We start from the raw sequence: 142,391 nt of genomic DNA on the forward strand, positions 1-142,391 counted from the left end.
CTTATTTTTAGAGTTAGGGTACAAAACTACTTTATACTTGGGATAGTGGATAAGGATAACTACCGTTCTTCTTGGCGGTGGTCGGCTACGAAGATTTGGTTGTCGGTTTTGGAATTCGGCGGCGTAACGGCGTCGGTTTGCTTCGAAAGGAAAAGAGATGTACTTTCTTTTCCTAGAAACAACTTTACTAACTAATGTGGACTACTTTAAAGATCTATGGGTGGTTTTAAGAGGTGGTTTGGTGGTATTGCTCAAGAACTCAAGAAAACTAGAACTTTGGAAGCAAGAACACTTAAAATTTCTAGAGAGAAGTTGGAGCAAAGCTTGAAGGTGTGAGTTTGAAGCTTGGAATGGCTTCTATTTATAGGCCAAGACTCTCCTCTCTTTCTCTCTAGCCGAATCTCTCTCTCTCTGTCTCTCTCTCTCTCTCTCTCTCTCACTTTTCTTTCACTTGTCATGGTTGATTGAAAGGTTGATGGGTGAAGTTAAGGCTTGCTTGCACACTAACCACCTAGTTTTAGGCTTGCATGGCTAGTTTAGTACCTTGGATGGGATTTTGGAAGATTTGTTGGAAGGAAAGGAGACAATGGTACAAGATTTGGTCTAAAACAAACATAAAAGGACAATGGAGATTAGATTTGCCAAGGATTGGAAGGATGAAGAAGATCTTGGTGAGTACAATTCCTCCTCTCTCTCTCTCTCTCCCTCTCTCTCTCTCTCGGCTCACTCTTTCTCTCTCCTCTCGGCATCTCTCTCTCTCTCTCTCTCTCTCTCTCTCTCTCTCTCTTGTACTAGTACAACTATATACATATATATATGTACTACAATGTACAAGAAAACAATAAACAAAAGGTACTTTGGTACTTAAGATCAAAAAGTAGTCTTTTAAGGTCAAGATTCTCCCATAAAATTAATACAAAAAGTACTAGTACTTAATTAATATAATAGTGTACTTTGTACTCTCGGGAATCTTAATAAAAGATTAGTTTAATAGGACTAGTACTTAGTTGGCAAGACTACCCTATGGACCAATGGATAATAAATCCCCTAATGGTTAATGACCAATGAGTAATAAAGGACGAGTACCTTAAATAATAAATTAAGCCTTATAAAAAGACTACATATCCTTTTTCATGAGGCAATAACATATATGTATATATATATATATATATGTACTTATCAAGATATAATATTTAGAAAAGCTATTGTCCACTGGGTAAAGATTACCATAACGGTTATTGTCCAAAGGTTAAAGGTTACTAGGGAACTTTTTAAAGTAAAATAATCAAAAAGTACTTTAAAGCAAATTATAAAAGTCTTTGCTCAAATCTTTCATTGAATCTTTTTAATATAAAGAATTGGGTTTCTATTATCCAATGGATAATAGTTTCCCTAACTTTTATCATCCAAAGGATAAAGAATAAAACCAAAACAATAAAAGAAATAATTAAACAATTTCTAGTCTAGGGTTTGAAAAGGTTCAAAAGGTTCAAGATGGGCAAAATGGTCCATCTATGGTTAGGGAAAAGTAACTAGGTGACTTCCTAGTTTGGTTATACTAACAAGTCGGTTAGAAGCTAACTAAACTTGCTAAGTAGGGCTTAAAAGTTAAGAAACAATCCTTGAGGGGCTAAAGTGTAATTAGGGTTTCTAGTCGAGGAATATGATGATAAGGCGTTCAATTGCTTGAATACAAACTACTGAGAATCAAATAAGAAAATCATTGAGCAATTAAGAGAAATTAAGAATTTTCGAATAACAACGAGATTTTTATTGAATGAAAAAATCGGAGTTGTTACAGTCTTTTTGTTGCCCCAATGATGATTAAAGGTCGAGAACATTCCAAGGTCGATGGCAGGTCTTGAGCTTTGAGCTTTGGACATTTCTCATTTAAACCCTTTCGAATTCCATCCTCAAACCCTTCGAGCCAGATGGCCCCAGCAAAACCTACTTGCTTACGCCAGTGTTATTTTGGCGTGCGCTGTCATCGACCATTGACTCAGTTATCACTGGCGCACGCAGGTCAAAACATGGCGCACGCCAGTCAAGCGCTGTCAAATCAACTTTATTCAGCCACATGGACTAGACTTTTGTGCCACCCTAACGTGGGCTACAGTCCCCCTGATAATTACACTCGGCAGGGACGTTCCCCCTCTCTCCTACACCTTCCATCAAGCCAAGTCCCATGCATTCATGGGAGGCTCTCTCCTAACCTAACCAAACCTTAACCCAACTGATCACAGCCTCTTTCAGTCCATCTCTGGCCTATAAATGCAAAGGGTTAGCGACATTGAAGGCTCCAAGACTTTCTCCCTCTTCCCCTTTGTCTCTTGCTTCCTCTTTTTCCCTCACTTGAAAGAGCAAGCAAGAAACCTCAATACACACATCATCTACACCCATACACCCTTCATCTATCTCTAAAACACCAAGCTCAAGGCTCAAATCCTCCATCAACCTCAAAACCAAAGGTATATCACCTTTGTGTGGCTTTCTGTTCTGGACCCTGAGGGAAGCCAGTGAGGTCCAGGCTAGTAATCAATACTAGTCCTGGCCTTAAACTGGTAAAATATAACAATCGTGTGAGATGAACGATGGCGCACGCCAGTACCATCATGTCGTACGCCTGTCATGGCAGTATGTGCACTACTGGCGTGGGGATCATTGGTCATCCATTTTTCTTGCCTATACTTCTGTCATCACCTTAGCATGCTAATAACCAGTTTTACAACTTTCTGTATCCTAGAACTGTTTAGGTGTAGTATTCAATATTTGCTTTGGAGGGCTCCTGGGATCTCTCTGGTCATGTTCCAGAACCCAAATAATGCAAAGCCAAGCATTGACCAAATGGTGAAACTGGCGTACGGTCTCTTAAGACTGGCGTACGGTCTCTTAAGACTGGCGTACGGTCTCTTAAGACTGGCGTACGGCAGTGTTGCCAGGATCCAGTGGCTAGCCCTTGCATTTAGCTTAGACTTGGCCTCTTCTCATGACCCCACACTGTTTATGGGGTATTCTGTTTCTTCTTATGGCTTCAAGCCACTCCTGCTATCTGTAATTTGTATATATGCTGATATTAGCTGCGTGGTTTGTCCTGGGTGTGCGCTGGTCCCTTTTCAGAGCCCAGAGGGTTGCAAACAAAGACTGTGAGACCAGATAAGTGAAGTACGCCAGTTATGTAGTGGCGTGCGCAAGTCATATCAGCATGCAGTGGCTTGGCCAGTGCATACTAGTGTGATACCTGCTCATGTCCCTCCAAAGCAGCGTACTCCAACTTATTCAGACTGCTCTCAGTGCTTGTTCTCAATCTATATTCATCATTGCAAGCAAATCATCTCCATAAGCATTTTTGTCACATAACTGCAACTTGTCACAGTTTTAATCCCCATTAACTGTTCCCCCGCCCTAATTGGCTAAAGAAATGATCAATGAGAGAAAAATGCAGAAGTTTTATAAAAATGCTTGAGTAGAGACCGATTTCCGGATTGGGCGAGAGGGGTGCCATAAAACCCTTCCCCTCTCGTAACCTGACTCCCGAACCTCAGATATCGAAGGTGACGACGGTCCAGTCTACGAATCTTTTTCAAAATCAAACAAACGTAGCAAATGTTTTCGAGTTCGGTTCCTTGGGTATTTCACCGCTAAAACCCGAGTGGCGACTGTGAATCGAAGCGTTTTGCCGCACTTTTCAAAAAGGGCCACACCCGATTTTAGAATGACAAAATCAAAAATTTTGGGGCGTGTGCCCACATACGCGCCAGGTGTTATTGAATGAGCTCAAGGAGAGTGTGAAGTAAAGTCCCATATTACATGGCTATGGTAACAACAGGCAATAGGTATGGTAAAGTCCCATATTGCACGCCTCAACAACTAACTTTTGAGGTTAAATTCTACCCAAGACCGGGTAACATTATATTAGAGTCAAAGTACCAGGAGTGGGAATGGTACGTGTCCCTGTCCTGCACACGACAAGCCTACCAAATGAACATGTCGTGTGAGTGAGGATGTTAAAGAAGTCCCGCATTGCTTGGATTATTGGATACAAGAATGTCTACCGTATAAAAGCTCTACACTATGTAAAATGGTACACAAGTACCAAATGGGGAGGGTTGTGTTTTCCTAGCCTACATGGGTTAGTCATAATAACTATGGGATTACAAAGGGGTTCGTCGACAAAACCATATAGTCTTGAAGGGGACTTGAGGTTGGCGCCAATTCTGGTTGGTCAACCAAGCTCAACACACATTCAATACTCCAAAATCTCATTGTCTTTCCTCCAAGGTCAAATCAGGTTATCCGAAACTCTTCCATGCATCTTTGAGCGATCGTCCAATCTTCCTCATCACAAGTGAAGCTCCCACTAAGCACTCCAATTTGCTGGTGAACTTCCAAAGCATCAGAAGGTCGCCAACTCCCAAAGGCCAAGGGTGTGAAATGAAAATGTACCTCCCGGTCTCTTCAAACTGGCTCTACCTTATGGACACACATCAATATCATAGAATCCCCAAACTATGCTATAGTCCTAGCATCAAAAATTCTAACAATTCTCTACTGTCGCTCACACACCCACACAAATCGAACAATACAGACTTTGTCTGATCTCATCATTAAACATATCTCCACAAAGTTGAAGCAGCAAATAGGTTAGAAAACATACCAAGGCTTGTGCATCAGCAGAAGCATCCACATGGAGCATTTCCATAACCTGCAGAGCAAAGTTGTGAAGCTCGCTATCTGGATGCAGATACTTCAGACGAATGGCCAGCAAGATAAGCAGAAATAAGAAAAACATATATATAAAAAGGCAGAAGATTCAAAGACTCTACATGGCTTCTACAGCATAACAAATAACTTGGAGGAACATGGACAGAAATTAATTAACTTCCTCCAAAATAATAGCGCAATATTATATACCACAGCAAATTCCCGGCATCATACTGAAAGTTAAGGTCCAAATTAATGGAAGTCTATCCAAAATCATGGCAAGAGAAAGGAAGAAATTCAAAGTGAAAATCTCTAAGAGACCAAAGAAATCATAAACGGGGAATCTATGGCAGTTGTTGCTAGGCTATCAAGAAAAAACAAGAATGCAAGATATACAATACTTGATCTGTGACCAACTTATTACAATCCCAAACACCTTGGTTGAAGCAAAAAATTCAACAATGCTTACAAGCATCATAAACCCAAAAACCTAAATTGCCAAGCCAAAAACTCATCATATCATCCGGGGAGAACAGAAAGCACAAAACAAAACATAGAAGAAACAGTTAAACACCTCAAAAGAAACGTAGAAAGTTGTGCAGAAAATAACACAAGTAACTTGTTAGACAAATAGAATAGTTTAGCATGACCAACCATTTCAAAGTAACTCCACCGACACACATGTACGTATGCTAGTATACATATGCATTTCAATAGAAAATCCAACTCCAAAAGGCCACTCCCACTACCATAAAATGGGAAGCTGGGAAAATTAGAAGAACAAGCGAAGGTGGATTCCTATAAGAATCTACCAGCAAAAGAGATACCCATGACAAGGTTACGCCGATACTAACGTCTTTCAGCCGAGGACCACTTGCTGCAATTCGAAAAATATATAAAGTATAGGTGGATGCCAAGTCATCAACAGCATATTAATAGAAACCAATAAGGACAAGAAGAGATATTTAGAGAGTCGCTGACTCCCTGGGGTACATGTTATGAAACAAAAACTCTAGAGAACATAAATCAATTACAGCCAAACAAGTGCAGTGGATGTTAATTGTAGACTTGCATCAACCATAGGCCACAACAAGCAGTAAAAATTCCAAACATGCATATCAAAACAGAAAGCAGGTTTTCAACAATTTAGCTTGCAGTCGAGTCACACAAATATTTCTACCATTCTACGTACCGTTTTAGTAAACAAAAAGAAGAAACCTTCCTACAGCTGTTCAAATTTAGTCCTCCCATCTCACGTTCTTTTTCTCCTCCCTCCAGTAAACAACTCACACAGGACCTCCATTGGGAATAAAACGTGCCTAAAGTAATTCAGCTCTATGGTCCCTCTCTTCACTTCATAATACTCATCTGCAACCCGGCATTTGCTTTGAAAACAGAATAGGTTCCACTTGCAGTTTGCATTCGTCTTACTTTTTTGTATAGTGAAGAGCATGCTATTGTTTTCCATAACAATGAATCAAGTTCAGGCAGTGGAACTTATATTACGAAATCATAGTGCTAATAAATTAACAATCATGTGTCACAGAATGACTTCGATTCCCACAAAATACTGAACAGAGTATAGGCTATTAACTTACAATTACATAACAAAAAATTAATTAACAGAAGCGGCCATCACATGGGTTTTGTGAATGGAATGCATCTTGGTGTAATCTCCGTGTATCATATCGTAATCATATTGTAGTGTATTCTCCCCATTTAAGGCAAAGATTAGGTGTAATCATATCGTACTATATCTCTCTATTTAGGGCACAGATTAGGCTTGATTAGGTTTACCATTTTTTTTTTTTTTTATCATTCCTAGGGTTATTTATACCCAGCTATGCGACGTACGTTTTAATCAACTCAGTTAGCAATATAATCAGTTCTTTCTCTTCTTCTTCCGTAATAGTCACATTCTGTAATATTCTCAGGTTCTAATTAAATGAATACCAATGTTACGGATAAGAAGCTCTGAAGCTTTATTGTGCTGCCAAAGTCTATAAATTTCGGTATATTATGAACGTCTATAGCCCAAACCAGTTCCGTAGAGCAACTATTTCAACAACAAAAATCGCTGCTCCAAGTCACCAGCATCCCCATATTTCCTACTTTTCTTATCGTGAATCGCAGCACTCAAGTCTCAAACCGTTTTGTTATCCTTGCAAAAACCTTAAAAATCATCTTTTACCATTTTCAGCCCAATAACTCACCAAACCTGCCCATACAAGTCCATTTAACCATTGTCTCTCACTAGTCACTAGAAGGCATTCTAACTAGTAAGAGAGTGTTATTCACAACGTCCTACATCACAACCCATTTCTAGGTCCATCAGAATCCCGATGATAGGAAGCTGCGTCAATTAGCATGTAAGGATGCTTTCTCGTACACTTCAAAAATGAAATAAGACTTCTCAAAACCAAAAAAAAAAAAGAAGCCTTTTGTTGACAGCAAAAATGCCATAGTCATAGCTTAGTTACACGAAGCGGGAGTGGGGACGGGAGCGGGAGCGGGAGCGGGGGTGGGGGAGCGGATGATCACAGAAGTGTGGGAGCGGTTAGGAAAAATTATTAAAATTATAAATATATTTTGAATTTCAACATTTTTATTGTAGCACATGATTACACAATAGAGCTCTTGTGCATATTAAGTAGGCGTAAAAGTTAAAGGCATTAATATGACTCTAGAAGGTTAATATCAAATGTGCTCACTAACAAGATCAAAACAACCTTAAAGGTACCAATTGCAACTTGAATCGTAAGTCTCTCAACCGTTTTTTGGGTGTAAGTTCCCGTATAGGTAAGGAACGAGTTCCCGTCGTCATTGGGACGGGTTTCTCGGAGTTTCCTTCGACGGGAACGCGGAAACGCGTTTCTGTCGAAGAAACGTGGGCATAGTTGAAAGTTCCTGCAATTAAGAGTCATAGGCACACATAATAGTTTATTATGTTCACGCAACAAATGAGATAAGGATGTGGAATTCTTATTATCATACTAACTGTAAATTTAAAATGTAATAATCCCTATCAGTCTCAGGGATCCTATGGTAGGATAATGTCTCATTCTTTTGGGTTGAAACTCTCTTTATAGGCCCTAAGAATGGGTTAATCTTGTTCAATATTTCTCCCATAAACATCCTACACCACCAACCATTCAAAATTCACCTACTATTTTGAGGACCACAGCCACGGTATTATTTTACCCTTTGAACTCCCGTTTAAAGTTTGAATACTAAATGACAAGCAGAGCACTAGAACAGATGGAACTACCTTTTATGAAGGGCAACACTAAGTGCCATTGCAAACCCCCTTCAAGTTTCTTAGGGGTAAATTGACCTTTTCCCCTTGCTTGCACCTAGTAAAGATAAAGAAAAGACTGAAAATGCATTAAAGAACACACAAATGGAATGTAGCAGCATGAAAGAACACTCAAATGGAATATAGCATTTTTAAGACAAGCGCCTGTGCTTCAGGATTCATTCCAAGAGCAAGCACTGCACCCAAAGCTTCCGCAAAGGCATCGCGAACAGATGAAACAGGATCCTCGAGGGCCTAATAATGTTGCCTCCATTATTGATAGACTGATTTCAGAAAGGAACCACTAGGAAATGAGACCTAAAACACCTACCTTCACATAATAAGAAGCAGAATTGTCCAGCTCTGCAACTCCTAAACCTGGACCTCCGATATTTGCAAATGCCTTTAGACATCTTGCAGCAGCTACTCTTACTGTGAAGGATTTATCCCCAACAGCTAACCGCATTATGAGACGAAAAGCCTCTCCTACAAATGTATTTTTGGTGTAAAAAATATGCTTGCAAGGGAGTGACGTTAAAAAAAAAATAGAGTGGCAAAATCATTTTCCTTAGTTAAAAACTTAATTTTGGGGGCCCGACCCCCACCAGTCACCTACTTAGCTTCACGAATGCTTCCGGTTCTGAATTTCGATCCTGATTTTACCATAAATCGAACAACTCTTCTACACTCACACACGCAAACATACAAACTCCTCTCACATGAAGAGTGGGGTCCACACACACTGTATGTGACTATATGAGATGAGTTTGTGTGATTGAAAAGGAAGAATGATGGTCCAAGATGTGTTTTGATAATTAATAGCCACCAAAGATATTTTTAGCATTAATAAATATTCTTAATATATTCTTGATGAATATTAATTATCAAAACACGTCTTTAACCGTTACCGTCATTTTCCCATTGAAAATTAACCAAACCACACTGCACCATTACCATTCGAAGAAACAAAATCCACCCGTTTCATTTTTGGGTTGCAGGTTCAAGCAGTCAGTCGGACCTACTACATTGGAGCAACATCGTAAGCCGCACGTTTCAAACCCCCACATTCCAGAACCAAAACCTAAAACCTCCTTCCCAGTTCCCACCCTACTTCGCCTCTCTCTCTCTCTCTCCCCTCCCGACTGACGCAGCTCCCATCCGCAGCCCGCACTCTGTTCTCAGTTCAACTGTTCTCTGGTAATCACTCCCACTTGGTTCATTTACATACAGATGAAGCACTTCCGTGTACATAATACACTTGTGTATCTGCGTCGGTTCACTCCAAATACGGTCCGGAAAAACATGATCTTGGCCTCTCTCGGTGTATGTATTTTTACCTGTGAAAATGTATCAATCTCTCTCTCTCCATCTTGTCGCTACCTCTCTCAGTAGAATCTCTGAGACTGAGAGATGAATGTTTTGCATGTGCTACTGTAAAAGGAGCGAAGGAGAAAGCTGGATTTCAAATTGTAGATTGACGATTTTTTTTCGAGTAAAATTGACGCTGATACACTCGTGTATCCGAATATGTATATACACAGGTTTTGTTTGTCGGTAGTTATATTCTCATTTCTGTGCTTATTTTCCAGCAGCGAAAAAATGTCGATTCGATCGTTGAACCCGAACGCGGAAGTGCTGAACAAGTCTGCCGTGCTGCACATGAACATCAATGCCGCCAAGGGCTTGCAAGACGTCCTCAAGACCAATCTTGGTCCCAAAGGCACCATCAAGACGTCCTCAAGACCAATCTTGGACTCAAGGTACTGGAGCCACGCTACTAATATCCAGCATTTCCATCTTATTCTTATTTGTTGGTGGTGAACAAAATCGGACTCGTTCTAGTGTGTAAAGAGTTTAAGCTTGGCGTCAAGGGAGGTATCTGTAGGTATTAGTAACCCGAGGGTAGGTCAATGTCAATGTATTTTTCTTTCTAATACCCGAGGGTAGGTCAATGTATTGTTCATCGTCTTCAACGACTTCTCAAGGTCTGCTATGCTCCACTCTTCCCACGTTCTGCGCTCTTTGTCGTCGGAGATTCAGGTTTCCATACCCTCACCTTAACTAGGGCTGGCCACGGGTCAGGTCGGATTGGACCCGACCCGACTTTTGTCGGATTGTCGAAATGCCCACCCAAGACCGACCGAAATGTGGTCGGGTTGGAGTTGTCGGGTTCAGTCGGGTCATTGTATTAGGGGGGAAAAAAAACTACTTATATACAGCAGAAATACATCAACTCAACCAGATCTACAAATTCAACAACAAAAGCCTTTGTTCGAAAAATCAACGAACTCAACAACAAAAGATCTACAAACTCTTCGTTCGAAAAATCAAATTTTTGATTATTCAAAAATTACGCTGGCCCAAAGGACGAGGAACTACTGCAAACCCCTCCTTCTAAAAGCCTTCATTCTTCTACAGATCTACAAACCTTCATTCTTCTCCTTCTGGACGGCTAGGGACGACTGCGACGAAAACGTTGTCGAGGACAAGGGGGAGACGCCGCTGCAGCAGGCGAAGGAGTGGTGGGAAAGCTGGTGGGGGCTTGAGAGGAGAAGGAGAACTAGACTGAGAGGAGTAGGTCACCCAGGACTTGGAATGGGGCGCAGCAATGAAGAAGGAAGTGAAATGGCGTACAAAATTATGTTTTTTTTCCTTTTGTATTGAATACGGTCGGTCGGTCGGGTAATCCAAAAAATAATCCAATACATCCGACACCCGACCGACGGAAGAAAAAATTCCTGATTTTGGACCCGAATCCGACCGATACACCCGATCAGATCCGTCCATTGCCTCTGTTTTCAGGTCGGGTTTGGGCGGGTGGTCGTGCGGGTCGGATCCATGGACAGCCCTAACCTTAACCAATGGCTACACTATTGAAGAAACTCCCTCTCCCTCTCGCTCATCTCTTCCGGCCCTTCTCATCTGATCGAACTGCTCCAAAGCGTAGATTGAAATGGACGAAGGAGCTGAAGTCCATCTTCAATGGGGTTATTGAAGAATTAGGTGGACTTTGAAAGTAAGTCCATGATTCTCTCTCTCTTTCTATGAAACTACTATAGCAGCATCCATCTCTTGTATTCTTGCTCTATTTGTCTCTCATGTTATAGGGTTTTAGAAATGATGATTCCGGTCAGAGGGCAGTAGTTTCATAGAGAGAGAGAGCAAGAATACAAGAGATGGATGCCGCTACAGTAGTTTCATAGAGAGAGAGAGGGAGAATCATGGACTTGCTTTCAAGTCCACCTAATTCTTCAATAACCCCATTGAAGATGGACTTCAGCTCCTTCGTCCATTTCAATCTACACTTTGGAGCAGTTCGATCGGATGAGAAGGGCCGGAAGAGATGAGCGAGAGGGAGAGGGAGTTTCTTCAATAGTGCGGCCATTGGTTAAGGTTAGGGCTGTCCATGGATCCGACCCGCACGACCACCCGCCCAAACCCGACCCGAAAACAGAGGCTGGTAATGGACGGATCTGATCGGGTGTATCGGTCAGATTCGGGTCCAAAATCAGGAATTTTTTCTTCCGTCGGTCGGGTGTCGGATGCACTGGATTATTTTTTAGATTACCCGACCGACCGTATTCAATATAAAAGGAAAAAAAAACATAATTTTGTACGCCATTCACTTCCTTCTTCATTGCTGCGCCCCATTCCAAGTCCTGGGTGACCTACTCCTCTCAGTCCAGTTCTCCTTCTCCTCTCAAACCCCCGCCAGCTTTCCCACCACACCTCCGCCCGCTTTCCCACCACTCTTCCGCCTGCTGCGGCGGCGTCTCCCCCTTGTCCTCGACAATGTTTTCGTCGCAGTCGTTCCTAGCCGTCCGGAAGGAGAAGAATGAAGGTTTGTAGATCTGTAGAAGAATGAAGGCTTTTAGAAGGAGGGGTTTGCAGTAGTTCCTCGTCCTCTGGGCCAGCGTAATTTTTGAATAATCAAAATTTTGATTTTTCGAACGAAGAGTTTGTAGATCTTTTGTTGTTGAGTTCGTTGATTTTTCGAACAAAGGCTTTTGTTGTTGAATTTGTAGATCTGGTTGAGTTGATGTATTTCTGCTGTATGTACGTAGTTTTTTTTTTTTCCCTAATACGATGACCCGACTGAACCCGACAACTCCAACCCGACCACGTTTTGGTCGGAGCCTAAGTAGTGGTTCGGTCGGTCTCGGGTGGGCATTTCAACAATCCGACTAAAGTCGGGTCGGGTCCAATCCGACCAAATCCGACCCGTGGCCAGCCCTAGTTAAGGTGAGGGTATGGAAACCCGAATCTCCGACGACAGAAAGCGCAGAACGTGGGAAGAGTGGAGCACAGCAGACCTTGAGAACCTACTCTCGAGTATTAGAAAGAAAAATACATTGACCTACCCTCGGGTTACTAATACCTACAGATACCTCCCTTGAGGTTTCTAAAATTATACTGACCAACCTTGTCGGGTTGATGCCAAGCTTAAACTCTTTACACACTAGAATGAGTCCGATTTTGTTCACCACCAACAAATAAGAATGACTATTACCACATTTTAAGGATGAAAGTTTTAACCGAAAAATCGAACCAACCGACCAAACCGAGCCATTTTTAACAATTTCGGTCGGTTTTACTAGCGGTTCAGTTCGGTTTTGAATTTTTGAAAATTGTAAATGTCGGTTCGCTTTCGGTTTCGACAGAAAAGGAACCGATTGACACCGAACCGATTCTTTGTCTCAACACACAATGCTAGATATACACATACTAGTGTATATCCTAACTCAGAGGCCTTTCATCCACGCATCAACTGATGAGTACTAACAGGTAAAGCCCTTCCTCTGTTCCCATTTCCCCTTCGTTCTCTCTCTCTCTAAAAGGTAACACCCATCCATAGTTCTTTCACACTCTTTTTTTTGATATTCACTTCCTTTTTTTATTTTTTTAATGTTGAAAGTGTGTGTTTTTTTGCTAAAAGACAAAAAAGGGAGTGTAGATATAAAAAAGAGAGTGTGAAAATCAATTTTCTTATCCTAATAAGTCCATAGAGGTAGTTAGTTTGGATTAATGAAAGAGCCTAATGTAGAACACAAAATTCAATGTCCTAAATTAGAATTAAGCAATGCGGATGGTAAACATTAAACAATCTAATTAACAATCTAGTCGAGAGAGAAATATCATTATACAATCTGAAAATACAAATTAAGAATTCTTGCATACCAAATATGTAGCATGAGAAAAAAACACACATAAAAAAAGATGCAATCAAACAAATAATTAATTTTGTCTCAAATTGATACAGGTTTTTGCTTTCAAATTAGGACCTAGGGTTTAGATTTACCTAATAACAGAATCATGGCTCATGGGTTATTACTTATCCATGCATTCAATTTCTTATCTAATTGATGCTTCAATTGATTTCTTCTCTTTTCCACACACACACACACACAGAGATGTAAATGGTTGGCAAGTTATCAATAAAATCTGGGGAAAGTATATTATTTTGGGGGCAAGGAGAAAAGAGTATAAAATTCATGAGGCAAAGACCAAAGAGTATTAAATCTATGGGACAATTAAAATTATCTTCAGGGCAAAAACTCCAAGATATAAAACATATGGGACAAAACCATAAAAATGTCCGGAGAACATATGTATATTACTGGAGAGTTTTGCAACTCAGTGGGGTCAGTGGACCCCCCTTGTCCACACATAGGTCTGCCCTTGCTCTTATCACATAGTAAACAAGTACCACTGTACCAATACGTTTCATCCTCTATTTACCAACTACTGTTTTACAAGAAGAGCAGACATATAATAGTTCATTCTTCTGCATACCTGGATATGTGGCCAGAAATTTGAAGATATAATAGTAGCATTCAATATATCCAGAGAAACACCATTTCCCCCCAATGCCTCCGCTCCTATGAATCAATTGACAACAGTCACTCACAAAACTTACGTAAATATGCTTCAAAAATAGTAAATAGGCTTTGTAATGATTGCAAATGCAAGCACTGAGGCTTCCTATATATATGGTTAAGTTACTAAAAAAGAAGCATAGTTAAAGAATACCTACTTACGACCAAGTTCAAAAATACGTTTATAAAGCAAACCTGCTTGAGATGGCTGCAGTATGGTTGCTTTTGTATTCGCGTTTGTCCTTTTCGAATCAATCAGATCATTAAGTATTATTTCACACCTTTTGCATGCCGCTCTCTCCAAAATGTGTCTGGAAGATAACAACACGAACTTTAGCATCAAGATGTACCAAGCCGAACCTAATAGAAAATAAAAATCCCAATCATCAACTGAATCCAGTAGACTTCTAAAAAGCTAACAGAAACATTCGATTAATTTTGAATAGACTCCATACCTTGAGGAGTTCCAAAGTACGTATTTCTACATCTATGTCATAGTCCGATTTGTTTAGCAGCTTTTCAGCTAGTATAACACGATATTCATTAACTAGCTGATCTTTTGAACCAATAATGCAAACAGTCATGCCAAGTATGTCAACTGTCCTTTGATTCCTGCTACCTTTCAAGGGATCAGCCTCTACAGGGCCAGGCTCCCAGCTGAAAGGTTGATTTCATTTCCAGAAAGTGTCAGATTTCAAACATAGCATCTCCTCACTTCCAACAGTAGTTTTAAAATTCTTGAATTTATTTCATCTTGCCCTAGTAGAAAATATACATACCGTTGGGCATTGATCCATGCCTGTTTGTCGTCAGTGCTGAAATCGTCATCTATACCAGTGCTTACTTGACTTTCTTCATCTCTATTTAATTCTTCAAGAAGGCTATCCCCTGTATTTCCTGGGCCGTTGGAATTCCCACCTGTCCCATCAGTGAGCATGGTCACAAGGCATTTAATTATGTCTTTCCTCCCCTTCAGGTACTCCCTTATTGGTTTGCCAACCGCTTCTAATACACATATTTGTGAGATTCATTTTATTCTAATACACATTTTAACAAATAAATATACCAAAGCTCTTGCGAATGCTCTAACCTGGTCCTGTTCCAGAAAAGCCCATAAAAAATACGTTAAGTACTAATTTATAATTTTCAAGCTTAAAAATAATAAGCTTACTGAAATAAAAAATATGCAATATATATCTTATTTGATAGTTTTCGTCGAGATCTATCAAACCTTGTAAAAAAAATTGAAAAATTACTTTCGCAAGCCCATTATTTTTAAATTTGAAAATATGTCATTTTTTTAAGTACTTATTTGAGTTTCTGGATCGAGACAAAGTCGATGTAAAGTGAGGGAGAGAAGCAAACCGGGGGGGGGGGGGGGGGGGGGGGGGGGGATGACTGATGAGAGAGAAAAGACCATCATCCCATAATAGATACTACTGTACTACATATACACGTTTTGTACGTCCTTTATGCATGTAAGGAGTGGTTGGGAGCCTACTTTATAACTTTTCATTTTTATCTTTTTGATTTTTTGACTTTTTGAATTATGGTTTGAATGTATTTTGAAACTGGTAGAATGTTTGAATAATAGGTGCAGAATGAATTTTGCAACAGGAGTAATGTTTGGAAGATACTCTGAAATAAAAATGATTTATCGATTGAATTTTTACCATGTTACCCCTAGAATTATTATGGCTTCCTTTACCAGGTTACCTAACAAATTGGCAAACACCCACCCCTTTGTATTCTGGTGACGAGAAAATGGAGGAGAGATCCTCTGCCTCCAACTCCTTTCTTCCATTTTAAGCTGACCCCCTCTCTCTCTCTCTCTCTCTCTCTGACGTTAACCCACAATAATAGAGGCAAAGCTATTGAGGGCCGCCTCTCCTGGGATACCAATACCCATTGGCTTCAAGTCTTCAAAACCCAGTTGTCTTGTTCCACACCAAATTAGAAAAAATTGCAGCTTTGGATTCCTCCATATGAATTTGCCAAATCATGGTGTCTAAGAGCATCTTCAACTCTTGACTTTAAATTGGGGATGTCAATGTTTTTTTGAAGGCTGATGTGGCATTTTGGCATCTCCAAGTTGACATCAAAACCTCCTCTCCAACCCTTATGTCAAATTCTATTTATTTGACATCAAATTATCCCTCTCCAACCCTTATGTCAAAATACAAATAGTCATTTTTTGAAAATTGGCAGGCAAGATGTAGATGGTCAAAGTTGGCATGCTTCCTCCCCCTTCATTCATGTCAAAAGCCACGTAGGATTTGGCCTAAAAAAGGCATCTGGGTTGGTTTGAATGTATTTTGAAACTGGTAGAATGTTTGAATAATAGGTGCAGAATGAATTTTGCAACAGGAGTAATGTTTGGAAGATACTCTGAAATAAAAATGATTTATCGATTGAATTTTTACCATGTTACCCCTAGAATTATTATGGCTTCCTTTACCAGGTTACCTAACAAATTGGCAAACACCCACCCCTTTGTATTCTGGTGACGAGAAAATGGAGGAGAGATCCTCTGCCTCCAACTCCTTTCTTCCATTTTAAGCTGACCCTCTTCTCTCTCTCTCTCTCTCTCTCTGACGTTAACCCACAATAATAGAGGCAAAGCTATTGAGGGCCGCCTCTCCTGGGATACCAATACCCATTGGCTTCAAGTCTTCAAAACCCAGTTGTCTTGTTCCACACCAAATTAGAAAAAATTGCAGCTTTGGATTCCTCCATATGAATTTGCCAAATCATGGTGTCTAAGAGCATCTTCAACTCTTGACTTTAAATTGGGGATGTCAATGTTTTTTTGAAGGCTGATGTGGCATTTTGGCATCTCCAAGTTAACATCAAAACCTCCTCTCCAACCCTTATGTCAAATTCTATTTATTTGACATCAAATTATCCCTCTCCAACCCTTATGTCAAAATACAAATAGTCATTTTTTGAAAATTGGCAGGCAAGATGTAGGTGGTCAAAGTTGGCATGCTTCCTCCCCCTTCATTCATGTCAAAAGCCACGTAGGATTTGGCCTAAAAAAGGCATCTGGGTTGGTTTGTCAATTAATGTCAAATATTACCGTTACAAGCTCCACATCAGATTTGACATCTCCCGTTGGAGATGCTCTAATCGGTTCAAGCCTCTCTGCAATTTGCCAAAAAAAGGAATTAAGGCAATGACGTGAAGAGGCGAAGGAGAATGGGAACATTTTCCAATCGGTTCAAGCCTTTGCAACTCTCTCTCTCTCTCTCTCTCTCTCTCTCTCTCTCTCGTGTGGTGGAAGATGAGGGGGTTTTGAGGATTACCAAAAACTGGCGAGGGTATATTGGTCCTTTTGCGCAGTGGCTGATTGAGAATGGGAAACGAAAAATGGGAAAAACTCCTCTTCCCCTCTTTTTCACTTCTCTTCTGTCACGCCCTCGATTTTCAACATAATTAAGTAATACATTTCAATAAAAGAGGAACCTCGCATATCATATAAGTTACCCAAAGGAGTTCCCACCTGTTTAATTTACAAACAAGTCCTTAAGTTTTGATACTTACAACTTTAGTCAAAAGAAAATTCAATAGTAATTATTTACAAAACCATCTTCAACAAAATGAGATCTTCACAACGATGACGAAATAACTAGTGATGTCAGCTTCCAAAAGTCTTTTACTGTCAAGCACACAATGCATGCAATCTATTGCCCGGCATCAGAACCTGAAAAGAAAGATTTGGTTGAGCTACACTAGCCCAGTAGAGAATTCTAAGCTCAAGCTATATGTAGTTTGAATGAATCATACACCGAGAATGAATGAATATGGACAGATACGCCTATAGTACAAGTGACCACCAACTAGCTGCAAATCATCGCCTAAGAGTCCTAGACTTCACATCAATCTCACTAACCATTTGGTTCTTTAACTAAGTACATTAACAAACTCGCGTCGTTCCACATTTGTCTATGATCAAATCAAAACATCTTATTACTCTTTGTACGGTAGTACAATCTTTCTCGTGTCCACATTGATCTTCATTAAATCCCTTTATTGCAAAACCTTTCGTTTCCTTTAATTCGGTATTTCCCATCAATCATCACTAGGGTCACCTCGGGTCTAGTTCCCTCGAGCGCAGGGTCACCCCGAGTCTTTTCCCTCAATAACAATAATCAGTTGGGGTCACCTCGGGTCTAGTTCCCTCGAGCGCAGGGTCACCCCGAGTCTTTTCCTCCAATAATATGAATCAGTTGGGTCACCTCGGGTCTAGTTCCCTCGAGCGCAGGGTCACCCCGAGTCTTTTCCCTCAATAACGACCACTTGGGTCACCTTTCACACTTTTCACAATTGACATCATTTCGTAATCAATTTCATCACCCCTTTGATGGTTATACCACTGAATTTTAAGTAATCATTACGTGATTCCACAATTTTACACATTTATACTTCCTCTTTGTTTACATACCCGCATCTTACATGACGTACTAGGCCCATACATAAAATCCTACAATACTCTGTCCATTAGTTATTCACTTTCATTCTGCTTCCCATTTTCACAAACATCCATTCATTCAATTGAATTCAAAGACCATTTAATCAATCGTATGGTATTATAAGACCAACAATCTACCATATCGCATATACTCAAATACACACATCCTCACCATACCCCTAAGTACACCCCGTACCTTCGCATACCACATATCAACCCACGACTAGACTCTACGATGCCCGATTATCTAGTTTCTATACTCGGAGTCCGTAAAAGCATGTACTAAAGGAATCTAAGAATTTTACGAGTCGAGAGAGAGAATGGATTGCACTACTACTCGTCGAATCCCTAGACATGTTCACTCTAGTCCATTGAATGCCACTCTAAGTGAGAAACGAGTAATACTCACCAAAACACTTGGAAGGATGTGTAAACAATCAAATTAAAGTCAATGAAAAGCTTCGACATGCGAGTTGAAAGATATATGGAAGCAGCTGAAAGATACTGCAGCAGCTCAAGAAAGCAGCTGAAAGCAACTCAAACTCCTAATCTCCTACCGGTAGAACTTGAAAATAGAAATGATCTCCTACCGGTAGGCAGGCAACTCCTACCGGTAGAACTTGAAAATAGAAACGCAACCTACCGGTAGGCAAGCAAGTCCTACCGGTAGAACTTGAAAACAGAAAGGCCAACATTCAAGTTCGTGCTTGACCTACCGGTAGGTAAGGAATTCCTACCGGTAGAAGATTGGTACGTTGAGCAGCTTTTGAGCTGCTGCTATACGTTTGAGCTGGTTGATGAAAATTTTCAAACGTTCTACCGGTAGGTGAAAAGTTCCTACCGGTAGGGAATCGATTTTCTGGTAAAGTAACAACGTTCTACCGGTAGAAAGGACGGGCCTACCGGTAGGAATCAAGGAAAAACAGACAATTCTGACAGCAACTACGAATTTTCAATCCAAACTTAAACACGACATTACAAGCACGATTCATGCACCAAATCACTCATAAAACATATAAAGAGAGGTAGAATTCCCTACCTCAAGTGATTCGATCGAAACCCAAGCGATTGATCAAGCCCTAGACTCCGAAAACTTCAAAATCAACCGAATCTCCTCCTCCGAGCGAAACCCACGAAATTTCAAGCTCAACAACGTGAATGGATGAAGGTTTGGAGGTTATTTACCATGGGTTTTGAGTCCGGGTTGGAGAGGGAAAGAGAGAGTGTGTGTGTCGAGAGAGAGGGAGAGCCGAGAGGGAGGGGAAAGAGAGAGATGGGAGAATTTTAATCTCCTACACACACACACCCTTTTATACTAACACCCACAAATATCGCACTTGCACTCCCTCGATTATCAATTCTAACACATTGACCCCAAATAAAATAAACTCAATCAATTTCACATTTTTTTCTCAATTTCTAATATTTATGAAACGTTTAAATAATATCCGAAAAATACGGGTCCTTACACCCTACCCTCCTTAAAGAAATTTCGTCCTCGAAATTTGCTAAAACTAATCTGGCTATGCCAAGCAACATATCAACATACTCGAACTGTAGCACTATCCATCACACAACAATTCAATAACCATCCAAGTCTATGTCTAGATTCATATCAAGCAGACCACAACAAACACGCGTATATCTTTTGAATTTCGTACCCCCATTTCCACGTAACCATGCACTAACAACATCGGCTTACCTTTCAACAATGGATTACACGAGTCTACGGTACGCATCGGTTTCTCATCATAGGACACTTGAGCTCCTAATTCAATTTTGGACCTCTCTAACACATGCAATGGATTTATTTCATACCTCCTCAATCTCCGTATACATAATGCGTCATATATTTTGAAAAAGTTAGGCGGCAACGTCAAACGGTTCACAGTTTCTAAACTTTTCTTTATTATACAAATCCTATACACAATTATCTATCTCACCATAGAGATCTTACCTCCTAAGTATAACCAGATAATCCAATTGACTTTCCGAGACTTCCATCTAGAATGGGCGGTGATCAAGCGCCTCTTCCAAGTGGATTTCACCGGTTGTCGCCTGGGTATCCCAAAACACGCACATAGTGTCCGACACTTAAACTATCCTTCTAACGGCGAACGCTTCCTTTCTGCCCAAAACGAGACAAACTCCAACGCAGTGATGATTTGTCAAACACATGTCCCTTCTTCTAATAACGTTGGATGACGACAACGGTCAACACAATCCTTTGGTCGGCCCTCCGCAGTTAGCAATCTCTGACGATCTTTACCTTTCTCTTTTCGGTCATTCTCCCTCGAGCTTCCAAATATCGTTGGCGAATCGAATTAATTATTTTAGCGGGTCCATAACACAAGCCAATTCTTCTAAAGGCCGCACCAAATTTTCACTCTAGGTTGGGTCATTCTATATTACGAGAAGGATTCGATTTGTTATCTCAAACAAAACGAATAAGCTACAAAACTCAAGCAGCGTTAATCAAGAATTGGAAGAATGGTAACGAGGCATCTGAAATTCAAAGAACACGTGGAATCTTCAGGGCGGTTTGGCAACAATTCAAAATACCTTTTTATGACAACCCAAGAAATTTGAAATAACTGATCATGACTTTCTTATTGCTTTACGAGTCAACAAAGTCAATGAATAACCTTTAGCAACTGAACGATGTCGATATTAAGGATAAATACAAGAAGTGAAACAAATCTCTGGTAAGTTAACTGATACAAGATCAAAAATTTGTCCAATACCGGGAATGGTAAGACCTTCCAACAAGTTAAGGCTGAGTGTTACAGAATGAGTCATGTGCCTCCAAAGTCAAGGAACCACGACAGGGTAAAATAACACTTAAAGTAATTTCCACAATTTAATTTGTATTGAACGGTGTCAATGAATAGACATCAATAGATATGTCACCACAAGATTGACTCCAACAATGGAAATTCGAACCAACCGAATAGGCAAGGGCAAACAAATAGATACAAAGCGGATATGAGTTCAAATCATATGACCTCTTAGTCATGGGACCAAAATGGATGATGGCCCAAGCAAACAATAGTGGGAACAAGGTCTAAATTTTTGATAGTGCTAACGAATTTGTATTTCATATGGTACATAGCCAAAGGTTGGGTTCAATAGATTGATGTTGCAAATTAAATACTCATATGGAACAACGATTACAAGCAAACGACGAAAATGATAATCGCATCAAGGAAATCCAAACTGACCAATGAAAATTTATCTCAAGCAGGGTAATGTCAAAATAAGACCTTGAATAGGGAACGAGGAACATTTGTCAAATTTGATAGCAACAGTGTCATAAGATACTTCGCTACAAGAATTTAAATATGTCCAAGAAAAGCTAGGAAGGGATCGCATGACAATTGACTCAAATACTGAGAATTATAACGGGTCATCCACCCACTGGATTTCACGGAAGAATAAATTACGATACAATTCTAACAATATTCAGCTTGGCCAATGAAAGATGGTAATAGACGAAACAACTCTTCTAAAATCACATTTGAGATGTCACCAATCATCATGGATACAAACAAGCCCTGTCCAAATCAAACCAAATCTCGATATAAGCAATTTAAAGAGGTCAAGGACAACACTTCAATATGGAATGATTAACCTCTAATCTCGGCAAATATGATCTATCGATATTTCTCAACACGCGGGGACTAAGATTTCTTATTTCTATTCCAAACATGGACAAGAATAGGATTCTCAATGAGTGAAATGCTTCCAAATCAAAAGTATTGTAGAGAACGAGTAGAACAACTAGGAATAAATGATACCTCAAACAAGTGACGCTTCTAAGAGTTAGAGAATAGGGGGGTGGTAGTTTAGTGGCGGAATTGCATCTGTTGTTTCGACGTATGTGTATCCTGCTGCATTGAGCTCGACTCATCATGTACGCCCAATCCCCGAGGACAATTCCTTGCCATGTGGCCACGTTCGCCGCAAGTATAACAAGATCCCCCACGCCATGGACATTGAGAACGAATATGACCAAGCTGACGACATCGATAACACATAGTCTGACACTTGAGAAGAGCTCTTGGAGTCCCGATATAAAGAGGTGGCTTAAAGCCCTGCTGGTCCTGAATAAAGTGATCTGATACTCTAGGTTTCTTCCTTCCTGAACCCTCAACACTCTCTAAAGATGATCTTGTGCTAATGACTTGATGCCTAGTTTCTCCCGCATTCACACCATCTTGCGCACCTTCCAGTGTCTCGACACCTTTCCCGCACTCGACAATCTCAGGAAACATCACTTCATCCCTGGTACATTTGCTCGCTTCATTCTCCCCGTATGCACTATAGCCCTGGTGCTCACGATCCTCAGTCTCACCACACCTATTTCCACGTCTCGAAGACATCCTACTATGGAAGCATAAGAAATGAGATCATCAACATTAGCCACCTAATTATGTGCTACAGGTCTCAAACCTTTCCAACCGAAGTCAACAACTTTGCGCTACTCTATTGTGATATATATATATATATATGCAATGTCACATCGACATACTGACTCTTCATGCAAGCACACATGTGATTTTGTAAAAAGATGCAGCAATATTTTTTTTTTTTGAACCCATGAGACCAAAAGTCTCCCCACGGTCTCAAGGTATTCTAAACTTACGCTTTGATACCAAGTTGTCACGCCCTCGATTTTCAACATAATTAAGTAATACATTTCAATAAAAGAGGAACCTCGCATATCATATAAGTTACCCAAAGGAGTTCCCACCTGTTTAATTTACAAACAAGTCCTTAAGTTTTGATACTTACAACTTTAGTCAAAAGAAAATTCAATAGTAATTATTTACAAAACCATCTTCAACAAAATGAGATCTTCACAACGATGACGAAATAACTAGTGATGTCAGCTTCCAAAAGTCTTTTACTGTCAAGCACACAATGCATGCAATCTATTGCCCGGCATCAGAACCTGAAAAGAAAGATTTGGTTGAGCTACACTAGCCCAGTAGAGAATTCTAAGCTCAAGCTATATGTAGTTTGAATGAATCATACACCGAGAATGAATGAATATGGACAGATACGCCTATAGTACAAGTGACCACCAACTAGCTGCAAATCATCGCCTAAGAGTCCTAGACTTCACATCAATCTCACTAACCATTTGGTTCTTTAACTAAGTACATTAACAAACTCGCGTCGTTCCACATTTGTCTATGATCAAATCAAAACATCTTATTACTCTTTGTACGGTAGTACAATCTTTCTCGTGTCCACATTGATCTTCATTAAATCCCTTTATTGCAAAACCTTTCGTTTCCTTTAATTCGGTATTTCCCATCAATCATCACTAGGGTCACCTCGGGTCTAGTTCCCTCGAGCGCAGGGTCACCCCGAGTCTTTTCCCTCAATAACAATAATCAGTTGGGGTCACCTCGGGTCTAGTTCCCTCGAGCGCAGGGTCACCCCGAGTCTTTTCCTCCAATAATATGAATCAGTTGGGTCACCTCGGGTCTAGTTCCCTCGAGCGCAGGGTCACCCCGAGTCTTTTCCCTCAATAACGACCACTTGGGTCACCTTTCACACTTTTCACAATTGACATCATTTCGTAATCAATTTCATCACCCCTTTGATGGTTATACCACTGAATTTTAAGTAATCATTACGTGATTCCACAATTTTACACATTTATACTTCCTCTTTGTTTACATACCCGCATCTTACATGACGTACTAGGCCCATACATAAAATCCTACAATACTCTGTCCATTAGTTATTCACTTTCATTCTGCTTCCCATTTTCACAAACATCCATTCATTCAATTGAATTCAAAGACCATTTAATCAATCGTATGGTATTATAAGACCAACAATCTACCATATCGCATATACTCAAATACACACATCCTCACCATACCCCTAAGTACACCCCGTACCTTCGCATACCACATATCAACCCACGACTAGACTCTACGATGCCCGATTATCTAGTTTCTATACTCGGAGTCCGTAAAAGCATGTACTAAAGGAATCTAAGAATTTTACGAGTCGAGAGAGAGAATGGATTGCACTACTACTCGTCGAATCCCTAGACATGTTCACTCTAGTCCATTGAATGCCACTCTAAGTGAGAAACGAGTAATACTCACCAAAACACTTGGAAGGATGTGTAAACAATCAAATTAAAGTCAATGAAAAGCTTCGACATGCGAGTTGAAAGATATATGGAAGCAGCTGAAAGATACTGCAGCAGCTCAAGAAAGCAGCTGAAAGCAACTCAAACTCCTAATCTCCTACCGGTAGAACTTGAAAATAGAAATGATCTCCTACCGGTAGGCAGGCAACTCCTACCGGTAGAACTTGAAAATAGAAACGCAACCTACCGGTAGGCAAGCAAGTCCTACCGGTAGAACTTGAAAACAGAAAGGCCAACATTCAAGTTCGTGCTTGACCTACCGGTAGGTAAGGAATTCCTACCGGTAGAAGATTGGTACGTTGAGCAGCTTTTGAGCTGCTGCTATACGTTTGAGCTGGTTGATGAAAATTTTCAAACGTTCTACCGGTAGGTGAAAAGTTCCTACCGGTAGGGAATCGATTTTCTGGTAAAGTAACAACGTTCTACCGGTAGAAAGGACGGGCCTACCGGTAGGAATCAAGGAAAAACAGACAATTCTGACAGCAACTACGAATTTTCAATCCAAACTTAAACACGACATTACAAGCACGATTCATGCACCAAATCACTCATAAAACATATAAAGAGAGGTAGAATTCCCTACCTCAAGTGATTCGATCGAAACCCAAGCGATTGATCAAGCCCTAGACTCCGAAAACTTCAAAATCAACCGAATCTCCTCCTCCGAGCGAAACCCACGAAATTTCAAGCTCAACAACGTGAATGGATGAAGGTTTGGAGGTTATTTACCATGGGTTTTGAGTCCGGGTTGGAGAGGGAAAGAGAGAGTGTGTGTGTCGAGAGAGAGGGAGAGCCGAGAGGGAGGGGAAAGAGAGAGATGGGAGAATTTTAATCTCCTACACACACACACCCTTTTATACTAACACCCACAAATATCGCACTTGCACTCCCTCGATTATCAATTCTAACACATTGACCCCAAATAAAATAAACTCAATCAATTTCACATTTTTTTCTCAATTTCTAATATTTATGAAACGTTTAAATAATATCCGAAAAATACGGGTCCTTACATCTTCTCTATTCTTCAAAACAGAAAACTCATTCCCATGGAATGGATTTTGTGATTCTCAGCCAAACACCCAGAAGGGCCAGAACCGAAAAAATGAGAAACAGAAAATGAGAAAATGGGCCATCTAAACACCCCCACTTACTCGAGAACTAACATCGATCATTGTGCTACCTATTGAATTTACACATGCCTAACACACATAAATGGGTCTCATTGTTAATACTTATATTTTATGAGTAAGTACACATTTTAGCACACATTTTCTAGGAACAGTTGGCATCTTACCACTAAATTTTTGTCATGTAAAAACAGTTGGATTTCGATTTTTCATTTATTAAATTCTAAGTCATGTTTTTCTTACTAAAAAATAGTAATAATAATAAATAGCAGTGAACCAAAGTTTTAGTAAAATTCATTTGTTCCAAGCATGATACCATTTCCATGGGTCCAGCTAACCATTATTATTTTTATTTTTATTTTTTTACTTACAGTTAACGTAACCCAATTTCTGATAATCATAAAACTCTATTTTTTTTTATCGATCAATACTTTTTAAAATTAACACATAGCACTGCTATATTTAGGGGAGTAAATAAAAGGGTTCTACCGTTCTTCTTGGCAGTAGAGCAGCTATGGAGTACGTCAAGTAAAAATGCAGGCCGAGTAACATCATTTCGGCTCGAACTAAGAATAAGAAGAAAGTAGTTTTTTTTTTTCCCCCTTCTTTCCCTCTTTTCTTTCTTTCCTTCTCTCTTTTGTTTCTTGCTGGTGTCGTGTGTGTGCTCTTGTGAATGTGGAAAGAATGGGAAAGGGGTTATGCTTATTTATACTAACGAAGGAAGGATCTAGATCATATCTAGAATATCTCAATCTTAATATATCTTATAAAATCTAGGGATATCTAGTATCCTTCTTTCCAGATAATTCTTTGGACCTTACGGCTTTTCGTCTCGCAGGGACTCGTGCCTCACTCCAGTGTCGTGATGCTGTTAACAGGGTGGGGGCGATATTAGTAGAGTTTAATAAAAATTGCCACCTAGACAGAAAAATACCCTAATCTTTAATAAATCCTAATTTACGATTGACATGCTCCTTAAATCCTAAAGGTAAGCGGCCCACTAAGCTCCTTATTTGTTAGTTTTTTGTAATTCTTTTTAGCGTCTTATTTGTTTATAAAAGTTAGGGTGTTACATCTATGACTCTCTCCTTATCTATATTTATACACTATCATTATATTTGGATATTAGTCTCTCACTTGCTAGGATTTGTACAAAAAAATCCAAGTTAGGGTTTGCATAAACAAAAAATCTCTCTTTATATATATAGAATTACATATTTACTCAATAGGGTTTTAGTATTTTCTTTTAAATAATTTCATTAAAAAATCGAATCATTTATTAAAAGAATACTAAATTAACATCTAAATGAAAGAATTGTAATTAAAACATTAATTTTATTATAAAAATTTAGGGTTGTTACAATCTCTGCATTGGTTATTTTTGTATCCCTAACTAAAAAACCCCCACAATACACAATGCACATTTGTCCAATCGCAAACAAGTTTCAATCACGCATCCGACCACACCAAATTATTCGTCTCGATGAGACAATTCCGATGTGGGATGTTTTTGAGTTTTGAGTTTGGTTATTGAGTTTTAGTTATTGGTAAAAGTTTGTTAAGTTTAGTTATGGAATATGTGGAATTTGATTATTCGCTAAAATCCTAGTAACTTTGCTTATTACAATGTGAGATTTTTTTGAGAATTGTTGTTAAATTTGCTTATCCATACATATTTGCTTATTACAATGAGGATGCTCTTTGGCGCCAAGTCCTTGATTAGGAAGATACTCAAAAATACCTCCTCTCAAAATAAAATAAAATTAATGACTTGTGTAACTTCTTAATTATAAGTAGAGGTGGTAATCTCAACTCATATTTTTTTTAACCCGCCCAAATCAACCCACTTATAATCCAGCCAACCCATCCGTATTGTATAATGGGTTGATATGGGTTATCAACCCATATGAACCCATATTTATATGAATTTAGATGAGTTGAAAATGCGTTTAATATGGGCTGGAAGTACAAGACCCATACTTAATTGGGTTTGGAAATTAATTTCCCGAAAGTATTGTCTACCGTAGGTCGTAGCTGATGGCTGGCTCCCCTCCCAGTCCACTGGACTCCCTTCTTCCTCGTCGTCTTCTTTGAAAAATCACTGCATATATATTTTCGAAATTTTTGAAATTAAAGCTAGTATAAATACTGGAGATAAAATTGGAAAAATTATTCATTTTTCTGATAATATTGTAGTTGTTAAAAAATATATTAAAATCAAATAAATTTATTAGATCATAGAGTGTTTGTTGAATTTGGAATTTTTGTAGTGTTACATGGGGGTATTGTTCCTTGGTCATTCAACAAGTGTTGGCCGAGTGGGAAGAAAGAAAATAAAAAATTATAAACATCTATGTCATAAACATTTTTAAGTGGTACCTATCGAAATCATTTAATAATTGTACATATACTTCTTCTTTAAAAGAGAGAAAATAAGCCTTCTCTTAAATCGTGATTTAAACACTAGCTAGAGCGTTGGAATCAGTCAAAAAAAATTTGAATAAAAGATGCACTTATTTTTTGATTTAAAGATGACGAATTGAGAGAGAATGACATATCTCGTAAAATGAGAAATGAGTGTTTAAAAAATAAGAACCTTAGCGGGATGATTGTTCAACTTTCCCAAATTTATGAAGAATATAACTCATTAACTGAATGTAATGCATAACAGTGGCACGGACGCAACTATTATTTGAAAGATGTATTATTGCCCTAAAAAAATGATAAACCCATTGTTTGGTGGTTGTTTACATAACTAGATTTCCCCATTTTATTCTATAAAACTTCTATCTTTAATTTTTTCATTAAAAATAGAAAATATGGTGCACTTCTAGAGAAAGGGAGTTGCGAAATATCATTACCCAAAATTATGAAAATTATAGTTCTCCAGTTGCAGAAAAGGAAGCTTGAAAATCTTTTGCAAAATTGATTGCAGAAGCACAAGCTAAACAAAACAACGTTGTCCATACTTTCGTAAAATATTTTTGAAATGAAAAGAAACATAGTCTAACAGCTAGACTTAACCAAACCACCCCCCCCCCCCCACACACACACACACACACACACACTCACACAGACACACACACACACCCAAAAGATTGGGTCGGGTCGGGTTTGGCTTAGCCCATATTTGACCCGACCAATTTCAACTCACCTAATATTGACCCATATCCGACCCGCCCATATTCAACCAACAACTCATTTTAACCCGCTCAAACCGGCCCATTTGTCACCTCTAATTGTAAGTAACCTAAAAGGGGGGTTCAATAGATTTTCGTGATTTTTGCAAGAAGAGTTGACAAGATCTCAGTTTCTCGCATTTTCGCTCATTCTCTTTCTGATAAAACATACAAAAAGTTGATAATGTTTTTTACTCTTTCCATAATTTTCTAGTATTCTTTTGCTAATCAAAAGGACCTAAGATTAAGATGGAAATAAACAGTCCCAATTTCCATCTTAAAAACAAGAGGGAAAGCACAAGTTCCAATTTCTGATCGATCCAACAGGCCCACAAATTGCCTAGACAAAGGGAACTGATTAAAGGAAAACTAGAACTGGGAAGTAAATTGATTTCCACATGAAAGGGTAATGTAATAAATTCACATGAATACAAAATACAAAAGGAAGCGCAGATGGTAACAAAGGGAGTGCAAAAATCACTATCCGAAAACCCAGATGACAGCATCTCACCACTGCATTGGTCTACTTTGCAGCCATTTGAAAGACACTAACTTATTTTTGGACCGGCATCAGACAAGTACTCTAGTAAGAACAAAGATATCGATTCGAACAAAAGAACAACCAGAAGAAACGGTCAACAGACTTATTTTTGGACCGGCATCAGACAAGTACTCTAGTAAGAACAAATATATCGATTCGAACAAAAGAACAACCGGAAGAAACGGTCAATAGACTTATTTTTGGACCGGCATTTAGACAAGTACTCTAGTAAGAACAAAGATATCGATTCGAACAAAAAAACAACCGGAAGAAACGGTCAACAGATCTAAACGGACTTTTGTTGGCTGTGTCGTAGTATACCATACACATCAACGATACCGGGAGGGAACACAGGATCTGTTGCAGCTCTTACAGCAACCCTTGCCACTGAATTCACGCTGACCGGAGGTGTTAACAGCGGGCCAACCAGTGGGATTTGGCTGAGTGGCTTTGCGTGTTTGAGAACCTGCAGTAAAAATATGTATTGCAAGTTAAAAGGTTTACCATCACCCTGTGGGTAATCAAGCTAAAGTGGCTAACCTTTATATGACAAAATCTAGAGACAGACACACATGCATTAGATGAGAATATTTTTGGGGAAAAAAATCTTTATTAGCAGAAGACCACTTCTTCCTATTTTTTTTAAAAAAACACAAAATAACAGCGAGTTGCATGTGATGAATAGCGACAATCATCTGATAACATGTGACCTAACATGCTAATGTCCTCACCCCAAGTGATTGGCCTAGGGCTAGGGGTCAAGGCTTTGGGACGTTATTGGTTGCTTCCTCCTAAGGTCTAAGGTTCAAAACCTCTTAGGTGCTATCCACTCCTTTGGGGGTCAAGTCCATACGGAGCTTTGTTCTGGTTTTAACTTGGGCCCCCACTAGTGGACAGTGCAATTGATCGAGGTGCATGTAAGTTGGCCCAAACACTTGAGTTTAAAAGAAAAACATGCCAATGGCCTTTGGCAGAATAAGGTGACACAGAAAGACGAATGAAATGAAGGGTTTGTACAACTTGTGCCAAGTAATTAGGGAAAAAGGTGTTCTTTAATTGAACTCAGGTGAGATTAGCAAGTGGACTATTTTGTTAATCGGCCACAGAGGCCAAATCAACGGTTTCAATAATGGCTTTGCTGCACCAATCAACAGAGTTTGTGCTCTGAGTACACCGGCAATCCCAATTCCTCACACCGGGAAGTATTGAGCCTATTTTTCTGGTGCCCCACATAATGCATGCATAAGCTTTTCATTTTTTATGGGCTAACGTTAGTGCACCACAATCTAAAACTGAATGGGGGGGGAAAACCACCTCAACCATGAATTACGTGAAGATGATACTCCAAAATCAATGAAATTGAAACCACGTAAATTATTACCGTCTCCAATGGAGACCCTATAGCGCCTAAAGGTATCTTCATGCTCCCAACTTGACGAGTTCCGTGTATAAAACCGGGCCTCAGAATCACACCTGAAAAAGGAAATTATGAGAAAAACAATCCATGATCTAACGGGGCCTAGGAACAATAATGATCTCACAATAGTCTCTACTCTCTGTTTTTTTTTTGCTCGGCTAAAGAAAGATTTTATTAATCATTAAAACAAGCCCAGAATCACACCTCCATACGGGAATCTAATCATCAGTTCCGTTTCAGCCGCTCTCTGCATCAGTGCATAAAGCCTTCATCAGAAAAAAAAGGATACAAAAAAACCATTCCAAAAAAGAGATTTTTGCTCCATTTTCTCGTACTTGTTTTGTTAAAGACATTGGATACCTTACTGGATTCCATCTTGGCTTCAACTAACCTTTTCATTTAGGTTACACAAATAAAAATATGGACATATTTTCATCTTTTTCCTATTATAACTTTTCTCCGGTAGCAGACAAAGGAATACAGGGCAAAATAGTACCTTTCCCTCATAATATCCTTGTAGCAGGTAATTTACCAAGCCGAAGTCAGCAGCAGAGATGTAAACATATCTTTTCACACCTGCAAATTTAGAACTCTCAGAATGCTCCTGCATCGTCAACTGACAACTCTCAAACAGAGCTGACTATCGTAGAAGGCAACCAAATACATTTGCAAATGAACTCGCCAATCACAGCCAGTTCCCCATAAAGTCAGAAGTTATACTAGCTAATAATTCTATTTCCTCCCAGTCCATAGCTGCACAACCTTTCGTTGCAGGCATGAATTTCATTATTACATTTTACCAAAAAGCTTTCTTTTTTTCCCTTTTCCGTCTTTCTCTTTTTCTTGTCTGAGTTCTATTAAGTATTAAGGAGGAAACAAACATAAAGGAGCAAGGAATACCTTGTTCAGCTGCTGCTCTAATAGCATTAATATTTGCAGTTCCATTGATTTTATACATATGTGAGTTTGAGCCAAACCCTCCAACACATGAGATCTACAAATATTAATGGGCCAACAAAAGTAAGAATACAAAACAAATAATGGAATCTGAACAAAAGCGGAACACAACAACTCAAGGAGTTCAACAAAAAAAAAGCAGCGTAATCGATCATAAATTATTCAGTACGCTTCCTAAAATTATAATTTTAAGGATTCTGATGAAACCCATCACTATGTGGTCATGATGATTCAAACTTAAGTGATACCCATCCCGCCACTAACTCTTAAGTGGACATTAAGGAGTTGCAAGGCAGTCAATTTGGAGGGGGTTTTTTTTTACTGTTAATAGCTTTGCAATTGAAACAGGTTCAGAGAATGACAAAGGCCATCCAATCTAGATGAATTCCTTGGATTCAGTCTCTCAAGAGAGAGAAAACAGGCTTCAGCAATGTAACAGCTAGCTAAGGTAAAAGGACAGCATCTGCCAACTCTAAGCAGCAGTTGTCGTGATCAGCATCTCCACTAAAAACGGATGTCAGAGTGGAAATCACATGCTGATCACTCCATTGATTCATAAAGGTGGTCAATGACAGTTTTTTGGATTAAAGAGCCTAACTTCTCAAATTCTCATAAATATGGTCATAAGGGCATGCTCCTAAGACAATCAGTCCCTTAGATAACCATGTCAAAATGTTAACTTGTCACCAATGGAAGCATGTCAAAGTATTCGCACTAATTAAAATGATAAATGCTAAACTCATATTTTCTAAGGTTACAGAAAATATTGATTAAGAAAACTTATACCACAGAGGTCACTCCATTCAATGCATCCTTCAATGACTCAGGCAGGAGAAGATCTCCTGTTAAGAAAGGAAAATAAAATTACACAAACTCATCTATGCAGTCAAAATAACATGAGAGTCTCCTTTCAAACCTTGATGCCAAAAGACTTCGTGAGCCCAAGCCTCATTCACAGATGGCCTCCCTGACCTAACAATAAAGAGAATCAGCCTACATATTTTTCTGTCATTTCTGTTTCTTTTAAAGGATGGGAGCAACCAATTTCACATACAATTGATACACATGTAATGGAACTATTAAAAGATAGGAAGGACAAAAGACAACAAGAATACACACACACACACACACTCTGATGTGCACCTACCTCTAAATGGGCACTTTTTTGACAAACCACCACAAGCTTGACGGAAAAAAAAAAGGTCTTCAAACAGTGGTTTAACTGCTACCATGAAAATCCCTAAAACTACTGTTTTTAGATCCAATAAAGCTGTAAGAATAAGTTACTACTGTTCCACACATGACTCGCATATGTAATACGGTACACTACCACATTCTAAATACTGACAAGTAAATGCAAAAACTGCAATTTTACAGCAATGTTGAACTGAAAAGTCACTTAAGGGTCCGTGACCGACTCTACAGCTAAAAATAGCATGTCAAGGATCACAAGAATACAATCTGAAACCATGGCATTCCCTTTTGATGTCTTTTTGGCTCTTCTACCACCACGACACCTATAACGATCATTTCTCAGCCCCAAACCATCAAGCGATATTTACCCAGTATAATGCATATTAACAGCATTATTTCTCAGCCCCAAACAAATGAAAAAGATGGAAGATGACAATATCTGAACTCAAGCATTGGATTTTTTCAAAACTCGTACTCGAACTAATATAGATGGGGTTGACCGTTGACCTAAAGTATGACTATAATCAATCATCCCATAGGAATCAAAACTGAAGCAACTAAATTACAATCTGTAACAGCTTTAGGTGTACCTGCTAAGGCTAGATACAGTTAAACCACGCTTTAGAGCTTCTCTGCATACATGTGAACCAACAAATCCATTTCCTCCCAAAACAAGTAACTGAATCAAACAAAAGGTACCAATTAATACTCTTTTAACAGTTTTATCTCTAGCCTACCCTACTAAAGAGAAAGCACACGGAATTGTTAGATCAAAACAGAGTACCTTTTCTGTTAGAGGTGGTGGGACTTCTACTGTCTCTGCTTCGTCGACTTGGACAGGTTCTTCTACCTTGGAAGGACCTGTTGACAAAAATCTTCCATTTCTGGATGCAGCTACTGTACTGTTTCAGCAGTGGCAGAAAGGTACTTAAATTAGAAACTCAGACTTTCTATGGAAACCATGACCATCATCGACAAATCACAAAAATGAAAGGCGAAAGTATATAAACACCCCCCTCAACTATCACTTTGTCCCACGGAGACCACTTCACATTTAAAATCGCCCATACAGACCCAAAATGCAAACTCCATTAACGGAATGGAGGAAATGACTAAGATACCCTTTTCATATCAGGCAAAAGTACATAAACACCCCCTCAACTATCACTTTGTCCCATGGAGACCCCCTCACATTTATATTGTTTTCGCTTGTCTATTGCGCGGGTAAGCCGTTGATCTTTGGGCTTCTTTTCACTTCATTTCTAGATCTATTTTTCTGAAATTTTTAGAAAACTGGGTTTGTGTTATTTTTTCAATTGATCTATACCTAAACCAGCGTGCATACTTGTTTGCAACCTTTGGAATTGCGAATTTTATTTTGAGGTTGGGTTTGTTTATTAGGCTACCGTGACTGATCTGTGGGATGTAATTCATAAGTGAGTGTCGAATATGTTCGCAGTGTTTATGAATCTGTTAGATATGAACTAAAATTTCAGTATTAGATGAAATGGGTATCTTTGGTTGGGAGTATTGTTAAATAAAGCTCAAAAGTTGCAGATTTGTTTGCTGGTTTTGGGTTTTGATTGGAGGCTGTTTGTAGAGAGGAGAAAGAGAAGGGTTAGAGGGGGTGTATGTATGTAATGCATGCATCTAATAAAACAAGGGTATTTTTGTCTGATTTATGGATGAGGGGGTTCATCACAAACGATTCTATCACAAAAGATTCTGAGATAGAAGGGTGTCACTTGGGTAATGGAGAGTAGTTGAGAGGGTCTATATGAACGATTTTAAATGTGAGGGGGTCTTTTTGGGGACAAAGTAATGTGAGGGGGTCTTTTTGGGGACAAAGTAATGTGAGGGGGTCTTTTTGGGGACAAAGTAATCGTTGGGGGGTGTTTATGTACTTTCACCAAAATGGAAAGACAAAGTGGCAGGTATGGTGACGCTAAAACTTGGGGTGAATCTAGAGAGGCAGCTGAACATTTAGAAGAATTCGGATACTTTGTACTTCACAGGCTACGCAAAAGAGCGAACCAGTAAACCATACGCCGTTTGAGCACAAACTTGCAAATTATTCCAGACTCCTAACTTTCAATACAATATTGATGATCTATTAATAGAATATATAAGGTTGAAGACTGTTACAAAACATGTGATACCATATTTCCTAGCAGCTAGTCTGAACTCCGAAGACTCCTAACGTTTAGATGGTTTTTCAAGTCAAACTAGAGAGGTAGGGGAACACGCAATGTGTGTGCAAGTTGAATGTTGACAAAATATGCACGATAGATTCCGGCTAAATTTTACCTATAGACTGTTCTTCTTCTGGCCAAATTTTACCTGTTAAGATTATTTTGCCTATAGACTGATCTTCTTCTGGCCAAATTTTGTTCTCGTTTATCCACGCTTTGGGAAGCCCTTCTTTGCTGATCAAATGGCTCTGGTACGTCATGGGGTAACATGTTATACATGGTGAGAATCAAAGTTTTTTGCTGGGTTTTGGTCATGAATTCAATAACATGGCAGTGGAAAACAGGACATAAATACTACTCCATAAAAATTTTAGAAGGGAGGGTCCTCAAATTTCTCACAAAAGTCATACAAAACTATTGAAAACAGTGGGTCCTTGTGCAAAATCACAAAACAAACACAAATGTATCTGGTTGGAGTAGAATTGTAGATGCAATGGTGATGGTGAAACCGTACAGAAGGGTTGCACTTCTCTGGCATTTGAAATCGTACAAAAGCAGTTACGAAAGGGGCAGTTATGAACATGGGTAGCCAATTATGTCTTTTTTACCCTTGCAGTTAGGAAGTGTTTGTATGTATTTGGAAAGGGTATTTTTGGACTTGTAAAAGTCCATACAGCTTCACCAAAGTGGTGCTCCCCCTTAATATATTAGAATAGATATGTAACACACAAAAGCAAGGGGTTGAAGCAAATAACATATATCAAGAGTTCACAATTCTATACAAGTATACATGTTAAACAAACTTAGATTTGTTTCTTGAACTTCTCAGCTACAAAACGGGTATGCATTTGAGAGTGTGCACATTTTCAGGATTCATAGATATTGTTCAAAACCCAAATGCAACATCACACCATCAGCCACCCAAAAGAGATTCAGAATGAATGTTTTTTGTTTGTGCAACTAAAACACAAGAAGATACAGTTTAACCACACAAGAGAATGGCCAAACCATCAAAATCCTAAAAAGACCAAAATCATATTTCATCTCTAGCTGTCCCAAAATTTAGTACTCCCTCTGTCCCAAATTGGATGGCAATTTTGATATTTGTGCCAATTTCAATTCCTTATATCTTTAAATATGAATCTCAAAAAATATGCAATATGCATCTTGTTTAATAGTTCTCGATTAGTTCTATTATACAAAGTTCTCAAACTCATGAAAAACACTATAGATTGAAAGATATAAGTAATGAAAAATGACACAAATTTTAAAATTTGTCATTCTTTTTGGGACGGAGGGAGTAGTAAATTTCACCCCATTCACAAAGGCCTATTCGACAAAACAAGCTATCTACCAATAAGTCATGAAATAACTTTTATAACTTACATAATTATGAACACCAGCAAGAAAACATTAGGAATCCATTTGGATAGCTATTGATTTCAAATTAACGGATTTCATATATTATTCATTGAGAATAGCTCCGATTTTGAATTGTAGTATTTTTCATTTTACAACTTGGTATTCGATCCAATGGGGGCCGCTATTTCATAAATAAAAAAAAAAATCAAACAACCACTTTCTGCATATATTTCAAAGATTAGGTTTGTCTCCGGTCAGTCCTCCCCCTTCCATACCCTATCGACCAGGGGCAGGGACTACATAGGTAATGTTATTGTTATTGTTTTGTTGTTGGATTCGATCCCATGGGCCAAGGACCAATACGATCCAATCATATACAAGCAAACAAACAATTAAAGCCGGGACAAACCTCGTATGGACTGACCCAACCCAGGTACGAGCCCAACACGGGAATTGATCGGTGTTCTAAAAGTCGGACGACTAGTCCCCGCCTAGGCACTAGGCGCTCGTCCAACGCCTAGATTAGACGACTAGATTAGATGACTGACTAATCGGCATCTAGTCCTCCCTAGGCGCTAGGGGGGCGACTAGTCGGTGCCCATTTTCTACCCTACTAGCGATTTCTAGAACATTGGAATTGATTTTTTTCATTTTTTTATCGGCAACACAAGTTTTGTTAAACACTTGACAAAGGGTACAGAACATTGGAATTGATAGCACACATGTGGAATCAAACTCGGACCAAAGGCTAAATATTCGTTTGTAGTTGTAGACCCATAATTGTTCTTATGAAATAAACCTCTTCAACTTCCAACCCATCTTCCACTTCCTAGTTTCTTTTTCTTTTTTTCGAATTAAATTTCCCATGTAACCACCAAATTGAGCATAACATTAGACAGAATAATAAAACGACCACGAGATCATAAATGATCAACCAATTGGGTTAAACGAACGTCGCAAAAAGTGATGGTTGAGTCGTTAAAAAGCGATTACCTGAGTTTGGAGGGAGAGGAATATGAGTGGAGAAAACGTGAAGCGATCGCCCTCATCATTTGGTTTTCTTTTGGGTTTAGGTGGAATGAGATTTTGGTAAGGTATACGAATGGAATGAGCGAAAATCTCAACTGGGTTTCCTTTCGATTGTAATCTCTCTCTCTCTCTGGGCTACCGAGACTCCAAGCCTTTGCCACCGCCTTTGTGGGGAGGGGAGAAGAAGAGTGTTTTCTAAAACTCGTGGCCAAAATGTGGACAAGCAAAATTGTAGCAATACGTGGCCCAATTTTTTAAGCTTTTACCTTTTCCGTATTAATCACATTAAACTCCCTCAACTATGATGTTAGAGATAACGTCAATGGAAAATCACAATTTACCCTCTTACCTGTTAATCATCATTGATCAACGATGTTCTTTTCTCCTTAATCTTCACCCATAATTGCCCTAAGCCCACCATGTCGAAAACAAAATCCAATCGCCATATTCCGATGAAAACTATTTCTATCCAAATCACTAGATCTTTTGCGATTTCTCCTCAACTGACCAAAACAATTAGGTTCTTTTGTTCTTTCCTTAGACTCTTTATTTTGGGTTTTTTGTTTCTTCCTCAAACCGTTTTTGTTTTTGGGTTTATTGGCTTCTGTTGAAGAGAAAAGTTAATTTCGTCATAAAATCTTGTTTATTACATCATGCTTTGTTCACATGACAAATTCCAAAAAAATGGCAATTTTTTGCTATCAAAAGGAGTTTGTTGTCATCAGAGGAATACTTTTATAGGGATCAAGTGTTGAGCTTTAAACATTAGAGTGGTTAAGTGAAAAATAGTCACAGTTAATGTTTAGTGTAATTTACCATTTTAATTTTTATTTATTTTTTCATTCGTTGAACCTAATTTAATCTATTTTAGTAGACTTGGAGAAAGGGGATGAATATTTACGGGAATCGAACATTGCTCATGTACATGAGAGTATAAATGAGGCATCAACTGCACTTCACTCACTTGCCTTTAAATTTTGATTTAGGTGACTAAAAAGGTATAAAGACAATCATAACAATCCTCGCAAGAGATATTTTATGAGGGCGAGGGCGGTTTTTCTAGGATAAAAAGGTTAATTCGAAGAGCAATGTTAAGAACACAAATTTAAAATACAATTCCAACCACACAAGTTGTTGTTTTAAGTTGTATAATTTATATTAATGTAATTTCAATGATGCCATGAGGTTTTTCATGATTTATGGTTTTATACCCAATTCACTTATGATAAATGATAATAATTTTTTTATGGTTTCAATTTCCATTTCATGGAAACCACTATCAAAAACCATTCAACCAAAACAAGATTGAACCAACCGACAAATTCACCCTTTTGATAATTAAAAATTTAAAATGTAATAAAAAACTATAAACTCACTTATCTAAAATGATTATGTTTTATCCATTGGAAGGGTTGTTTTGATCCAAACGGACACCATTCATTAATAGCCTTGTTTTTTTTTTTTTACTCGTTCAAAAAATGTTTTGGTAAAAAAAGATAAATTTATTTATTGGGAGTCAAAAAATTGAGAATTTAAAACTTTTTATTATTAATCTTATTATCAGAAAGGGTAAGTTGTCAATGTGAGTCACTTTTGGTTGTTTTTATGACATGTTGAGTCGAATAGTTATCACGTTTTTTGGGAAATATGACATTGAAATCAAATACTCATTTCTCGCAAGAGATTACGAAAAATGAGTATTAAGAAATCCTGGGGGGGGTGTCAGCAGTGAAATTTACCTTTCAATGGGGGAGGCTTCCATCTAGTGTGGCTTAGTCCAGTTTCGTGCAGTCTCGGCCAACTGTAGGTCTTTTTCAGGGTCAAAAGAATGATGTAAACTGTTAACCTTTTAGAACTTGCCAATAATATTGGCCGAGCCAAAAAAATCACGTTAATGGGGAAATTGTCTGTCGATTCGAAATGCACTAATATTGTAAAAAAAAATTTGCAATCCTGGATTGAAATCCCGTAACACATTTTTCTGAAACTTCATTCATTTTGAAATAATATCAAACGATATTCGATCAATATGATTTTTAATGTAACTTAATGTTCTCAATGATACTTAAAAAGTGAACGATTTTGATCATTACTTTTGGGCCCGAAAAGAGCCGACAATTTGGACGGGAGCAAAGGAATCCAATCCAAAGTTCCTTTCCCAAGGACGCTTTTGCCACACCATTACTATGGTTAACTTTACCAATGGAAGACAAACAATAACCTCACACGTAGAACCGCAGTATATATTTTTCTGCACATATAGAAAGAATCGATGCAGAGCCTTTAGGCGTCCGGGAATAGCTATTAGCTCCACAATCATCTCTCTTCATATAAAGATTCGCAATTGAGGAATAGCTCAACAGTCATCTTCATATGAAGATTCGCAATTGAAGCTTTTCCAGAGGTAACTTCACTTTGTTCTTTGACGAGTTTTGAGAATTTTTTTCCTCTATACGCGGTTCTCAATATGTTTCTTTATTCATTACATCAAAATTTTATCCTCAAAACCAAACAAAGTGACATAACTGACATCTGAACATCATACTACTCATGGTTTGGATTTCTTACATTTTTTCTTTGGTTATAAACATTTAGCCGTATGGATATCAGTGCTAGAATCTTAAAATTCCCAGAATTTTTGGGTTTAGATCAAGTGCAGTACCTGTTGTTCTTATCAGTTTACTTTTATCCGTGGTTTGGGTTTTTGTAGGTTGATACCCATTTGTGATATTATTGGCCCATTTTGAATATCCAGGAGTTGGGTTTAGCTCCATCATCGTATTTATACAATTTAAAGATTCCCAATTGAAGCTGTTTCATAGGTAGTATAACTAACATCATACAAGTAATTGATGGTTTCAATTTCTTCTTTTTTATTCTTGGTTAGGTTATAACCCTTTAGCTATAGGGATTTGCAGGGTAACGGATATCGGTACCAGATTTTTAAATTTCTCAGATTTTTTAGGCTAAGATCAAGTGTAGTGTCTGTTCTCATCAGTTTATTTTTTATCCGAGATTTGGTTTTTGCAGATTGATAAATACCCATTAGGCTAGGCTCTGGTGATTTGTACGGTGGTGGCTGCTGGTGTAGTTAGGGTTTTGTGGGATGGTTTGGGTGGGCCGGTCTAGGCTTGGGCTGGATTTGGGTTTTGGGCTTTCTTTGTGTTATTTGGGTGTTGGGTTGATCTTTATTGTATTATCTGTTGTGGACCCTGGTAGACCCTTGGATGTTATGGGCTCTGCCCTTTTGGTGTATTGTACAACTTTTTGTTGGATCCCCTTTTCCTTTCCCCATTTTCTAATAATATTCATCTTTTGCCGATAAAAAAAATATATATTTGTTTTTAATCTACTCAATTGGAATATCTAGGAGTTGGGTATAGGTCCATCATCATCTTCATACAATCTAAAGATTCGCAATTGAAGGTACTTCTGAGGTAGTATAATTAACACCATGCTACTGATGGTTTCAAAATTTTTTTTTTTATTGTTTGGTAATAACGCTTTATCCATAGGGGTTTGCGGGGTAATGGATACCAGCACTAGCTTTCTAAATTTCTCATTTTTTTTTAAGTGTAGCATCTGTTCATGTCAGTTTAATTTCTATCAGCGATTTTGTTTGTAGATTGATGCCCATTTGTAATGGTTTGTGTGTAATATACCCTTTTGAGATATTTAGGGGTTTGGTATAGCTCCATCATCTTCTTCATACATCTAAAGATTCGCAATTAAAGTGGTTTCAGAGGTAGTGTAACTAATATCACACTACTCATGATTTCAATTTTTTATTATAGTAGCGTTAAAGAATAAGAATTGTTGGGTAATGCACACCAGCACTAGCTTGATAAGTTTATTGCCTTTTTGGCTAAGATCAAGTGTGGTGTCTGTTCTTATCATTTTGATTTATATGCGTGATTTGCGTAATTTGGCCTGTGTAGATTGATACCCGTTTGTATTGCTTAAGTGTAACCTACCCATTTGAAATATTTAGAAGTTGGGTATAGCAGCATCATCAGCTTCATACATATGAAGTTGTTTCGGAAGTAGTATAACTGACAGCACACTATTGACGATTTTAATTTCCTTTTTTATTTGTTTGATATTTATAGTCCTTTTTCAATGGGGATTCGTAGTTAATGCATACAAGCACTGGCTTTTTCTAATTTCTCACCCTTTTGACTAATATCAAATAGGGTGTCTGTTTTTTTCAGTTTGATTTCTGTACGTGATTGGTTTGACTAGATTGATACCAATTTGCATAAGATAATAGTACGTGTGTTGATTCCTTTTGGGTGAAGATTAGTTTGTTTTCTCAGCTGCTTTTAGTCTGTTCTACTGTTTTTGTGATTTTGATGAAATCTATCTCCCGCAAGGCATATTTTATTGCCTGATTTCTATATTGTGCACATGCGCACAGAGAGAGCACTTGTCGACCATCAAAGCTAGTATTTTTTCGCACCTCCGAAGTGTCATTTTTTCTTTTTCCTGCAATTTTGCAAATATAGACTTTTTGTATGTTTATGCACGGGATGTTTGGTGGTGCATAGTTGTATTTCCAGATTGAACTTGAGTTGTCTAATCAGGAAAAGTTCTGAAAATCAATTAAGAAGTGAAATCAATATTAGGAGCCATTTGGGTAGAAGTGGATTTCAAATTAACGGATTTTGACCTTATTAATCAATGTGAGTCACTCAAACTTAAATTTGACAGTTCCGCATTGACTTCATGACTCATGGGCTTTATCATGAAGGATTGAAGTAAATATTTAAGAGCAATGGTGTGAGATCCTTCACTGGGGATTGTAGCAGTACAAGGTTCCTACAAAATATGTATCTTCTATCTCTAATCCATCTTCCACTCTAGTTTCACTTCCCTCTCATGATTAAACTTCCTACATTTTTAATTATAATGAACACAAAATCCCTTCACTTGAAATACAACTCTATCCAAAAAGATCCTTAGTGTTTTCAGACATGATTGGCGAGGGGCGTGGAGGGCTTGAGTGTTCAATTTCCCAATTAAATATTCACATAACTCTTTTTAAGGCTGTCTGCATAAGATTTTCTTCCTTGAATTACATATCCAACTCCAAGTTTTTAATCTATTGGGCAATTTCTATCTTAAATTTTGTTTTCTTCTTATAATAGAAGGTGTTGTTTCATCTGGTCTTAAACCTACTTGAGAGGAGGCCTTGATTTTTCCAGACTCTGTTTTCTTGCATATTCATTATTGCTCTTCCTCTTCTAAAGCAGGGAAGGTGATCAGCATACAGCAGGATGGTGAACTCTGAGGAGACCAAAAGAAGAGTAGCATTCGTGTTAATTGATGGCTTGGGTGATGTGTCACTGCCGAGGTTTGGTTATAAGACCCCTCTAGAAGTAGCCCAAGTACCCAATTTGGATGCTATTGCTTCTGCTGGAGTTAATGGTCTTATGGACCCTGTTGAAGCAGGCCTGGCATGTGGAAGTGACACAGCACACCTTTCTCTATTGGGCTATGACCCAAGAGTTTATTATCGAGGTAGAGGTGCATTTGAATCAATGGGAGCTGGATTGGCTATGTCACCTGGTGATATTGCTTTCAAAGTGTGTACTTGTTTTGTCCTTCTTACAATTAGTCCTTAGTGTATAAAGTTTCTCCTCGTGACCTTCTTTGTTTATATAGTATCATTCTCTTAAATTGATAGTTGTGATCCTTGATCTGGATTTTCGGCATTGTGGTGCGAAGGCATTTTTAACATAACTTTGCATATCATGGCTAAAACTGGGACACAAGAGCTTATCTTTGTACTTTAAAGGTCTATTATCTGATGGTTCTGGTACTTCATGCAATTATGCCATTTCACTTTGCAAGTTGCAGCAACCTTAGGAGTTATTTTTGGCAGAAACACTTGCAGAACATTGAGAAGATCGTGGCTTTGAGATTTGTACACTAGTGCATTATACCATTGAGCTTTCTATTTTTTCGACAATGATGTTCTATTTTATTGGCCACACTAGTTTAGGCCGTATTACTCTGTTGCCTTACATACACAATGGTGATGGCTTGTATGTTTCGAGTTGATTTGTGCAGTGAAGGCTCTTTTTATATGCCCATATGGTTTTATTTATTCTTGTTGATACATGAATTTTTCATTTCTGTCTTTTTCCACGTCGTGGACTTTATTAGTTGTTGGTCTTCCCATTACTGTTTCACATTTCCAGTCAAATTTTGCAACCTTGGATGAGGAAACTGGGATTGTCATCAGTAGGAGGGCTGATCGTCACTTTGAAGAAGAAGGGCCTATCCTGTGCGCAGCATTGGATGGAATGAAGTTGCCATCATTTCCCTTGTATGAAGTTAGAGTCAGGTGAAGATCCTTTACATGAAATTTCACCAATTTCCTAATGGTCATTTCATGAAAGGGTCCTTTATGACCTTAGAATTACCATTGCTTTCAGCATCTTGAAAAGTCAATTAAATCGAGGTTTACTCGCACTGGTTGTCATTATCTGCTAATGAGTTTTATCTCCGAGACTCAAGTTTGAAAACCTTCATACACTAGATCTCAACTGAAATATTCGTGGTTTTTGATCGCCACGAATTTTATGGAGTAAAATTTCTTATATAAAGTTTGAAAAGTTAACATGGAAGACATATCTTACAGGTATGCGACAGAGCATAGGTGCGGAGTGGTTGTGAAAGGACCAAACTTGAGTGGAAATATATCAGGAACGGACCCATTGAAAGATAATCGCTTACTCTTACAAGCTGAAGCACTAGATGGTACTGACGAGGCAAAGCACACGGCTTCAGTTGTTAATGAATTATCCAAGGAGATGTCTCGGATTTTGGCTTCTCATCCTTTAAATGCTAAACGGGCAGCAGAAGGAAAGAACATTGCCAATGTTGTCCTCTTACGAGGTTGTGGTATACGAATTGAGGTTTGTTCTCTCTCTCTCTCTCTCTCTCTCTCTCTCTCTCTCTCTCTCTCTCTCTCTCTCTCTCTCTCTCTCTCTCTCTCTCTCTCTCTCTCTCTCTCTCTCTCTCATATTAGGAAGGAATAATGCTTACTAGTCTATAAATTGTCTTTTTTTTTTTTTTTTGTTCTTTCGGTGGGGGTTTGGGGATCCGTGGGGAGGCAATAAATGTGGTTATGAGAAGAGCAAGGCTAGGAAAAGTTTAGGCGACCCAATGCTACTATGTTTGGGGTTTATAATAATTTCTGGAGTCGGTTTAGACACATATAATTTCTGGAGTTGGTTTAGACACATCTTGTCATCTTGGCAATTATCTGTCACCCAAAATTTCGAATATGCAGAAATTATATGTAGAACCTCCCTCAACAACAAAGTAAAAGGAGAAAGAAACGAAAGACGAAAAGTAAAGGAGAGAAGCATCAAACCATGAAAGTATTTACTGGTCTTTTGGTTTTCTCAGGTTTCCCTTTTTTGCGTTCAAATACGGAAGTATTTTTTATAATGCCAAAAAAAAAAAGGGGGTTAATTTCTCAAAAAATGGTTATAAGTTTAGGAACAGCACTGTGTGGCCATTGGAAACACTGGATTTTCATTTTTAGTCCATAATATTCTCAGAACAGTAATATGGTGGTCAAACTTTCATCTCTTTAGATTTATTTGAACAAGAAAAATGTTTTAGTTGGATTCCAAACATGGATCTTCAACCTCCAAGCTAGAGATGTTCCATATTAATGTCGCCTTACAAGATAGGATATGAATTGTTTCTGGAGCATGCAGTGAATGTTTGTGTCTAGTCATTTCTATTTATAGAGATTGAATGATCTTCATCTGTACATATTTGTATGTTTCATTTCTGCCTCATAATTTATTAATCACAGGTTCCTCCATTTGCCGAGAAACATGGGTTGTGGCCATGCATGGTAGCTCCAACTAAAATAATAGCAGGCTTGGGCTTATCGCTCGGAATTGACATCCTGGAAGCTCCAGGAGCGACAGGAGACTATCGGACACTCTTGACTTCTAAAGCAACTGCAATTGCTAGGGCACTCTCAGCTCCTCTCCAGTCTTGCCCCCATGTTTTTGTACCAGGGGAGGATGAACATAAACCAGGCCGATCAGATGGCTACGATTTTGGGTTCCTTCACATTAAGGTGCTAACTTACTTGTTTCTTATTAATTTTGCATATGTGGGGGGTGCAAAGAAACAACAAAACTGAACTTGTTTACAATTTTCAGAATGAAAATATAATTGGACAAAAATCTGCTTTCTTTTTGGTTGAAGCTTCCACGACTAGTTTTGCAGATCGTCTGTTAGAAAACATTTGGTTCAATATTTTGGAAACTTACTGTATTCTCTTTCAACAATTTTCAGAAAAGAGGGAAAAAAAAGATCTCATTTTTCAGAAGACATAAAAAGAATGATCTGAAATCCACAAAAAAACCATATTTGCTAAAAGTTGAATAAAAATGGAAGGCTATGTGTTTTTATGTTCAAAATAGTTCCTGACAAATAGTTTATGTTCATTAAGCATATGCTTGTTGATAGTTGATACACAAGTAACGACTTGCCACAAAATGAAGCCATTTGTCATAGAAGCATAATTCTTGACCATGTTAGTCGAAACTTTTGTGGCATATGTGCGATAATTGAAAACTATTGAATTCCCCCAGAGAAAACGAAAAAATTGATGTTTTCAGAATAATTGGTTGTCTGCTTTAATATTGATGGATCCTTTCTTCCCAACTAATGTTTGCAAAAGATGATATGTTTATGGCCCTATGGGGGTATAATTAGTTGTGCTCTAGAGTTTCCACCATATCGTGAGGTTAAATTGATCAATTCTTTGCTTTGCAGGCAATAGATGATGCAGGTCATGATAAAGCAAGTGTTTTCAAAGTCAAGGGGTTGGAGGCCGTTGACCGAGCCATAGGGCAGCTGGCCAGGCTTCTTTTGGAGGCTGAATCAACTGGGAATTTCGAATATTTCCTGTGTGTCACAGGAGACCACTCTACTCCAGTCGAATATGGTGACCACAGCTTTGAACCTGTTCCATTTACATTGTGCCAATTAAAGGACTTTGTGTGTGCAGTTGGTGGGGAGTCCGTTGTTATGGAAGTTTCTCCTGAGCCATTTCCACTTCCCACAGTAGAAGCTGGTGAAGATTTAGCTGATCATATGTCGTTGGAGGAATCAAAAAGAAGTGGGCAGCTTCAAGCTTTTTGTGGTGATTCAGTTTGTGAATTCAATGAGATAGCAGCCGCAAGAGGATGTCTTGGGCGTTTTCCTGGTGGTGAGATGATGGGAATTATAAAGACATTTCTTAAGCTTAAACCATGAATTTCTCTCTTTGGACTTCACAGGTTGGTGTTGGGTTCTGTGATCCGGTCCTACATAGGAAGATTCCCAGTAGGGGTGTATTTAGATGAAATGAATAACTATGATCTGATGATTTGGATCATCCAATTTCGGGGGCGTTCAGGACATTTTAACAGAATAAGTTCTATATTTGAAATGAGTCGAACTATAGCTGATTTGCTGGTATTTCGATTTATTTATTTATTTATTTCATAGATGTTTTAGGCTGGGTAATAATCTTTTGCTTCTAGCCACATGGATGGATTTCGAGTTGCTTATAGGAAGCTTTTTTTTTTTGAACGGCAAAAAGAATTTTATTAATCTTTGAACAAGGTACAAAGACTAACAGGACAAGGAGAACAGCACATACACCGAGTCCGAGACCCAATCCTCAGATTGGCAAGCTGCCAACCAAAGAAAACCCAAGGGTTGCTTATAGGAAGTTGGTACTCGGGACTTGTACCGCAGGTATGCTGCTCTAGATTATTATTTCTACCTTACCTTTGGGTTCACTGTATGCCAACTACAAGTCTACAACATTTTAATTTTTCCAAGTACCATAGTTATTCATCTTTTTTGAGTTATCCTTCTGTGTTTTGAGTTCAAATTCATCTGTAGTCCAGCATACATAGGAGCGTTCACATATGTGCATGCATCAATCTAGACACATTACCAGAACCTTTTAAAAAAGAAAAAAGGAGAAGACACATTTATTTCTAGAAGTGCTCGTACGTGATGACAAATATCCTGTTACGGAGTTTATAACGATGTCATCACGTGAAAGGGTATGGAAACTACTACACAATGTCTACGAGTTTCGGTGAAGTAACGAGGTATAATTCAAAACCCACTGCTGCATGACATTTCTGTGTATTTATAGTGCCTAAACATGCATTTAAAAGAAAGTGGAAGATGAGATAAGGAGTTGCTTTTCTCTCTGTCTCTTTTCTTAGTTGCTTTACTTTGTCATTTGCAAGAGTTTTAGTGTTGTATGTCTTTCCTCAGTTCAGTGGATTGACCATTTTCTGCTTTTACCTTTTTATTTTTCCTTGGTTTCTTTTTTCTTTCACTTTTTCATTCTTTTTTACTTGTTTATTATTGACTACAATCTGCTCAAGTGGACATTCCTTTATCACATCAGACACCAATTATTAGAGATGGCCCACCTTTTTATCTGCGCAAACAAGGAAACAGTCAGATCAACTACGATAATGCAATTGCTCTCATCACATACTTAACTTTTCCTGTCACTTTGAGAGATATGTATGCAACGAAGCCTCTATCACTTTACCGGAATTTCCCAACTGCTCGTTCAGCGCCACCACCAGGGGCTCCGTATTCAGGTTATTTAGTTGTTACAGATGAAGAAGCAGAAGCACAAGAAAGATTTTGTTGTCGTCTATGCAAGAACAAGAGAATCACAGACCTACCATTTCCGCAAGACAAGATTTTGAAGGTTGTTCACTCATCTGACTATGAAGATTCATCTGTTACAAAGGTTTGGTTCATCCCAGTTCTTGATCAGCCCCTCTCATCGTACCGGTACTATGTCATCAAAGCCGAAGGCAAGCATAAGGGGTACCCTCTCTCTTAATCTTTGAACTTTTATTATTACCCAACATTGAACTCCAGAACGCTCTGTTTGGATAGATGTGGATGTCAAATGAATGGATTTCACCTGTCTAATGAAAGTTGCTCGAATTAAGAGTTGCTAGGTTACATATGTTGACAAAATTTGGTAGCAACCTACAAACCAATAGAACAAGGGTTAGCACAAGGAGGTCAGAGCAGAGGAGCTTCCTTTGGGAGCTTTATCGTGGTGGATCTGAAATGAACTATAGGAGTTATTTCAAATCCTTCATGTTTGAGATTGTAGCTGTACAAGGATATGCCAATAAAATCTCTCTCTTCTGCATCTAATCCATCTTTTTTCTAGTTTCATAAGTCACCTGTAGCTAAACTTTGTGTAGTAATGTCAACATTCAACATAGAATCCCGTCTTTAAAATCTACGTCTATGATCTATCCAAACTGAGCATAAATGTAAATTGGCCTTGTAATTCTTGTATTGAATTTGAATAGATGTAGTAATGTCAACATTCAACATAGAATCCAGTCATTAAAATCTACGTCTATGATCTATCCAAACTGAGCCTAAATGTAAATTGGCCTTGTAATTCTTGTATTGAATAGATGTATGGTTGAAACTAGGGTAGCAACTTTTGCAGGCTAGCATTTACATGTTCAAGAGAGGATGATATTGCTGGATGTTGCTTTAGGGATGTCATAGCAGATGTAAAACCAATACCTTTCAATCACAGGGACATATACCAACAAGTTGAGATTCATCACCACTTTAATGGCACTTTCTACGCGATCTCTGTAGCTGGTGACGGTTTTCCTCCAAAATTCCTAAGAAGAAGGGGATGGCGAGTTTATACCACCAGTACTTCGTTGCACGTAAAAGAAACTCAAGGCCTCAACACCTCTCTCCAGTTACAACTTCCCCCATTCGATTTTTCAATATACTACAAGTGTTCCCCTCTTCTTGTTGTCGCAAGATGGTACTGCCCATTTGTGTTCGTGAAGGAGGAAGCTAAAGTAGACTACCAAGTTAGAAGATCTTTGTTGTATGAGATGACGCTTCAGCAATGGTGGGAAGAGATCTATTCCTGCGAAAACGAAAGAAATGAAGGTAATACCGTGACTGTGAATAAAAGGGTGCAAACAGAAGCTGTTCTAGTCTATGGCATTGAAGCCACGAAAGACGACGGGCATTTTCGTGATGATGGGTTTGCTTGGTTTAGAGTCAATTATCATCCTTTTTGGAGGAGAGGGGTGGGTGTGGGTTTGAGTTCGGCGGTTGTCGAGAAGATGAGATGGGTGGAGGAGAGAAGAGGGTGGGGGTATGGTGGAGGAGAGAGAGAGGCGAGAGTGGAGAGGGTGGAGGAGGTTAGAAGTGGGAGGCAGTGGAAGAGGTTTGGTTGTTATGTGCTGGTAGAGAGTTTTGTTTTGAAGAGAATTGATGGGCTTGTGTTACTAAGCTGTAAATTTAGGCACTGCCACAGGGTTCAAAGCAAATGGGAGTGAGGATTTCTATTTACCAAGGCCCTGTGGTTGGCCATTCTGCTGTTGAGTAAAGTATATGACAAATTCAAGAAACACAATTTGCTGCAAATGAGATAAAGGATATAGCTAATTGGTTGATTGCGAGCATCTCCAACAGGCTAGGCAAATGATCCATGCCTGCTATTTTAACTAGCAGAAGCCCCAATTTGTGTCCTCGATAGGCTAGCCATTTTACCTTTTTTGGTATTTTGACTAGATACATGTTGCTAGTCATGTGAGGCTAGACAACTTTTGTTAAACAATCAAAGGTACCACTTAATCAATCAGCTCAACAAATATGGGCAGGCTAGTAGTTTAGGAGCATGTACATAAAAACTGACTAAAGCAAATAGAAATTTGAATTTTATTTTGGCACTCCACTTTCAGCCATTGGCAATTCGCATTGTCTTTTTTTTATTTGAAATTACAAAATTACTCTTTAAAGTGAATGGACAATGAACACTAGCAAGTGGTAATTTGGTTATTTCACATAGAATAAAGACAAAAAGTAGAGTGTCAATGGTTAAATGTGGAGTGTCAAAATCACTATCTTAGAAATTATGTGTTTGACTGGGTAAAATAGCTACCGGTAATGTTGGACATGCAAAGTGCACAGTGTTATTGAGTGAAAATATATTTTAGAATTTAGAGTTATTATGAGCATCTCTAATTCTTAGTACTCTATAAACCAAAATCTAAGGCTCATAAACTCATTTCAGTCTTTAATCCTAACTTATATCTACTTGACTCTTACTACAATTGTCGCTACTGAATAATTTAGTAAATTTATGCTTATTTTGAATTACTTGTTAGAGTGCTCCATTTTTACTCAAAACTTGAGTAAAGGCTTAGAGATGCACTAACCAGCCAGTGCCACATCAATGTACTATGAATCAGTATTGTGTAAAATATTGTACTACCCCTTTCGTCTCATATTACTTGTTTAATATTTTATTTTGGAATGTATGAATTTGTTGGTTTGAAAAGTTGAAGGAAAAAGCGTATGAATTTTCACAAACTATCCCTTTCTTAAATAGTAAGTAATTAAAAATAGTTTTTGATGGAGATAAAGGGTAATATTAGGGGTGGCAAATTGAATTCAAATTTACTTATAAATCCAAACCCACCCACTGAAAAATCGAAAATTCTATGTGACCGACAACTTTTCTACCGAGGGAGTATTGACGGGATTGCGAGGTCCATTCCGAATCTCGCACAGTCTATTCGAGCTGTTTAATAATTTTAAAAAAAAATGAGTAGGCCCCGTGAAAAATCAGCTCAATTCGATATGTGTAGGATTGTGCTTATTTTTCACGGACCCACTCTGGTCTTTTTTGAAGTTATTGAACGGTTTGGATCGTCCATGAGGGATTCAGAGTGGGCCCCACAAACCCATTGGTACTCCATCGATAGAAAAGCTATCGGTCCCCATGGGAGGTTCCTAAAAGATAAACCAAAACTAACCCATTTATTAGTTGAATTAGAAAGCATCCAAACTATCCCGGCCCATTTATTAATTGAGTTTCAATAGAGTTTCAATTGGGACAATTTAACAAAAACCTAATCCATCAAGGAAAAACAGTATCACCTCTGTCTCAAAATAAATATATGGTCTGCAAAATAAGAACTTGAAAATAATATATTTTAAGAAAAAATTTAATTTTTTTTAATTAAAAGATCTCATTGATATTTATTAAATTTTAAATTTTCTTAAAAAAATTGTGAAGTTTTTGTTTTGCGGACCGTATATTTATTTTGGGACGGAGGGGTTACCAGTAACACCACAGAAAACCCTCGTAAATGTAGGTCAGTCGACCACAGAAACCCTTCATCAGTGATCTCTTCCCCCCGCCCCCGCTCCCGGTCCTCTCTCTCTCTCTCTCTTTCTCTCTCTCTCGCTCGCGTCCGTACCTATCTGGCAGACTGAATCGACTTCTCTCTCTCTCGTTCGTCTCTAATTTCAGGTAAGGATCAATGGAAGCTTCTTTGATTTTATATATGTATTTCGTATATCTATTAAGAGCTCGATGAAAACTTCTTTGATTATGTAAGTATTTCGTTCATCTTTCTTCTCGCCGGACCAGACCCTTCTTTGTTTGTTTCGTTGTTTTTGGAATGGTCCCAAAGATAATATATGCGGCAGCCCTAAATTACTAATCGATCAGAATCTGAAATTCTAATATTGTAAATCGCACAACACTCCGCCTATGATAAGAACAACTATTCTTCTTCTTCTTCTTCTTCTTTGTGAGTGAATCCATTTCTTTTTAGTTAGGGTGTTGAGATGGTGGGTTTCTAGGTTTCTGCCCACTTGTCTTGCACATCCTATTAGGTGCATTTTTGGTATTTCCTCTTTGATGTTTGGAAACTTATTTGTTCATTGCCCATTGGTTAAACAACTTCAAAGCAATCTATTGAAGCTTTGTTTTGAGTGAAAATAGAGAGAGGAAAAAACAAATAGATTGTGCATTTCCTTTTTTGGATGTAATTTGAAGAAAAGATTTTGAATAGTAGTTTCTCCAGGGAGGAAGAATTGTTGATATTGGCTTGATTGACATTGTAGTTACAATTTTGTTTGGATTCAAACTACTTTTTCTCGATTATGGTTCAATTGCTCTCTCTCTCTCTCTCCACATCTTTTGCAAGGATGAATGGTTCTGTTGTTGCTCAACTTTTTCCTGCTTATTTGGCACGCACATGCCTCATAATTCACTAGGAGGCAAAAGGTCTGTGTCTAAAGTTAAATTTTGAAAGTTGAAACCTTGCAACCGGATTATGCTTGAAGTAAGATATCTGCTCAACTTAATTTTTTCAACTATTGCTGCTTGGGTTGTAATTAGGAACTTCATATGGGAAGCAAAGGTAGAATGCCACCTCCTCATTTAAGACATCCTCTTCCTGGTCCTGGCATGGTTCGTTCTGATGCATTTGGTCCTGGAATGCGCCCACCACCTGGTGCGTTTCCTCCTTTTGACATGTTACCTCCCCCAGAAGTCATGGAACAGAAGCTTCATGCACAACACGGAGAGATGCAGAAGCTTGCAACCGAAAACCAGAGACTTGCCGCTACCCATGGAACATTGAGACAAGAACTTGCTGCTGCACAGAATGAGTTGCAGATACTGCATGCTCAGATAGGAGCTGTGAAGTCTGAGAGAGAACAGCAAATGAGGGGGCTCTTGGATAAAATTTCGAAGATGCAAGCCGAACTTCAAGCATCCGAACCTGTTAAGTCAGAGCTGCAGCAGGCACGAGCAGATGCACAGAGCTTAGTTGTTGCGAGGCAGGAACTTATTTCTAAGGCGCAGAAATTGAGTCAAGATCTTCAGAGGGCCCACATGGATGTGCAGCAGATTCCAGCTTTGATGTCAGAACTCGAGAGCCTTAGACAGGAGTATCAGAACTGCAGGTACTTTTGAGTTATTTGTTTATGGATGTTGGAGAAACCATATGGATAAAAGGTAGTAATTGAATGACGTGTTGTTATGGGGGGAGGGGAAGGTAGGTGTCCCCTCTTCTTGTGTGGTTGCCAAGAAAGAAGGGATGATAATGCGTAATTCCTTTTGTTTAAGAAAGGAAAAGAGGCGTATAATGCTCATTCACTGTTATATCCATAAGGACAACATTGTAACATATCTTGTTTGCGTACACTAAATGGGTACTCTCTCCTACTCACTACTTCTCCTTCCCTTAACAAAGTATTAACGATGCCCCCAAGCCCCCAACCCAGCTTATAAAATGATGGATGTTTAGAGTAATAAGAGCGAGCTGATTTTAAAAGCTTGCCAGTTTTTTTATGAAGTTCTTTCTCCATTCTCTTGGAATTTTCATCTCATTCTAGATGTTAAGCTGCAGTTTTTGAGGTGCCTTGACCTTTTATCATTTTGCCATTGCAGGGTTACCTATGACTCTGAAAGGAAGTTATACGGTGATCATCTTGAATCCCTTAAGGTGATGGAGAAGAATTATATGACCATGGCCGGAGAGGTTGAAAAGCTTCGAGCAGAGTTAAGAAATACTGCTAACATTGTTGAGAAACGAACTGGTAATTTTTGTATTGTTAATATGATAACGTGCCTTTTATTGTCAGGACTCTTGTTTTCTCATACAGTCATACTTAATTGTAATTTTTTTGGACATATTGTTTTGTATGCAGGTGGGTCTTATGGGAGCACTGGCTACAACGAGAATGAGGTTTCTGGGCATTACCCTGTAGGACAAAACACTTATGACGGCTATGGTGTTTCTCAGGTTTGAGATCTTATTCATGCTGGTTTGGTTGAAAAATGTAGTGCAACATGCATATTTTAGTTAAAGGAAATCCAAGAGAAATTTGAGTTTCATCTTACATCTGTGCAATGCAAAATATGATGGAAAAGATATACAACAATCTTAATTTGCTTGAACAGACTTCTGAGAAAGATTTTGTGCATTAACACACTTTGATGTCAACTTGGGCTTTCTTTATGGCTGCTCTTTGTTAACTGAATATGACAACATTTTCATCATGAAATAAGGTTGATTTTCTGTGTGTTAAATGTGGAAGAACCCGGTACAGCTGATTTCCATGTTTCTCACTTTTAAGTACCAGCCATTCACCTTATTCTCGAATGCCTTGTTTGGATTTAGTTACTTGAAGGAATCTACATAATGCCATAATGGTGATATGAACATTTTGATATGCAAGTGTTTCCTAATTTTATTCTTTCATCAAGATTAAGGGCCTTATTAGTCATTACAATGCAAAACTTGTTTGGATATCAATTTTTTTTTTTCATCCATTTGTGTATTGCCTGACACTCCCTCTGCCCCATTTTGATAAGCCCCCCTGCGGAAAGAGTGCATTTTGCTCATCAAAAAATGACGTACTTCCTTTCATATTTTTTTCGAATTTTTTCGCACTAAACTAAAGAACTAATCAAGATCTTTAATTTGGTGCAAAGAAACTCAATAAATCATGTACAGAAGTACTTAGTTTTTTATTTGAAAATTGCACATTTTTTCATAGGGGACTATCATTTTGGGACAGAGGGAGTATATTCATCAGTGTGAACTCTGTTCTTGAACTTCTTGAGACTGGAAAAATTAATTGGATGCATGCTTCGAAGTTTGCTTCTTTCATCATGTATGGAAATGAAACCAGGTCGGTAAATTCTAGAAATGGCACAAACGTGTGACTAGCACTCCACAATGCTCTCCAGTTGTCATGCTTTTTCTTTTTCCTATAACTTTATGAGAGCTACACTGTAGTCTAGCGCCTTGAGTTTTGCATGGCAGGTATTATTTGGCATGGTTCTGGAAACTTGTGTTCCAAAATGTAAAATTTGTAAGCTGCTGTTAGATTTTTCACGATCCAAAGCTATTATTAGAATAGTTTTGCACTTTTGCTGTGTCCACAATTATGAGAATTAACAGTTTGAGCAGAAGTCGACATGTTTAGAAAAGGCATTCAGTTGTATCATGTCTTTGCTGAGGTCCACCCACTGGGGAACTGTCAAATGACATTTTTTCCCCAGGCACTACGAATCTGTGAATCTCCGTTTTCTGAGTTAACCTTTGTGGACTTAATTTTTGGTCTTGAAAATAGAATTGCAGCCTCAAATAATACTTGCATTTTGCATAACAGGGACGTGCTTCTGTCCCTGGTAGTGAAACTACTGTTGCCAAGGCTGGTGATGCTCCTGCTCTTGCTGGTGCTCAATCTGGACCCACTCCTCCAAGAGCTAGTTATGATTCACTCAAGGGGCCTTCCTATGATCCACCAAAAGGGGCCAGCTATGATGCGCAGAGAGGGGCCAATTATGAAACTCAACAAGGACCCGGTTACGATCCACAAAGAGCACTCAGTTATGATGGACGGAGTGGGCCCAACTATGATGGACAGAGAGGATACAGCTATGATGCACAGAGAGCAGCTGGTTATGATGCGATGAGAGCTGCCGCCAGCTATGATCCACAAGGAGGCTTTGGCGGTTATGATTTGCAGAGGGGAGCTGGTTATGATGCACAGATGCAAAGAGGATCTGGTTATGACACAGCCAGAAGTGGTGGCTATGATAATGCAGCTAGAGGTGGTGTTAACCCTCAAGGGCAGGTGGCGCCTCCTAACAATGTGCCTTATGGGTATGATGCTAGAAGTGTTGGGTATGATGCACCAAGGGGTGCTGTTAACCCACAAGGGCAGGTGGCGGTACCTCCTAACAACGCGCCATATGGGTCTACAACGCCGCCTAATCGCGTTGTGAGTGGTGGGTATGAGGCTGCACCACCACCACCACCTCGAGGCGGAAACCCTGTACATAGATGAGCTTTTGAGATGTTGGTGTCTTGGTGTTGGTCTCGTCTGACAATTTCTTTGCTATAGTTTCAATCACATTGAAGCTCCTGCAATTGCTTTTTATTTCTTCTTCAGCCAACTCTTATGCAGAAGCTCTTGTTGAGTATGTCGAAGTATATGATTTGACCATGAAGGTCGTGAGGGTTATCAAATCGGAGCTGCATTTGGATAAAAAATTCTGCAATGTCAGAGGCCACTGCATGTATCATTACTCTTTTCTATCACAATATGGCTTCCAGGCTGAAACCAGGACAGGATTGTTGGTCGCAAATGTCTGTTTTATGCAATTTTATTATTTTATCTTTAGCTTGTCATGCACCCGACTAAGATTTTGTACCGACGGCTACATGGTTAGTATGGAAAGGCAGATTCAAGATCAGCCGGTCAAGTCAAGTTCTGGATACAGTGGATAGGCGGTTGTAATGTAATGGGGTTTGACAATGGACGGAGAGACAATAGTTTACCAGGAAACTGTCCGCGTATAGGAAAAATTCTGTCTCATAAATTCAGTTCCTAGAACGAGATGAAACTTGAAAGCCCTTGTGAAACTTTTCAGATCGAAAAGTAACTTCACGATAGTGTTTCCCAGATGTTTCGGAACGAAAACTCTGCTACGGACGCTATATGTAAGTGCCGCGTAAGGTTATCAATCGCGAATCGGCCACTACGTAACATACTTGGTGATCTTTTACTATTTAAAGTACCAGGGGGTTCCAATCAATATTAGGTGTACCGGGCTGTTTCGGTCATATTACGAAATCTTAACGGGGGTAAAAATGTAGTCATATTTCGACATCTTGACCTGAGTTCATTTTCCCCTTGATTTTCAACAATAAAGATCATCCTATTGTACTTGAACAAACAAAAAAAAAAACGACTACTATAACAACAGAAACAAAATACAACAAAACAATGAAAACAAAATACAAGAAATTCCCGGGAAACCATTTTTTTTTTTTCTTCAAGTGACAGAATACCAAAGGTTTCCCCAAGGATACACTGTTTATTAGTACTAGTATTTTTTTTTTCTTCAAGTGCCAGGGTTCGAGCCTCTCTAGAGGAGTTTGCGGTGAAGGGCTATAGTCAGATTCTGAACGCCTGATGACTAACCTACTAGCTTTTATTCAACGTCTTGGTCCTCTCGGATTCTCCGCAAGTAATCAAGTGAAAATATATCTCCCAGTTTTTTTGATTTGCCTTTTCCTTAATCTTTTTCTCTTCCTTCACATTTTGAGAGTAAAAAAAAAAAAAAACAAACCAGATAACAAAAATGGGCCTGCTTCTACGGCCCATAATTTGACCCGACCCACGAAACCGTTTTGTAATTGAGGCTTTCATCAGCCACACATTTCAAAAATTCACTTTCCCGGCAGATCTCAACACCTTCGCCATGGCACTCCATTCCAAAGGTTCTCTCTCTCTCTCTCTCCACACAAACGCATAAATTTCCCCTATATACCACTGGAAGAATGCGATGATATTAGGGCTCATAAAACAGTCTCTCTCAAAACTAGGGCTTCGTTCGAATCCTCATAAATCTCAGTTTTTATACGAATACGTATTATTTTACTTTATCAAAGTCGAGATTTCTGACGTATTCATCTATCAGGTTCAGTGCGATTTCCAATTCAAGGCATGGAATCGGTTGTCGCATCCGTGAGCGGGTACCACGGCACGGAGCGGTTCAAGCTCATCAAGCTGATATCTCAATCCGGTGCAAGCTACGTCGGGGCGATGAATCGGTCCACGACTCACTTGGTGAGTTTCATATTTTGCAATCATTTAAATTTATTTACTGTTTTAGTACCTTAAAATGTGCATTTTATTTGTGGGCATCTCCGGTTCTTTACTCAAAATTCTACTGTATATGGGCCCCAAAGGTTAGTTCGCCTGGTTGGTGGGTTTAATTATTGGGGTCAGGCCGCAACAAAGGAATTTCCTAGTCTTGGCGTGGATAGTCTGCCTTTGACATGACCGGAGAGGGGATTAGTTGAGGTGCGCGTAAATTGGCCTGGACACCCCTGACAGTCTAACAAAAAATTGAAGATTTTTTTTAACAGTTTATGAGTTTAGGTATCAGGCTATTTCCAATCCTTTACTCAATGTTTTGACTATATTTGGGTAAAATTTCATAAGAAGCTTGTTTTGATATGAAGTACGTGTTGAGAAATTAGCCAAACTAACAAACACCCAACACACGAAGAAAGAAAAAAGAAACAAGGAACACAAGACACATTGAGATTGGTACGTGGTTCCAGTATGTATTGAAAGAAGAATATAGTACAAGTTGCATCGGTTGCTGCATGTAGAAAGTATTTATAAACTAGGGTTTACTTCATCAGCTTTTTTTTGAATGGCAAAAGAAAGTTTCCATTAACTATAAAGATACCAATATGGAAACAGTACAATAGGAAAAGCAAATGCATTGAGAGAGCTTCGAAGAGTATTATACTCACCTAGTGTTGCAACTCGCATAACTTAACCTACCCCTCAGCCCCTCGATTTTACTTCATTAGATACCGTGATACCCCTGTTAGGTCGAACCCTGAATAGTCAGCGAAGTGCAAATTAGACCGACTCAAGCTTCACAAATCCAATAGTACACCGATGGGAAAACCTAGATTTAAGTGAAAAAGTTCGAGTAGAAGTATAATTAATGGCAGAACAATAAATTAGACGGCTACAAATTAGCATTTAAACTCTTGATAGAGAAATGAGTCACCCTTTATCGCAGTAGAAGAATGAGGGAAACACATTCTGGTGTGAGATTGAGTGACTAACTTAAAAGGGTTTTTGGACATTTCTTACTCACACTTAACTTTGGGTCTAGCGTTTCCAAGTTATTGTATGCTGTTTTTGTGAAGGACTGTTTATTTTGCGAATTGAATGATCAGGTGTGTTGGAGATTTGAAGGAAAGAAATATGATCTTGCTAAGCAGTTCAATATGTCCATAGTAAACCACAGATGGGTTGAAGAATGCATACGACGGGGAAGACGCGTTCCTGAGCAGCCTTATTTATTTCAGAGGTGAGATTAATTTAGTATTCTGTATTCCTTGATGTGTTTGGTACATTAGTTTTGTTTAGGGAATTGGATGGATGTTTCTATCTTTGGAACGTTTCTGTCTCTTCATCTTAATTTAAACTTCAAATGCCAGATTTTGATCGTTGCAACTGTAGAAATAATTTACCACGGCATCATTGTTGCTTAATTAACAATTGGCCTTGCAATCAAAGCTTATAGTTGTTACTTTTGTATTTTCTGCAGTGGGCAAGAAGTTGGGCCCTTAAAGTTGGAAATGCCTCTTGTTACAGAGAAGGCGAGTCTCTTGCTGCCTCGTCAAACTGGTGCTCAGAAAGACTGCGAAAGACCTGCTACGGATATTGAACATGGAATGGCTTGCCATCTCTTTGGTACTCATTCTCGCTTGTTAAGTGAGGTAACTGTCCAATCCTTTTGCCTTAGTTACTCCGTATATTTTTCCTTCCATACATTATTTTGGCTGGTGCCTGGTAGATTTAAAGTGTGCTTTGTTAAGTGCTGATTATTTCAAAGGACCCGCTAGAGCCTTGATTCCTTTTGATTGTATTCAATTGCAGAGTTTGTTTCCTGAGTTGGGTACAAGCAAAGATACATCTCATAGATTAAATAAGAAAACAGTTAAAAAAAGTTTGAGGCATGGTTGTTCAAGCAGCAGATGGTATGAGGAGCCTCCTATATCCACGTTCTTTGGAAAAGAGGTAATGGATTGTTACTTTTTTCTGTAATTTTCCCGTATGGTGGAAGTTTTGCTCTTTCATTAGTAGCTCTATAGAAGATATGGCTTGCCACTTTGTGCTGAACTGTATTTCAAGAGAAAATTCTTTTCATTTGTTGTTTCTGGACTAGAATGAAGAACCAAGTTCGCCTTCCTCTATGCTATTGGCGAGACATGAAAGGACAAGCACTAGTTCAACTGAACCTCATCGCAAAGGGCGTAGGCTGGTGAAAAAGAATATTATGGATTTTTTCCCTTCAGATTCTGAGCAAGTTAGGGACCCACTTAGGGTTCGCCAACAACAAAATGATCTTACAACTCCATCTAGGCCTGCAGATGCTATGAGGGATAAGAAGAGGTTGAGAAATAGACATGAAGGACCTGAAGATGTCGAGGAAGTGGATGATTTGAATGATGCTCGAACTTTTACAGATTCAGATTTACATAATGAGGTTGCACCAGCTATCGTGGAAAAAACTTTTCAAGACCAGTGTTCTTATGGCAACGGCAACTCAAATGGGAATGCACATACAGCCAGATTGTCTGCTTCAGCAGATCTGTCATGTGTTATATGTTGGACAGATTTCAGTTCAACTAGGGGCGTTTTGCCATGTGGGCATCGGTTCTGTTTCTCATGCATCCAGAGCTGGGCTGACCTTTTGGTATGCTCTCTCTTTATTCTCTTATTTTGCTGTATTTTAAGATATCTAGTTTCTCATCTTTCATTTGTGTGCTCATTGGAATTTCACGCTAGAAAAGAACAGAATATGATGGTTTCTTGTTAAGTTTATTAACTACTTCTCTGTGTTGAAACATTGTTGATTTTCTTATTAAAATAGCCCAGTATACATTTTTGTTGACAGTAATCGTTAATGGGAGTTCAAATCAATTTTACAAATTAAATTTTCTGGCATGGCTATTTTCAATGCAGAATTTACCTTTTATATTCGAATCTATACCACTTCTACCGTGTATTTTAGTTGGTATTGTTTCTGCAGGCTTCAAGGAGAAAGATTTCAACTTGTCCCTTGTGCAAGGCTGGCTTTGTGAGCATCACAAAGGTGGATGATGCGGCCTCATCTGATCAAAAAATATACTCGCAAACAATGCCATATGATCCTTCAGGAAGGGATATTTTCATTCTTCCTGACGGTGACACAACATCTTTTGGACTCCAGGTTGGTGCCCATGATTTTGGTTTGTGATACCTTGCTTTTCCTCCTATCTGCTTCTCCTTCCTACAAGTCACATGATTTTCCGGGTTTTTGTAATGCAAAATCAGTGGTGAAGAGGTACTAGTGCATCTTTGGATTGTGCCATATGGCCCATATCATATCACTAAAAAAAATCTGAACAGCAGTCGTATCATTAAATTTAAGTGTGATAAGTGGAGAAATTAGATGAATCTTGAATTTCAGCTCCTTGGAGTTGTTTCCATTAGTCTTTGTTTAATCAGCTTCATCTAGGGCACTGTGATTTAGAAAAATCTTGACAAGGATGTCTTTTCTAGCATCTTCAACTTAAGATCTTTTCTGATTTCTGGTCCCCTCATAGCAGATGGGGAAAAAGTCTTGGTAACTTTGCCCCACCTTCGGAAGGGGTTTTCACACAATGTCTTCACTTTTTATTTCCTCTAATTTCTCTTTAGCAATGCTTTTTAACCACCGTCTTTTATTGGACATTGTTAGTTGTCGAATTTCTTTTTCCTAGTTCGGTCAACTGGATGTATGAAATTCATTTAGCCAATTCTACTTGATGACTCTTGTTATTTCTTTGTTTTACCTTTTGGAATTACACAGCCCTCGTCAACGCCAGTTTGTAGCGAATGCTGCCGTCGGGAACCTGAGGATCTTCTTGTTCAATGTCATCTCTGCCAAATTCGTTGCATCCACTCCTACTGTCTGGATCCTCCTTTGTTTCCATGGACATGTATTCACTGTAAGGATCTTCAAATGCTTTACCATCACATATATTAGAGAGCTTTTCCAGAATTGAGGTATGTATTGTATCTCCATATGTCGAAACGGTGTTAACATGTATTTTTCATTTGCATTTCAAATGATGCTGTCTGGATTTGATCTGTACTTCCTATATATCTATGAAATGCAACTTGTTGGAGTACTATATTTTCACTTTAATCTATTTCAATGGAGAAAACTGATTTATTTAAGGCTCGACTTGATTTGGTTTGGATTTGACTGCTGAAATATTTGTTAGTTTTGACATGATCCTTTAGGCATTTCTGCAACACCTAATCTGGAATTAGTACAAAATTGACATTTTATGATTTGTACGAGGGATTTTAAATAGCGGTAGTGTTAGTGTTGTAGCGGTGGCGAGAGTATCAAATGATACGTAGTGGAAATTGGGTGTAGCAGTTGTGAATTTTGTAAAATGACCTCTTTATGCTAGAGCACTTGAAACGGCTGTAGTGGGCTGGGCAAAAAATTGGATTCATGTAACGGGATTCTGTCGATAGGGGTGTAAATTTTTGATAGCGTTGATATAACTGGGTGTAGTGGTATTGGAGGACCAAAAATCCGCTACGTAAGGATATATTTGGGAAAATTTCTTTTATCTCTGACTTTGACCAAAAATTCATTTTGGTCCTTTACATTTCAATTTCGGCATAAAAATACTTCGATATTCCAATTGTTTTCAATGTCATCCAATCCATTTTCTTTGAGTCTTGCTCCGAGCTGTTCAAAAATTCTATAAAAAAAAAAAAAAAACGAGGGGGCCTGCGCGGGAATCAACGGCAACTAATGTGTGTAAGGTGTTTGATCCAAACATCCTATTTTCGTGTATATATGTATATATCCCTAAAGGATGACATTGAAAAAATTGGAAAGTCGAAGTATTTTTATGCCGAAATTGAAAGGTAAATGACCAAAATGAATTTTTGGTCAAAGTCGAAGGGATATAAAAGAAATTCTCATATTTAAATCCTTGCTTTGTACCCATCATAACTTTGGTAATGTATACATTTATGAGCTGTGCCACCTTAAGATTTGCCTTTATTGGTTGGTGTCAAACAGGTTTTGGCACTGGTATATGGAGTGTAAAACGTGGAACTTCCTGTTGAGAAAGCAAAAATTCCATTGGAACAAAAAGCCAAATCCGAGTGTTCTAAAAAAAAGGAATTAATCGTTGTCGGGACCTATGTGACTAGATCCGACTATTAATACCCGCCAAGAGCATACTGAAAACATTTGTTAATGCTGAAAATATTCTTGGCGGATATTAATTATCAAAACACGTCTTTGGCCGTCATTTTCCCATCCGACTAATTGCTGTGAGCCGATTAATTGCTGATTACTAATTGATATGGGCCGATTACTAGGCCTTGAATCTCGAATGTGGTTAACCAGCCAACTAACGCCCAGAACATTACCAAATCTAAGTCCAAACAATAACCACTTAACATTGATTACATATGTACATAACCTTCTATCCATAGCCACTTGTGTCTTTATCGCTTTTGTGCATTTCATACTCAACGCAGACGCTAAAGGATCCAAGTTGTACAACCTTTTTCATTCTCTGTACTCTTTCCTTCTCTCTCTCTTTTTTTTTCAAAAGTTTGACAAACACAATTGCGTCCAAAAGCATACGATGCACATGTACACAATACGAATTATGAGTGCTCTAGAAATATTATTGTATGAGCACCGACCGAGTGCTGGTACAGTAACAGAAATTTATGAAGTTGAGAATCTTGTAATTGGTACAGATAATAGTATCGTACTAGTATATGGTTTCATTTCCTAATTCAAATTTCTTTCGATTAGATTTGAAAATCTCAAATATTTTATCTTTCCTTACAATTTATCTCAAATTCTTGTTTCGAAAACTTCGCACTGTATGGATTAAGAATTTCAGAAAATCAAATTCCTCACGGAGTTTACCACAATACCTCTGATAGGAGAGATTCTCCTACTCCCCGTGAAATGAATTTTACTCTTAATAATGGTGGACCGTAGAGTTTGTATTCCTGATATCAGGAAAGAGATTAACCAAGAATTCTTTCAGCCTAAATATAGAGAATTTAGAAATTGGTATTTCTCAAAATACAATGAGAATCAGTTACACATTTCAAAACTGAATTTTATAATTGGTTAGAATATTCCAAGAAGATTATTATCCCTTTCACCCAGTGATTTTATGGGAAATATTTCACGCACTGTATGGATTAATGAATCAAACTACTGAAAATTATTATCATAATATCATCAACTATGAAAGAGAGGCAAGGTGTACAAAAAGGCTAGGATTTGTGCAACCAACTTCATTAGATGAAGGATTATGTTGTCTCTTCCACTTTTATAAGTAAATAAATGGCCAAATCTTCAGTATATGTACACCCAATGTTCCGTTCTGGAAATAGGGTGAGTGCCGTGCTACACGGTGGAGATGAGATCTGAACCGTTGGACGAATGGCTCGATAGTGCACAACACGTGCTACATGGTGGAGATGAGATCTGAACCGTTGAATTGCCTAACAAACGGCTCAATGGTGCACAACATGGTGCTGTGCCATCCCTGTGTCTGGTTCCGAGTTCAAATCCTTTTTACCGTAATTTTTCTGTACTGTTCACAAAGGATTTTGAGCTCGTCTTTGTGTATGAGAGAGAGAGAGAGAGAAGATAACATCCTTATATTTGTCTACTAGGGGAATCCATGGCGGAAATCAAAATAGAAAAAGTATATATGCGAGTATTTATGAAGAAAAAAAGAAAGCTCAGAAAGCATAAGTTCTGCTCTTGGGGGAGTCTGCGATTTTCAGAGTCTCTTCAACGATCCGCCGAGCCTTTCTGCTCCTGATCTCCACTCTCATGCTGTCGCTCTTTTCGATCTTGTCGTAAGTCTTCTTCAGTTTCAGGGACCTCATGAGCTTGGACTTGAGATTCACCACCAGCCTTTCTAACCCCATAATCACCATATAATAGTATAGTCTAAACCTGTCAAAATAACAGAACAAACTCTGCATAATTATATGGGGATGAATATTGCAAACTGAAAGAAAGAAGAAAGAGAGAGTATAACAGAACTGAAAAAAGAAACCTGAGGATTGTGGCTGAGAGAGTTGGGATTTTTGGGTGTGGCTTTTAAGAGAGAGAGAGAGAACCAAGTGAGGGAGATGATGATGATGATGATGATGATGATGAGAGAGAGAGAGAGAGAGAGAGAGAGAGAGAGAGAGAGAGAGAGAACCAAGTGAGGGAGATGAGGTGAATGAATAACGGTTAAGGATGTCACAATGAAGAGATTGTTGGAAGGCAGGCCACGCAATAGTTGGGGCTTGAAAGCAAGAGCAAACCAACTTTTATAGTGGAATAGCAAAAGACTTCACAAATAATTTTTTTTACCTTTAAAAAAAAAAAAAACACTTTATTGTCGCTTTCAGCATCACGCGGAGTAATAAAACTCTTCAGCAGCGATTCGAAAGGTTGACATATTCGGAAATCTCCGGATCCATGTTTATTTTCAACTCCCGAAGGATTTCGACAATCAATCTATGTGGTGATTAAAGATACTAGCTAAGTACTATAATGAGTAATCCTAACAATAACATTAACAATCAAATGCCTCACATTCAAGAACACTACATTCCAGTAGATTTACTCTAAACTTAATCAAAAGTCTAGTCTGACATTAATCATGTAAAATCTACAAGTATCTTTAAATTAGTAAATAGAGGTGAGGTGATTTGGAAATTCAAAGTAGAGAAGCAATTAATTGTGGAGTTGTTAGTATTACAGAGGATAAATGAATGATAAGTTTTTTTTTTTCCAAAATATTGTGTACATTAGCGGAGTTAATGGGTGTTAAGAGTTAGCACAAGGAGATCCAGAGGCTATCATAGCCTGGCCCCAAAAGTCCGACATAATAAACCAACTTGGCTTTGGTCCATGTCTTTTTTGGTACTTTTTGAATGCAGCCACAAGCAAAGATTTTATGTGGATCATGTGGAGGAGAGTACCCAACAGTAGCAATTTTCTTCCTTAAATTTTGTGAGATATCTTTTTTGGGTAGATTAAAAAAGTAACAACAACACAAAATTTAACGAAGAAAACTTGTGTTGGTGTTGCTAAAGAGAAAATCTTTTAAACAGCGGAACTGTGAATAGTTGTTTACGGAACTAATTGCAACCGTTCAAAAGTATTTTGGACGGTCCGGATGTTAATAAAACTTTAAACTTTTTCAGAAAAAGTTTCATTAAAATCCGGACCGTCCAGAACATTTTTGGACGGTCACAATCGGTTGCTGCTGTAAAAAATTAGTTTACGGCTGAACCGCGAATAAGTTTCTATCTAGTTCTCTAAGCTTAGTGTACTAGGAAATAACCAAGAAAAAGAAAATTACTTCCTAATCAACATGACAATTGACTTGTGAAGATTTATTTGTCACTTTCCTCTTGGAAACCGCACCAAATTCCGGGATAATTGACTAGGCATTCCTTTAAGATTTCTCCATAACAATCTTCATTATGTCAAATTCTAATATCGTGGGAAAGCGACTTCATGGCCAACATTGTGGAATCCTTTTTTCCTTTATATCTCTCGGTGTTTGAATTAGCTTACGAGCGTCTCGACTAATATTTGGAGGACATTTAATGTCAGAGCAAAGCTCCATATAAACTCGACCTATAAGAGTTGCTATAGTACTTAAGAAATTTCAAACCTAAGATCTTCGGGGAGAGCAAATATGCCTAAGTCTCAAACCTTAATCATGAAGCCAATCCCTTAAGATTAAAAAGTTATAATGCGCTCTTAATGGGAAGATCAAGTGGGTTAATCCTTGTCTTGCGGGTCCTTCCCAGGGCCAGCTGAAGTTTTTGGATGCAAATTGTGTACCACGTCGTTGTTACTAGCTAGAGGCGGAGTCAATTAAGGCCGGGGTCACGTGCCCCTGAAAAATTATCCCTTGCTCCTTTTTATTTTATTTTTTTATTTTATACACCTATTCAATAAATTTTGGAAGAATTGGAAGTTTTGGGGATTGGGTTTATTGTTTATTGTGTTATCGTGAGTTTCTAACTAAATCAATGCACTCTTTCGAGAATTAAATGTTCATTTCACCGAGACAAATATTGAATTGTTACTTTTTGTGGCATGTTTGAACCCATCCAACTCATTTTCTAGCTTTTCTAAGAAAATTTTGATTTGCATATCAATTCGAAACATTTATTGACATGCAATTTGCTATTTACCGATAATTTCTCATGATTAAACACTTGTCGGGGTTGATTGTAAAAAAAATTAGCAACGAATATTTAGACTTTTGTGTTTATGTTTTGAAGCTTTTGAATATATTATGCTACAAGAGATTGTGCCTAATAGAGAATATTTAAATTTACCCGCCAAGGAGTATATTTTCAGCATTAACAAATGTTCTGAGCATGTCCTTGGCGGGTTTTAATTATCTAAACACGTGCTGGGCCGTCATTTTCCTGAACACTTTCTCTCCCCCTCAGCCCACCACTCTCTCTCCTCTTTTTCTCTCTCTAAAATTTTGGCCGTTCAAAACATGTTAGGACTGCTCGAATGCATGCTCGGATACCACGTAAACTATAGCCTATTAATTTAAACCCAAAAACTTCTCAGCTCAAGCCACTTTGAGATCTAAAGCGACAAAAGGTTTTTACATTTTTTAATATTGCACGAACGCACATATTCTATTTTAGTATTAAACTTAATTTAGCATTTTGATATGCAAATTATTAATGTACGTCAATATCGAATTTTCTTTTTCTTTTTTTTTTTGCTTTCCATAACTAAGGATTTAATTATTCTAACCACAAGTTGGTGACAAATAAATGAACAAGAGGGGAATACCAGAAGAGTTCAAACGTAATGCAAAGAGAAGGAGAAATGGAAAGTCTTTCTTTTATGAGTACGAGAACGGTTTGCGAGTGAAGTTGTGATTATGCTGCAATAAAAGCTAGTAGCGTATATTGTAAAAAGTTGAAAATTAACTTTTAGAGTACTTATAATTTAAAATTTGACTCGAAAATTATCCCATACCCACTTCTAGAGGCTCTCTTTCAGCGTTAGGAACCTCCATAATCTCAATATTTGTTGATACGGAGTTTTGATGACAAGCACTATCAACAACTTTTTAAAAGCTAATTAAAATCTCATAATCGGCTTATAAGGTTACGTGAAAAGCGAAATGAGAGAAAGTAAAGCGAAAGATAAAAAAAAGTAAAACGTTTGATTAACATGAAAAGTTCTGTATGAATCTTGCAAGAAAATAATTTTAATAACGTACTTATTCTCTTTCTTTTTGGGTAATTAATAACGTACTTATTCTTAACATACATTGTAGAATAAGAAAGAGAAAATTACGAAGATAATGGGAAGTGCCATAAGAGGTGGTAGCTTTCCTATATAAGGAATTTCGAATTTCTTTTGTGTTTGTGAATAAAAATATAAAAGTAACCATGCATAAATAGGTTGCAGAATAAGAAAGAGAAAATTACGGGAATAATGAGAAGTGTAATAAGAGAGGGTAGCATTCCTAAGAAACTAGAATTTTCTCTTGTTTTCAGTAAAAATATAAACGCTATGTAACCGTGCTTAAATAAGTTGTATAAGGAAATTCACATTCTAGCATTTTTTTTTTTTTTTTGATCCGCACATTCTAGCAATTCATACTATTTTTTATACGAATAATCAAATTTCAGCATATGCACTCTAGTCACACAGGAACCAAGATCCTCTGTTTGACCCCAATCCGAACAGGGGTCTGTTCTACTCCTTTTGGTCATTGATCTCGCAAATTAACGGTTGAGATGTGTCGAGCAGCAAAAAGTGCTCGATACAACTCAGCCGTTGATTTGCGAGATTAACAGCCAAGAGGGATGAGACAGGCTCCTGTCCGGATTGAGGTCGGATAGAAAAAAAGTGCTCGGCACATTTTAATCGTTAATTTACGAGATCAACAACCAAAAAGGGATGAGACGGAACCTTGTCCGAATTGGGGTCGGACAGGGATCTCCGTCATCAAAGGGACCGTATGGTAAAAGCTGTCATTCTTCTCGTACACTCCAACTTTAATGACATGCCAATCGGAGGGGTGGCCCACTTCCTAGCCTAATTTGACCAGATGTTAAGGAATTGTCTCCATCATTTCCCAAGTGAATATGCTTTGTTAGGTTTGTATTTTGAATTTTTTTTTGAAAAATAATAGGAGTAATAAGTAGAGAGAGATAGAGAGAGAAATGTTGGAAATAGAAAAAATTTACGGGTGTTTTTTGAAAAATTCTTTTTGAAAATGGAAGAGAACAAGGCATTCGTTTCTTGCAAAAAATTTCAGTGAAATTCTACGGAAACTCCCTTATCCATGCATGTTTTCCATGAAGACCTCGTAACGTTTAAAATCGTTCATTCAGACCTCCTCATCAATATGAAATAAAAAAATAGACTAACTCTGTCAACGGAATAAAGGAAAATGACGATTTTACCTCTTAAAAATCGTCATCTAACGGTCTTTTTCATAGAAAGATACTGATTGGTTAACGGTTATAGTTAAGGGGTCTGTATGGGCGATTTTAAATGTTAGAGGGTCCCGTGAAAAAAAGTAATAGTTGCTGGAGTCTTCGCGTTGTTTAGCCAAAATTTTCTAATTACAAGACATGTGGCCTAATTTTCGTTCTTTTTCTTTAGGGAGGATAGATATGTTTGATCTATTGCAACCACGTAAACAAAGAAAGATGTTAAGGTGGCACACTCATTTGGGAAAAGTTGAGGTGACTATTAGTCCAACGGAATTGCATCATACATTTGTAAATTCGGGGACACTGTTGTCCTCTCTAAGGAACAACAAGGTCTCCGAGTTCTAAATTTTTGTAGGTATTTTCGAAATGTAATTGGATTTGGGCAATTGGAAAAAAACCCAAATATCGATTGATTGATACATGATGAACGTGATTTTAAGCACGATTAGGGTTCTTGATGACATATACAAAGTGAACAAATGATTCGGACAAAAAACACGGACCTAGATCAAGTCCGCAATCTTGCAAACTGCACGCTAATCCAACTCATTTTGACATCAGTACATACTAGGAGAGCAAAAGCCTCTTTTTGTAACAGATTTTTGGTTGAACCATGTTATATGTGCAAATAGTTTCGTGCATAGATTCGAGTATAGTTTTTGCTCCCAATAACCGAATGTCCGTGCTAATTCGCGTGCACCTTGAACAATTCATTAGCCAGTGAAGTCTAACGGGGTGTTTGGCAACCCCATTTTTCCATTTTTGCATTCCCATTTTCTCATTTTGGGTATTTGGCACCCCATTATGAAAACTCATTCTGGGATAATGGATTCATGGATTTTCACTTTAGAAGCAAAAACCCAAAATCTACTCCGGAGGAGCTTTTCACATTTTTGCCTTTTCCCCATTTTCTGGTCAATTACCAAAATACCCACTTCTCCTTCCTTTATTTATCAGTTTTGCCCCCCCTCCTCTTATCCACTTGTTTCCTCTCCTGTTCACACCAGACGACAAATCCACTTATTTCCCATTTTCTTTTCTTTTTTTGCTTCAGTTCGTACATACTGGGCGTGGTGTGTGTGTGTGTTTTTGCTTTAGTTGGTACTTTAATTTGTTTGCTAATATTAAGGGTTTCTGTTTGTTTTATTGTTCTTTATATTATGAGGTATATGTTTGGCGTTAAATTAAAGTGGTGAAATTTCTTATTTCAAATATTACTTGTTACATGGTCTTATTATTTAAATTCTAAAATACCAAATAAAAAATATCGAATGCCTTCCTTACACCTCACATATGAAAATTAAAAAATGGAAAAAATTAAATATTATAAAAAAATATTTTAACACAATAATAACGGCCAAAGGCAAAAAGAAAACAAAATTTGTACATCTTTTAAAACAATAATAAAGGCCAAGGGCAACTTGGTAAAAAATCAATCCATAATTCATTTTCATCATTCATCTACCAAACACTACTATTGTTCCAAAATATATTCTGCACATATCTTTCAAACACTTTTTCATTCTCCAAAACACATTCTGATCATAATCTAAAAAATTAAAAAACCAAAAAGCTGAAAATGAAAAGCCAAAAAGTAGACTCTCAAATACCACCTAAATACAATGATCAACTACTCATTAAGAGACAAGGCACACATGGAGAAAGGGACCATTGCCACCCCAGTGGGCCCAGTGTATTCAAAAAGGAATAATAATTACAAATATACTAGTACAAATTAAGCCACAAAACACTTTGTACCTAATGGGCCAATGGGGTGGGCCCTTAACCTTTTCAAAAGACTTAGAACTTCTTACGAACAAGTTAGACTACTCTTTCGTTTTGTTTTTGTTTTTTTGGTCTTTTTTAGGCCTCTTTCCTACGTCTAAGCCTATCTAGTTATCATGTTCTTTCATCCATAAGCTTCTTTCATTTTGTTCTTATTCAATTTTTTTCGTCTTTGTTAGTTGTGTGTCAAAATTTAGTAGATTGTAGATTCGTCTCGACGAGAGGAATCGAATAAGTAAAAAATTATATTTTTTAGCCAATTTTTTGAAAGTATCCTAGTTTTAGCACTTTTAGCCTCTCTTTTTTTTTTGAAAATTTTGTGATTTTTGGCTAAAAGTGATAAAAGTTGGATACTCCATTTTCAAACAAAATTGGGTAAAAGTCATAATTTTATTTTTTCGATTCCTCTCGTCGAAACAAACCAATAACTTACAAAAAAAAATTGACGCAAAACTAACAAATGCGAAAAAAATTTGAATAACAACAAAACGAAAAAAAGCCTAGGGCTTATTTTAGGAAACTAGGCCTAACTCTATTGATGTATGACAAAAAAATGGTGCTTTTGTGAAAATGGGCGACCTCGAAGCTGACGTACTAGTCCTCTTAAAACCTGAAATAATGCTATAGACGCATAGAGCATGGATTCAGAGACAAATATGTCAGGAACTGCCGAAGCGCCACATAGAGCTGATGGAGGAACCATACACATCAGACACTTCCAGACACATCTATATCTGGATCTGTGCACTCTCATATGTGTCCTTGGCATTTTTGTAAAACCTTTTCCGTCTTCTACTATTTGATTTCTTACCCATTTTGCTTGTATATGTTCGTTTATACAGTAAATGGGTGCTAGTACTAGTTTGTATGGATCGCACACAATTGAAATTCTTTATGAAAATGTTTTCGCCCCTCAAACGAGAAATCATGGCTTCGTCACTACTCGTACTCGACCAACCTTTGCAATTGTAATTCTTTATCGATGTGCGCATAAACTGGCCCGAATACCTGAGTTACAAAAAAAAAATTGCTCCTCAAACGAGAAATCATGGCTTCGTCACTACTCCCACCACTTGACCAACCCTCTAGGGTTTCTGGACACAATTCGTTGGCAAAGGATAAGCTGCAAACTGCAACTACTACCAAACTCTTCGGTACACAGTCACAAAATTCAAAAATGAACACTATTCCTACCACATCTACACATCAAATAACAACTCCCTCTGTTGAAATTGGTAGAATTATGGGACACTGGGATGTGTTTGCAACTGTTCCATGCATTTGAGTCCAATTGCATCGTATGGGATTTATGTGTATCAAACGACTCCGAACGCATCTGTAGTAGTCGGATTGGTGTCCGGACATTCGTATCCATAACCCTGCTGCTGAAAATTTGTAAACACATATATTTCTAATACAAGAGCTATTTCAGTTTTTCATCCTAAAGTATTTTATCAATCAACTAATCCCTTTGGGCTTCCACCTTCAACATATGGAGCAAAAACTCATTCCAAGAATCAATAGGGCCAGGCAAGCACCAATGGAGACAATCAGCTATAGCCTCTCTTTTGTTTTGTGGGTGCCCATAGTGGTATGGGTGCCCATCCGGCCTCATTCCCATGGCTTCAAAAACATCCAACAGCATAAATCTCAATCCCCTCTTTCTCCCTTCTCTTTCTGCTGTCCTGAACTCATCAACTTGAGTCAAATAGTACTCCAAATTGTTTGCATCCATCACCATCTCTTCCTTTCCAAATGGAGTTGTCCTTGAGCAATTCCCTCTCACCCAATCGTCGCTCCCGAAGTGAGTTGGCGAAAATGCCCTCAAAATCGTCACCCCCTTAAAGTTTGGGATCCCCGAAATAGCCTTGAAGGCGGTTCGCAAGGCCTTCCTGTATCCGTAGTACCTCGAAAGGGTAAGGATGTTCGCATCCTGGCACATATGGCACCCGATGACCTTACCCTTTTCGTGGTATATTAATGGCCTGGAGAACCAGTGCCCGACTGAGATGATCAGGTAATCAAAGTCTTTGATCTTGGATGTCCACCCTTCGTCGACCTTGTCTAAGTAGAGATTGAATAGACCCACGACAGAGGAACCGTTGCGGTTTCCAATGGAGGACTTGACCAAATTAGGGGACCATACCAGCCCAAGCGTAAAATTGTAATTGCTGTAGAACCAGCGCGAGATCAAACCTTCTAAACTCGGTGCATCATCCACCGGATGGGCCACCTGAGAGAAAAACATATCATTCATAAAGAACATGCTAATTGTGGCACAAGTTAGAGGAAAATCAAGCAGACTCGAAACATAGTCTATATAACTGCTGAGAATGTTGTTCAGGGCCTTCAGGCAACGCTACGTTCATTTTGGACGAACTCCCAACACAATAGGATGCATATATTATAGCACTGTCAAACTGCATTCCGAACAGGTTTCTGAATATTTCTGAAACCTGTTCGGAATGCACTACACGAGTTTGAAAATACTCAACATTAGCCAAAAGGCACATCAAGGATTCAACTTGGTTTCTCCCCACCGAGTCGCCAACGAATGCCATGGACTTGCCTCTCACGAGCTCCAAGAATTCCTTCGCGTCGAAGTGGGACAGCTCGCATTGATCTGGTTTCCACCTCCATTTCATGAATCCAGCGTCTGGTCTCCCAAGTCTCATGCAGTTTTGTCGATCATCGACCACGCACCTAGTTGAATTCGTGTAATAATACGGCCCCTTGGCATATGGAACCCATTTCCCTTTAGAGATGTCGCAACTCTTCGGCTTTACGGAAACGCGGTTCGAGACATCAGCAGTCATTGAATGATAAACTGGAGAAAGTTCTGGTGAGTATAGGGAAAATGGGGAGATGTTGAGGACATAGAGAGGGATTGCGATGAGAAGAGGTGAGATTATGAGCAATAGGACCACCTTTCTGAAGCCTTTTGCATTGCGAATTTCAGAGACATGAACCTTCATTTGAGGGTAGCATTAACATGAAAAAACATTGCATATGAGGTGACCAATATAATGTGCTAATTGAATCATATGCTATTAATTGTAATACATGTGGGCCCCCGGGTATTAAATTGCGATTTCGGGAAACGTAACGGCCGGCCGATATCCGACGATATTGGTCCGTATTGGTTGACACGCAAGTAAATAATAGTATTGGAGATCTGAAATCACATTATGTAACGGCCTTTATTTAAAACTCTGAGTGTGGCCATCTGTTTGTGAGAGACATTTATTTAAAACCCTGAGTGTGGCCATCTATTTGTGAGAGAGATTCATGAATTTCGTATACTAGTTTTTTAATTGTCATAAACATCATTTAAACTTGATTATGTAACAGTTAGTCGGTATTCATTTCAAAGTTAACTCGTTACTAAAGTGGCTGAGTAACATTAATTACTTTCAACATCAAGAAAATCTGATTATGGGATTGCTCGTTTTCTTGGCCTAACGGCTTCCTGGGGCGGCGATGGCGGTCTGTCTGCTTTTGGGTGGCGGTCTGCTCTTGCGGTGGTGGCTGGTGAAGTCGGCGGTGCTGGCTGGGGGTGCTGTGTGGTAGGGTTTTGATTGGGCTTAAATGGTTGGGCTTGTCTCTTGTAATCTGGGTTTTTAGGCCTTTTAGGTGTTTGGGCTATGTCCCTCTTGTTTTAATTGTTGGGTTTGTCCCATGTATTCGGGTTTTAGGCCTTTCAGGTGTTTGGGCTTGTCCCATATTGGTATTTTCTTGGTTGGCAACTTGACAATCTAGGGATTGAGTCTCGGATTGGATACCATGTGCCTATTAATCTTTGTATCATCTTTTAAAGGTTAATAAAATTTCTTTTTCGCCATTAAAAAAAAGAAAATCTGATTATGTGTGTTGAGTGTAGCATGGTGTAACCAGAAGTCTTTATTCCCAAATTCTATGCCCCTGTCCCAAAGCTCTTCCTACCTATGGGATACCGAAGGCATGGCCCTTGGGGTTAGGCCGTAAGAGTTTCTTTGGTGAATTTTCTAATCCTGGTGAGGGTGGCATGGTTTTAGTTAGACTGGAGAGGAAATTAGTCAAGGTGTGTATAAACTGGTCCGGATACCCCTTGTCATTGAACCAAAGCGAGAGTTTCTCTCTTGAATTACTAGTCCCATTTCGGAGTAAGATGGCTTGCCTTTGACCGGATTGAACTGGAAGGGATTAGTCAAGGTGTCATGTGCATAAAATGGCTCGGATACCCCTTACCATTGAACCCCAAAGGAAAAGGCACCGGGATAGGTAGTTCTAGACGGACGATCGCATACCATCTAGTGTAGCCTTTTGGAAGCTCCAAATTAACGTCTGTGTCTGATTTTTTCAAGAGAAAAGCAAATTAGATGAAATCACTAAAGAAGAATAGGTGAAAAGAAAGTTTAAATTCATTTGTTTTGTTTAGTTGAGTTAGGAAGAGGAGAAGAGAATTATATTATGTACTTGTGCCTTGTTAGTTTTCTTTGGAGGGAGAGAGCGCACGCTACCATCTTTGTCATCAAAAAGAGAAGATGGGGAGAATAGAGCAAAAACCAAGGCCCTCTCTGCCCGAAGTTAGCCGAGTTAGTATGGAGCTCCGACTTTGAAAGGGTAATTTCAAACCTCAATTAATACTCAGATGGAAAAAAAAAATTCAATTAACACGTGGCCTCAAGGTTTGAGAGCGTAGCCACAATTTTTGAGAACGTGGCTGGAAGGTTTGAGTGTGTGACCGCAAGGTTCGGCGGGGTGCGAAGTTCGAGTGTGTGGCCGTGGCCTCAAGGTTCGAGTACGTGACCGCGAAGTTTGAGGGAAAAGCCTTAAGGTTTGAGATATTGCCCGCAAGGTTAGAGGTCCTAGTCACGAAGTTTGAGTGCCTGGCCGCTAAGTTTGAGTGCCTGGACGCAAATTTCAAGCGCTCTTTCGCAAGGTTGTTTCTGGTCAGTTCGTTGATTTCGCTAAATCCTCACGCCAATTGAACGTGTCTTCTTTTTAGCCATTAACGCAATATTGCTCTTGACAACTAATCAAATAAGCAGTAACAGGAATTTCAAAAATTGATAATAAAAAAAAAAAAAAACTGCTAGCCTGCTACATTCTTTGGGTTTCCTATACATGATATTTCTCCATCTGATATCAAACCACAACAAACCATGCAATGCTCTTGGAAATCCAGAACCATAATCAGCAGTGATGAATCCAGGGCCCGGAGAGGCGACCGCACCCCTAAAACTTAACAAAACCTTCAAACGTTACATATAACGCATGACTAACTCGTACCTGAAAAGCTGAAATCTTGAATCTGTCCCCAGTTATAATAAGTTTACCCGATTTTCAAATCGACCAGTTGCGGCCATCGCCCTTCGTTTTCATTACCTGCAGCAAAAGCTCGTTCCACAAATCAATCGGTCCGGGCAAACACCAACGGAGACAATCGGAAAACGTCGTAGACCTCATTTCAGGTGGCTGCCCAAAATGGTTAGGGTGACCATCTGCCCTTGGCCTCATGGCTTCAGTTACATCCAGCAACTTGAAAACCAATCCCCTTTTCTTCCCTTCCAGTTTTGCTGCCAAGAACTCCTCCACTTGAACCAGGTAGTACATCATAATCTCCCAATCCAATTTCAGTTCTTCCTTCGTATACGGCTTTGTTCTCACACAGTTCCCTCTCCCGTGCCACTCCTGGGGCTCGAAGTGCGGGGGCGTTATTGTCCTCAGGATTATTGTCCCCTTGAAGTTCTTGCTGTCAAGAAGGTTCCTAAAGGCGGCTCGAAACGCCTTTCTGAATCCATAGTACCTGAAGGCAGACATGGTGAAGAGAAACCAGAAATTTTACCCAAGTGCAGAGAAGTCACATAACTGGATTCAGCATCTGGAAAACATTTGTTTCTTGCACAAGCCTTGTGAAAAAATACCTGGTGAGGTCTGTGATATTCTCTGTACGGCACATGCTACACCCGACGACCTCGTTTTTCTCGCGATACATCAACGGCCTGGAGAACCAGTGTCCTCCCGAGATGATCACGCAGTCGAAATCGTGAACCTGGGTTGACCAGGCCTTGTCAACCTCATCCAAGTGCAGTTCTACAGGGCTGTCTGACGTAGCATCGATGCCCTTGGCTTCAACCAAATGAGTAGTCGATAAATGCGCTAGGGTGAAATCGAAATCGTGGTAGAACCATCGTTTGGATCTTGGATTGTCCTCGTACGATTTTTCCACGGATTGAGCGACCTGAGATGGGAATAGTAGCGGCTTGCAACACAGTTTTACTGATTGTGAAGAATTAGATAACAGAAAAAAGGCACAGAATAGTATACTACATATCCATGTATTTGGCTGCATCACCCAATTCAAAAGCCAAGCCTAATAAACTACGGCGTGCGAAGAAATTCTGAGATCATGCCACGAGGATCCATATGGAAAGGACAGTTTTATCAATGCATTCCCGTTAAGAATGAAGAAAAGGAGAGAGATCTTCTACTGAAGAGGAAAATTTGGTCACGTAGATCTTTTATTTCGCCGGAATTCATTGATTGCTCTGTATGAATTTCCAACGGAGACCCTTACCAAATCCTAATATTTTCTTTTCGTGTTTATTTTAGAGTTCTTGTTTGCTTGTTGAATGGGATGATGTGGGATTAAAAGACTCTACCACGTGCAAAATGCCGAAAATTTTATGCCGAAAATTTTGAAATTAACAACAGTTTTGACATTATCATTTTCTTGCAATAGAGGGACAAATTCAAGAGGAACGGACAACTTCATGAGTAATTTGCGCACGAAGTTGATCCGATATGTATTTGTAAGCGTTTGTTATCGATAGGCAACTCTTGCAATTGAATTCATGCATGGATGCTATGCCTGTTAGGTATAGTATTCATTTTCTGTAAAAACCAGCTACCTTGCTCCACGAACTGTTTATGGAAAAATGCTTTTGAAAACAGCAAAAAAAGAATCCTGTGTTTCGAAAACTGGTGTTTAGAGCAGTTGAAAATCGTTTTCGTAAGCGAAAACAACACAACAAACTGTGAGAGCTTTTAAACCATTCATTGCTTTTGTTTCAAGAACACAAAAACGAAAAACGAAAAAAAAAAACAGAAACAGGCAAGGAAAATCACTTACACTGCTCAACAGGCACCCCAGTGACTGCACTTGATTTCTAGCCAATGAGTCCCCAACAAAGGCCATGGATTTCCCTCTAACAATCTCCAAGAACTCAGCTGCATCAAACAGAGGCAACTCACACTCATCTGGTCTCCACCTCCACTTCAAGAACTCTGTATCTGGCCTTCCAAACTTGAGACAATTTTGTGTTTCCTCAAGTGCACATGAGCTTTCATTTGTGTAATAAGGTCCTTTGGGATACGGCACCCACTCCCCTTTAAAAAGGTTGCATCCCTTCATTGACTTCGTTCTTATTGTGTCATCGGGACTTACCAACGGTTTCGATCGGTAAAGAGGGCTTGAAATGTTTTGATGAGTTGATACATTGTCATACACGTAGTGCAGAATGATTAGGGTTGTGAGAGCTAGGGTTAGGGTTAGCAGGATTGCCTTTTTGTAAGAGTTTTGTGATGAGTTGTACCCACTAGGAAGCCTTAGCATATTAACCCTCATTTGAGGAAAATTTGGAAGAGGAAACTTTTGAATTTTGGGGGTGCATATACCATTTCAGTAATAGCACTTTCTCGGTGGTGTAGTTTATAATTATAGTGAAAAGTGAGGATTGGTGCAGAAATTCTGGAAATGGCTTGCCAAAGGTTACACTAAACCCATGTCAATAAATATGGGCAAATATAGTTACAAGAGTTGTATAACTCCCATGTTTAATTGTAGTTAATTCACATTGTTTAAGATACACTAGTAACATCTTCTCATTTGTTGTAACTTAGTTCAAATATTCAAGTATTTATCAGGACAAAAAAAAAAACTAACATTTCAAATATTTATCGGTGGCGGCTCCATGAATATTTAGCAGGATATTCAAGAATTTTCTTAAGTCTACTAGCTCTATTAACCAGTAATATACATAGCCAAAATCTCATATTTTAGTGTCAATAGCGCGATAAAAAAACATACATAACATTTTATAATTATCCTCGACTAATTTTTATATTTCGAGCCAAACAAGATCAAACCGGCGCATGAATTCACTAATATTCTTTTGGGAGAAATTGTGGCGAATAGGTTTGCACAAATCTTTGTCGACATATGAGCTTGTTTTTGGAAATATAAAAGTCCGACTATCGCTCAGAGAGAAGCCAAAACACAATAGTGATAGGCGATATCAATAGAATTTTCTCTCTATTTGTTTAAATTTTGTCTTTAACAGTGTGTATTTGTTTTGGACTTAAGTATTAAGTGTTTCATACTATAGGACTTAGTGCACATTAGGCCTCTTAATTCTTTTTTCAGAGTACCAAACCAGTGTACTTATCACACACACACACAAACCTGTACATAAAGGTGGCTCTGCCTGCTGATTGAAAGCAAATTATTGCACGAAAAGTGTTCAACAACAATTTTCTTGAGAATGTTGCTAAGGTTCAAATCTACTGAGAGTGTCCAATTTCGAAAGGGCAGTATTTCTGCCAATTCAAATCATTGTCCGAAAGAATAAAATTCAGAAGTACACATTCCATGGACTGTAGCACCGGGATCTTTATAGGGCGTAACTAAAAGGAGCCGCCAAGCATACGTAAAGATTTTTTATTTTTTATTTTGATCCGAAGCATACGTAAAGATGAAAGCACAACAAATTACACTCGGGAGGTGAAACAGCAGTTGAAAGCAAAAAGGAGTAGGTGCCAACAGAGAATGTAATGTTTGTTTGACACTATGGGAACACATTGGCAGGGATGACCAGAGGCCAGAGCTAGAACAAGGAAATTAGCACTCCATTTTATACATGAGACATGCTTCTGTACAACCAGATACTATGGAATAATAAAACATTGAAACCAGATTCAACAGCTGAAGAACCATTACACTCGCTAGAATGAAATCTTGATGAAGACCAAGATATGGAGAGCTAAAATGTAAAGGACAAAAGCCGACCTCAGTAGCATGAGCCTCTGTTGGGTCTCATTTCGGCCACCAACGTGATAAGGCGGCCTATGATGTGGGTCCACAATGTAACCAGAGTTGCTTCTTCCCAATCGATTCCTTGCTGTATTGGCTTCCCCCGTACTGGTTTCAAGCCTTTTCCACAGCCCATTTAACCTTTCTAGCTCCATCTCCTTCAGATGGATTTCACCAAGTAGTCCCTCTGCTTGGGCCTACAAGGAAGGAGTAAGGATAGAACATAAGGAGCTTCCTCTAAAAGTCAAATAAAGAAATGACTAAAAATCAAGCAAACTCAAAATAGTCAAATCGCACCTGCTTTGCGGCTAGTTGCTCAATTAGGCTGTGTAGCTGTTTATCCAACATTTTCTCTCTCTGAGCTGAAGGAAATTGAATCCAAGTTAAAAGTTAGACAAGCTTAGATACCTTTCTTGGTTCTATTTCAACACACCAAGTAGGAAGCTGCAGGTCAAAGTTCTCCACATCAACTTTTCCCACAGGTAAAACTTTCCACAGATTGTCATTGGGATAAAATCAGAAAGAAAAAACAACTAACGAAGTGCTCAGTACAACGATTTCAAAATAGAATGTGGGTAGAACAAAATTTTCAAAGCTGTAAAGGAAAAGAGTTCAGAAACCACACATCACACTAGTTAGCAACCTTTTTCAGTTTTTCTAGAAAGTTTATGACTCCTTGCATTATTTCATTAAGATTCTAGAACCTCATTGATTTCGTTAAGACTTATTGCAGTCATTCTTGTGTTGTTACCATATCATTATGTTACGCTTTGTGCAACCTTACTCTAAGGGTAATACCTAACGAGTTAGAAGTGGGATTCTTACACCTTTTTTTCTTCCCTCCCACAAAGTTACTATTCTAAGTTTATCATTTTCACAGACCCAAAAGGTCCAACTCTCAGCCCTATACCCAGTGGCAGACCCACAAATTTGTATTTGTTGGGGGGGGGGGGGGGTGGGGGGAGGGGCGGCACATTGTAGTTACAATAGTGAAATTTTAGTTTACATATTATTTCTTGTCTTGTTTGAGTAAACTTAACTCGTATGCTTAGATTTCTTGAAATAATAAATCTTTTATGTAAAATTAAAATTATAGAAATTGGTGACTACAGGTAAATTCAGTTTCTGATTAACAGAAATGCGTGTGCACAAAATGATGGTGTGAAATGTACCACTCTAAGAATTAGTTTGACAAATATCCACAAAAATGAAATTAGGAGTAATTTTATTAGAATGCGATCATAAATTTATTGGGTATAATTGAAATATACAAGGATATGAATGTAATTTTACAAGATTGAGTGGGGACCCTGCCCCCACGGGCCCCTACCTCTGTCCGCCCCTACCTATACCCAACATTCCAACTGCCAATCAACTAGAAGCATAAAACTTTTCCTACAAATTAGTCTTAAACTAAACATCGAAAACCATGGTTGTTCTTAAACCCTGCATCCTTAGATTTCAAACTTGGCCCCTTCCCACTCGAAGCCCTTAGTTACTTATTTCCTGTCTTATAACCCTAACCCTGAAAGCTTTTAACAACCAGAACCCTTCCCAATTACCACTACACACAGCCTTAAGCCCTAGTTTCCTAATCCCCCTATACCATCCAACTCCTAACATATTAGTAACGCGTGCTGATCTAAGTGGTTGAGACACCTCCACATAGGATAAGTCATATCAAACATTAACAACTAGTGCCAGCATGCTCCTAACATGCCTAGAATCCTTATCGGTTACAGTATGGCCAACGGACATGTCACTGTCCAAATGAAATGCCCACAACTGCAAAAAGGTGCTTTGTTTTAGGGAAATGATTTTGCCACTCCCTTTTTTGTTAACGCCACTCCCCTGCAAATGTATTTTTGCAAAAATACACTTGCAGGGGAGTGGCGTTAACAAAAAAGGGAGTGGCAAAATCAGCAGCCTTGTTTTAATTTAGTTTAAAGACCACAAAGAAGAAGATCACAGAAAGGTGGTTGCAGCAGTAGCAGAATGGGAACTAGAGAGCACAACATCTTTGTATGGACATTTCCTTGACATTTTCGTCCTCCGATGTTCTGATATTCCGATTAAAAAAGTACATACGCAACCCACCCACATAACCTATTGACATTGATGCTCCATGCCAAAAAAAGATTGCCTTGTTGCTTATTATTATAAAGTGGAAGTTCAAACAAGTTATACATATGAAGAAGCGGATAATGTAAAATACCAGGAGAAGGCTGCTTCAGTGCATTCTCTTGGACTTGCGCCCATTTTTTCTCCAAGTCCTGAACAATCACTTCCATTGAACCCTAAGAATATAAAATGGTTTCAGTAACAGCCAAAGTATTTACAAGGGAAAACTAGTAGAAATTACATAAAAAGGGCATGACCAATATGAGAAATATGCAACAGACCAGTTCTTTTTTCTTGTTCTCTAACTTGCCCAGTAGATTGGATTCTGAAGCTTCTGTATCTTCTTGAGCTTTAACTGTTGAATCAACCAGGAGTTCACCTGATTTTCCAGATTGCCTGTCATCCAATGCAGCAATCACATTGTCTAACTCTGCCTTCAGATTTTTCTCAGTTAAGTCCATTTCCTGTAAGGCAGTACTTTTAATTTGCCTCAAAGGTTGGTGAGGATTGAACGGACGGCTCTACTTTAAAAAGAGTTCAATGTGGAACAAAAAAAAGGCCCCACACGGCCTCCATCCTCATTTAGTTGGGAGTAATTGCTTGTATGGTTTTAGTGACAGAATATGTCCAACTAAAAAAACCACAAAGTTAACCAAATTTGTCCACAAAGTTCTTCAAAACTGCTCTTTATGCCTGAACACATAAAATCCTCGACGTACAATCCTGCTGACATGCTTCACTGCTTTGAAAACTATTCAAAAATCACTTACAACAAATGTATGTTCATCAACTTCTCTGTGACAAAGTAGTTCAAAAGAAAACCACAACACGCAGAAAGAATCCTAGAGAGGATTATTTCTCTCTGAAGGAAATGAAAGCAAAAAGACGAAAGAAATATTGGTACTTTATCTCTTACCTGCAACTTAGACTGAAGTAAATTTGCTTCTTGTAACTTCTCTTGTATTTTATTCCCACAATCAGATATAGCCTTCTCAAATGCAGCATTTTCTTCTCGCAATGTAACCTCTCTCAGTTGTGCCTGGCCCAAAAAGATCACTGCCAAAACGTTATACTTTGGTTCAAACTGAATGCTCATCCAACTACCAACTGTATGAGAAAAAAGGAAAAGGAAATCTCCAATCTTAAACAGTAGGGGCCAGTTCTAATCCAAGGCAAACATCTAGGCCCAAGAGTTAATTGTTAATCCAAAGAAATATACCAAATTAGCATCGCTTCATGTTGAGGACATAAATAATAAAGTTTCCCCTCTCTCTAACAGCTTAAGCTTTTAGATGAGCTGGTAGTTAACAACCTAACATAGTATCAGACCAGGCAATAGATCCTATGTTCGAACCTCACCGTCTACCTAATGATTAAAATTTACACGTGTTTAGCCCGCTTATGGATGAGAGTTTGGCTACACATGAGGGGGAGTGTTAAGAATATTAATAATAAAGTTTTCCCTCTCTCTAACAGCTTAAGCTTTTAGATGAGTTGGTAGTTAACAACCTAATATAGGCCTACTTTTAAAGGCCACAAATCTGCTTTGCCAAAAACAACCCCTTAGTTGAAGAATTGAACACAAGATACAGCATAGCAACATTGGAGAAACTTAAGAATTCAACGTCAAGCTTTTCAGTGCTGTTCCAACAAATGGTAAAAAATGTGAGCACTAAACCATATAAACATAAAAAAACCACACCAATGTCAACAGTACAACTGAATAAGAAACTAAATTGATATTCTACTACCCATGTCAAGAAAAAAAACTCCTGAATTGAAGACCATGAGTCTTGTATGTAAGAATCCTGGCAACCTGTAGGTTGCCAATGAAGATCTTCAATCAAATTAAAGACCCATGTGAGCAAAAGAAATGATTTTTGCACCCCACTATTTTATAAATGCACTTTAAAATAGGTGGAAGACTAGAAATAAATAAATTTTCAAAGCACACAAGAAATAAATTTTGAAATGCATGCAAAAATCATTTCCCAGAAAGGAACTACAAATTTGGGAAACATGTAGCATTTACATTATTTTGCATATATATACCAAAATAGGACAAATTAGATACGGAAATCCAAGAACTTTTCAATCTGCTTTGGAGGGGCATTATGAATGGGCGGGAGGTTTTTGGTAAGAATACCCGTTTGGCGGTTGGTGATGGGCATAGAGTGAAGTTTTGGGAGCATGTTTGGTGTGGAGATGTATGTTTGAGGGAAGCTTTCCCGGATGTCTATATCTTAGTTTGCAATAGAGATGTGAAAGTTTATGATTACCACCATGTTCAAAACGGGGTTACTATTTGGGATATACACTTGTGTAGAGATATGCATGAACAGGAGGAGGAGGCTTTGATGTCGTTGCTCACTAGAGTGTATGGTGTACTGGGGATAGAAGAAGGGGAGATGAGATGCGGTGGAATCTATCCTCATCTGGATCCTTTCGGGTGAAATCCTATTATCAAGCTTTATGTCAGGGGGGTAATCCTTCCTTTCCTTGGCAAGCTATTTGGAAAACCTCAGCTTTGCTTAAAGTGAGTTTCTTTGTTTGGTGCGCGGCTCAAGGCAAAATTCTTACTATCGATAACTTGATTTGAAGAGGGAGAATCATGGTAAATTGGTGGTGTATGTGCAAAAGGGATGTGGAGACGGTCGATCACCTCCTCCATTGCCCGGTGGCTTGGGAGCTTTGGACTTTGGTGTTCTCTTGGTTTGGGATTCAATGGGATGTTTCAAGAGTGTCATGGAACTCTTAATTGCTTGGAAATGTGCTAGAGTGGGAAAAAGAAGGAAACGTGTTTGGGTTATGATCTCTCTTTGCTTAATGTGGGTGATTTGGCGTGAAAGGAATTCGAGATGCTTTGAGGGGGTTGAAAAGCCTTTATTTAAAATAAAAAGTTTTTTGTTAAATAGCTTGTATAGTTGGGACAAGTATGATTGTTTCCCATCTCTTGGCCAATTTTTAGATTGGTTTGAGCTTTTTCAGTCGAATAGGAGTGCAGGTGTATAGGGCCTTTTTGTCTCGTGGCCTTCAATTGTATATGAGCGGCATTCCCTTAATGCCTTGTTGGTAATATATTCTTTTACTTATCAAAAAAAAAAATGTTCAAACTTAGCTTGTTTATGAGACAAGCTAATCTCAAACATGAGCTGATCTTGAGTAGCTCAAATTTTTGATACATCATAAGCAGAAAGAGCCGAGTAATAGCTTGTTCGAACTTGGTTTGAGATCTTAACGAGCTTAAAAAAATGTTCAAGCCTGACTTGTTTATGAAACAAACTAATCTTGAAACAAGCTTTTAACGAAGGAACGCGAGCTCAAACTCAATTAGCTTTGTCCGTTTAGCCATCCTAATCTTAAGAAAGGGGTGCAAAAAATCATTTTCCAAATTAAAACCCACAAATCTAAGGAATCACATCAATTTTTGCAGTAAAAGAAGAAACCCCAAATAAAGCACACACTTAACAACAAGAACCAGTGAGTGCGTCCTAGGGCTGCACACGAACTGAACTTCTCATGAGCAGCTCGTGGCTTGGCTCGGCCCGACTAGACAAGCAGAGCTCGAGTTTTGGGCTCGTTTATTGAATGAGCCCAACTCGACACTCAAAACTCGGCTCGGCCAACAAAAGCTCGGCTCATTTGTATAGGCTTGGCTCGTTTAAAGATGCTCGTTAAGTAAATTAGTCAGACTCGGCTCGTTTCTCGACGGGCCGAGCTCAACTTTTAGGCATGTTTAGTAAACGACCTCGAAGGCTAAGAAGCTCGGATCGGCTTGTTTACACCCCTTAGAACCACAACCCATATTTGAAAACCAAATTAAGGACGAAAATAAGATACACCCATATGACTATATGAGAAAAGACTGGGAATTAGTAGAGGGACCTGTTCCTTGGTGGTGGAGTGAGCGTTGAGCTGGAGGGCGAGGGCGGCGTTGGAGGCGAGGGAGTGGGCGTGGAGGTGAGGGAGGCGTTGGGAGATGTCAGGGGGAGGGAGTCTCAGCCGTAGATCTTGGATCGAACGGTTCAGGGACTTGGCTTTGAGATCTAAGTCTCGAACGTACTGTTGCTGTTCGGGAGTGAATACGAGAGGGATTGTTGCGTTGGTGTCGTCTTCGTCATTGCTGTGTCCGCCGGCTCCGACCACATCTGCTGCCCAGGCGAACAGTCCGGCCATTCTCTCTCTCTCTCTCTCTCTCTCTCTCTCTCTCTGTTTGGATTTTCGGAAAAGGGAAAAAAGAATTTACCCCGCACTCAAGAAGCAGAAAGAGGTGAAATATTTCTGTTTGAAACTTGCGAAAAAGAAAAGAAAAAACAGTAAAGTGGTTAAAGGTCTTTTCTAAAGTTTTGCGAAGTATTTTATTTTTTATTTTACGAGATGCGTCATTTTCTTATAAATTGTCACCTTTAATTCCCGGAACATACCCTTAGAAGAAAAGTGTACGAAAAATGTAAGGTTCCGACTGTTATGCTTCGAGTGGTTGGGGAGCATGATGCTCCCGATAGCAAATAATGTGTATCGGCGTAGTTACTGTAGTTATAGAGGAGTAATATTGTAAGTGTAACCAAATAATATAATAAATATATTCATGTAACGTAGTAGTAAATGGCATATATAACCAAATTCCGTGGTATGTATTATTGCGATTTTCGATGGAAAAATCATAAAATTATATTATTTTTAATAAATTTATTTTTGTGGGTAGTTTTGATCAATATGATTTACTATTTTCAATCTAAGGGTCTATATTTAATGGGAGCGTCATGTTCCCATACCATTTGGGAGCCTGTTAAAAGTCTGAAAATATAGGCTCTGTTTGTTTTGACGTAAAATATTTTGCACTGGAAAATATTCTTGGTATAAAATGATTTTACTCAAAAAAAAATTTTATTTTTATTTTTATTTTACTAATTAGAGAGCATACATAATATGAGTATCTATATAATATGGAGCAGCGATTTTTGAATTTTTCATATTTTGGACCCTCGAATTTGTACATATTTTATCTATGGCTGAGATTTACGGATAGTAAGACTAGAAATATATTTGGAAAGAATGAATATTTGAAGGAAGGATGAAAGAAAAACTAAAATTGATGTTTCCTAATTTTATTCTGATTCCTTATTTTCGATATTTTCTTACTTTCCTAACAGTTATCAGTCAAAATTGATTACCGTAATCTAGGGTAGTCTCTCCCTCAATGAATTACTCCTGGTCGCGAATAATTACCCTTGGCCGCAATGAATTACTCGTGGCAGCAAAAAATTACTCTTGGTCGAGAATTACTTTTGGCCGCAGCGAATTGCACTTGGCTGCGTTGAATTGCACTTGACCATGTCGAATTGCACTTGGCCGCATCGAATTGCACTTGGCCGAATTGAATTACACTTGGTTGCATCGAATTGCAATTCGCCCATCGAATTGAACTAGACCGCTCCAAATTACTTTTGGCCACATCGAATCGATGCGGCCAAAAGCAATTCTTAGCAGCCATGAGTAATTCGATGCGGACAAGTGCAATTCGATGCGGACAAGTGCAATTCGATGAAGCCAAGTGCAATTCGATGCGGCCAAAAGTAATTCGATGCGGCCAAGAGTTATTCTTCATGGCTAGGAGTAATTCTTTGCGGCTAATAGTAATTCTTCACGACCAGAAGTAATTCTTCGCGGCAGAAGTAATTCTTCGCGATAGGAGTAATTCTTCGTGGCTAGGAGTAAAATTTTGCGATCAGGAGTAATTCTTTGTGGCCAATAGTAATTCTTCACAGCAAGGAGTAATTCTTCGCGCCAGGAGTAAAATTTTGCGGCCATGAGTAATTCTTCGCGGCCATGTGTAATTCTTTGCGGTCAATAATAATTCTTTGCATCAGATTCTTTTTCTTTTTAACTAATAGGTAAGAGAACAAAATTATTGATCAATACAACTTGAGTTGTTAGTTTGGATGATTTGGAGTTTTATGATCTGTCTGGGATTGAAGATTGTAGGTTTTTTTGTTGGAGGCTTTTGTGTAGACGAAGTTTTAAACTCTACTCCTACCTTGGTTAGATGTAATCTTTGAACTATTTTGTTTTTCTATTTTTCTAGGTTAGTTAAAGAAACAAGTGCGATATAGGTGTCACTTTTGAGTGTGTGGACGTTCAAAAAATTGAATTCGAGTTGGAATCCCGTATGATTATACATTTTTAATATCTCTGATGCTATCCCTGAATGCAATTAACCGAATTAAACAAATTTGGTAACATTTGTTGTGTTAAACTATTTTATGAACTTGGTTAGATTGACTATATTTGAAACTTATTCTTAAAATAAAAAATTTCAACAAGTTGATTTTGTTGAGAGAAGGGATTTTTTTCTAATTCACGATTATTTGTAATACTCTTCTCGCATGAGGTGGGACCATATGCATATTCTAGACTTACCTCATGTGAGATGGCGTTAAAAAAAACCGTTGTATCCATAAAAAAAAAAAACTTTAAAAAAGGGAAATTTGATACTTCATTTATACTATATTTAGAAAGCATTGCGTCGTGCCTCTTTAGGCACCAGCAATTACTAGTAATATATATGTCTCAACTCGACTCGTTTGCAGATATTTTTGGCTGTTTATCTTTTTCTGTGTGAACTTACGTCTCCATCCGCGGGGAAATAAGGTTCTGGGTGATAAAGGAGAAATGGTGGATATGTAATATGAGGGAAACCGTTAAAAATCAAGGATTAACTAAAAAGAGGTTTGTTTGGTAGTTGAAATGAATAGGTAAAAGTTGGTTAATAAAGAAATACTCCCTCCGTCCCGATTTGTTTGTCCACTTTTTGACTTTTTGAGAGCGTTTGACCTCTCAAAGAATTGGCTATAATTTTCAATTCGTAATGTTTTTAATATGCAATATGGATCTTGTTTGATAGGTCTCAATTAGTTTTATTATACAAAATCTTCAAAATCATAAAAAACATTATAAAATATAAGATATAAGTATATTTTTGAAAGACACGTATTTTGACAATTGGACAAATAAATTGGGACAGAGGGAGTAATAATGAAAATACAAAAACGGCGGAGAGATTTGAGGGGCACGCTAATAATTTCGCCCACCCAGATAAGTTTATCGTCGGAGGTGGGATGGGTTTCGCTAAGACCCTAGCAACGGACTCAGCTTATCCTGCAGACAAGCCGTCCGAGTGCAAAGGAGAGAACCAAACATTAGATAATAAAAGTGGACTAGGATATCCCCCAATGGCCAAAGCCTTTATCCCGCTTCAATCTCTGCCCACCAAACGGGCTATGTCATGGAGGATCAAAAAAAAAACACGGGCTATGTCATGGAGTGGCCTAAGTGCCTCGGATTCGAGTTGATGATCGTTCGGCCCATCATGCTATTTTGGCCTAACAAGTAAAATGGTTTCTTTTTTTGTCTTTCTTCAAATTTTTTTTGCATTTGTTAGTATTTCGTTAATTTTTTTTGTGAATTATTGTTCTTCATGATAAGAGGAATATAAAAAGTAAAAAATTATAGTCAAAAGTCAATTTTTTTGAATAAAGACAAAAATAAGTTAATAAGTCATTTTTTTCGTCTTTATTCAAAAAAGAAATTTTAAAAAATTGGATTTTGACTATAATTTTTTACTTTTTAGATTTTTCTCGTCATGACGAATCAATAATCTACAAAAGACGACACAAAACTAACAAATATGAAAAAAAAATTGAATAAGGACAAAAAAAAAAGTCTGCCAAAAGATACTATAAAATGTTTATCTGGATTTTACAATCCCACTTCCAAAAAAATTAACAGAAAAAGAAAAAGAAAAAGAAAATTAGTTTTGAATCCAAAAGTATGGCATGATTCTTAAATTCAACTCAATAATTCTCACTTTATCAACTTAAAACCCTATATTTATTGACAAGTCCTAGTGTTAAACTCTGGGGAAATTTTTTTTTATATCCCTTCGACTTTGACCTAAAATTCAATTTGGTCCTTCACCTTTTAATTTGGACAAATTAATACTTCGAGTTTTCAATTGGTTCCCATGTCAACCTTTAAATGGATGGCGTTATATTTTGGACGGAAAAAGACCATGTGCTTTGCACATGACCCCTTTTAAGGGGTATTATTGTCAGTTACATTCTCTCTCTTTCTTTTGAGGATAAAAATATCACGTGCCCAGCCATTCTCTCTCTCTCTCTCTCTCTCTCTCTCTCTTAAAAATAAAGTCGACATAAACCCAAGAAAAGAAGACCAAATTTCCTCTCTCATGCTTTGTTTCCACCAGCTATAGAGCATGGCACCCCTAACCTTCCTCCCCTCCTTAGCCTACTCCTCTCCCTCTCTCACTTCCCCACCCTGTCACTCTTGGATACCGATAACCTCCCACAACCCTCCAAAGTTGTCCAACTCCTCAAAACCCAAAACATAAACCGGGTCAAGCTCTACAACACCGACCCCACACTCCTGCCTTCCTACCTGCCTCGGCGACCTCGACGAGATCCTTCAATGCAACGGTGGTGGCGACGATCACAACCCCCAACAAGCATTCTATCTGAACACAATTATTTTGGAGTTGGGTTTTAAAATTGTGTTCCTCGTTGCTCTTTTTTTCCTGCATGATTTGAGTTTAAGTGGGCCTTCTTGTCAAATTGTAACCTCTACTTCATTGTGGATTATGTGTTGTAATTTAGTGAAGAATATGTCCAATTTATTGGAATGTATTTATTAAGTAGTTGAAGGACTGGGCAAATTTGTTTGGATGGTGGAATGATAGGAGTATGATTTAGCAGTGTTTAACACTGTTGTTAATAGTGAACGTCGCACAGCTTTTTGCCCTTCGTTACCCGCCGCTTGCACTGCCATTGATGGCCGTCGATTCTGACGCGGCGGAATTCACGAGAGACTAGTTAGCGTACTAGTCCAAACGAGATAAACAACTCGTCGCAACGAGCAATTCTTGCGCACAAGAAAAAGAGAGAGAATCTCTGCAATATTATTGATAAAAGTTTAAAAGTTGAATAATTGAATAGGTTACAGCCCTTTTTATAAGATCCTAACCTTAGAAATCCTACTGTAAAAGAAATAATAAATCATGCCAAAACAAACGGCATTAAATAAAACATATTTCCTAATTAATTAAAATAAAATCTTAATTCTTGTAGACCAAGAATTCTAATAAAGGCAAAAATCAAAATTAAACCGAATACGGAAAGTTAATAATTCTAACCTAAACGGAAATATTCCTAACCAAAATCTTATTTTAAAACAAAGAAAATAAAATACAAAAACTCTCCATTTTTGTCCTACATCAGTCTCCTTTTCTTCAAAAGAACTCGACCTCGAGTTCTCGTTAGGAATCTGCCATCTTCCATACCAAAGAAACAGATACTTAGAATACTTCAACTCCTTCCTTAACTTGAAATAAAACTTCAAGAAAAAGTGTATTTGCAAAGATTGTTTCTCAGCATGCTTTAACTTGTTGACAAAATTCACTAGATGAATGTTGAGAACCCAATCAAATTGCTGCACTCCAAGAAAATCAACTAGAACCTTATGCTGAAGTTGCTGATTCTCTAGACTTTGATTTATTATAGAATTGGTTGGCACTCCTTTGTTAGAAAATCGAATTTCAGCAACAACCATATTTTCTTGTAGTGTTGTAGTCAACTCTATTGCAGGTGATTCATCAAGCCCAAACGCACAAGCCTCCAATGCAATATTATTTTGGTCCTCCGCAGCCTCATCTGAAATAATTTCAATATTCTCTTGCACACAAGTATTGATGCCAATTTCATCTTGATCATGAACTTCAATCTTGCATTCCTCTTTTTTGCTAATATAAAGGTCAACTTTCTTTTTATCATCAGTTTTATTGTACCCATAATGATTGCATTCAACATCGACCTCCACTGTTTCTTCGATGTTGGGCTCAACAAATATCACCTCCTCTAATTCAACTCGATCTCCTTCCTCTTCTGCGATTTCATATCCATCATAATAGCTGGAACGTGAGGAATCTGAGGTTGAAAGATTTTTATCGGTTTGTTGACGCTTTGAGTGACCCGAACCCAACAGTCTCAGTGATGTGTCCTTCGAGTTTTCAGTAGCCGCAACGGTATAATTTTTATTACTTGAAAAAGAATAAGACAACCCAAGATTATCTCGGGACAATCTCTTGGACTTAAGATTTCTTCGATACTCTTCATATAACATCTGACCATGATGCGATTGAAGAAATCTATCACTCATCAATCGTCTCATCCTGAGCCATGTCTTGACTGGTTGTTTATACTGGCGCTCCCGATTATATTGCAATTGCTTCCACCATCTAGAAGCATAGCCTTGTAATTTACAAGTCACGTATCTAACTTCCTTTTCTTCCGGAATTTCCATATACTCAAGAAACTTATCAACTTTACGAAACCAATAAATTAAATTCTCAGGATGGCAATACCCATTAAAACTAGGAATTATTGGTTGTACCTGAAAAGTTGAAAAGTCGTCATCTATGTGATAAACCCTTCAAACCTTGAGTGTCGCTTATTCGACTGATATCCATAATAATCCTCAAATAACTCGTCTTCAGATTCATCATCACTATCAAGTTGATAATAAGAATATCTTCTGGAGGCGTTTTGATTAATAGGTTGGTTGCGGGCAAATCCCTCAACGCGGTTCCTATCAACTTTGCGTTTAACAGATTGACCATGGGCAAATCCCTTGGTGCGAGTCTTGTTAAATACTTCACCACGACGAACGTCAATGGGTGTGTCTTCAACTTTGTTTGGTGCCATCGAACTAGGTAAAGCCTTGCTTTGATACCACTTGACGCGGCGGAATTCACGAGAGACTAGTTAGCGTACTAGTCCAAACGAGATAAACAACTCGTCGCAACGAGCAATTCTTGCGCACAAGAAAAAGAGAGAGAATCTCTGCAATATTATTGATAAAAGTTTAAAAGTTGAATAATTGAATAGGTTACAGCCCTTTTTATAAGACCATAACCTTAGAAATCCTACTGTAAAAGAAATAATAAATCATGCCAAAACAAACGGCATTAAATAAAACATATTTCCTAATTAATTAAAATAAAATCTTAATTCTTGTAGACCAAGAATTCTAATAAAGGCAAAAATCAAAATTAAACCGAATACGGAAAGTTAATAATTCTAACCTAAACGGAAATATTCCTAACCAAAATCTTATTTTAAAACAAAGAAAATAAAATACAAAAACTCTCCATTTTTGTCCTACATCAGATTCTCTTGCATCAGAGGTGGTCGGGCAAGGCCTCATTTTCCTCCATTGGGTTGTATTTTCTTGAAAAAAAGAATCTTTATTGGAAGGGAAAATTGGTGGTAACTGGGAAAGTGAGGTGGGTTTGGCGATAATAAGAGGCTAATTTAGGGTTTTGGCCATTTGGGTTTGTGCTTTTATTGAGAGGGGTAATACAGTGGGGGCGGGGTGGAGAGTGTCTAGATGAAGGGAGGGAAGAAGGAGGAGGGGAATGGGCAATTATACCCCTCCAAATAATCACGTCCTTTGCACATGACCATTTGCCGTCCAAAATACTAACACCATCCAACTAAAGGTTGACATTGGAACCAATTCGAAAATAGAAGTATTTGTTTGTCCAAATTAAAAGGTGAAGGACCAAATTGAATTTTTTCTTAAAGTCGAAGGGATTTAAGAGAAATTTTCTCTAAACTATGTTATGTTAATCTACTCCAATAATTAGGGGTAATTCTATTTCCGCCACTTATTTTCTCAAAGTCTGTTGGCACAGACAAACAAGGGACAGATTGCACACATATTTTGTATGGGATCCACTACGGATCCCACAAAAACGATTCAAGCCGTTCATTAAATTAAAAATATTTTTCCAAACTCCCTCGCAGAAAATCAGCTCAATCCGATACCTATAGATACTTGATCCAATCATCTAATTTTTCATTATTTTGAAATCTTAATAAAAAGTTAGATGATTGGATCAAGCACCTTTAGGTATCGAATTGAGTTGATTTTTTACGGGAGGCCTTGAACAAATGTTTTTACATTTAATGAACGGCTCGGATAATTTTTGTGGGACCCGTAGTGTACCCCACACAAAATCTGTGCGTGATCTGTCGTCTATTATCTATGTGTATAGCACAGTTGCACACCCACCACCACCAAATTGGATCCTTTCCATGATAAGTTTTCTACGCGTTAAGATCAATCCCTGGAGGTTTATAATCAATTTGGCCTCAATGAAAAAGGAAAAAGATTGAAATTAGGCTGCGTTTTTTGACCTTAATTTAAATTTGAAAATTTTGTTCTTATTTGAATTTTTTTTGCATTTGTTAGTTTTGCGCCAAACTTTTGTGAGTTATATTGATTCTTCTCGAAGAGAGGAATTGGAAAATATATATATATTTTTTTACTTTTACCTAAATATTTTAAGAAATATCCACTTTTTAGCTTCAAAATGTCATTTTCAAAGCAACAAATCATATTATATTTTTCTTTAGAACTGTACTCCAAGGTCCAGATTCACCATTGCCTCTCTCTTAACACGACTGGTGATTAAACCCTCATCACATACCTCCTCCACGTCATGAAATCCAAGCCATTCCCAATTCAAATAATGTATCCATGGTTTGGGGAGGTGGCGCAAGGGTTGCAATATAGGGCAAGGGTGGGTTTGGCAGTGGTGATGGTGATCGACGATAATGGGAACTGGAGATGAATACTTATACCTTCGTCAATGAGGAGCTCGGAACCAAATAGTTAAGGTGTGCGCAAAACTGAATCGATATTAGTTGAAATATGCGTAAAACTGAATCGAATACCCTCTGATTCGAATAGGCGCTACATAGCGAGATGAAGTCCCATGTTCCCTGATTTTACCTTTTTACTTTACCTATGACCAAGATGTGTTTCCATCCAGAATCTTGTCTTTCACAAGCCGAAATGGTAAGAGGGTCAAAATAGAATTTTAGCCTTTTGTCTTTCCTTCGGCTTTTAACAAATCCCTTTCTCTCTCTCTCTCTCGCGTATCCAACTAGACCTCATGCTAGTGATTAACTTATGCACTACAATTTTTTCGTCTGTTCTTATTCAATTTTTTTTTTTTGCGTTTGTTAGTATTACGTCAAATTTTTATGTGATATGAGTAAGGACGAGAGAAATCGAAAAAGTAAAAAATTATGACTTTTAAACAAGTATTGAGAGAAATATCAAGAAAATGTCCAAAATTTGACTTTTTGAGCTTTTTTTTTGGATATTTTTCAAAATACTTGTGTAAAAGTTAAAAAATTTGAATAAAGATAAAATTAAAAAATTATTCTACATAAATTAATCACCAGCGTAAACATCCCAGCAAAGCAGAGCTCCCCACCCCTATGCCAAATCCCACTTCGTTTTCTCTCATCAGCACTTGCTTTCTTCCAAAGAATAATCTAATTAAGGGCGCACTAATGGTACACATATGGTACGCAAGGCTAAAAAATTGAAAATTAAAAATAAAAAAGTGCTCCCAAACACCCCTTATTACGACTTAGAAAACCGCTAATCCTACAGAAACCAACCATGGCCGCCGATGGCCATGTGAGTCAACTTCAAACCCCGTACGAATGATTCGAACCGTTTAATATTTTTAAAATAAAAAACCGATTGGGTCCATAGAAAATCAGTTCTACCCGATATGTGTATGTACTTGATCCAATCTTCTCATTTTTTAAAAATTGGAAAAAAATAGAAAGCTTGGATGAAAAATGAGAAGATTGGATCGAGTACCTAAATGTATCAGATCGAGCTGATTTTTCACAAGCCCACTCAATTTTTTATTTTAAAATTATTGAACGGTTCAGATAATCCGATCGGAGCCCGAAATAGGCCCCGCATGTAGCCAGTACGCACAGTATGTGCTTGTTGTCTGTTTCTGTAGCATCTTCCTCAGAAAACTAAAAGGTGAAAAAGTGTTAAGTAACCCAAAAGTACTGGGGGATACTGTCATCGTCAGTGATTTGCCTTAATTTCCACCACTGTACTACTCATGAAAGAAGTTGGTTTTGGGGACCCACATAAACAGCGATCCATGGCGCCAATTAGATTCTGCCTTCAACGGAAAAAGCAGAATGTTGAACCTTAATCCCCATCCGTGGCGATCTCCATCCTTAACCAAATCCCGCAACTTCACTTCCAATTCAACCTCCTTAATCCTCTCTCTCTCTCTCTCTCTCTCTCTCTCTCTCCTGAATGTTGCCTATAAAATCCAGACAACTCCCACCATGGCCTCCCAAATCCCAACCACCTCATTCACCTCCCCCTCCACTCACAACCCCAAACCTGTACTTAATTTCCACATTCATCACAAACCATGTCACCGCCTACGGAAACCCAAACCCGCCCGTTTCGCTTCCCCCAAACCGAATCCACCGTCCTCCCCGACCCGGCCCGTTTCTTCTCCCCCAACCTCCTCGCATCCCCTCTCCCCACCAACTCCTTCTTCCAAAACTTCGTCCTCGATGACGGCGACAAGCCGGAGTACATCCACCCCTACCTCATCAACTCCTCTCTCTCCTCCATCTCTCTCTCCTACCCGTCTCAGCTCTCCTCCCCCGACTCAACCTACCAGGTCTTCAAAGCTGACCTCACCATCTCTTCCGCGAACAACACAAACCCTAGCTCCACCCACGTGGTCTCTTCCTTCAGCGATCTGGGCTTGACCCTTGACCTGCCTTCTGCTGGTCTCAGGTTTTTTCTCGTTAGGGGCAGCCCTTACTTGACTTGTGTCGCCCCCACCAACGTTTCCATAAACTTCTCCACCTTCCATGGCGTTATTCAGTTCTATTCTAATAGCTCTCACACTAAGTACACCATTATTCTCGATAATAATCAGAAATGGGTTATGTATACTGATACGCCGTTTAGCGCCATGAGCAATGACATTCCTTCCATAACTTCAGGTGAGTCATGGCTTTTGGTTCATTCATTGGTTGTTCTAATTTTTTTTGGCTTAGCCTGAGGGCCTGTGTGTAGTTTAATGATTTCATTTTCACCTCTTCCATTTATTCATTGACTTTGGACATTACAAACTAGCATAGAGCCCGTGCTATGCACGGAGTAGCCGAACAAATAAAAAACCACATGCTCCGTTCGTTCACAAATTTATTTAGCAATTCGAAAACAAATAATTTAAAATACGTGAGCATATTTGTTCAATTTAACTAAAAACGTCGAACGCTACAATTAGACGGCAACTTCAAAAAACTAAGTAGGCATGTTGCTATGCTCTCCGCTGTCTTGCACTTTGTGTAAGCATCCTACATAAATAAGGAGAACACGTACATCAATGTAAGCCTATATTTAATAAAAAAAAATGTAAGCCTATATTTATTGTCATTGTTAAAAACAATTTTAGATCAATATATATAAAACTATTGTTATCTTGTACATACATACACTCTTCAGACCAATCCACGTGCATGGAAGCACAAATGACACAGAAGGAGCAGAATTTACGTACTTCATGTGGATTTTTCAGTACTGAAAGTACGAATGTATAGGCTCGCTCTTTGTAGGATGCTATATAATTTTGAATCACTTCCAATCCATTATCCTATAAGAATGATCAATGATAAGGCTAGTGCTAAAAATTTTTTTAACAAATTAATTTGGCGTTAAAGTAGTTGCGCATTTGATATCATTAGGTAGACAGCGAAAGACAAACTCTGCCCGAGAATCTTTGAGTGTGAGTTTTATTGAACCAGTGGAGTTTTTTATCACCATCTTCACATCATACTTTTTCAAACAAAATCACACTTGCATTGTTCACAGATTGCATGACCTTTAAAATATTTCACTCTTCGATAGTAAGGTTGCACAAATCAATCACAAGATTTTCAATATCTCTATGTGCTGAATGAATCCAAGGATACGAAAATATTGGGCCTGCACGTAGTTGAAAATTTTAAACAATATTTCCAACTAAACCAAATAATTTGACTAATTTTTTTAGAGAGGGCAAGAAAACTAACATTTGACGGAGGCGCAAATCCATGTATGCGGATTCTTCTTGCATTTGATAGTAACAATGATTGTGAGATAGACGACCAATTTGCGCGATTTCAAGATACCACCTTTTGAGCACCGCGTTCCATAGCAAACCTATATTACCAATGTATCTCTTTTATACCATTATTAATCTCATCTTTTTTAATTCTTTTGAAAAAATACTCTTTCCGTCCCAAAATTGATGACCATTATTGTGTGTTTAATTATAAAAAGTTGGGGGTAATCGATGAATGCATGCAATAGGGGAAAAAAATTCGCATGATGGATATTTATGTATATTGGTTCTGTTTCATGATTGTTTCTTTTTTAATAGGTGAAAAGATTGTCATGCCAACTCTGCGGGAAAATGTCAATCTGCATTCAAATGTGCAAGAAGTAATTGGTGTGCCAAACTTAAATAATACACCTCTAGATGGTAATGGCCTATGAACTATATTTTTTTTTTCCATACATTAGTAACAGTTCATTAAGTTTTTGTTTTTTCTTATCATGTTTTTTATGATAGCCTATTCACGAGAAATCAATATAGTTTCGAATAAATTCATTTTAATCTCTGGGTCTCTGGGTCATTTTTAGAATATTCCTGATTTTTATATAGTGTGGATTAGTGGGATTTTAATTACCAGTTGGGGTTATTAAATTGATGTAACCGGGTATTAATTAATGGTTCATTATGCTTTTTTATTTGCTTATTATGTTTTCAAATATGCTCATGTATTTTGCTTTGAGTGGTTTTTTATTTTTGAATTGCATGTGCATAGCACAAACTCTATGCTAGTATGAGAGAACATAAATTGTATAAAAAAAAAAAACAATGGAAGATATAAAACTAAAACATACTTCAACACCAAATCAAAAGTAATATCTGTCAGGAAATACATTATGAGAAAAATACCTACAATCACAAAAAAATAACTCCAAATCAAATAACAAAACATCCATATTTTACAAAGCCTGTTGGAATCACTTTTTGACTCATTTTGTCTTTTTGGAAAAATTTATGAGTTTTGATAATAAAAAAAATTATATTTTTTCGATTTCTCTCGCCGAGATGAATCAATAAGTAACAAAAATTTGACATAAAACTAATAAATGCGAAAAAAATTCGAATAAAGACAACAAAAAAAAAATCGTACTAATCTAATTTATCCAAACCCACCCTATATAGTCAAAGAAGAAGTGTTTTTGTAAATCACAAATGTGACTGAATCAGATTTGCCGTCCCCAAATGCTTGAGGAGCCCTGTTCCATTTTTTAAAACGGATGAAAAATGAACTCTTTTTTTTTTTTTTGGCACAATGTCAATAAGAACGTCACTTTCGTGCGTTCATCACTTTCTGAAGCATTTTTTGAGAGAGGAAGCAAACAAAAAAAGAAAAAGATTGAGAAGGAAACAAAGCATTTCGCATTCGAAAATTGAAAAACATTGACAACATTTTCACCGAAATAACGTCTGCCGAATTCTGGTAGATCATTCTTCTTCTTTGAAACGATCAAAGGACAAATGGTACCTTATGATTTTATTTTATTTTATTCGGAAAATAGATATATATTGATAAACTCAATAACAGAGACATCAGCTCACTACATGAATACGAAGACCAAAAAGTATCAGCTATGGCCGGAGGTCTAGCGAGCATGAGTGTTCACGTAGAAAAAAAGCAATGAAATTAAAATATTACCAATGTTGATCAACTTGGTAAAGAATGATATTCTCAAAAAGTTTCCAAAACTAAATGAGTTAATTAAGGAAATATCTTTTCGAATCACCGTGTAAGTTATTGTCTGTCAAGAAATTATATAATATTGCTTAACCGGGGCGATTCCGAAGATATATAAAAAAAACACCTCATAATTTCCGATCAAATTTTGATGATTCTAACCGTTCAATGTGTTTAAAATGTGTTTTTGAGAGTACCCATAAGAAATCAGCTCAAAAAATATCGAGAAGGCTTTGATCTGTGCAGTTTTTCATAAAACAATTTTTGTAAGCATTTATGAAAAACTGCTCAGATTAAGTCATTCTCGGTATCTTTTTTTTTGTCGATTTCTCGCAGGTACCCTTAAAATCACGTTTTAAACACATTGAATGGTTTGAACCATCAAAATCTGGTTATCTCGTGAACTCTTACAATCGATGTAGTGTCTCGGGCTTGTACTTTGTAATTCATATTTGATGTAAAACATAATCTCTTCTATTAATTGACAAAAAGAAAAGGTGGTGGACAATTGTCATCACGCGAGCTCTTCTCACTAATCCTCCTGAAGCACAACGACCACCGCATGGACATGCGGTGACTATCCACCGCACGCCTATTGAAGCCCACTTCGGGTCTCACAAAAATACAAAAAATTATTCATAAATTTTAAAATAATATTCTATGAGGTCTTGTAAAAAATCAGCTCTAACGGATATCGATAGATATATTTTTTAAATCCATTAGAGCTATTTTTTTACAGGGCTCCATAAAATGTTATTTTAAAATTTATGAATATTTTTTGGAGCCCGGAGTGAGCCTCAATAGGCTTGTGGTGGATGGTCACCACATTTCCATGCAGTGTACCTAGAATTTTTGGATTCTAACTGAAAAATGATCTTAGTCTGATTTGATTTGAGGATCTGGGTTTGGTTTTGCCTTCGGAACTATTAGCTTCTGTTGTTTAGTAGTTAAAGTCAACAAATTTCAATGTTTCAAACGTTGCTCAGCTGAAAAGGGCCACCTAGCACCTAGGTGTCAACTAGTCGGCCGCCTAAGCACCCAAGCATGCAGTATAGGAATTAGGTGCCGGCTAGTCGATCGGCAGCCTAATGTAGGCATTGGACCACCTCCTAGCATCTAGGCGGGAGGACTAGTCGGCTGGCTTTTGGAACACTGACAAATTTATCCGGTTCTATAGAATTCAAAACCTGAAGCTATGATCAAAAATCTATTTCCACATCCATCGCAAGCACCCCATGCCTACTATTTCCCTGTTTTCCTGTGTTACATAATATTGTCAATAATTAGTAATGTTTACGATTCTTCTTATTATTGGCCTGCTTGTTGTTTGACCGATTTGCTACAATGATTTGTTGGTTTTTTTGCACTTTTTTTTAAAGATTTTTTTGAACAGAAATACAACAAGATCTAAGGGGCATACCCCCGAACACTCAGCCAAGCACAAACCACTGGACTAAAAAAAATCTCAAAAACAAAACAAAACCTGACGAACGGACAATACAAAGAACCCCAAAGAATAAGGACCTAAAAAAAATCAAAGACCCGAAATGAGATATTCTAGGCCAAGCACAACAATTTATATTTGTTAGGAACATGTGTGAAAGGTTATATATAGAATTGGAAGGCTCACCACTTAGCCTACGCGCACACGAGAACACCTCAGGCAGATCAGACTCTAGCAAGTGGTGTCAGAGCTGATGGCTGACAAATTATGGGCGGACTCTCCTGAAAGCATCGGTGGTCAGGGGCTTGCACGGAGACTCTTGGTGGAGCGGGAAATCTATTGTAACTCTCAATGGAGCAGACACGAGAAGACCTCAGGCAGATCAGACTAACACATGTGATTCAGTTTCATTCAGCACACGTTACCTATTTCGTTGTTATTTTGACAATTGGCCATGCTGCGTGCAAGTCAATTTCAAAATCATATATTTGTGATAACTAGCGGCCTTCATTCATATTGCATGGTGAATTATCACGTAGCTTGGCTTAGAAGTATGTGTTATTCTGCACATGTTACTTTTTGAACGAATAAATCCAGCCCTTAAAACTTTCATTTGATTTATGATGGACAGTAACTTGAAATGGCTTCTTTCTTTGACACATTAATTCGAGTCACGAGTCTCATGACGTATTTTTCCTAACCACAGGTCACGGTGGGTCTACCCGGATTATGCGGATTGCAATTTTACCAGATTCTGATCCTAACTCTGAAGCAATCCTAGATCAATTCAGTTCTTGTTATCCGGTATCCGGTGAAGCTGTTTTCGGTATGCCATTTTGTTTGGAGTACAAGTGGTATAAGAAAGGGGGCGTAGACTTGCTCATGCTTGCCCACCCTCTCCATCTCCAGCTTCTTGCTGGTAACTCACGCGGAATTACTGTTTTGGACAATTTCAAGTACAAAGGCATTGATGGTGAGCTCGTGGGTGTTGTTGGAGATTCATGGCTATTGAAATCTGATCCTTTTTCTGTTACTTGGTATTCTATTGGAGGTGTCAAAGAAGAATCATATCCTGAAATTATTGATGCACTTGTCACAGATGTTGGGGCTTTAGATGCAGCCTCAATATCGACAAATTCGTCTTCTTATTTTTATGGAAAACTGGTTGCAAGAGCAGCAAGGTTAGGTTTAATTGCTGAAGAGTTGTCTTATGTTGATGTAATGCCAAGTATCCAGAAGTACTTAAAGGATACAATTGAGCCATGGTTAGAAGGAACTTTTGGGCCGAACGGCTTCTTGTATGATGCCAAGTGGGGTGGGATTGTGACTAAACTAGGGTCTACGGATTCTGGTGCTGATTTCGGGTTTGGTCTCTACAACGATCACCATTACCATTTGGGCAATTTTCTTTACGGAATTGCAGTGCTAGCAAAGATTGATCCGGCTTGGGGGAGAAAGTACAGGCCTCAAGCTTATTCACTTATGGCAGATTTCATGAACTTGGGTAGGCGTGGGAATTCATCGTATCCCCGGTTGAGGTGTTTTGATTTGTGGAAATTACATTCATGGGCTGCAGGGTTAACTGTATTCGCAGATGGGAGAAATCAAGAGAGCACAAGTCAAGCTGTGAATGCTTACTATTCGGCAGCTTTGATGGGGTTTGCTTATGGGGACATCCAACTTGTTGCCATCGGATCCACACTCTCAGCAATGGAAATTCATTCGGCTCAAATGTGGTGTCACGTGAGAGAAAGAGATACTTTGTATCCACAAGATTTTACAAGAGAGAATAGGTTGGTGGGGATTTTATGGGCTAACAAGAGGGAAACTAGACTGTGGTTTGCTCCGCCTGAGTTGAAGGAATGCAGGCTGGGGATTCATCTGCTGCCGTTGTTGCCTATTTCTGAGGTTTTGTTTTCTGAAATCAGTTTTGCGAGAGAGCTGGTGGCGTGGACGTTGCCGGCCCTGGCAAGAGAGGGAGTTGGAGAAGGGTGGAAGGGGTTTTTGTATGCATTACAAGGGGTTTATGATAAAGAGGGTTCTTTGGGTAATATTAGGAACTTGAATGGTTTTGACGACGGGAATTCGCTTACGAATCTTTTGTGGTGGATTCACAGTAGAGGTGGTGATGAAGAGGAGAGGGGTGTGAGGGGGGAGAAGTTCTACTGGTTTGGTCACTACTGTCATTGAAATGGTAAGTTCTTGAGTACTGAGGGTGGCCTTGAATAAGAGGATTTGTGTATGATGATGCTTGAATAAGAGGATTTGTGTTTGATGCTAAATGTTTCCAAGGCCTCAACCATTCCGTCTGAGAATAATTATATTGTTTATGATTACTTTCCTCAGCTCGTTTTATACACCTTGTATTTGTTTGAACTCGACCTTGTATATATTGTTTACATATATTTTTTTTTTGAACAGCATATATATTGTTTACAATGCCTAAAAATGATATCATCTTGCGTTTCTTCTGAACATGTTACTCGCTATTGTATTTCTGCATTTCAGCTTCCAAAACAGATTCTTTAAGAGATCTGATACTGTGGTTTTATTTTGTTTGGTTTTTCCTTCTTTTTTTTTTTTTTAACTCGGTAGGTATTTTCGGTTACATCGAAAGGATTGGTATGAGGTATGAAATGAGTACAGGTGCATATGAATTTAGAGAAACACAATGGTATGTTTTCTTTCTCAGGTTTTATTGCAGATTACATATTGCAATGTCCAATGAAGATGTTGATACAGTTTTACCTGACTGCATGTTGTGGGGAGGATGACTCCTTTATTGAAGGAGAATCAATCCACAATCCGAACAATGTGGATTTGTGACAAAATAAATATAATCCTCTTTGTACAATTATCCTGCAGAGCCTAGTACTGAAGGTATGTTCTTTAATAATTTGGAAGAGGTTTACAAAGCATATGCAAGACGAAAGGGGTTTAGCATTTGGATAAGTCATACTCGGCTATCTATATAGTAAGCATAAGTCGTTAACTGGAGTAGAATTTGCTGGTGTTAGGGAAGGATTTCATCGTACTAGTTATCAAAAGAAGCATAAGAATGTCAAAAGTTGCTCTTTGATCATGATTTGATGTAAAGCAATGATGCGTTTGAGAAGAGATGAAGGAAAATGGGTCGTGAGTAACTTTGCGATTGAGCATAATCAGGAGTTGTGTTCTCCAAAAAGGAGTTGTGTTCTCCAAAAAGTACACTTTTAAAAGATGACGCTTGAAAAAATAAAAAGATGTTAGTTTTTGAAAAAACCGTAATTAAAAAGATTGCAATAGATAAATAATGTCAGTCATCTAAAAAATTGTGATATAATATATTTATGATGTCACTTTCTAAAATAGTGACATAACTATTCTTTCTTTTTAATGTCAGTTTCTCCTAAATTGTGATATAATATATTCATGATGTCATTTTGTAAAATAATGACATAACTATTCTTTCTTTTTAATGTCAGTTTCTCATAAACTGTGATCTAATATATCTATGTTGTCACTTAGGAAGAGTATGTACTTGGCGAGAGCATAGAATATGAATTTATCGGAGAATACAAAAGTTCGAAATGCTTAAAACTTTGAAAAGGATGAAACTGAGTAAGGCCTTTGCACAAGATGGTATCTCTATTGAAGTGTGGAAAAGTCTAGGTGACCTGGGGATTACTTGATTAACAAAATTGTTAAACAAAATTATCATGACTAGGAAGATTGCAATAAATAAATTATTTTTTGGTCTTGTTCTTATTCAATTTTTTTTTTTGTATTTATTAGTTTTACGCCAAATTTTTATGTAATGAGTGAGTAAAGACGAGAAGAATCGAAAAAATAAAAAATTATAACTTTTAAACAAGTATTGTGGGAAATATCAAGAAAATGTCCAAAATTTAAGTTTTTGAGCTCTTTTTTTTTTTTGGATATTTTTTAAAATACTTGTGTAAAAGTTAAAAAATTTTACTTTTTCGATTCCTCTTGTCCTTACTCATCCATATTACATAAAAATTTGACGTAAAACTAACAAATGTAATAAAAATTTGAATAAAGACAACAAAAAAATTATTCTGTATAAGTTAATCACTAACGTAAATATCCCAGCAGCAAATCATAGCTCCCCACCCCTATACCAAATCCCATTTCATTTTCTCTCATCATCACTTGCTTTCTTCCAAAGAATAATTAAAGGGCGCACTAATGGTACTCATATCTGTACGCAGGTCTAAATAATTGAAAATAAAAAATAAAAAAATAGGCTCCAAATTAGGGATGACAATTCCGGCCCCCCCGCCCCGCCCCGCCCCAAATGGATTGGGGATTTGGGAATTTTTCGGGGATCGAGTAGGGGATGCGGATAATTTTTAAAAAAAAAATGGGGAATGGGTAGGGGATGAGTATGAGTCTGTCCCCGCCCCGCCCCGTTTGTGTGTCTATATATATATATATATATATATACATATAAAATAAATAAGTTATATACATAAATAAAAATTATATAGGAGTACTATATATACATAAGTGAGGAAGAAAGAAAGAAAGAAAGAAACTAAATCTCACTGTCAATAAACATAGAAGTAATTGAATTCACTTACCACGGATAGAAGATTAGTAGAAAAAAGAACTCAAATCGATAGTTCTAGTCAGATAAATATTGTTCACGTCTGATAAATATTTTTCACGTCGGAAACTTATGAAATAGCGTCGTGTTGAGAGACTAAGAAACGAAGTTTTAAAGAGCTTTGCGTGTGTTGTTTGTTCTTGGTGTCTTGCTGCAGGAGGGATACCGGATTAAGAATATCGATTTTGCTTGTGGTTCCATTTGGATCCCCGATTCCCCACGGGGATCCCCGTTCCCCATTTGGGGAGGGGATGGAGGGTAATAATTCCCCAGTGGAGATCGGGGTGGGGATGGGGATGGATTTGGATTCTGAGATTGGGGACGGAGATAGTGGTATCCACCCTCTACCCGCCCCATTGCCAACCTGTAGACACCCCAATCTGACTTCCCGATCGTTTTACTTTGTTCTTCGGTTTCTTGATTCCCCGATGATGAGTCAGGTCGAAACAGTCCCGAGAACTTGGAATGGCTTGAGTTTGGCATGTGAGGAACCCATCCTTAGCCTTAAAACCTTAAATTAGAACCTGAACCTTGGGTTTTAATGTCGCGCGACATACTGGAACCCTCGCGCGATGGTTCATTTGCCAGGTGGTGGTCAAAGTCAAAGCTTTGACCATTGACCCTCGCGGGGTTGGCTGGACCCTCGCGCGATGGTCTCACTTCATCGCGCGATGGTCAACACCTGTCATTTTCACACAGATTGCGTGTTGGTCAGGGGGCTACAGACCCATGTGACCCCGTTTTCTCGGCTGAACAGCGTTCTGGGGGGGCTCCCCTTGCACCACCTCACCCCCCATTCTCCCATCACCTTTGCCACCCACTCCTCCACCAAGCATTTGTAACCAGCATTGTTGGCTGGTTACAAGGGCTTGGTTAGCCATCCACTAACCCCCCTCTCCTATAAATACCCCCCCTTATGCTTCCTTGCAAAGGGTTACAAAAAAAGCTCTCACCAAGAAAGAAGAAGAAAAACTCAAGCACAAACATTTCACACCATTCATTCCCACATAATCACCCTCCAAATCTCACCATCTCATCATTCAAGCCATCTCCAAGGCACTCAAAGCAAAGGTATAAAATCTTTCTGCTCACTGTTCGATCCCCTGAGGGGGGCTGGCAGGGTCAAGGCTGGTAATCGATACCAGTTCTGGCCCTAAAGCCGGCAGAGTTTCAAGGGCTGTTGGCTGGGAAACCCTCGCGCGATGGTCCCGTATCCTCGCGCGACGATTCTGTCTGCGTGAGAATGGACCACGTGGGGAAGGGACCCTGGTCTTTAAGTTTATTATTGTGCATATAGCTCTTTTAAAAGTCTCTAAAGGAGATTTAGCCCACTGCTTTGCTGTTTTGCATGTTGAAAATCATTGTTAGGCTTAGTTTATAACACCTCTTGGTTTGGAATGCTCTTGGGATGCTCTTGAACATGTCTCAGAGCCCTAAGTATGCAAAGCAATTCCTGGAAGTCCAGTCAGAACAATCGCGCGGCTGTCTCATACTGTCGCGCGATGGTTCTCTGTTTCCCAGGTACTGCCCTTGCATGAGCAACCTGGCCTTAGCCTCTGTTTAGACACCCCCACTGTTTAGGGGTTGCATTTTCATAATATTTCTATCTGTTGGCTGTAATATTGTTTACTTTCAAGTACCCATAAACTGCTTGGTTTGCACCTGGGTGAGCACTGGTCCTTCCAGAGCCCAGAAGGGAATGAAATTCAAACCATTGGTGAAACATGAATACTTGCGCGAGTGTATGGGAATGTCGCGCGACGGTTTGCTTGCATGCGGATGAACTCACGCATGCAAGCTGGCTGTTTCTTCGTGCCAAACTCATACACAGCGCTGTCTTGATGTATGATCAATGTTTTGAACTTCGTTCTATTTATTACTCGTCATCTCGCTCATGCATGCTATCCATCACATCCTGCAAACTGTTACAGTTTTAATCCCCGATTAACTGTTCCCCCGCCCTAATTGGCTAAAAATTGATTAATGAAACAGAATCGCAAACAAACATTTTTCGCAAATGCCTAAGTAGAGACCGATCTCCGGATTGGGCGAGAGGGGTGCCATAAAACCCTTCCCCTCTCGTAACCTGGCTCCCGAACCCAGATATGGTTATGACGGACTAGTTCCTTAACTCTTTCAAATCAAACAGCGCGGCAAGTGCTTCGAAATACGGTTCTTTGGGTGTCGGACCTTCAAAACCCGAGTGGCGACTCTGTATTTTGCGAGCGCTTGCTTTTCCCGCTCGCGCTCCCTCGACCCGGACCCCTTGCCTCGCGTCTCGGAATCCGAAAATTCCGAAAAAAGGGCACCCATGCCCACAGTGGCGACTCTGCTGGGGAGGCGAACCAATATTGGTCTATGTTTAGATTTCAATACACTTGAGGAACAATCCCGCAAAAGTTTGTCAAAACGGTGAGCTTCGCGCTGCCGAAGGTTGGAATGGTGATTTAACGGGACCTCGTGTCCGGCCAATCCAATCTGGGACTTTTCCGATTGTTCTCTCGTGTAGTTTCTTCTAAGCATTGATTAAATAAAGTGAGCCAAATTTGAAAAAGGCGTTTGCGAATTTGCGATTCTATTTTCATTAATCAACTTCTTTAGCATCTTCATTTGCATCGATGTGGGATAAAGCCTCGTTGGATCGTTTTGGCAATCCGGCACGGTTTACCGGAGCTCGGGGACCCCGAATGACCAACAACCTTCGACGATGATGAGTCATTCTACCGTTTGACTGTTGCTCTGCGATTACGCGGGCAGCGGGAGGTATATCTTGGCTTTAGTCCGAGGAACCCGTTACAAGCCAAAACCAGCCTTTGCATATATAAAGCACTAGAACTCTCCAAACTAGGACAGGTACCTGCAGGGTAAGATCTACTTGCATCTAACCCCCATATACTGTCTATGTGTTACTGCTTTTCCTATCGCATGCACTGTACATACATACCGTTTTGCGTAGGGGCATGTTTAGGGCGGCTTCTAGGTTGTCTCTCTTTCGAGTCTGTCTTATGTTTATTAGGACGCTGCTAAGTCCGATGAAGAGTCATGCATCTTCGCGGTGCATGTTGTCAGATTTTCAAAAGTCCTAGGATCAACAAGACTTCGGAAAATCGAAACTTTCTAAGTCCTTGTCCATGTCCCGATTGAAGTCTCAAACAGAAAACAAGGAACGACGAAGAGAATGCTGTGATGCTCACACCACCCTGGTTACCGTGCGCAGCACGTACACCGCTCAGGCTATGGCACTGTGTTGCCTACGCCGCCCCGGTTAAGGTATCACGTCATTCACCCCGAGTTATTCCATGTTCAAAGTTGGAACTTCAAGAGCGAAAAAAAAATCAAAGGCTTAGACTATTTTCGACATCTCTTAGTATTATTTGATTCAAACGAGGATACACTCTCGAAAAGAAATCCGAGGATTTTAGCAGCGTTCGAACATCATGAGACAGACCCGTCTGTAGTCTTAGAGTCTAAGGGCGACACTGACGACGATGGCTGCATTATCACTTTAAAGTCTTTTGCTTAGAGTAAGGTTGCTGCAGGGCCCTTATCGAACCTTTTCTTACAGCAAAGCAAAACAGAATTCTGAACCATTGCGCCGCCAAGGAAAGTATCGAGGCAGAAAGCCAAACCCACTTGGGAACGTCTGCATCAGAATTCCGTTCAAAGGCTAGTCAGGTTGCAAGCTCAGTCAGTCACAACGGAAGACTCTCCGGGCTCTCTTTTGGCCGCTTTACGATCAGGATCACCGTCAGTTCTCCAGGAAATTGAATCTCCGGCGTTACCAACCTCCCCGTCCTCATTAAGTTCATCCGGGACCTCCATCATGGCAGATCATCCGCAACCACTGAGTCTCGAAACCATGCTCATGAACATCCAGAATAGCATCGCCACCATGCAGCAAAGGGGTGCTCAGACTGATGCAAATCTCGCTAGGCTCAATGACCTTATCAACACTCGTCTTCCACCAGCTGCAGAAGTGGGAGGCGAGGTCGATGAGGACGACCATGCGGAACAGGTCTTTGTTGAAGACCCTAACCATGCGGGGCGGATCATAATTCAGCCCAACCCGAGAGAGGCTCACCCGGAGGTTGCGAATCTGAATCTCGCTGTGGCAAGACCCGTTCTGGATCCTAACATGACTGCTCTCATGGCAAAGATCGTCAAGCTAGAGGAATCTGTGTCCAAGTCTGAAAAGATCAGCGCCGGGGGAATTGATTTAGATCGCCTCTGCTTGTATCCTAATGCTAAGCTCCCCGACAAGTTCAAAATGCCTGATCTCGCCAAGTTTAATGGAAGTGGCGACCCGAAGACTCATCTCTATGGCTACCATGCCGCCATGAAACTCTTGGCTGTTGAACCCGAAGCCATGTCCCAGCTCTTCCCTCAGACTCTCTCAGGACCTGCCTTTCACTGGTTTTTGTCGCTCGACATTGCTAAAAGGAGGACGTGGGAAGACATCGGTGCTGCGTTTATTTCGCAGTATAGTTACAACTCCCAGCTCAAGATGACAACCCGAGAGCTTGAGTCCACGAAAATGGAGGTTAAGGAATCCTTCGCAGATTTTGTCAAAAGATGGAGGACGAAGGCTGCTCAGATGACCGATCGCCCGAGTGAGAGAGATCAGCTTCGAATCATCTCTCGCAATCTTCAGCCTGATTACGCAAGGCATTTGGTTCTTGTCCAAGCCTCCTCGAACTTTGATACTTTCTTCGAATCTGGGTTGGCCATCGAGGATGCGCTACAAAGCGGGATTCTGTCAAGAGGGGAGTCTTCTAACCCTTCGAAACCAAAGCCTCGGGTTTACTCAGGAAACACCAATGCGTTGTTTGGCAGTGGGACATCTTCCAACACAGCAACTAGCGGCACTAATGCTTCCTCTTCCAATACAACCAATCGCGTCGCCGAGATTAACCAGGTGCAAACCCCACAAAATAACCGACCCCGCGGTCAGTCCCGCAGTTTCTCCGCGTTCGAAGCTCCACTGTCATCCGTCATGGAGAAGTTAATCCAGTCAGGGCATCTGAAGCCCCTTGACCCGACTCCTTTGCCTAAGAACCCTTCACCCAACTTCAAAGCCAACCTTTATTGTGCCTACCACCAAGGGGTCGGACATCTTACGGACTCCTGTTTCCGCCTCCGACATGCGATCCAGGATCTCATAGATGAGGGAACTCTCCATGCTCCACCTCCACCAACCCAAAAACCAAACATCCTCTCCAACTCCCTGCCAAAGCACAATGCTGCTCCCCGCATCAACCAAATATCCATCAGCTCCACTCATATCAACCCTAGCTCCACTATATTCAACCCCACTGACCATATAACCTCAACAAACCAACCCAGGCCGGTCGTGCCTATCCCTTCTCAGCCCGAAGCCGAGATTTCCTACATCCATCTTGAAGAAGGACAGACGTCCAATCCCGATGTGCCTCTCGCACGCTTGCAGAATGAGGCGTTTGTGTTCAACGCCTCCATCAGCAAGCTGTTTCACCAGTCCATTCCTGCCGTGCAGCTCAACTCTGCTTCTTCCTTGGACAGCCCGTATTTTGATGTGACGGATCCAAACTCCTCTCCGAATTTGATAAGCTGCTTTAGGTCTGCCGTCCCTTTTCTACCAGAACAGCAGGTTGATATGCAAGCAGTAGGATGGGCTATCGCCGATAATGATGATTATGCGGCCCCCATAATCAATGAATGGACGGAGCTAGAGTTAGACGGTTTCCCCCAGAACCCCGAATACGTCCCATTTAACCATGCTTGGTATGACGCCTGGATGGCTAATTATGAGGCAGGCATGCTTGACCCTTTGGATGGATTCTCTTTGAACATGCTTTTTCAACAGCCTGAGCCCGTTCTACCTGAGGAGGAGTACTATTGGGATCCCGAGCCCGCGTGGCAGTTTCCATTAGAATTCGACCTTAATCCTCCTCAAGGATATGCTCTGCCCGATCACGAGATTCAATTCATAGAAGAAGGTTTCGTTCAGGAGGAAACTCGCGTCTTGGGGGAATGCTTTCTCCCTTCTACTCTTGATAGGCTGGTGGGCTCTGTAACCAACACTGAGTACGATCCTACATTCTACATCATTAGCGAGGAGCTCTCGCGCCCCGCACCGCCTTATCCGACCGAGGAAGATCACAGCATTATGGTTACGGACCTTGTTCCGCCAGCAGATCTCTGGGATGTAGATGATGTGGTTAATATCCAAGTTGGGTCTGAGGTTTGGACTGTCAACCGCTCTCTTGCCGATGGGGGACTCTGGGACGTCCCGTTTATTGCTAACACGGAGCCTGTTGGGGAGGCTGTAGCTGTTAAGGAGCCAGATTTCTGGGAGTCGCTGCTGTGGAATGATTTAGCTCAAGACCTCGATCTAGGCATGGGAGCACCTGTAGCCCCACTGCCTTCTGACAAAGGAAAACGCAAATTGGGGGAAGTCCCTGCTGATCTTTGGGATGACCGTCAAGACCTTCAAGCGATACCCTCTTCAGAGAACGTTCACAACGTTACGAGGAGTGGACGAATTTTTCAGCCTTCCAATCTTCAAGCTGGGAGCTCGTCCAATCCTTCTAACAAAAGGAACGAATCTTCTGCATTCTCAAGGTCTGCACCGTTTGAGGCACCTCCTAGCTCCCCGAATGATGACATGATTCAGAGGCAGCTGGAGCGGATTCCTGCTGCTATATCACTTTGGGGACTAATCTGTTCCTCCCGCGAGCATCGTCAGAAGTTTTGCCATACTCTCTCTCCCCTTGAGATTCAACCTGATGTCACGCCTGAAGCTATGATATCCATAATTCTCCCGCCTACTTCGAAGCACACTGTGGTCTTCATCGACAAGGATCTACCGATTGAAGGGGTTGATCACAATCGCCCCTTGCACATCACTGTTAAGTGTAAGGGACTCTGGATTCCAACTGTTCTGATCGACAACGGATCGGCGATCAATGTTTGCCCGTTGAGAGTGGCTTACCGCTTGGGACTAACCAAGAAAGACTTTGCACCTTCCAATCTGGCTGTTAAGGCATACGACAGCACTCGTCGCGTGGTCGAGGGCACGCTCGTGCTCAAACTTGACGCTGAGGGATTTGAGATGGATGTTGAGTTCCATGTGGTCGACATCCCCGCCACCTTTAATCTTCTGCTGGGAAGGCCGTGGCTTCACCGATCTGACATCATGGCTGTACCGTCTACTCTTCACCAAAAGGTTATGTTGGGACTGCCTACTGGAACTTTGACTATTTGCGGGGACTCGAGCATTCGCCCGCTTAAGGAAGATGGCACACCTGTTCTGGGGATTGCACACGGCGAGGAAGACGTTGATCTCGGGGGTTTCTCTTTCGACACTTCTGGTTCGGTTTTGGCTATCAACGTGGATGGGGACTTCATCATAAGCTCTGTTGCTTTAGACATCATGAGAAGGATGTCCTATCTGCCTGGTCTTGGCCTTGGGATTCACCAACAAGGGATCCCTGAGTTCTCTGCTTTTCCTTCCTACGAGGGCCGCTTTGGTTTGGGGTACTCTTCCTCTACCAAGGATGCCAAAAGAAGGAAATGCACGGAAAAACCTCGATCTCTCTATGGTGAACCCGACAGCTACTTTGTGCGCGAAGTGGGGAATGACGTCTACACCGGACAGCCTGAGCCTTTTATCGATTCAGTCACTGGGGATTTGCTACCTGGGTTTGAGGTTTTCGCTGATAACACTTGGTCCTCTAGTGATGAAGAGCCAGCAAGGGCGGAGTTCAAAAGGAAGCTTAGCCAGCCTAAGCTAAAGACTGATTGGCTGATGTCTTTTGATCAAGGGAGCTTGGAGCAGCTATTTTATGAGTTCTCCCAGGTGGGTTTGGCCAAGGAAGCTGAAGAGGCCGAGGTGTTCATGCTCGGTTCCGACGATCTCAAGGATCCCCTCTCCCTCATCACAGAAGCAAAGGGTAGTCTTAAAAATTGCATTTTCAAACCACGCCTTACTTGCATTGATGATGTATCAGAGTCTGACACTGAGTCTGTTGAGTCCTCTGAGTCTAAGTCTAGCTCTGAGTCGGAGTTTGAGCCTCTTGGCCCTCCACGTCATGGCTTTTACTTTGAGTTTGATTCCCTTGTACTTGGCGACCCTGCAGGGTCTTATGAAATGAAGGAATCCTCTTTTGACTACTTGAATGATCTTTATATAAACTGTGTCGACCCCGACGATGAAGGGATAGATTTCGATGGGGACATTCCCAAGGAAATCCGTGCCCTCATCGAAAGGGAAGACGAAAGGCATGCTCAGCCGTTAAAAGAAGAAATAGTTTTAATAAACTTGAAAGACGAGAATGATCCCCGAATGGTTCAGGTGGGCTCCACTTTATCTCCAGAGGAACATCACGATTTCAAAGAGCTGCTCTCAGAATTCAGTGACATCTTTGCGTGGTCTCATCAAGACATGCCCGGCATCGACCCAGAAATAGTGGAGCATCGAATCCCCTTGCTACCGAATGCCAAACCTGTGAAGCAGAAGTTGAGGCGGATGAGGCCAGATTGGGTGCAGAGGATCAAGGAAGAGGTCACTAAGCAGATCGACGCCGGTTTTCTCATGGTTTCTCAATACCCTACGTGGGTTGCCAACATTGTTCCAGTTCCTAAAAAGAATGGGCAAATTCGAGTGTGCGTGGATTTCAGGGATTTGAACAAGGCGAGCCCCAAGGACAATTTTCCCCTGCCTCATATCGATGTACTGGTTGATAATACGGCGGGCCATGCCCTGCTTTCGTTCATGGATGGTTTCTCCGGATATAACCAGATTCTTATGGCGCCGGAAGACCGTGAGAAGACGACTTTCATCACCGAATGGGGGACTTATTGTTACTTGGTCATGCCGTTTGGTTTGAAAAATGCTGGTCCCACCTACCAGAGAGCCGCTACGACCATTCTGCACGACATGATGCATAAAGAAGTTGAGGTCTATGTGGACGACATGATTGCTAAGTCAAAAACTCGGGAAGGGCATGTTCCTGTACTGAGAAAGTTTTTCGAGAGGCTCCGAAAGTTCCGCATGCGTCTCAATCCACAGAAATGCACCTTCGGGGTCACGGCAGGTAAGATGCTCAGTTTCATGATCACTTCGCGTGGGATTGAGGTCGATCCATCCAAGATCAAAGCGGTGCTTGAAATGAAGCCACCGGAGACTGAAAAGGGAGTGCGGAGCTTTTTGGGGAAGGTTCAGTTCATCAGCAGATTCATCGCCAAGTTAACTTTGACTTGCGAGCCGATGTTTCGTCTACTCAAGAAGGACACCCCATTCGTATGGTCGGACAGATGTCAGGCAGCCTTCATGTCCATTCAGAACTATCTGCAAAACCCGCCTGTCTTAATGCCACCGGTGCCCGGGAGGCCCTTGATTCTATACTTATCTGTGAGTTCTACGTCCATGGGATGCTTGCTAGCTCAAGAGGGTGACCAGGGAGTTGAGAAGGCCGTTTATTACTTGAGTAAGAAAATGGTTGGGTCTGAAAAGCGCTACACCGCCTTGGAGAAAACGTGTTGGGCTTTGGTTTGGGCTTCTAAGAAGTTGAGACACTACATGCTGGCTTACCCAGTGAAATTGATTTCTCGGATGGATCCACTCAAGTATCTGTTTGAGAAACCGGCTCTCACTGGTAAGTTAGCACGCTGGTTGCTCCTTCTGGCAGAATTCGACCTCGAATACGTCACGAGGAAGTCGGTAAAGGGGCGAGCTATAGCTGAGTTTTTGGCTGATCACCCTGTGGATGGACCGGAAGATGCGGATTTCGTGTTCCCAGATGAGGAGGTGCTAGCAGTTATCGAGGACGTCTGGACTTTGTACTTCGATGGGGCAGCCAATCAGAAAGGATTTGGGATCGGGGTCTTGCTAATCGCCCCCGATGGTTCTCATATTCCGCTTGCATTCAAATTTAACTTCGATGTTACAAACAACCAAGCTGAATACGAGGCCTGTATCGTGGGTATGGAGGCTGCACTCACGCTCGGCGTTGAACGACTCGAAGTCATCGGGGACTCCAATCTCGTTGTATCTCAAGCCAATGGGGACTGGAAGGTGCGTGAAGAGGGGTTGAAACCTTATCATCAAGATTTGGAGGGGCTAATTCCTCGCTTTAACAAAGTGACTTTCACCCACATCACCCGTTTGAAGAACCAGTTTGCCGATGCCCTCGCGACTTTGGCTTCCATGGTCGAACTACCCTTCGGAGTCAAACTCCGTCCAGTCTTAATTGAACAACGGGACCGCCCCGCTTATCAATATGTCAACGCCATCGATGATGTCGATGATGGCCTACCCTGGTACCATGACATATGGAATTTCGTCGAGAATGGCACGTATCCGGCTGAGGCCTCTAAGAAGGATCAGACTGCATTGCGAAGAATAGCCGCCCAGTACATCATTTGTGGGGGAAAGTTATATAGGAGGTCTCATTGCGGAATGCACAAGCTCTGTGTCAACGGGGCCGAGGCCGTCAGAATCATGGAAGAGATCCACGAGGGGGTCTGTGGCCCACACATGAGCGGCGTCATGCTGGCTAGGAAAATCTTGCGCCAAGGCTATTTCTGGTCTACTATGGAATCTCAGTGTGTAGATTATGTGCGGCGATGTCACAAATGCCAAATTCATGCTAATCTAATGCATGTTCCACCCTCTAACCTATTTGGCATGGCTTCGCCTTGGCCTTTCTCTGTATGGGGCATCGACGTCATCGGTATGGTTAGGCCGTCTGCATCAAATGGCCATAGATTCATCCTCGTGGCGATAGATTATTTTACCAAATGGGTGGAGGCCGAATCTTATAAGACCCTAACCGCGGTTCAAGTCGCTCACTTCATCAGGAAAAACATCATCTACCGATATGGGGTTCCGCAAGCGTTCGTATCAGACAACGGGAGTCATTTCAAAGGCAGGGTCCTGGAGCTCTTTGAAGAATTCAAGATCCAAGTCCATCACTCAACGGTCTATCGTCCCCAAACAAACAGTGCGGTTGAAGCGGCCAACAAAAATGTCGAGACAATCATCAAGAAGTCTGCAGAGTCCGCCAGGGACTGGCACGAGCAACTGCCTTTAGCTCTTTGGGGTTACCGAACGTCAATTCGAACATCAACGGGGGCAACCCCCTATTCCTTGGTCTACGGGATGGAAGCAGTTCTCCCTATAGAGCTTGAGGTGCCGTCTTTGAGGATCATGGTGGAATCGGAACTCTCGGAATCTGAATGGCTCAGTGGGAGATTTGTTGAACTCATGCTTTTCGATGAAAGGAGGCTTCGGTCCCTGTATCATGTTCATCAGGGGTATCAGCGGAGAATCGCCCAGGCATTCAACCAAAAAGTGAAGTCTAGAGACTTGGTCGAAGGGGACATGGTTACGAAAGAGATTCGGGCACCAGTTTTTGACCCCCGTGGCAAATTTCGACCCAAGCATTCCGGACCTTACATCATCAAGACCATCCTTTCTGGGGGAGCAGCTCAGCTCATTGATCTTGACGGCAACGAATTCAGCTTTCTGGTTAACCTGGATCAACTCAAACGATACTATCCCTGAGAGAAGCTCGTTGGGCCGAAAACCACAAGGGTGGGCGGTTCCAAGCAAAAATTAGAGCAAGCTTGCTAGACCGAAAACCTGAGAAGGCGGTTTAGGCAAAAATAAATAGGCATCAATCAAAACTCGCTAGGCTGAAAACCCGAAGTGGCAGCACTAGGCAAAATTTAGAGCGCAAAAGGTGAGGTAAAATACTCGAGTGAACCTTGACCTGAACTACGTGCTGACCTGATTCCCTGAAAGGGGATACGTAGGCAATCTCTCTGTGAGATTCGGTCACAATCCATCAACTTGATCCACGGTTTCCCATTGCCAGGGGTTGGCGCGATACTTGGTTGACACGGCGGTTCAACACTTGGATCAAAAGGGGAAAACTCTCGAACTTTCACTTTTATTCAAATTATAACTTCTATTACACAGGCTGAGCAGTCTTAAAAAGATTAAAGCATAAAAACAGAATAAAGTGCTCGAGGCCTTAACAGGCTCACGGTTTATTCTAGATCATTAGGGTTCGTCAGAAGTCAATTGTTGTTTTGCCTGCTTGTGATTTCCCTTCTTAGCCATGTTTGATATCGGTGCGTAAGTTCCGTACTAAAGTCTGGGTCAGCTCCTCCGAGTTGCCGCAGGCCCCAGTCGTGCTCATACCCTCTCAGATTCTGGGCAGTAAAAGCGGGGACTTGGAAATCTTCAGTCCCAGCTCGGTGGAGTCCTTGGCTCATTCCTAGTTGACGAAGGATGCGTCCGGGGATGTAGAATGTGAAAGCAGTCAGCCCAGCTATCACTACCCTCTCGAATCCTGCAGAACTCAGAGCCATGTCTGGAATGTTTAAAGCTTCATGCCGCCATATGATCTCATTCGGCCGCATTTCCCTCATAAATGCGCACCATTGATTCACAGACATTTCCGGGTAGATCATGCCCCGCTGGTGCATTCGGCCGGGCAGATGAGGCCAATTTGCTTCCGGTGCTGTGAGCAATCCCAATTTGTCAGATAGCCAGAGCTGCATGAGTGGAAAAACAAGTGAGAAGCCACATAAAGCTTGAGAGAAAAGACAAGTAAGGAGCTTTGATACAGCCTTAGCTGAGAGATGAGGTAAAAACAGAACGTGTGAAAGCCGGAAAAAGGAGAGCTGAGTGAGAATTAAGCTAACCTGCAGTAGTAGTGGACTACCGCCGAACACGTCTGTTTGGCCGGAAGAAACCAAATCCAAACCTATGAGTGTCTCTGCCAGAACCAGTGGTACCACATTTCTCCGGGCACCCATTTGAGCGGCGGCGCTCACCAGCATGGGGTTGGCTTGCCCATTTGGAGATACTAGTAAATAAGCAGCCAGCACGCCAATTGCCAGGGCAAATCGAAGTCGAGCCTGCGCGGCTATATTCTCTACGTCCCCTTCTGGCCCATACCACTCCATTAGGCGCATGATGTTGATTTGCCCTCCAGTTAGCAAACTTTCGGCCGCCCCTCTAGTAATATCAAGACTTGACTGTAACAGCTTTGGCATGTTCTTCCTATAAGGCGGCACGACAATCACGCTCGAGGCGACTCCTTGGAGGTATGCTTGGAATTCCTCCACGGTTGGGCACAGCTCGTCAACCCCAAACCTGAACACGTGAACCTCTGGGTCCCAGAATTGTAGGGCTGCCCTCAGAAACTCTGGACGGACCCTCACATTGCGAAGGAAACGGAATGCGGCCAGCCCGTGAAACCGAAATGACAGCCAATCTCCAGCAACAAAGGCCGTGAGCCATGGGCTAATCAAGGCCGGAAGATTATTTGCCATTCTGCTTCTCGTGGGACTCTCAAACTGTGGGAGGAATGCCTTTCATTTGCAGAATATTGGCCTCTTTATAGGCAGAATGCATAGAGTGTCGTCCCTTTCCAGTGCAAACATCCATGCCATGTGGCATTTTCTTCTTCAAAGTGAGGGCATCTCTGCCCCGCCCCCCCCCCCCCCCCCCCCCCATTTCTAAAGTACTCTGAGCAGTTAAAGGTTGATGACAAGGCTTGGACGTCCAAAAGCCTGTGATGGTCAAATAAAGGTGGCCTGGCACGGCCCAACCATCGCGCGATGATCTCAGTCCATCGCGCGACAGAGCACCATCCACTCCATCGCGCGACATTTTCAAATCCTCGCGCGATGGTTCAGTCTGCATTTTGACAGATTTCACCAGCTACTGTCCAATTTTGGTCGCGTCCTATTCCAAGGGTACTTTTGCAACTTTGGTGGTTCTGGCAAGTCAATGTGAGCATATGCAACCATATCCACGCATCGGATTCGAGTTATCACGTTTAACGAGGTTTTTGAACCCTCGTTGGCTCGTTTCAAGGCCAAATGTGTGTTTCGGAAGGTCGAAACTCGTTCCGGAGGGTCGTGTCCTTTTCTCTCAGGCCGTACAGGTCATGGTGACCTATTGTGACTGTACGGAGGTGTCGGTTTCGGTCCGGGACATAATAGAGTCTTGTTTTCCCATCCCGTGTCCCTTTTGTGTCCTTCGTAAGGTTTTTGGGCAATTTTGCGTTTCGGGAGGTATTCCTCGAGTCCGTCGGCTCTCTTGAGTTATTTTGTGTATTCATGACCTCACGGAAGCGTCCCTTTTATACGAGTTCGGGTATTTTGGGTTTTGGCTTTTAAATGTCCAATATTTCGTATCCTCGTATCCTAACCGTATCCTGGGGTTCATTTTCGTTTTTCCCTGAAATTAGTTCTGTCCGCATGTATGTGTGTGTTTGTGAACAGTCTCGGTACATTATCAATGCAAGCATGGTATTAGTGGCAAGCGTTTATTTATTCTAAGATCATTACAAGAGTAAAATAAACTGAAAATGCAAATTTTATAGCTAATCCATATCTATCCATGTCAAAGCAAGGAATACTACTATGCATGCGGCACTTCGGCCGGTCAAAAGTCATCATGTCAGCTCGGGCACACTCGCCCATCAAATCAAAAAGGCGCACAGGCCCCGAAAACATGTATCAAGTATCAACTAAGGCACTCTGGCCTTCCATCTATCTACGCGGGCACGCAGGCCCAAAAGCAAAAATCAGATGCGGAGAGACAAGTGAGGCTTCTTAGTAGCCCTTAATCTTCCCCGAACCAGTCACCATCCCCGTCGTCGTCGTCGTCGTCGTCTCCCTCTCTAGGATCCTGTCTAAAACCAGGGTCATCGGCTGAGTCGTCTGAACCACTGCTGTCAGGCGCCTCCTCGTCCTCCTCTTCTTCTTCTCCCTCCTCTTCCTCTTCTTCCTCAGAATCCTCGGGCAGGATCAGCCGCTTCTTGCGGACCGGCTCATCTTGCGAGGGCCTCTGGCGCATCTTCAATTGATACCTCTCCTCTGCGCGCGCCACGGCCTCTCGGGCCGCCTCCTCACTCGCGACGGGTGGCTGTACGCCCCGCGTCTGTGGTCTAGTAGTAGGTGGAGGAGCAGGAGTCCTGCTGGCTAGATTCTTCTGCGGAGGCTCTCTCGCACTCTTCCTCCTAGGAGCCGCTTGTCCCTGTGTCTGCATTGTAAAAATTTTGCACATTTAGTATACATTCTATATGTTGTATGTTTGCAAGCAGGTACAATCTATTTCAAAGTTGACGGCAATTAAAGTACACTATGTATCGAGCAAAGCATGCGTATGTCAAGTATCGAATGCAGGAATGTATCGTTTCTCTGAAGGGTATATACCTGAGATCTCTGAGCTGCCGGTGGTGGATAGCGCAAGTCCAAAGGCAGGCCACTTGCCTCCCGCCTTATCACGTTCTCCAGTGCAAGCATGCGCCGAACGGCCTCGTTCGCCCACTCATTGGGCACCTGCAAGAATAACCTGAGCATAAGTTATGGAGCAATATCTCAAAGCTTTATTGGAAGTACAATGATGAAGGATACAATGCCTTACCGACACAATGACGGGCGCTGGCTCAACTCTGGCAGGAACTAGGTGTAGCTCGGCCGGATTGCCCTGAGAATCCACCACGGCTATACGCCATGTCAACTCTGGTGGCCCACCTCTCACAGGTCCACTCGGACCCCGCCTCGCGCGACTCTCGCCACTGCTCTGCCTCGCAGCGACGGCCCTCCTCTCCTCAGCAGCTCCCCGGGCCTGACTCCGGACCTCCCTGAACTCTCGTACTCTCAACGGCCCCGCCAAGCGCTCTCTCTGGTAAACCGCATAGTCCATGCCGGGACGCAGATAGCGTGTCAAGTCAGTGTCGGGCCGTGTGAAGACCTCTAGCTCGGCCAACGTGTACTCCCCTGTGTGTGAGGCCCGTGGTGGAAGCGGTCCGGGCACCTGGAACCCTGCGTGGCCCAGCGACTGGCGTGTCACTCGGTCACCCAAGTACCACTGCCAACCGAAAGCTGACTCCAGCAGCACTCTGCTCGCCGTCACGGCCCTGCTCCTGGCCAAGTACTCGGGCTCTAACTCTGCCACTTTCCAAGGATCCCACTCTACCTGCGCAAGCAAGCAGCGCAAACGTCGGTCAGCGACAGCATTAAAGCAATAAAAGGGACTCATAGTTAAAATTGATGAAGTTGTGACATACCTGTGAGGGTCGGAGCTCGTCTAGGTATACCCTGAAGCCGTTCAGGTCGCCTCGCCCTCTTTTCTCTCCCATATTCTTCTTGCTCCAGATATGAGCACGTGGGAGGATCCCCAGGTCCAGGCTCTTTGTCACTGGACGGCACATGTTCAGAACTTCGTAGGCCCAGAGCTGCACAGTTATCAAGGTTCAAATCATTAGTACAATGCAGGAATGTATTTAAGCAGTTTATGTTTTCAAACAGATAAGTGCATATTGGAAATGTGCTTTACTCAATTATGATCATACCTCCCAAATCCGCCAGTATCCAGCTGTGCTCATCTCGGTCCTCGACGAGTCCCCCATGAAACCATAGGCCGCGCCGAGCGCAGCTCCTCCCCAGTCAAAACGTGAGGCCGTCCTCAGATCCCTCAGTGCAGGCAAGTACGATAGGTGGACCTTGCTGCGCCTGTTCGGATACAGGGTGGCGCCAAAAAGGTACAGCAGGTATGCCCGGGCCATCTGCTCCGCCTCCTGCTCCGTCGCCACCTCCTTTGCAAGGTATCTCGTGAACTGGCCATATCTCGCCATCCCCTCCTCAACCTTGGGCACCTCTCCCAAGAACCACTCCAGGGCCGCCTCATCCTCCTGAATGCCCGAGTCAAACGGGATAGGGTCACCTCCAACCCTCAAACCAGTAAGCGCCGCGAAGTCAGTAGGCGTCACTGTCATCTCCCCGAGCGGTAGGTGGAAAGTATTGGTGGTATCTCTCCATCTCTCTGCAAGCGCAACCAAGACCGCGTGGTCATTTCTGGCCCGAGTCAAGGTCTGTATGAACTCCCCAAAGCCTGCCATGTCCACCAATTGCCTCACCCTCTCCGGCAAACCCTGGTACAACGCCAAGGAGCTACAGGCGCCCCCGAAACCCCGGATGTCCCTCTGTCTCGCTCTCTCCTGCATTAGACACGGAAACAAGCAACAGGAAATATATCAGCATGTGAGGCTTTCATTCTCAAGTTCTAGGTAATCAATACAACTTGGCAGTGGATGGTTGGTTCAAGTTATTATGTTTCATGCATGGCGTTCAACGTGAAACTATAGTCTCACTATTCGTATCTACTTCAAAGGGTTGCGCTATGTTCCTCAGTTTTCAAGCACATGCATTGTATTCAAATGACTATCACAAAAGTAAATGAGGGATTTTTAGAAATTTACCTCAGCCCAGCTGCTAGAAATGTGGGTATCGGGGTCTCTCAGAACGAGCTCGGGGTCGTACTCCGCTTGCCGTGGCTTGTATGCCGCAAATCCTGACGGTACAAACAGGTGTGGAACTGGTGACCTGTACCCCTCTGCTGAAAACGGAGCACGAGTCAAGCTCTCCGCCTCTGACACTGCGGTCACTCTGGGTCCCTCCCCCCTCGCTCCAACCCGCTCCTCGGCCTCCGAGTCCCTCAAAACCTCCTCCTCAGCGGCTCTCGCCCTCTCGGCCCTCGCCGTAGCCTCTGAAGCGGCTATTTCTCGCTCTCGCTCCTCTTGAGCCTCCAAAACGGCGGCCCCAATCATGGGATCCTCTTCCAGAAGCCGGTCTAATCTCTTGTCACTCAGGAACTCCGCAAGATCCTGTCTCGTGATCGGCCTGTGGCCCGATGACGTGGCCCCCGGCCGAAACAGTACCTCCTCCTCAGGAATCTCCGTGGCTTCCTCCTCCTCGGCCACCACGCCCTTACCCTTTGCCGGATCCCTTGGCGGAGTCTCGCTTGGCCCATCGCCACCATCCTCGGCACCTCCACTGCCTACACCCTCGGAACTGCTACCAACCACCACCGAACCACTCACGGCCTCGCTCGGGTCCAATTGCACGACCCCAGCCCTCACGGCCCCGATCTCAACCGTCGCGCGACAGTCTGACTGCGTCGCGCGATGATTGCCGTCGCCAACCGCCTCCTGCTCGTGACTCCGTTCGCCATCACCGCCGCCCGCTACCTTTGCACTGGTGTCTACAACAACCCCCGATGCCGGCCGATCCTCTGTTTCGACCACCATTGGTCTTCCCTCGTCCTCCGGACGATCAACTACTTCCCCACTGCCCCGAGTAACGTCGTGATCAGCCATGGATGATGATACACACGTGGGTTTGCTTGGTTTTGGGACGAAATCAAGGGTTGGAGAGGAGGAGTTTGGGACAGAATAGTGTTGGAGGGAGTTCGAAACTGCTGTGAGCGGTTTTCGAACGTCCCCGTCGGTTGTATGGAAGAAAGCAGGTTCGGGCCGGGTCTGGGCTCGTAACAGATCCGGGCCTGAACAAGGAACCTTCGCGCGATGGTATGAATATGTCGCGCGATTGTTTGGTTGGGCCTCCCGGCCCAATGCAACTTCTGGATAGGCCCAATCATGCTTATTCACCCTTAAGGGCCCATAGGTTCTCACTTAGGCGCTGCAACAATTTTGAAGTTTATTGTGAGTTGATGTCTTTTTAAAGACCGAAACACATTTATATATCCCTAGCGACGATCTATCCGTCCGACTTTCAATCAGCGACGATCTATCCGTCCAATTATCGATCAGCGACGATCCATCCGTCAGACTTTCAATCAGCGACGATCTATCCGTCCAACTTTCAATTAGCGACGATCCATCCGTCCAATTATCAATCAGCGACGATCCATCCGTCCGACTTTCAATCAGCGACGATCTATCCGTCCAACTTTCAATCAGCGACGATCCATCCGTCCAATTATCAATCAGCGACGATCCATCCGTCCAACTTTCAATCAGCAACGATCCATCCGTCCGACTTTCAATCAGCGACGATCTATCCGTCCAACTTTCAATCAGCGACGATCCATCCGTCCAATTATCAATCAGCGACGATCCATCTGTCCAATTATCAATCAGCGACGATCCATCCGTCCAATTATCAATCAGCGACGATCCATCCGTCCAATTATCAGTCAGCGACGATCCATCCGTCCAATTATCAATCAACGACGATCCATCCGTCCAAATTCGGATCAGCAATCAATCTGCTCACCGATCCGTTGGTGCACGGTATTTGTATATACTTGCTAGCACTTTTCGTTTAAATCGGCTTTTGGGTGGATTAGATGGGTGTCTAGAAATCTTTGACGTTACCCGTACCAGCCAATGGTGCTCCGCGTGCCGTCAAAGAGGGACTACTGTAGACACCCCAATCTGACTTCCCGATCGTTTTACTTTGTTCTTCGGTTTCTTGATTCCCCGATGATGAGTCAGGTCGAAACAGTCCCGAGAACTTGGAATGGCTTGAGTTTGGCATGTGAGGAACCCATCCTTAGCCTTAAAACCTTAAATCAGAACCTGAACCTTGGGTTTTAATGTCGCGCGACATACTGGAACCCTCGCGCGATGGTTCATTTGCCAGGTGGTGGTCAAAGTCAAAGCTTTGACCATTGACCCTCGCGGGGTTGGCTGGACCCTCGCGCGATGGTCTCACTTCATCGTGCGATGGTCAACACTTGTCATTTTCACACAGATTGCGTCTTGGTCAGGGGGCTACAGACCCATGTGACCCCGTTTTCTCGGCTGAACAGCGTTCTGGGGGGGCTCCCCTTGCACCACCTCACCCCCCATTCTCCCATCACCTTTGCCACCCACTCCTCCACCAAGCATTTGTAACCAGCATTGTTGGCTGGTTACAAGGGCTTGGTTAGCCATCCACTAACCCCCCTCTCCTATAAATACCCCCCCTTATGCTTCCTTGCAAAGGGTTACAAAAAAAGCTCTCACCAAGAAAGAAGAAGAAAAACTCAAGCACAAACATTTCACACCATTCATTCCCACATAATCACCCTCCAAATCTCACCATCTCATCATTCAAGCCATCTCCAAGGCACTCAAAGCAAAGGTATAAAATCTTTCTGCTCACTGTTCGATCCCCTGAGGGGGGCTGGCAGGGTCAAGGCTGGTAATCGATACCAGTTCTGGCCCTAAAGCCGGCAGAGTTTCAAGGGCTGTTGGCTGGGAAACCCTCGCGCGATGGTCCCGTATCCTCGCGCGACGATTCTGTCTGCGTGAGAATGGACCACGTGGGGAAGGGACCCTGGTCTTTAAGTTTATTATTGTGCATATAGCTCTTTTAAAAGTCTCTAAAGGAGATTTAGCCCACTGCTTTGCTGTTTTGCATGTTGAAAATCATTGTTAGGCTTAGTTTATAACACCTCTTGGTTTGGAATGCTCTTGGGATGCTCTTGAACATGTCTCAGAGCCCTAAGTATGCAAAGCAATTCCTGGAAGTCCAGTCAGAACAATCGCGCGGCTGTCTCATACTGTCGCGCGATGGTTCTCTGTTTCCCAGGTACTGCCCTTGCATGAGCAACCTGGCCTTAGCCTCTGTTTAGACACCCCCACTGTTTAGGGGTTGCATTTTCATAATATTTCTATCTGTTGGCTGTAATATTGTTTACTTTCAAGTACCCATAAACTGCTTGGTTTGCACCTGGGTGAGCACTGGTCCTTCCAGAGCCCAGAAGGGAATGAAATTCAAACCATTGGTGAAACATGAATACTCGCGCGAGTGTATGGGAATGTCGCGCGACGGTTTGCTTGCATGCGGATGAACTCACGCATGCAAGCTGGCTGTTTCTTCGTGCCAAACTCATACACAGCGCTGTCTTGATGTATGATCAATGTTTTGAACTTCGTTCTATTTATTACTCGTCATCTCGCTCATGCATGCTATCCATCACATCCTGCAAACTGTTACAGTTTTAATCCCTGATTAACTGTTCCCCCGCCCTAATTGGCTAAAAATTGATTAATGAAACAGAATCGCAAACAAACATTTTTCGCAAATGCCTAAGTAGAGACCGATCTCCGGATTGGGCGAGAGGGGTGCCATAAAACCCTTCCCCTCTCGTAACCTGGCTCCCGAACCCAGATATGGTTATGACGGACTAGTTCCTTAACTCTTTCAAATCAAACAGCGCGGCAAGTGCTTCGAAATACGGTTCTTTGGGTGTCGGACCTTCAAAACCCGAGTGGCGACTCTGTATTTTGCGAGCGCTTGCTTTTCCCGCTCGCGCTCCCTCGACCCGGGCCCCTTGCCTCGCGTCTCGGAATCCGGAAATTCCGAAAAAAGGGCACCCATGCCCACACAACCCTACTCCAAACACCCCTAATCTTACGGAAACCAAACATGGCCACCGACAGTCATGTGGGGTCCACTCCGAGCCCCATACGAATAATTTGAACCGTTCAATAATTTTAAAATAAAAAACCAAATGGGCCCCATGAAAATCAGTTACATCCGATATGTGCATGTGCTCGATCCAATCTTCTCATTTTTTAAAAATTGGAAAAAAATAGAAAGCTTTGATGAAAAATAGAAAGATTATATCGATCACGTAAACATAAAGGATGGAGCTGATTTTTGACAAACTCGCTTAATTTTTTATTTTAAAATTATTGAACAATTCGGATCATCCGTTCGGCATCCGAAATGGGCCCCGTGTGTGGCCGGTACTCACAGTCTGTGCTTGTGGTCTGTTTCTGTACTGGGGGATACTGTCATTGTCAGTGATTTGCCTTAATTTCCACCACTGTACTACTCATGAAAGAAGTTGGTTTTGGGGACCCACATAAACAGCGATCCATGGCGCCAATTAGATTCTTCCTTCAACGGAAAAAGCAGAATGTTGAACCTTAATCCTCATCCATGGCGATCCCCATCCTTAACCAAATCCCGCAACTTCACTTCCAATTCAACCTCCTTAATCCTCTCTCTCTCTCTCTCTCTCTCTCTCTCTCTCTCTCTCTCTCTCTCTCTCCCCTGAATGTTGCCTATAAAATCCAGACAACTCCCACCATGGCCTCCCAAATCCCAACCACCTCATTCACCTCCCCCTCCACCCACAACCCCAAACGTGTTCTTTTCCACATTCATCACAAACCATGTCACCGCCTACGGAAACCCAAACCCGCCCGTTTCGGTTCCCCCAAACCGAATCCACCGTCCTCCCCGACCCGGCCCGTTTCTTCTCCCCCAACCTCCTCGCCTCCCCTCTCCCCACCAACTCCTTCTTCCAAAACTTCGTCCTCGAAAAAGGCGACAAGCCGGAGTACATCCACCCCTACCTCATCAAATCCTCTCTCTCCTGCATCTCTCTCTCCTACCCGATACAGCTCTCCTCCCCCGCCTTCACTTACCAGGTCTTCACCCCTGATCTCACCATCTCATCCGCAAACAACACAAACCCTAGCTCCACCCACGTGGTCTCTTCCTTCAGCGATCTGGGCTTGACCCTTGACCTGCCTTCCAGTGGTCTCAGGTTTTTCCTCGTTAGGGGCAGCCCTTACTTGACTTGTGTCGCCTCCATCAACGTTCCCATAATTATCTCCTCCGTCCATGCCATTCTTCATTTCGATCCTAATAGCTCTTACACTAAGTACACCATTACTCTCGATAATAATCAGAAATGGGTTATGTATATTGATACGCCGTCTAGCGCCTTGAGTAATGACATTTCTTCCATAACTTCAGGTGAGTAATGGCTTTTGGTTCACAAATTTATTTAGCAATTCAAAAACAAACAATTTAAAATACGTGAGCATATTTGTTCAATTTGACTAAAAGCGTCGAACACTGAAGTTAGACGGTAGCTCGATCCAAAAAACTAAGCAGGCATGTTGCTATGCCCTCGGCAGTCTTGCACTTTGTGTAAGCATCCTACATAAATAAGGAGAACGCATCAATGTAAGCCTATACTTATTGCCATTGTTAAAAACAATTTTAGATCAATATATATAAAACTATTGTTACCTTGTACATATATACACTCTTCAGACAACTCTGCCCGAGGATATTTGAAGGTGAATTTTATTGAACCAGTGGAGTCTTTTATCACCATCTTTCACATCATACCTTTTCAAACAAAATCACAAGATTTAGATGTTTACGATACATTTTTTGTAGGTAAAAAACTGACATAGGCACACCTTGTTATGGTCTGAGCATCATAACAGTACTTGCACTGTTCACAAATCAATCACAAGATTTGCAATATCTCTATGTGCTGAATGAATCCAAGGATACGAAAATATTGGGCCTGCACGTAGTTGAAAATTTTAAACAATATATTTCCAACTAAACCAAATAATTTGACTAATTTTTCAAGCGAGGGTAAGAAAACTAACATTTGACGCAGGCGCAAATTCATGTATGCGGATTCTTCTTGCGTTTGATATAATATAATATATATATTATTGGTAAAAGATGAATGCTTTGTTCTCTTTACCACTTAAAAAATATTTTTTTAAAAATTCCCTCTAGATTCGTCCTACTTCCAACATTTCTCTCTCTCTCTCTCTCTCCACTTATTGCCCCTATTATTTTTCAAAAAAAATTTCAAATCTCAATCCAAACATAACAGAAATTTTATTAAAAATGGGGATAGAGGAAGAGGATCCAACAAAGAGTTGAAAGATACATCACGTGGGCTAAGCCCAAAACACCCAAAGGTCTACAAGGGTCCAAAACAAATAAGGGAAAATGACCGCTAAGGACGTGTTTTGATAATTAATATCCGCCAATAATATGCTGAGAATATTTGTTAATACTGAAAATATCCTTGGCGGGTATTAATTATCAAAACACGTCCTAGGCCGTCATTTTCCCAACAAATAAATAATGAAGCTCAACCCAACACCTAAATAAACAGATAGAAGCCTAGACACCATAACCCGGTCCACCCTTGGACCGGCCCACCCAAACAAGCACCCAAACCCTAATCACTTCAACCATTACTGTCGTGCACTGTGTTTGTGTGTCTTTGTGTTTGTTTGGTGATTAGGGATTTAATAATTTGTCTTTCGTTACTGTCGTTAGTTCAACCATTTGGTTTTCAGTATACATGAAAAGCTGGGGTTTTAGGTTGAAAGTTGGGGTTTTACCTCAAGGATTCATTTACTGTCTTCCACTTATGTGAGAGACCGTTTAGTCATTTTTATTTTGACCGTAGACGGAGGACGAGTGGATTTAATCCATTTCAAGGTGTGTGAGTCGATTTCTAATCACTGATATTTACTTTCTTTCGGTGTGTATGCACTCTTTGTCGTGTTTTCAATCTCCAAAAAAATTATTTCCATTTTCAATTTTTCTTTGATTTCAATTTAGATTTGAATAAAAATAGTTGTGCTTTTTATTTTTGACAAAAGTGAGAAGTTGTATTGATGAAAGCGTAACGGCGCTTACAATACAGAATTCATATAAAAAAAAATATGTGTGCTTTGCAAGTGCTATTTTGTATGTACAAATTTTTATGGGATGTATGGATTGTGAGAGTATTAACCCGAATGTAAATCGCTCCAATGGAAAAAGAAAAAAATACTTGAATGTGGAGACATTGACAGTGATCGATAAAACGGAAAAGGAATCAACGAAAAGGCATAAGAAGCATGCCGTGTGAGATCGTGCATCTTGCGGGAGAAGACTCTGTCACCTCGAAACACCAAATAGTCTACACATAATTGCCTGATTTCATATTCATATTTTAAAAAAAGTAGGACCTTATCTATGTTAGCAATAATAATGATAGACTTTAGAGTTGAGACAATTATAGGAGATGGCGTTTTGGAATTATAAAACTTGAGAGTAGAGATAAAAATTGTCCACGTGACCATGACTTCTTTGAAACCACAATATATTTTTGGTTTAGAAAAATGGAAATTATTGTGTATTTAATTATAAAACTTGGGGGTAATCGATGAATGCATGCAATAGGAGAAAAAAATTCGCATGAGGGATATTTGTGTATATTGGTTCTGTTTCATGATTGTTTCTTTTTTAATAGGTGAAATGATTGTCAAGCCAACTCTACGGGAAAATGTCAATCTGCGTTCAAATGTGCAAGAAGTAACTGGTATGCCAAACTTAAATAATACACCTCTAAATGGTAATAGCCTATGAACTAGTATATTTTTTTCCCATACATTAGTAACAAGTTCGTTAAGTTTTTGTATTTTCTTATCATGTTTTTTATGATAGCCTATTTGCAAGAAATCAATATGGTTTCGAATAAATTCATTTTAATCTCTGGGTCTTTGGGTCATTTTTAGATTCCTGATTTCTATATAGTGTGGATTAGTGGGATTTTAATTACCAGTTGGGGTAATTAAATTGACGTAACCGGGTAATTATTAAAAGGTTCATAATGCTTTTTTATTTGCTTATTATGTTTTCAAATACGCTTATGTATTTTGCTTTGAGTGGTTTTTTATTTTTGAATTGCTAAATAAATCTGTGAACTAAGAGTGTTTATTTTTATTTGTTCATGTCTTTAAATCTACTCTACATGTGCATAGAACGGACTCTATGCTAGTATGAGAGAACATAAATGGTATTAAAAAAAAAAAAACAATGAAAGATATAAAGCTAAAACATACTTCAACACCAAATCAAAAGTAATGCGTCTGCCAGGAAATACATTATGAGAAAAATGCCTACAATCACTTAAAAGATAGCTCAAATTCAAATAACAATACGTCCATATTTTACAAAGTTTGTTGGAATCACTTTTTGACTCATCTTGTCTTTTTGAAAAAATTTATGAGTTTTGATAATAAAAAAAATTATATTTTTTCGATTCTTCTCGCCGGGATGAATTAATAAGTAACAAAAGTTTGATGTAAAACTAACAAATGCGAAAAAAATTTGAATAAAGACAAAAAAAAAAAAAAAAATACTAATCTAATCTAATTTATCCAAACCCACCCTATATATTCAAAGAAGAAGTGTTTTGTAAATCACAAATGTGACTGAATCAGATTTGCCGTCCCCAAATGCTTGAGGAGCCCTGTTCCATTTTTTAAAACGGATGAAAAATGAACTCTCTTTTTTTTTTTTTTGGCACAATAAGAACATCACTTTCGTGCGTACGTTCATCACCTTCGTTTCCTGAAGCATTTTTCGAGAGAGAAAGCAAACAAACAAAGGAAAAAAATTGAGAAGGAAACAAAGCATTAATTTCGCATTCGAAAATTGAAAAACATTGACAACATTTTCACCGAAAAATCGTCTGCCAAATTCTGGTAGATCATTCTTCTTCTTTGAAACGATCAAAGGACAAATGGTACCTTATGATTTATTTATTTTTTGATCGGCAAAAAGATATATATTGATAAACTCAATAACAGAGACATCAACTTAGCTCACGACATGAATACGAAGACCAAAAAGTATCAGCTATGGCCGGAGGTCTAGCGAGCATGAGTGTTCACGTAGGAAAAAAGCAATGAAATTAAAATATTACCAATGTTGATCAACTTGGTAAAGAATGATATTCTCAAAAAGTTTCCAAAACTAAATGAGTTAATTAAGGAAATATCTTTTCGAATAACCGTGTAAGTTATTGTCTGTCAAGAAATTGTATAATATTGCTTAACCGGGGCGATTCCGAAGACATCTAAAAAAACATCTCATAGTTTTCGATCAAATTTTGATGATTCGAACTATTCAATGTGTTTAAAACGTGTACACTTCCCGGTCATTTTTTTTCCGATTTCTCGCGGGTACCCTTAAAATCACATTTTAAACACATTGAACGGTTCAGATCATTAAAATCTGGTTATCTCGCGGACTCTTACAATCGATGTAGTGTCTCGGACTTGTACTTTGTAATTCATATCTAATGTAAAAAATGATATATTCTATTGATTGACAAAAATAAAAAAATAGGTGGTGGACACTTGTCATCGCGTGAGCTCTTCTCACTAATCCTCCTCACTAATCCTCCTGAAGCACAACGACCACCGCATGGAAATGCGGTGACTATCCACCGCACGCCTATTGGAGCCCACTTTGGGTCTCACAAAAATACAAAAAATTATTCATAAATTTTAAAATAATAGTATTCTTTTGGGTCTTGTAAAAAATCAGCTCCTACGAATATCGATAGATATGTTTTTTAAATCCATTAAAGCTAATTTTTTGCAGGGCCCTATAAAATATTATTTTAAAATTTATAAATATTTTTTGATATTTTTTGGAGCCCGAAGTGAGCCTCAATAGGCATGTGGTGGACAGTCGCCACATTTCCATGCGGTGTACCTAGACTTTCTACTAATCCTCACTCTTTAGTATAGAAGTATAGATACTTTAAAGGCGGATTTTGGAATTTTTGGATTCTAATTGAAAAATGATCTTGGTTTGATTTGATTTGAGAATCTGGGTTTGGTTTGCCTTTGGGACTATTAGCTTTTGTTGTTTAGCAGTTAAAGTCAACAAATTTCAATGTTTCAAACGTTGCTCAGCTGAAAAGGGCCACCTAGCGCTTAGGTGCCAACTAGTCGGCCGCCTAAGCACCCAGGCAGTATAGGAATTAGGTGCCGGCTAGTCGACAGCCTAATATAGGCATTGGACCACCTCCTAGCATCTAGGCGGGGGAGTAGTCGGCCGGCTTTTGGAACACTGACAAATTTATCTGGTTTTATAGAATTCAAAACCTGAAGCTATGATCAAAAATCTATTTCCACATCCATCGCAAGCACCCCATGCCTGCTATTTCCCTGTGTTACATAATATTGTCAATAATTGGTAATGCTTAATGTTTACGATTCTTCTTATTATTGGCCTGCTTGTTGTTTGACCGATTTGCTACAATGATTTGTTGGGTTTTTTGCACTTTTTTTTTAAAGATTTTTTTGAACAGAAACACAAACAAGATCTAAGGGGCATACCCCCGAACACTCAGCCAAGCACAAACCATTGGATTGAGAAAAATCTCAAAAACAAAACAAAACCTGAAGAACGGACAATACAAAGAACCCCAAAGCATAAGGACCTAAAAAAAATCAAAGACCCGAAATGAGATATTCTAGGCCAAGTACAACAATTTATATTTGTTAGGAACATGTGTGAAATGTTATATATAGAATTGGATGACTCATCACTTAGCCTACGCGCACACGGGAACACCTCAGGCAGATCAAACTCCAGCAAGTGGTGTCAGAGCCGATGGCTGACAAACTATGGGCGGACTCTCCTGAAAGCATCGGTGGTCAGGGGCTTGCACGGAGACTCTTGGTAGAGCGGGAAATCTATTGTAACTCTCAATGGAGCATACACGGGAAGACCTCAAGCGGATCAGACTAACACATGTGATTCAGTTTCATTCAGCACACGTTACCTATTTCGTTGTTATTTTGACAATTGGCCATGCTGCGTGCAAGTCAATTTCGAAATCATTTGTGATGACTAGCGGCCTTCATTCATATTGCGGAGTGAATTATCACGTAGCTTGGCTTAGAAGTATGTGTTATTCTGCACACGTTACTTTTTGAACGAATAAATCCAGCCCTTAAAACTTTCATTTGATTTCTGATGGACAGTAACTTGAAATGGCTTCTTTCTTTGACGCATTAATTTGAGTCACGAGTCTCATGACGTATTTTTCCTAACTACAGGTCACGGTGGGTCTACCTGGACTATACGGATTGCAATTTTACCGGATTCTGATCCCAAGTCTGAAGCAATACTAGATCAATTCAGTTCTTGTTATCCGGTATCCGGTGAAGCTGTTTTCGTTATGCCATTTTGTTTGGAGTACAAGTGGTATAAGAAAGGGTTGGGAGACTTGCTCATGCTTGCCCACCCTCTCCATCTCCGGCTTCTTGCTGGTAACTCACGCGGAATTACTGTTTTGGACGATTTCAAGTACAAAGGCATTGATGGTGAGGTTGTGGGTGTTGTTGGAGATTCATGGCTATTGACATCTGACCCTTTTTCTGTTACTTGGCATTCTATTGGAGGTGTCAAAGAAGAATCATATCCTGAAATTATTGATGCACTTGTCAAAGACGTTAGGGCTTTAAATGCAGCCTCAATATCGACAAATGAATCTTATTTTTATGGAAAACTGGTTGCAAGAGCAGCAAGGTTAGGTTTAATTGCTGAGGAGTTGTCTTATGTTGATGTAATCCCAAGTATCCGGAAGTACTTAAAGAATACAATTGAGCCATGGTTAGATGGAACTTTTGGGCCAAACGGCTTCTTGTATGATGCCAAGTGGGGTGGGATTGTGACTAAACTAGGGTCTACGGATTCTATGGCTGATTTCGGGTTTGGTCTCTACAACGATCACCATTACCATTTGGGCAATTTTCTTTACGGAATTGCAGTGCTAGCAAAGATTGATTCGGCTTGGGGGAGAAAGTACAGGCCTCAAGCTTATTCACTTATGGCAGATTTCATGAACTTGGGTAGGCGTGGGAATTCATTGTATCCCCGGTTGAGGTGTTTTGATTTGTGGAAATTACATTCATGGGCTGCAGGGTTAACTGAATTCCCAGATGGGAGAAATCAAGAGAGCACAAGTCAAGCTGTGAATGCTTACTATTCGGCAGCTTTGATGGGGTTTGCTTATGGGGACATCCAACTCGTTGCCATCGGATCCACACTCTCAGCAATGGAAATTCATTCGGCTCAAATGTGGTGTCACGTGAGAGAAAGAGATACTTTGTATCCACAAGATTTTACAAGAGAGAATAGGTTGGTGGGGATTTTATGGGCTAACAAGAGGGAAACTAGACTGTGGTTTGCTCCGTCCGAGTGGAAGGAATGCAGGCTGGGGATTCATCTGCTGCCGTTGTTGCCTATTTCTGAGGTTTTGTTTTCTGAAATCAGTTTTGCGAGAGAGCTGGTGGCGTGGACGTTGCCGGCCCTGGCAAGAGAGGGAGTTGGAGAAGGGTGGAAGGGGTTTTTGTATGCATTACAAGGGGTTTATGATAAAGAGGGTTCTTTGGGTAATATTAGGAACTTGAATGGTTTTGACGACGGGAATTCGCGTACGAATCTTTTGTGGTGGATTCACAGTAGAGGTGGTGATGAAGAGGAGAGGGGTGTGAGGGGGGAGAAGTTCTGCTGGTTTGGTCACTACTGTCATTGAAATGGTAAGTTCTTGAGTACTGAGGGTGGCCTTGAATAAGAGGATTTGTGTATGATGATGCTTGAATAAGAGGATTTGTGTATGATGCTGAGTGTTTCCAAGGCCTCAACCATTCCGTCTGAGAATAATTATATTATTTATGATTACTTTCCTCAGCTCGTTTTATACACCTTGTATTTGTTTGAACTCGACCTTGTATATATTGTTTACATATATTTTTTTTTTGAACAGCATATATATTGTTTACAATGCCTAAAAATGATATCATCTTGCGTTTCTTCTAAACATGTTACTCGCTATTGTATTTCTGCATTTCAGCTTCCGAAACAGATTCTTTAAGAGATCTGATTGTTGTGGTTTTATTTTGTTTGGTTTTTCCTTTTTTTTTTTTTAACTCGGTAGGTATTTTCGGTTATATCGAAAGGATTGGTATGAGGTATGAAATGAGTACAGGTGCATATGAATTTAGAGAAACACAATGGTATGTTTTCTTTCTCAGGTTTTATTGCAGATTACATATTGCAATGTCCAATGAAGATGATACAGTATTACCTGACTGCATGTTGTGGGGAGGATGACTCCTTTATTGAAGGAGAATCAATCCACAATCCGAACAATGTGGATTTGTGACAAAATAAATATAATCCTCTTTGTACAATTATCCTGTAGAGCCTAGTACCGAAGGTATGTTCTTTAATACTCCAATTTGGAAGAGGTTTACAAAGCACATGCAAGACGAAATGGGTTTAGCATTTGGATAAGTCATACTCGGCTATCTATATATAGTAAAGCATAAGTCGTTAACTGGAGTAGAATTTGCTTGTGTTAGGGAAGGATTTCATCGTACTAGTTATCAAAAGAAGCATAAGAATGTCAAAAGTTGCTCTCTGATCATGATTTGATGTAAAGCAATGATGCGCTTGAGAAGAGATGAAGGAAAATGGGTCATAAGTAACTTTGCGATTGAGCATAATCAAGAGTTGTGTTCTCCAAAAAGTACACTTTTAAAAGATGACGCTTGAAAAAATAAAAAGATGTTAGTTTTCGAAAAAATCGTAATTAAAAAGATTGCAATAAATAAATAATGTCAGTCATCTAAAAAATTGTGCTATAATATATTTATAATGTCACTTTCTAAAATAGTGACATAACTATTCTTTCTTTTTAATGTCAGTTTCTCCTAAACTGTTATATAATATATTTATGATATCACTTTGTAAAATAGTGACATAACTATTCTTTCTTTTTAATGTCAATTTCTCTTAAACTGTGATATAATATATTTATGATGTCACTTTGTAAAAATAGTGACATAACTATTCTTTCTTTTTAATATCGGTTTCTCCTTATAAGTGATATTGAAGAACAAAAATTTATTTTTTGAGAAAACGGCGCCATCTATGAGTGTCGTTGCTTTGCAGTCTCAAATCGGGAGCGGGTGGTTGCATATGATATCAGAGTCTGTACCAACCGAAAATGTGAGACAGAATCTCGACCCCATATGAGGACGTGTGTTTCTAAGTCGGGGAGATTATGACGCCCTGCCCCTGAAGAGTTCCAGGTAGTGGTTAATCGGCCTGAGGGTTGAATGACAATTAAAATGACAGTTTAATGACGCCCTACCCCATACTTTAATGACGGTTTCAAACTTTCATTTTAAGGTTCAAACATTTAATGACAGCTTCGTAGATGACAGTTCGAAACTATCATCTTTCACGTTTAATGACACTTTTAAACTGTTATCTTTTACAATTATTAAAGTAGAGATTGGATGTAAAACCATGATGCGCTTGAGAAGAGATGAAGGAAAATGAGTCGTGAGTAACTTTGCGATTGAGCATAATCATGGTTGTGTTCTCCAAAAAGTACACTTTTACATGCAGGTCGCGTAGAAAGTTAACTCCTGCTGAAAAAAAGGCAAATCTTATAGATGTTCTTAATGAATAAGGCATTCCAACTTCAAAGATTGTCAGTACTAAGGGAATCTAGTGGTGGCTCTAATGTTGGTTGTGGTGCAAAGGATGTTCAAAATTATTTGGGAAGCAAAAGGAGAAAGCTTTTAACAAACGGAGATACACAAAGAAAGTACAATTACTTCATCAAGTGTCAATCACAAAATCCAGACTCTTCTTATGCAATTCAAGTGAATGAAAATAATTGTACGGAGAATTGTTTTTGGGTAGATGCAAGGTCAAGAATGGCATACCAGTACTTTGGTGATGTGGTTTGCTTTGATGCTACATACTTGACTAATCGATATAGTATGCCTTTTGTTCCTTTTATGGGGGTCAACCACCACCACCAGTCTTTTATGTTTGGGTGTGCTTTACTCTTGAGTGAGACAGCAGAGTCTTATGTATGGCTACTACAAAGTTGGCTCAAGGCATTGGGTGGACATGCCCCCTCTGTTATTATTACCAATGATGACAAGGCTATGGCCAAGGCAATTGCACATGTATTACCTAAAAAACTCACCGTTTATGCATGTGGCATATTTTACAAAACGTTCATGAGCATTTGGCTCATTATATAACAAGTACCCCTCATTTCAAGAGGAATTTCATCACTGCGTTCATGATACAGTTACAAAAGAGGAGTATGAATATGTGAGTGGAATGATATTATTGGAAAATATGAGTTATGTGAGAATAGCTGGTTGAAAGACTTATACATGCAACGTGAAAAATGGGTTCCAACTTACTTACGGGCGATGTTTTGTGCCAGGATGTCCACAACACAACGGAGCAAGAGCATGAGTAAGTTTTTTTTAAGGATTCTGTACATTAATTCTAGCACATTGGTGAGTGACTTAATTTGTTCATTGGTACGAGAAAGCATTGGATAAAAGATACATGCAAAGTGAGAAAGAGAAAGATGTGAAAACAAGAACCACCAAAGCGATTTTGAAGACATGCTACTAGATGGAGGCGGAGGCAGCTGAAGTTTACAATCGGAAAATATTTCGTAATTTCCAAAAAGAATTTTTTTTGAGTCAAAAGTATACTGCATCTAAATATCACAAGGACGGCATAGTGAAGACATATAAAGTACTGCCGAAGGGGAAAGAAAGACGGATGTACGAAGTTGTATTTGATGGTGGTGAGAATAAAGCAATTTGTTCATGCCATATGTTTGAGTTAATTTGTTGGAAATCTTTGCAGACACGTTCTCACAGTTTATGTGAAAAAGTCTCTTGATGGCTATCTTCCTCAACAATATGTTCTTCGAAGGTGGACAACAAGCGCAAAGGGGCATAGTGCACATGAAACTAGATTTGCGGAGGTGAAACAACTAGGTAAACAAGTTTCTTCTACTTTGATGAGGAATAGTTTGATGATAGAGTGCTCAAAAGTTATTGAAGAAGGCCAAAAATCAGAAAGGAAACATGATTATCTTGCACTTGGTTTACAAAAGTTGCATGGGCAAGTGAAGTGGAGTGCAGTTGGTGGTGCCTCTCTTATACTCTCATGCACATGGATAAGATTCGTTTCCCGTAAGCACTCATTTCTCTTTCCCAGTCCCCTAGAATAGTGTAGATTAGGATTAACGAACGAACGGAAAAAAAAAAAAAAAAAACCCTCATAGCCATGGATGACGGGAGTGATAACATCGATAATGATAGTAGTAGTTTCACTCATTTGGGAAGTATAGAAAGGCTTGGAGGTGACGGTCAAGTTTTAGATCAAGTTGTCCTCTTCTGAAGCAACCAAGGTGAAGTGTATCTTTGTTCTTATGCAGGCAGCAAGTTATGTTTAGTAACGTTATGCAACCCAATGATTCAATTTCTTTTTCTTTTCTTTTTTTTCTTCCCTCAGAGATACATTCAGTGGAAATGCCCCTAACAATGAAAATTGGCATCAGGTATAATTGCTGCATTTCTTGTGTATGATTACTTTCGCAATCATATATGTAATACAGTAGGTGAAGTTTTTTTTTTTTAAATTAATCCGTCTCTGAGCTCGTCAACGCCTATTGATCTATCACATCATTTGTTTAATGTAAATGGAAATCCTCGATCATCTGAATGCATGGTACGATGTTTTACTATTTAGTTAAAGTTAATCAATGACTTTTTGTTTATTTAGGTTTAACACCTGATTTGTGAAATGTTATCAGAATCTAATGATAGAAGCCTCACAAGGACGTACTCATAGTTTGAATGATTGGGGCCGAAGCAGAAGATGATTTGGAATACTTTTATCCATTTTGAAGTTTTCTCATGTAGAAAAGTAGTTGATGGAAATTTCATGAGCCAGTGAACATCTAAATAGATGTTTTTGGGGATTCTAATTTCATAAGATAGTGACAATTTTATTATTTGAGTTTTTCTTGGACATTCTTCTCCATCCTCATCAGTACATAGTCAATGCCTTTGGGGTTTTCACTTGTTGAGCTTTTTTGTCAAATTTTTTGAGAGAGATCAGAAAAGTATAAAAACATATACCTAGTTCACAACATTTTCTTCTTTTTTTGTCTTGGCCGATTTTTTTTTTTTATATTTTGGGTCATAATTAATTTTTTGCTTTTAGGCTCCTCTAGTCGAGACCGATGATTAATCCAAATAATTTAACATAAATCTAACAAAAATTTAGAAAAGATGAACAAAACACACAAAATAAAGAAAGGAAAAAAAGCTTACAAGAATGGAGCCCAATTTGTTCAAGTAATTTAGGCTCTTTTTCCACAGTCAAGATCAAAAAATGAAAAGAAAAATGTTGTGAACTAGGCGTATATAATCAGTGGAGTGAGTTAAATGAGTGGGACCCACTTGCAAAGCTTAACCATGGTTACCTTGGTTTTGGAATTTCTGTGGTCTATTTAGAGAAGTTTTCAAAGAGATGGCTTGCCGTTATCAAGTTATTCTCATACTTACGTATACTAGTGGTTAGGCACGTGCGTTAAGAATTGCTCCAAAAGCTGAACACATGTATGCCATTGTACTTCGGTTCCTCTTTTTTGATTTATTTTCTCTTCTTCTTTATTGATGGTACGTTGGTATGAGGATGTTACCTGCATGAAATTGAATAAGTAAATATACTTTTCTATCATATTTTATTACAAATATAAACAGTCTATTTGGTAATGTGAGTATGAATTATACCTTTGTGTCCTCTATATAATATAAATATTCCATAAGCATTTGATATTTTCGAAGGTCCTTGCATATGAGTCAACGAACCGTGTCCTTCATCTCTAGGTATGGGGTATCAATATGTTTGACGGTGCTTGGTTGTTATAATGCTCTTTGGTTATCCTTTTTGGTATTGGATGTAGGATGAGTAGTATATGTGTAGTATATGTGTCAGGTCTTCAACTATTTTGAAGAACTCCATTTTTGAAAACTAATAATTCATTTCCTAAACAATAAAACCAGTTTAATGTGAGTCTCTAGCTATTACTAAGTGCTTCCTCGATCCAAACATAAAGGAGCAAAAGCTTGATCCCCCATCAAAGCTTTTCTCCTGTACGAGTTATTGCATGAACAAGCTGCACAAATAAGAGAGTACTGACATGCGGAAGCATGGAGAAGCTAACCTTTCCATATCCTGATGCAACAACCTTGTTCTTTGTTTCACTGCATAAAAACAACCATAAATTCGATGGTTATGGTGGCTGTGAACATACCTACAGAGTGAACCTTTGCAAGGTTACATATATGAAGTCCATGACCGAGGGAAAGAGAACCCACAGAATTCTGTCAGACGAAAGCTTAAGAAAAAGAAATGGTAGATCCGTACAGACTAAAAATGCAGCATGTCTCTGTGATTGCGGTATAATTCACTGGTCATATTAGCCTAGAAGCCGTGTAATGTGAGATGGTATGTCTAGCCTGTTTTTTACATCATGACTTCCAAAAATTAAATTAGCAGCCGTTTTTTATTGTATGACAGGTGCAGAATTGTTATGTAACTTATACCACCATATCCAGAACATCAAGAGCTATCGCATAACATGAAAAGGAAAAAGATGCTCCATACACCAAAGATTACTTCTATACATAAAAAAAGACCAAGCTTGTACCTAGACACTTTGATCTTTGATAACCAAAATGATTTGCATCAGTTTCTGAAGTGTCCTTTGAGTATGG

The 142,391-nt window shown here is 39.9% G+C and overlaps 11 protein-coding genes and 1 long non-coding RNA gene across 24 annotated transcripts; 6 read left to right on the forward strand and 6 right to left on the reverse strand.

Annotated features, from left to right (window-relative positions):
• Positions 1–4,836: 4,836 nt before the first annotated feature.
• On the reverse strand, positions 4,837–8,475 carry LOC131304584 (protein SWEETIE-like). The gene is made up of 4 exons (XM_058331865.1): positions 8,328–8,475; positions 8,162–8,251; positions 7,970–8,054; positions 4,837–5,578 (listed from the first exon to the last, which is right to left on the reverse strand). The coding sequence occupies exons 1-4, from the start codon at positions 8,460–8,462 to the stop codon at positions 5,412–5,414; spliced, it is 477 nt and encodes a 158-aa protein (XP_058187848.1). The 5' UTR covers positions 8,463–8,475; the 3' UTR covers positions 4,837–5,411.
• A 20,713-nt stretch (positions 8,476–29,188) lies between these two features.
• Positions 29,189–37,765, reverse strand: LOC131304585 (uncharacterized protein At1g32220, chloroplastic-like). Its single transcript, XM_058331866.1, has 10 exons — positions 37,487–37,765; positions 33,724–33,841; positions 33,530–33,618; positions 32,662–32,717; positions 32,532–32,587; positions 31,689–31,782; positions 31,285–31,364; positions 30,993–31,035; positions 30,753–30,844; positions 29,189–29,837 (listed from the first exon to the last, which is right to left on the reverse strand). Exons 1-10 carry the CDS (start codon positions 37,543–37,545, stop codon positions 29,658–29,660), a joined length of 867 nt encoding a protein of 288 aa, XP_058187849.1. The 5' UTR covers positions 37,546–37,765; the 3' UTR covers positions 29,189–29,657.
• Positions 37,766–39,671: 1,906 nt separating this feature from the next.
• Positions 39,672–46,987, forward strand: LOC131304586 (uncharacterized). 12 transcript variants are annotated; one of them, XM_058331877.1, is made up of 9 exons: positions 39,766–39,926; positions 40,233–40,344; positions 40,893–40,959; positions 42,775–42,875; positions 42,974–43,107; positions 43,726–43,871; positions 44,169–44,445; positions 45,360–45,632; positions 46,337–46,987. In XM_058331877.1, exons 4-9 carry the CDS (start codon positions 42,848–42,850, stop codon positions 46,817–46,819), a joined length of 1,341 nt encoding a protein of 446 aa, XP_058187860.1. In that variant the 5' UTR covers positions 39,766–39,926; positions 40,233–40,344; positions 40,893–40,959; positions 42,775–42,847; the 3' UTR covers positions 46,820–46,987. The 12 variants fall into 12 exon arrangements, with proteins under 12 accessions (XP_058187853.1, XP_058187858.1, XP_058187860.1 ...); XM_058331871.1 differs by having other exon boundaries at positions 42,772–43,107; XM_058331869.1 differs by having other exon boundaries at positions 42,775–43,107.
• Positions 46,988–47,165: 178 nt separating this feature from the next.
• LOC131304588 (uncharacterized) lies at positions 47,166–50,044 on the forward strand. The gene is made up of 3 exons (XM_058331880.1): positions 47,166–47,305; positions 47,979–48,415; positions 49,065–50,044. The coding sequence occupies exons 2-3, from the start codon at positions 48,099–48,101 to the stop codon at positions 49,924–49,926; spliced, it is 1,179 nt and encodes a 392-aa protein (XP_058187863.1). The 5' UTR covers positions 47,166–47,305; positions 47,979–48,098; the 3' UTR covers positions 49,927–50,044.
• Positions 50,045–51,706: 1,662 nt separating this feature from the next.
• Positions 51,707–56,587, forward strand: LOC131304589 (protein FLX-like 2). The gene is made up of 5 exons (XM_058331881.1): positions 51,707–51,908; positions 52,785–53,353; positions 53,841–53,989; positions 54,101–54,195; positions 55,571–56,587. Exons 2-5 carry the CDS (start codon positions 52,794–52,796, stop codon positions 56,249–56,251), a joined length of 1,485 nt encoding a protein of 494 aa, XP_058187864.1. The 5' UTR covers positions 51,707–51,908; positions 52,785–52,793; the 3' UTR covers positions 56,252–56,587.
• Positions 56,588–57,577: 990 nt separating this feature from the next.
• On the forward strand, positions 57,578–62,163 carry LOC131304590 (uncharacterized). Of its 2 annotated transcripts, none has more exons than XM_058331882.1 (8): positions 57,578–57,690; positions 57,891–58,039; positions 59,176–59,309; positions 59,550–59,721; positions 59,882–60,022; positions 60,171–60,701; positions 61,038–61,217; positions 61,839–62,163. In XM_058331882.1, exons 1-8 carry the CDS (start codon positions 57,672–57,674, stop codon positions 62,013–62,015), a joined length of 1,503 nt encoding a protein of 500 aa, XP_058187865.1. In that variant the 5' UTR covers positions 57,578–57,671; the 3' UTR covers positions 62,016–62,163. The 2 variants fall into 2 exon arrangements, with proteins under 2 accessions (XP_058187865.1, XP_058187866.1); XM_058331883.1 differs by lacking the exon at positions 57,578–57,690 and adding an exon at positions 57,713–57,778.
• A 2,518-nt stretch (positions 62,164–64,681) lies between these two features.
• Positions 64,682–65,347, reverse strand: LOC131304591 (uncharacterized). The gene is made up of 2 exons (XR_009192437.1): positions 65,104–65,347; positions 64,682–65,000 (listed from the first exon to the last, which is right to left on the reverse strand). It is a non-coding gene; the product is annotated as an uncharacterized LOC131304591 (long non-coding RNA).
• A 6,752-nt stretch (positions 65,348–72,099) lies between these two features.
• Positions 72,100–74,333, reverse strand: LOC131304592 (protein trichome birefringence-like 19). Its single transcript, XM_058331884.1, has 2 exons — positions 73,822–74,333; positions 72,100–73,559 (listed from the first exon to the last, which is right to left on the reverse strand). Exons 1-2 carry the CDS (start codon positions 74,299–74,301, stop codon positions 72,789–72,791), a joined length of 1,251 nt encoding a protein of 416 aa, XP_058187867.1. The 5' UTR covers positions 74,302–74,333; the 3' UTR covers positions 72,100–72,788.
• A 2,061-nt stretch (positions 74,334–76,394) lies between these two features.
• On the reverse strand, positions 76,395–79,699 carry LOC131304593 (protein trichome birefringence-like 19). Its single transcript, XM_058331887.1, has 3 exons — positions 78,441–79,699; positions 77,233–77,549; positions 76,395–77,114 (listed from the first exon to the last, which is right to left on the reverse strand). The coding sequence occupies exons 1-3, from the start codon at positions 78,933–78,935 to the stop codon at positions 76,652–76,654; spliced, it is 1,275 nt and encodes a 424-aa protein (XP_058187870.1). The 5' UTR covers positions 78,936–79,699; the 3' UTR covers positions 76,395–76,651.
• A 495-nt stretch (positions 79,700–80,194) lies between these two features.
• Positions 80,195–86,798, reverse strand: LOC131304594 (uncharacterized). The gene is made up of 6 exons (XM_058331888.1): positions 86,406–86,798; positions 83,437–83,559; positions 82,802–82,984; positions 82,615–82,696; positions 80,697–80,761; positions 80,195–80,596 (listed from the first exon to the last, which is right to left on the reverse strand). Exons 1-6 carry the CDS (start codon positions 86,694–86,696, stop codon positions 80,312–80,314), a joined length of 1,029 nt encoding a protein of 342 aa, XP_058187871.1. The 5' UTR covers positions 86,697–86,798; the 3' UTR covers positions 80,195–80,311.
• Positions 86,799–96,846: 10,048 nt separating this feature from the next.
• Positions 96,847–103,951, forward strand: LOC131304595 (glucan endo-1,3-beta-D-glucosidase 2-like). The gene is made up of 2 exons (XM_058331889.1): positions 96,847–97,450; positions 102,430–103,951. The coding sequence occupies exons 1-2, from the start codon at positions 96,862–96,864 to the stop codon at positions 103,911–103,913; spliced, it is 2,073 nt and encodes a 690-aa protein (XP_058187872.1). The 5' UTR covers positions 96,847–96,861; the 3' UTR covers positions 103,914–103,951.
• A 24,364-nt stretch (positions 103,952–128,315) lies between these two features.
• Positions 128,316–136,533, forward strand: LOC131304598 (glucan endo-1,3-beta-D-glucosidase ARB_01444-like). Its single transcript, XM_058331892.1, has 2 exons — positions 128,316–128,904; positions 134,823–136,533. The coding sequence occupies exons 1-2, from the start codon at positions 128,316–128,318 to the stop codon at positions 136,301–136,303; spliced, it is 2,070 nt and encodes a 689-aa protein (XP_058187875.1). The 3' UTR covers positions 136,304–136,533.
• The last annotated feature ends 5,858 nt before the right edge of the window (positions 136,534–142,391 follow it).

Source organism: Rhododendron vialii, chromosome 10a, assembly GCF_030253575.1.
Source record: "Rhododendron vialii isolate Sample 1 chromosome 10a, ASM3025357v1".
Lineage (NCBI taxonomy): Eukaryota > Viridiplantae > Streptophyta > Magnoliopsida > Ericales > Ericaceae > Rhododendron > Rhododendron vialii.

Excerpts from the sequence above, each read along its gene's own strand:
- LOC131304584 (XM_058331865.1), bottom strand. The coding sequence starts at position 8,462 with ATGCGGTTAGCTGTTGGGGATAAATCCTTCACAGTAAGAGTAGCTGCT. Across the intron at positions 8,252-8,327 it reads CTGCTTCTTATTATGTGAAG|GCCCTCGAGGATCCTGTTTC; the intron begins GTAGGTGTTTTA and ends CAACATTATTAG. Across the intron at positions 5,579-7,969 it reads AGTGTTGCCCTTCATAAAAG|CAAGTGGTCCTCGGCTGAAA; the intron begins GTAGTTCCATCT and ends TTCGAATTGCAG.
- LOC131304585 (XM_058331866.1), bottom strand. The coding sequence starts at position 37,545 with ATGATGAGGGCGATCGCTTCACGTTTTCTCCACTCATATTCCTCTCCC. Across the intron at positions 33,842-37,486 it reads TCCTCTCCCTCCAAACTCAG|TACAGTAGCTGCATCCAGAA; the intron begins GTAATCGCTTTT and ends CTGCTGAAACAG. Across the intron at positions 30,845-30,992 it reads GATTAGATTCCCGTATGGAG|GTGTGATTCTGAGGCCCGGT; the intron begins GTGTGATTCTGG and ends TTCCTTTTTCAG.
- LOC131304586 (XM_058331870.1), top strand. The coding sequence starts at position 42,799 with ATGGTGAACTCTGAGGAGACCAAAAGAAGAGTAGCATTCGTGTTAATT. Across the intron at positions 43,872-44,168 it reads TTGTATGAAGTTAGAGTCAG|GTATGCGACAGAGCATAGGT; the intron begins GTGAAGATCCTT and ends CATATCTTACAG. Across the intron at positions 45,633-46,336 it reads TTGGGTTCCTTCACATTAAG|GCAATAGATGATGCAGGTCA; the intron begins GTGCTAACTTAC and ends TTTGCTTTGCAG.
- LOC131304588 (XM_058331880.1), top strand. The coding sequence starts at position 48,099 with ATGTATGCAACGAAGCCTCTATCACTTTACCGGAATTTCCCAACTGCT. Across the intron at positions 48,416-49,064 it reads GCCGAAGGCAAGCATAAGGG|GCTAGCATTTACATGTTCAA; the intron begins GTACCCTCTCTC and ends CAACTTTTGCAG.
- LOC131304589 (XM_058331881.1), top strand. The coding sequence starts at position 52,794 with ATGGGAAGCAAAGGTAGAATGCCACCTCCTCATTTAAGACATCCTCTT. Across the intron at positions 53,354-53,840 it reads CAGGAGTATCAGAACTGCAG|GGTTACCTATGACTCTGAAA; the intron begins GTACTTTTGAGT and ends TTGCCATTGCAG. Across the intron at positions 54,196-55,570 it reads ACGGCTATGGTGTTTCTCAG|GGACGTGCTTCTGTCCCTGG; the intron begins GTTTGAGATCTT and ends TTTGCATAACAG.
- LOC131304590 (XM_058331882.1), top strand. Across the intron at positions 58,040-59,175 it reads ATCGGTCCACGACTCACTTG|GTGTGTTGGAGATTTGAAGG; the intron begins GTGAGTTTCATA and ends TTGAATGATCAG. Across the intron at positions 60,023-60,170 it reads CCACGTTCTTTGGAAAAGAG|AATGAAGAACCAAGTTCGCC; the intron begins GTAATGGATTGT and ends TTTCTGGACTAG.
- LOC131304592 (XM_058331884.1), bottom strand. The coding sequence starts at position 74,301 with ATGAAGGTTCATGTCTCTGAAATTCGCAATGCAAAAGGCTTCAGAAAG. Across the intron at positions 73,560-73,821 it reads TGATGTGCCTTTTGGCTAAT|GTGGCCCATCCGGTGGATGA; the intron begins GTTGAGTATTTT and ends TTTTTCTCTCAG.
- LOC131304593 (XM_058331887.1), bottom strand. The coding sequence starts at position 78,935 with ATGAGGGTTAATATGCTAAGGCTTCCTAGTGGGTACAACTCATCACAA. Across the intron at positions 77,550-78,440 it reads TGGGGTGCCTGTTGAGCAGT|GTCGCTCAATCCGTGGAAAA; the intron begins GTAAGTGATTTT and ends TTCCCATCTCAG. Across the intron at positions 77,115-77,232 it reads AATATCACAGACCTCACCAG|GTACTATGGATTCAGAAAGG; the intron begins GTATTTTTTCAC and ends GTCTGCCTTCAG.
- LOC131304594 (XM_058331888.1), bottom strand. The coding sequence starts at position 86,696 with ATGGCCGGACTGTTCGCCTGGGCAGCAGATGTGGTCGGAGCCGGCGGA. Across the intron at positions 83,560-86,405 it reads ACTCCACCACCAAGGAACAG|GCACAACTGAGAGAGGTTAC; the intron begins GTCCCTCTACTA and ends TTTTTGGGCCAG. Across the intron at positions 82,697-82,801 it reads AGAACAAGAAAAAAGAACTG|GGTTCAATGGAAGTGATTGT; the intron begins GTCTGTTGCATA and ends TTATATTCTTAG.
- LOC131304595 (XM_058331889.1), top strand. The coding sequence starts at position 96,862 with ATGTCACCGCCTACGGAAACCCAAACCCGCCCGTTTCGCTTCCCCCAA. Across the intron at positions 97,451-102,429 it reads CATTCCTTCCATAACTTCAG|GTCACGGTGGGTCTACCCGG; the intron begins GTGAGTCATGGC and ends TCCTAACCACAG.
- LOC131304598 (XM_058331892.1), top strand. The coding sequence starts at position 128,316 with ATGTCACCGCCTACGGAAACCCAAACCCGCCCGTTTCGGTTCCCCCAA. Across the intron at positions 128,905-134,822 it reads CATTTCTTCCATAACTTCAG|GTCACGGTGGGTCTACCTGG; the intron begins GTGAGTAATGGC and ends TCCTAACTACAG.